A 144179-nucleotide genomic window follows, 5' to 3' on the forward strand; every position below is an offset into this window, starting at 1 on the left:
GCAAACTGGCAGAGAGCGGGTGTGTGTGTGTGTGTGTGTGTGTGTGTGTGTGTGTGTGTGTGTGTGTGTGTGTGTGTGTGTGTGTGTGTGTGTGTGTGTGTGGAGGCAGCTGGTGCTGCGTGTGTGTGTGTGTGTGTGTGTGTGCGTGCGTGCGTGTGTGTGCATGTGTGTGTGAAAGAGAGAGCGAGAATGTGTCTGCATGTGTGGAGAGAGCGGATGTGTGTGCATCTGTGTGGTAGAGAGAGAGAGAGAGAGAGAGAGAGAGAGAGAGAGAGAGAGAGAGAGAGAGAGAGAGAGAGAGAGAGAGGCAAATTTGCTGATTATTCAGCTTGACATTTTCGCAACTTTGCCTGATCAAAGTCAGCGAGGAGAAAAAAGGCTAAGATTTACCCGCACATCTTTTTAATGGCTAAATCTGACGCAGTGCTCGACTCGTTTGAATCTCATCTGTTTCCTTCTCCGGAGCAGAGACGCAGAGTTAATGCCTTGTGACTTTTTTGCCTGTTTTGCCTCATTTTACATAATGTGGTTGTAGGATTTGCCTCTTTTGTTAAAAATAAATTTTCATGGGTGTTTTGTGCCTTTATTTGGTAATGACAGTGAATGGTTGACAAGAAATGAGTGGGAGCAAGCAAGCGAGAGAGATACGGGGTAGAGGTTGGGAAGTGACCTTGGCCGGAGTCGAACCTGAGTCCCCAAAGGCACTGTTGCCCATATATGGCCAGGTGTACCAGGTGCATGTTGCGCCACAGCACCCCTACATTTTGCCTCATTTTGATGTGGTGGGAGGATTTGCCTCTTTTGTTAAAAGATATTTTGGTGGGCGTTTTGTGCCTATATTTGATAATGACAGTGAATGGTCGGGAAATGACCTTGGCCGGATTCGAACCTGGGTCCCCAAAGGCACTGTTGCCCATAAACAGCCGTCTCCAAAAGTGTTGTCGCCTATCCATCTGTTTGGAATAACAGCTAATAACCTGGCTTTCAATTAATCACTTGGCTTCAGAAGTCACTCATATGAAAGCTACAACCCTCCCGAATGAAGTTTTGTGTACAAAAATAAATTTCATGCACCAAAGAAAGATTGACCCTTTAATGAACACAGACAGGGCAGATTTTCACAAGACAAAAGTTTTGTCATCTATCAAATATAATGTGAAAATGAGAAGATAAGTCACTTCAAAACACTTCGAACACGCAGATCGGGTGTCATTCTTAATCACTGAATCACTCTCACCTCTTCAGAAAATCAACGTTGGCCTTAGGTGTATGTTTAGGGTCGTTGTAATCATGGAAAGCAACACAATGAAAAACAATGAAGTTCAATGAGAGATGGTGACATATTTGCTATTCGTAGATCAATACATTTTTAACTTCATGATTTAATCAATGATAAAAGCCCTCAAACACCTGCAGCATGCATGCAGCTCCTCATAATCCCTACCATGTTTCACTTTATGCACCATGTTTCTTTTTTCATATTCTGCCCTGTCCGTGTTCATTAAAGGGTCAATCTTTCTTTGGTGCATGAAATTTATTTTGTACATAAAACCTAATTCAAGAGGGTTGTACCTTTCATATGAGTGACTTCTGAAGCCAAGTGATTAATTGAAAGTCAGATTATTAGCAAATTAGTTATTCCAAACAGATGGATAGGCGACAACACATTTGGAGATGGTTGTATGGCCAGGTGTGTCACAGCATCCCCAGATTTTGCCTCATTTTGATGTGGTGGGAGGATTTGCCTGTTTTTGCCTTCCAGTCGCACGATCACATTTCCCCTTGTTGTGTGACAAATAACAGGATCACAGTGTTTCCCATACATTGAGGAAACTATGGCGGCCCGCCATAGTTTAAATTTGGCCGCCATAGTTTACGAAAATGTAAAAAAAAATTTTAAAAAAAAAAAAAAAATTTTTACTTTTTTTATTTTATTTTATTTTAACGATATCCGTTTTTGTTAAAAACGATTTGAATTACGATTTTGAATTTCCTTCGCATTTTCCTCCTGGAGTAGGTAAATACATCCTATAGGCCTAGACTCTGTATTGGTTAGATAAGTAGTCCCACGGTAACACAGAATGAGGGGAAAGCATTAGGAAGTGACCGTAAGGGTATTACGTAAGGGTTAACGTTCGGCGAGAAGGTCGCTACCGTGGAATAGCAGCACGACAGAGAGAATCTTTAGACCCCGACGCGGAGCGGAGGGGTCTTGTTCTCTCTGAAGTGCTGCTATTCCACAAAGCGACCGACTCGCCGAAAGTTAACCCGCTTATTATATGGATATACTTAAATGATTCACACATGCGGTGACATTTCTTTAGACCTATTTAATGTTAAGATTGTTGCTGCGCAAAACAAAACAGTGCCGTTGTGGAACACCGTTAGGCAACAGCTAGGTAGGCTAGCCAGGACAACAGGTGTTGTCTATCACAGCAGCTGATTAGAGTGACAAAAGACCGGACCCCCTGCGGAGTGATATGAAACATTCGCTTTAGCCACTGACTTGTAGGCCTATACAAGCCAGTGGCTTTAGCAGTGAACGTCTTGTTGCCATTGACAGCGGTAGCCAGGACAACGGGTGCTGTCTATCACAGCAGCTGATTAGAGTCTTGTTGAAAAGTCGCTTTAGCAGTGAAAAGTCTTGTTGCCATTGACAGCGGTCTGTTATAGACCAACCCGTCCGTTATCGAAAAATAACAGACGTCCGAACGTTGGGGAGCCCCGTTGAAATGAATGGAGCATTCGACAGATGACGTCACAACCATATAATAAAGTTGATTCATGTGTGCACACGTGTAACATCGGGTGAGTAACAGAACATGTGCGCAACGATGCGTTATGACACGCCGATATGCGAGGATCTTCGTCCAAATCGCTAGTCGCATGCATCATCGCTAACTGCGTTTACATCGCGTGCCGCGTGTAAGGGAAATGTTAGTTGTTGACATGTATGGAATTCACTTCAATTTGTGCTGTTTCTTGCTTCAGTTGTGGACAAAACGATTGGCCAAACTCACAATAGAAAGCCTTTGCTGTGCTACTGTCCCAGAGAGCTGAAAAAAAAAACCTTCATAGAAGAAGTCACACTTAACAGGGGTGTTAACCAATCCAATGAGTTCTCTCATTGCTCTCTCTCTCTCTCTCTCTCTCTCTCTCTCTCTCTCTCTCTCTCTCTCTCTCTCTCTCTCTCTCTCTCTCTCTCTCTCTCTCTCTCTCTCTCTCTCTCTCTCATAGTAGCCTACTATCTACTATTTACCCATAACAATTGGTGAATTTCTGAGCCCTTTTTAATTTGTAGCCTATACCACTGAAGGCATGATAATGCTTCATCATATTTTAGAAATAGGGCCTATGTGCCTTTTATATACCAAATGTTTATCATTTTGAAATTGTTTCAGTTGTTTATGACTTGTGTATGACTGAAATTATCTCTGCATACTATCAGTGCTGCATTGCTTTGTAAAGATAGGCTATTCACAAGTCACAAAGTGCCAAACACACTTTAAAAACACACTGAAAAGATACGGCCATAGTAACCTACTGAAAACATTTTGTTCATAATAATGGTGATTAATAAATGGTGGTCTTAGATGTTCATACTGACATCCTTGAATTTGACTTGGTAGATCGCGGCAGACCTTCAACTTCAAAAGTAGATCTTGGTTAAAAAAAGGTTGGGCACCCCTGCTATAGAGAGAACCACAAGTGCTTGAAAGACAGGGATCAAAAGCCTAGTCAAGTTGTTGTAGTTTACTTGGGTTTGGGAGCAATATAAAAAACCTTCAGAGAAGGGACAGTTGGGATGAGTTTACTAACACTCCCTAGGCTTTGTTTTACAGTTGTAATGCGTTTGGTGACAGACCTTCATTGACACAGCAGAGGAGACATCGGGCTGCATATAGAAATTAATGTGTAATGAATGTGAATATAGACATAAATGTGTAATATGTTGTTCAGCCCTTTTAATGGGAGGAATTTGGAAAAAACTGGCCCTGTGACCAGCACCCCTCATGTAGAATGTGTACGCCTACAGATATGTGTGGGGGAAAAGGCATAGCCTACCCTCTAAGACCCTTTTTGTCTATGCGTTAACAATTTCACAGTGCTCTTAAATTCTTATCTCTGCTCCTATTTTGTTTTATTATTGTTTCCCAGACCCCTGCATGAGGGAGGAATGAAACTGTGTTGTAAACAGAAATTATTCACTGTACTGCATTTTTTGACAATGACAATGTACTACTATTATACAAGTCATGGGTAAAATCTTATGTAGCCTTATTTCTCAAAATATAAATGGCTGAAATATAGGCCCAGGCCAACAGTTTCTCCATGCGCCAATGTCATACTGTAGTCATTGTTTTGCCGTTTTGCATTTACGCTGCAAGAATACAACCCCCCCCCCCCCCCCAAAAAAAGGCCCGTGTGAAAAACCCCCCCCCCCCCCCCCCCCCCCCCCCCCCCCCCCCCCCCCCCCCCCCCCCCCCCCGGACAAAATAAACCCTGGCTGCCCCCATAGTTTCCAAAATTTCTGTGGGAAACACTGGGATCGTCGTCTTATCTTGGAGCTGATAAGAAGAAAACACTGTTTCACTGAGCCTTGACTATTTTGCATACAGTATGCCAGCAAAAAATACAAAAATGTGGGCGTGAGCGTGTGCGTGTGCATGTGTGTGTTTGTGTGCACACGTGTGTGCGTGGGTGTGTGCGTGTGTGTCTGTGACCGTGCTTCAACATCCACATGAAAGGATAGGTCATTACAATCTCTTCTCCCCCTGTGCTCTGATCACGCTCACACACGCGCACACACACACACAAGCAAACACACACACACACACAAACAATATCTAAAAAACATCAATGAAGCAACCCGTTTCCCGTAGCAACTGCAGCCCATAATAATGTGGCGTGTCCTTTAGACTGTGAAGAGCATCGTCTGATCTGAACAACAACGCTTTCATCCGGCGGTCGTTATCACCAGGCGCAGGAATAACACCCTTAAGGCTATCAGTTGAAATATTGGCTGTTTATGAAGGACACTTAGTTGGACTGGGTATCCATACAGGCTTTGTTCAGATGTAAACAAGCGCTTGCTCTCCTCTCTGCCCCCCCCTCTAGGTCTGTCTCTCATCAAATTGGAGTTTTGAGGACTCTCTCTCTCATTAACTCTATCTTTCTCTTACCCCTTTCTCTCTCTTTCTCTTTCTCCTTATCGCATCCGCCTTTCACACTCTCCTCTCTTCTCATCTCACCTCCCTCTGTTGCTCTCTCTCTCTCATTCAATCGCTCTCTTTTATTTTTCTTACACGGTCTAATTGGGAAGCTTACACATTTCTCCACCAAGAGTCTGAGGTAAAGAAAGAGAGAGAGAGAGAGAGAGAGAGAGAGAGAGAGAGAGAGAGAGAGAGAGAGAGAGAGAGAGGAGAGAGAGAGAGAGAGAGAGAGAGAGAGAGAGAGAGAGAGAGAGAGAGAGAGAGAGAGAGAGAGAGAGAGAGAGAGAGAAGAAGGTAGCTAGTTTAATCATCGGCCTCTTTTGTGCATCTTCATTTTTCATCCCTAATTGCCTCTTCTGTTCCCAGTAAACATGCCCATTACCCCCAGGGCCTCACACACACACACACACACACACACACACACACACACACACACACACACACACACACACACACACACACACCCATTACCTCCAGGGCCTGATCAGGATAAAACAGACGACAAGACACAGCCCAGCACACACACACACACACACACACACACACACACACACACACACACACACACACACACACACACACACACACACACACACACACACACACACACACACACACACACAAAGGCCCTAGCATGGCCCAGCGTGCCACAACATGAAAACGTTACACAGGGGCACAGCTGTCTGGACACCACAGGTCAGGTCAAACACACACACACACACACACACACACACACACACACACACACACACACACACACACACACACACACACACACACACACACACACACACGTCTGGACACTGCCGCTCATGTCTACAGGAGAAAGAGGGTACATGTGGGGCTTTTAGATTTCACATGTGAGAGTGAAGTGAAAGCCCACCTGGGAAACTCCCATTGTCATTGTGACACAGCACTCCACAGCACACAGTGCTCAGTGCACACAACAAAATTTAATTTATGCCTGACCTGTGCTAGTGGGCAGCCCGAAACGGTAGGATGGTATACCATGCTCAGGCTACCTCTGTCATGGAAGAGGATAGGGGAGAGCACTTGTTATTAACTCTCCCCACCAACCTGGTGGGTGAGTCAAACCGCCAACCTTTGGGCTACAAGTCTGACACCCTAACCAGTTACCCATGACTGCCCCGCATACACATGCATATACACACACTTTACAACATCAGAAATACAAACACAAACACAGAAGCACAGATCCATATACTGTACATAGCCACACACAACTGCAGAGAGAGAGAGAGAGAGAGAGAGAGAGAGAGAGAGAGAGAGAGAGAGAGAGAGAGAGAGAGAGAGAGAGAGAGAGAGAGAGAGAGAGAGAGAGAGAGACATGTATTGCACTGAGCAAGATATTTTGTACGCTTCATGCCTGCTTTGGGATTAGAATGGAGAGGAGCACTGACAAGATGTTGGTTCCCATGTGAAATCATGATTGCAATAGGGTTAATGAAAAAGCTCGTACAGCTGGCGCGCACACACACACACACACACACACACACCGCTACATACTGGTGGTTAAGGTCTTTGCTACTGTATGTCAATATATAGAGCAGCACAGTCCAGGTCATCACAGTATTGGGCCGATGCTGTTTTATGATGATGTAGGCATTGCCCAGCGGAAAATATTGATAAGCATTTAGTGGATTGAAAAACAATATACACGTCCGACGATATAGCAATCAACCGAGGAGCGGGCAACAATCACTGAGGGGGGCGATACTTTCAGAATGCTTTTCCAATGGAATACTCCGAGACGTATACTGACAATATTAAATTTTTCAAAACAGATTTGCCATGTTATATTAAGGGCTTTTTAATATTTTTTCTCAGATCTCAGCTCAGCCTCTGCTCTTTCCTCCCTTTTTTGGACTGACAATATTCCGTTTGAAACTGGAATACTGTGTGCATGTAGCTATTTCTCATTATTTTTTTCTTCAGGTATACTGTAGCACTTTTATGGAAGGTGAGCATTGAGATATTACGGTTGCATGAACGGCAGCCTATCTGTTAAATCATTCACCAAGCAAAATTAACTCTACATGAATTTGATTTTAAGAGGACTGGAGCTCAGCCCAGGAAGATGAATAAACTGCTAAGGCACGAGCTAATGGGGCTCTTTTAATAAAATAAAATAATGATGAGCCCTAAAATTCTGAAACGAAGGTACTGTCTCATACTGCATGGCTTTTTTATTTTGGGGTTTTTCTTGCCTTTATTGGACATGACAGTATTAGAGGAAACAGGAAAGTAATGGCAGAGAGCAACAGAGTCTCACCCCAACTCGACAATTTCCGACCACCAATGAACAGACGGCAACTGTCGACGTCGTTGGCATACCTGCCACGTCGCATGTTGATGAGATCGCCTAAACCTAGACCTTTCACTAACCCTAACCATCAGTGAACTTAAGCTGCCACAAGGGTGCGTTTTTGAGGCACATTATTTTTTGACGTCAAGAGAATACCTTAGACGCCAGAAGTTGCTGTCTGGTCAAAGGTAGTCAGAAATTGATGAGTTGGGATGATGCACTATAGCAGAGAGAGATAGGGCAGGAACAGGAAAAAGCTTGGGACGGAGCTGAACCCGGGTCTCCGGCCTGTCAGTGCCCAAGCCATTTCAGCCAAGGCCCCGACCACATTGCGTGGCTACTCGAATGGTATAGTGCATCTGAGGTTTAGACTTTAATTTTACGGTTTGGGAGCCAATGTATGGGAGGCAAAACATATTTTTACGTGACTTGGTAGTGAATGTGTTAAGTAGAGGGGCCTATCAGATGACTTTGTCCTGGATCCAGCCAAGGTTGTCAACAGCCCTTCTGTCCCGCATTGCACAGGCCGACATTGGCAGAGTGAATGCCCCCCCCCCCATTCCTGCGGTCGCGTAGCAGGACTAATCAGGATCAGTCACATCATCGTCCGTGTGATTTAATGACCCTCGGAAATGATGATGATGATGAGGAGGATGTCCATCCGCCAAACCCTCACCTACCCTTCCCCTCACACTCGTATACCTTAGCAGACAGTGACAGCAAAAAATATGAAGTAAGACCTAGAATGATGAAGTAGCACCATTCAATAGATGATGATGATTGATGATGATGATGATGAGGAGGAGGAGGAGGAGAGAGGATGATGATAATGATATCTGAATGATAACCCCTCAGTTGTCATGCAGTTGTCGGTCAATCTGGAGTGCATTTCTTGAAACCATACTTGCTTAATACATTAGCTACTTTATTGTTTGCAAACTAATATTCCATTGGCAACTATACCCAAGTTGCTAAGTGACTAACAGCTATGCTGTTGAGAACCACAACCATGATCTGGCTTTATTTCATTCAGATTCAGATTCAGAAAACTTTATGAATCCCATCAGTGGGCAATTAAGTTTGCAATCCCAGTCTCCATCAATCAGCAATTTTATTTTATTTTATTCTATTTTATTCGGCAATTTGACAGGTAATCAAGGTCTTCTGAAATATCTGGGCAAGTAGAGGCTTTGGAATATCTGGCACTGGGGTGCATTTCTCCAAAGAGAAGTTGTTAGCCTGTTAGCAACTTCGGTAGTTTCCAATGGAAAAATGCATTGAAAACAACAAAGTAGCTAATGTAGTAAGCAACTTTGGTTTTGAGAAATGCGCCCCTGGATTGTAGCTTCTGAATCCAGGTTGCCCATCATTGATGATGAGGAGAAGGAGAAGGAGGACGAGGAGGAGGAGGAGGAGGAGGAGAAGGAGGACGAGGAGGAGGAGGAGGAGAAGGAGGAGGAGGAGGAGGAGGAGGATGAAAATGATGATGTCAGTTTGACAACCCCTCAGTTTCCCTGACACAGTTGTCTTCAGCCAAACAAACGCTGATGATGGTTTGGGGGGAAAAGAATCAATATTTCAGGACTGAAGAGGAAATACTGCATGAGGAGATGAAAGGACACAAACAAGGGTATAGCAGATTGAAGTGTGTGGAAGAGTGTGTGTGTGTGTTTTCCGAAAACGAGAACATGTCTGCCTCAGACAGTGGAAGGAATTGTTTTTGTATAGAGCAGGACAGTCCGTTGTTTGGATGAAATAAGCTAGAGGTGGATTTTTGAATCTTGATTTGCATAGGTCCCAAAAAAAACGAGCCATGGAAAGAGTTAGGCTAATCCCACTGACCTCTGTGTTCCATTTTTACAAAGATGGCGGCTCATGGAGACTTTGACACTGAAATTGCCCTTGACATAGTTCCAAAATAGTTCCAAGAAGTGAGCATTAACCATACAGTTAACGATGTATAATGTTCATTGCGTACATTTTGTACATTACCTAGGCCTACATGTATTACGTGTATTATGTGTATTACGTTAACAATGTCTTCTTGTTAAACCTATAGTCACTCATTTTCTTTTGTTTAAGGCGTCAACGTTTTTTTTTTCCTTTAGCCTACCTGACATGTTTCAATGGTGTAACTTCTGACATGCCAGGTAAAGAGAAAAAAAAACATTACAACAAAACAGAATTAATGACTCGGACTCACTAACGTGCCACACAGGCACCCACCACAGGAGTCCTCAGGTAGCCTGCTGATGGTGACACTTAGACACATTTTAAATATTTAAAAAGACAAGAGGAGGAAGGTGAGAGCAGCCATTTGCGAAGCGATAATGGGGGTAGGAGCAGGATATGGGATGGAGGTGTGTGTGTGTGTGTGTGTGTGTGTGTGTGTGTGTGTGTGTGTGTGTGTGTGTGTGTGTGTGTGTGTGTGTGTGTGTGTGTGTGTGTGTGTGTGTTGAAGATGTAGTCATATCCCTTCATTAAAGATTCAGCTGGAGAACAGGTGTGCCTGCCAAGAAGAGTGTGTGTGTGTGTGTGTGTGTGTGTGTGTGTGTGTGTGTGGGGGGGGGGGGGCAGAGCAGAGCAGAGCAGAGCTTCACAGGGTGGCATCAGGAGGATGAGAACTGACGACCCAACAATTACAGTTCACTCTTTTACGAAAAACAAGAACATCTCTTTTTGTATAGAGCAATAGGACAGTCAGTTGTTTGGATGAAGTTAGAAGCTAGAGGTGGATTCTTGAATACTACTGTAGAAAAAAAGTTTAAAAAGTCAGAAAGACATCTGACGCGTGCTACTTTATTCATTAATTTTTCAAGTTTGAGTTTATTCATCGGCAAAGCTAAGCACCCAGTGTAGTGCATTAGAAGGTGTTGAGCACACTTCCTGATCTTTCTACGTTCAGAGGTCGTTTCTTTCCACTCTGTTAGTCAAAACTACCAATAATGAGTCTCTCTCTCTCTCTGGATGGGCTTGTAATCAGCAACAGTCCCAAGGTTATTCATTAAGCAGGGAATAAAATTGGTCTGTCACTTTGGTGCAGCTCTGCCTGTTTTCCTTCCTTTCTTTCTTTCAGTATTTTTTTATTATTTTTTCATTTTCTTTCTTTCCGCGTACATTGCGTTGTCATTGTAACCTTGTGATTTGTAAGGGAGATATTGCACACATTCTGTAAAAAAAAACTGCATCTTGCTTTTCCATGCAGAGAAAAAAAAGAATAATAGAAAGCACAATAACAGCACATTCTCTTTTTTTTTGTACTCCCTTTTTTTGTGTTGTTGTTTTTCTGCTCTGTCAGTGCGTCTCAACAGGACTGATATATTCATCTCACAATTCTGCTGTATTGCAATTGAATGACGTGCTATGTATCTGTTGCGAGTTCAGTAAGACGGGGGCACACACACAGACAACTCTAGCATCTGTCTGGCTGTCAAATCTCTATGTATAGTTGATAGGTCTCATCACACGTTCTGCTGGCACGAAGGGAAACAGATTTCACTAGAAACGGCAGGAAAAAAGATGTCTTGTCTATTAAAAAGTGTGTGTGTGTGTGTGTGTATGTGTAAGAGAGAGAGAGAGAGAGAGAGAGAGAGAGAGGAGAGAGAGCAACAGAGAGAGGGAGAGAGAGAGAGTAATTGTGCGGGTGTGAGAGCATGTGAGCATATGTGCATGTGTGCGTTTGCGTGCGTCTGTGCGTCCCTGCGCACAAGCAATCTGTTAAGGCTACAGCTGAATATGAGGTCTGACAGCTGACTTTGACAGCATGTTCGAGAGTGTGATACTAGTTTGTTTGACACCCAAAACAAAACGGCAGCGCTGTAGGCAATTAAGTGCAATTCACTAAAAGAAGCTATGATGGGGCGACACCGCGCGAGCCTGTCATTTGAAAATGCTTCTGACGTGTGCTAATATGCATTGCAGTGCAGTATGGCACATATGGAATTATGGGTGCAGTCGTCGAAAAGCAGCAGACCATTCTCAACCGCACGCACACGCAAGCATGCACGCACACGCACACGCACACGCACACACTTCAGGAATGAGTCATTCTCGGATGCATAACTGAGTCCAAACTTGATGGGTTTATCTTTCTTGATGTATTTTTTTCATCCATTTACAACATTTAGAAGTCCGTATATTGTACATTGTATACAATAAAAAAAGTTCAGGAGAAGCAAAACAAATCCGGTGTCAGCCGGTGGAATTTCGCCCTTGAGGGCCTATTCAGATCAGCACACAGCCCGTCCATTCCCCATTCTCCATTCTGATTTTCAACATTTTGTTTCACAATAGGTTGTCAAGGGCAGCAGATCTGCTGGATAGAATGAGGAGGGTGTGTGTGTGTGTGTGTGTGTGTGTCCATGCGTGTAGGCATGTGTGTGTGGCAGGCGGTCTGCTGAGGAGGAGGGGCAGGGTGGTGTGGGGGGCGACTGTGTGTGTGTGTGTGTGTGTGTGTGTGTGTGTGTGTGTGTGTGTGTGTGTGTGTGTCCATGCGTGCATGTGTGTGTGTGTTTGTTTGTACGTGTATGTGTGATGGTGTGGCAGGCGACCCGCTGAGGAGTGTGATGTAGAGTGCGTGCGTGCGTGCGTGCGTGCGTGCGTGCGTGCGTGCGTGTCAGGCGAGGGCAGAGGGCGCAGGTGGAGAATGAATGAAGAAACCTGACAGAGTTCTTCACGCCTGCTGAGAGATGAAACGGCACTGAGCCTGTGTGTGTGCGTGTTTGTGTACGCGTGCTTGCGCACATGCGTGTGTGCGTGTGTGCGTGCAGGTTATAGAGAGGGAGAGAAAGAAAGCTCTTTTTGTGAGTCTGTCTGTGTGAGCTGTTTTTTTCAGTGATGTGTGGGTGTGTGTGAGTAGGTGTGTGTGTGTGTGTGTGTTTGTGTGCTACAGTATATGTGTTTGGAAGCTGTGTGTGTGTGTGTGTGCGTGTGTGCGTGCGTGCGTACGTGTGCGCGTGTGTGTAGTCTACCATTTCCCAGTCTACTGAGGCCCACCTATCAGAACTCATTCACCTGTAAATCCAACGAAGCCTCACTTGAGCTGCAGATAAGTGTGTGTGTGTGTGTGTGTGTGTGTGTGTGTGTCTGCAGATAAGAGCTCTTCTGGCTGTCGACACCACGAGAAATCCCTCACGCTGCCACAACCGTTACAGCAGAAAAATGAACACCTACCTCTTTACTAGCCCAGTCAAATCCAACCCCTCTCTACACTACACTAGGGTTGCCAACCGTCCCTTGAAATACGGAATCGTCTCGTATTTGGAAACAAAAAGTACGGGTTCCGTATTGAGCTGAAACAGGACGCAATTTGTCCCACATTGCTATGAGAATCAACACGTTTACAAAATGTCAATGAATAAATACATGCCGCTAGGGGTGTCACAGCATGAGAATTTAACCTCACGGTTATTGTGTGACCAACATTATCACGGTTTTCTGTATTATCGCGGTAATTTTGAAACGTTGTGTTGAATGTGTTTAGAAAGCATCCTACACAAAATTCCAAAAATTTGCAAGGAGTGCTAAAGACATAACCATGTCAAAATCCCATGTTTAAAGGGCATAATACATGAATTGCTGGTCATTCTGAAGTTACGAGAAGGAAATGGTCACAGGTTGTAGAAAAGATTTGGTTCAGCAATTCACTATGATACCAGCTTTGACATGAGGTGATAGGCAACAAAGTGTGCCTCTGTGGCAACATCAGCAGAGTTGGATGAGAAGTTGGAAAGCCTCACAGTGTCACGGTGTACAGTACGGTTATCCAGTACGATACAGTATTTTTAAAATTTCAAGCAGTAATTATTATTGTCAGCAGTTTAACAGTCAACAGTCGGCTTTCACCCAGTCTAGCTGTATCCTACTGGAGGAGTTGCAAACAAAAATAAGAAATGAGGTTAACCATGGCAAGAACAGTAGTACCACAGCCCACAAATGGACTACAATGAATTCCAGTGGAACTAGTATGTAAGTAAGTAGAGTACCGGTAGATCCACTTTTACAGACAAATTCGTATGCTTCCTCAGAGAAACAGCCAAAGGGGCCACAAACACTGTCCTGTGTGTCATCAACAGTTCTAATCTGGTGGGCAGAAAAGGACTACAGGACTCCTACAACAACATTAACAACATGTAACAACATGTAACTGTACGTGTGTGTGTGTGTGTGTGTGTGTGTGTGTGTGTGTGTGTGTGTGTGTGTGTGTGTAGTGCTGGGTCACTGTACAGTATGAGAAGGCACATTTTATATGCAGGGTAGCAGAGAGAGGGATCAATACGTATTGATGACCCAGTGCTGATGATACTCAAGGCCCAGGTCAGAACACTGCTGCTGCTGCTGGAAGTGGTGGTGTGCAAGTCAGGGACAGATGTAGACAGCACACTTGCACAGACGCATCCTCTCTCTCTCACTCTCTCTCTCAGACACACACACACACACACACACACACTTTCACAGATGGGATTTCTTTTTGTGTATGTGTGTGTGTCCATGAGAGACAGACATAGACGTAAAGAGAAAATATCTCAGTGAGCCTTATGTGCACATACTGTATGAACTTTGTGTGTGTGTGTGTGTGTGTGTGTGTGTGTGTGTGTGTGTGTGTGTGTGTGTGTGTGTGTGTGTGTGTGTGTGTGTGTGTGTGTGTGTGTGTGTGTGTGTGTGTGTGTGTGTGTGAGTGAGCATGTGTGTGCGCACGCATGTGTGAGTGCATGCATATGCATCAAAAAAATTGAATTCCAATTTGGTCATGTGTTGCTATTTCATATAAAAACACCAATGGCCGACAGTCACCATACAATCATGTCTACATCTTCCACTTGCTTTATGTAATCTAAGCTCTCGGATTTATGCAAACAGTTCTTAAGCTCATTTTCTTCCGGTGCGGCTAGCAGGCTGAATTCTACGAATGAAGTAAGTAAGCATCTAGAATCCCAAACACCCCCACCCACCTCCTCTCTCACTCTCCCTCACTCTATCTCACACACACGCACGCACGCACGCACGCACGCACACACGCACACACGCACACGCACACACACACACACACACTCCTGTTCTTGTGTGATTTCAGACCAATTCGGAGCCAGTCATTTCTGCTTGAGCAACTCCTCTCCTCTCCTCTCCTCTCCTCTCCTCTCAGAGGCAGGGCAGGCCAGGCGGGCTGGTACTGTAACAGCATGGCAGTGAAGCGTAGCCTGTAGGCCATAGCAGAGGCAGGCCTGTCACAACCAGCCAAGCAAACTAGGCAATCGCCCAGGGCCCGCAGCTGAAAAGGGGGGCCCTGGTAATGACTTGTTATGTAGGCTACTTGTATTTAAATCACAGCAATGACAGCTTCCTAAATTCCAGTTTTAAAAAGAAAAAAAAAATGTGCACATCTGTCTCAAAATGGGTACTAGCAAAGTCAAAAAATAGAAAATCGGGTACAAATAATACATAGCCTTGAAGGGTATGCTGCCCGAAACGCCACATTAAAATAAATGGGAGCTTGGTGTTGCAGACTTCATTTTTGCTATTTTTTAACTTCTTAAATTCACTAATCAAGAAGGGCAATGACACTGCTATTGGAGTCTCTCTTAAAGGGGGGCCCTCCCATAGGCCTATAGTTTGAAGAGAGGAAAGGGGCCCCAACCGCCTCTTTTCCTAGGGCCCCCAAACACCTTGGTACAACCCTGGGCAGAAAGAGACAGCGATATGGCCAGTCTATATGCTTATTTCTGGAGGATGACTGGAGGCCTCTATGCTATAGCAGAGAGAGAGAGAGGGGAATATATGCACAGGCTATAAAAAAGAATAGAATAGAATAGAATAGAATAGAATAGAATAGAATAGAATAGAATAAAACATAATAGAATAGAATAGAAAAGAATAGAATAGACCATCATAGAATAGAATAGAACAGATATTCTAATCAGCTCTAATCTCTTCCCAGCATATATAGCCTACATACTAGTATGTGCTTATTGAATCTATTCCCAGCATATATAGCCTACATACTAGTATGTGCTTATTGCTGGAGGCCAGTGTACCATGCCATCCGCCATACCTCCAGATAGGTTATGTGGTCTCATTATCATACAGCCTTGTCCTATAACTGTAGCTGTCACTGAAAATAGCACCACTGCCTCAATGTGTTGCCTTGGTATGTAGAGAAATGTAGCCTATACACAGAGACCTAAAATTAGGCGCGCATTAGGCTATATTATGGTAGATTTCAAAACAATAATTTGAAGGGCAATTTTAATATTACAGTTTTGTTGTCAAAATGGCATTTCATTCCATTATTTTGGAATTTAAAAACTAATAATAATATGAAATGAAATAAAAAATAAACAAAAAGAAAACATTGGAAGTTTTAGGGGTGTAGGCTAAAGGTGATGGCTAATGGCCGTATGGGGGTTATCATGAATTCTTAGTTTCTTCCATGCAGGAGAATGCAGCCTATTATCCTGGATTTTATGGTGTCATTATCTACTGACAAAGCAGTCAAGATTGTAATTTTGCCTCCTCAGTGATCACCCATCTCCCCACCAGCACCTCTGCCACACACACACACACACACACACACACACACACACACACACACACACACACACACACACACACACACACACACACACACACACACACACACACACACACACACACTGAGAGATGTTCTGCCAGCCTAATTGACGACGGGTCACTCCTAAATCCATTACTTAATATTAGTGTCGGGTGTGGCTGTAGGATATTTCCACATTAACATATCCAGTCCCGTGCAACATGCATCCATTAGGGCCTAATCAGAATCTGACAAGCAGATATATCACCTCGTGGATATAATTACCAATAGAGCACTAAATTATTTGCGAACTATTTCTCAGATAACACACGTTTCAGTGCGTCCTGATAAATAACTTGAAGCCTATGCTACTAATAGCCCTTCCCAACTTCAATATTTTTTCAATATTCAGAAACTGAAGTTGTTCTACATCATGAGACTACAAAGTCACATGCATCCTTGGATGCCTACATTACGCTTCATTCTATCCTCATCTGGTCGCGGCTTTTAAGCCTTTGGACATGTCTGACAAAACGTGTCCGAACACAATGTTGAAAACGAGCCTATTTTAGTGCGTAAAACACTAACCAGCGCGATACGTGATTCGGTGGTGCGCTATCTTGCACCGCTCATATAACCCTTATCCTCATCCCCTGATGACAGGCACTCGCAGGCAGTGAGGTGGGCTAAATGCCACAACCGTAGCCCGCGAGCTCGCATCTTAGTAGCAATGCTTATTGGTAAACAAACAATCTGGTTGTGTCGGAGGAGTAGCTTGGAAAATGGCCAACTCACGTCTCTGAAGCGATTCCAGTGTTTAATCTTGCGACTGTATTGTGAGATGGTTGACAACCATTGCTCATCCTCCATAAAATTCCCTGCATTTTCAGCCTCCTTCCCCGTCTTTGCATCCGACCGCGCCGTGGACACCAACGCCAGGAGTGGCACCAGTAGGTACGCGAAATTTCTCATTCCGACCGTTGATAACAGCGAGCTAGCTCAGAAGATTTTTTTATCTGTTAACACCCTCCTCCGATTACAACGTTGTCTTCTCCACGACCTTAGCAAGTCCGTGCTCGTTGCTACCTGATAACTGAGCTATCACTCCCAGGCGCACCGTAGGAGGAGAAGGCGAGGGGGAGGCGGAGTGGACGAGCGAGCGGAGAGAGAGAGAGAGAGAGAGAGAGAGAGAGAGAGAGAGAGAGAGAGAGAGAGAGAGAGAGAGAGACTGCCGGCAAATATCCTGCGTCAAGAAAGGCACTTGACAATGACAACCAAAGCGCTGGTAACTGCTTAGTTTAATTTCCCACTTCTGTCCCCTTCTCAAAAATTCTCACTTTTGGCCAGTCACCTCGGCAATAGACCCGGCGAATTTCAATACAGCAGTTTCCCTTTGGTGCTGAATAACTACACCACCATCAATCATTTATCGCCTGGAAAGGTGCCTCAGCAACCTTGTTGAAATAAATATCAAGTGCAGCCTGTTCACAGGCTACAACGCTATTCCGTTTCGATTCGTGGTGCCAAGACTGTTAGGCTACCTTGGTGAAGGTCTTTTTGGATACAGGTAACTTTGATTTGTTCACCACTGCCCTCACACACACATACAACAGGCGTTGACACGTTCGGCACGAGATCTCCGGAAAAAAAGGTAGGATTTACAGGTTTGGGCATCTTGCCAAGCTCGAGCGCCGATGTGTGGGTACGCGACACAGGCCCCTGGCTGCCGACAGCACAGCGGCGTTATTAATAACGGCCATAAATCAGGGAATAATCGCGAGCTCGAGTCCAGGCAAGAAACCCAAGGACCGTTAGACAGCAGTGAGGATGAAAGTGTAGATCTCTCGTCACGTGCCACATCCTTTGTTGGGTGCCACCGAGGGCTAGTGAACGGAGTGACCGTTAGGGATGACAAACCCCATTTCAATTATTCAAGTCACTGGTCATCAGTGCGCAGTCACATTTAACACATTTCCAACACCCACTGATTCAGAATCTAATCCAGCCATGTAAAAGATTGTTTGCTTAATAATTGACATCATTAAGATTTAAATAAAGCACAAGAAATGATCAATGTATTTTTTTTATTATTATTCATAGGCCTATTCATACGATGAAATGAAATGTGATGGGTAGCCTATTTTCCTTGAGTCCTCTTTGCAATGTCTTGTCCCAGGTACCAGCACAGCTCCACCCCTGGACTGAAACACAAGAGCACAACAAGAAGAGTAGGCCTAATTGCATAACATTACACTAAGCTGACACATTTATCGGAAGCGAACAGTTATTACATGGTACATTCTTTGTCTGGATACACAAGTCCACAAAGACAACCCATTATACCACGCATTTCATTACCCTACGCAGACAGTGTCACAGTGACTTAATTACAGTATTTCAGGATATTAATATTCTATTGAACCATGTAGAGCCTTGCTCAAAGGCACTACAGCTACAATTCTCACTTGTCAATACATTTTTAATTCATATTTATTACTAAGAACTTGCAGCTACACATTTCAGACTTCACTGCATCCTTCTCCATCCGTAATCCAAGTGCGTGGAGTGCTGTGTCACACTAACAGTGGGAGTTTCCCTGGTGGGCTATCACTTGTCAACACATTTTTGAATTTGTGTTTATGACTTTCAAAAGTGACCCACCTCTTCTGCCACCCCCAGTCATCAACAATGAGAAGGGTTCAGTTTTTGCTTACGTGTAATTAATTTGATAGGGTAACGATGGACAGCAGCCAAGCAGGAGCTTATGTGAGTGGACAATAGGGTGTTGTTTCTGGCTTGGAAAGCGCATCTAACTTTTTTTTTATCCCACTCACATTTCTGATGCGGTGTAGCTTCGTCCACCTTTACAAGGCCCCCCTTACGTGGGTCGTGCCACACTATTTTTCTGTGCATCCCCTTTCACAATTATAGTCATCGTTAGGCAGTGCCCCACTGGAATATATCAAATAATGACTTCATCATAGTAGAAATAATGACGTTCAGAGATACGATAGGCTATTATAATGCCGATCTTAACTAATGGGAATATTGTTTAGCTTTTTTATTATTATTATTATTTGGTGTACATTAGTTATTTCATTTATTGAAATATTTACTTTGTTTTGATATACTTTTTCAGCCAATCTGCCGCAACGCCCCAGCACCCGCGGCCCCCCACTTTGAAAAACAATGGCCTAGTCTACCAGATGCAGAGGTATATCACTATAAGGCATCACTTCTTCTTTATGGCGTAGGCTACATGCAGTACACACACACACACACACACACACACACACACACACACACACACACACACACACACACACACACACACACACACACTACTGAAGCATTTCACCTCTTCTTCACACACACACACACACACACACACACACACACACACACACACACACACACACACACACACACACACACACACACACACACACACACACACACACACACACACACACAGCTGAAGCATTTCACCTCTTTTGCATGAAACACACACACTGACACATATTTCACCTCTTCTGTATACACATTCACACAAACACAAACACACACACACACACACACACACACACACACACACACACACACACACACACACACACACACACACACACACACACACACTCATCATGCAAAAGCAATCTAGTAAATAGAATGCGGTGTCTCATCCGTGTTCCTTGCTGGTGAGTTACGTCCACTCCCTCCCTGCTTTCCGCGTTATTCACATAAATTAACTAATTCATAAGGGAAAACAGCGCTACAGGTCAATAACCTTTCAATGGCAATATGTTACCTTAAAACCGATCACCTTGGTGTCTGTTTTATTTTTATTTTATTTTTTTACTCCGTAAATTAACAACATTCATAAAGGGGTCACTACTGGTCAATATACTTTTAAGTGCAATAACTAACTCCGTCCTGACCACCTTGCAAATCCCGACCTTAAAAATTGACGATCGCATTCATGCATCTCGCCACAGACATACATCAGCTCTCTTTACAACCGCTGTGGTCCACATCGGCAACAGACAATTTATAACATCAGATCCCACATATACACGCACGCATGCACGCACGCACACGCACACACACACACACACACACTCACACGTCTGTGTCAGCGAGGCGAAGTGCGAGCGATCAATATTTAGACTGACCAACAAATAAACTACAGGAGATGGAACATTTCCTGCATTTCCCTCCTGATCGAACACGAACACACACACACACACACACACACACACACACACACACACACACACACACACACACACACACACACACACACACACACACACCACTCGGGCCTTAGCTGGGTAGCATGTCAACACTTCCTAAGCCTCGGGCATGTAATGCATTGACAGGAGTCACGTCGTATTTGTGACTGCAAACACACACTTTCTCATCGTGTGCATACACACTCACACACAAGCTTACAGACACATACACACACACACACAAACACACACACACACACACACACACACACACATACACACACACATACACACACACACACACAAACACACACAAACGTTCATGTGCATACGCACACACACACGCACATTGTCAGGACTCACAGTTTATATGAGTCTCACACACACACACACACGCAGCACATTGACAAGAGTGGCACGTGTTGTGCGTTGGCCCACTCCACTCCGCCGCATGGCTATCATTGTGAACAGACTCTCAATCACACACACACACACACACACACACACACACACACACACACACACACACCACTCGTCCTGTGGATGGACGTTGCAGTGAACAAGCTCTGACAGCCGTGTGGAGCTCTGCTGAACAGAATGCTAAACACACGCTTGTCGCTTGCTATTGTAGTCTCTCCATCTCGTAGCTCTCTCTCTCTCTCTCTCTAACACACACACACACACACACACACACACACACACACACACACACACACACACACACACACACACACACACACACACACACACACACACACACACACACACACTTCTCGTCACGTCATACCCTAACACTTACAACACACACTTCATGTCGCTATATAGCCTCATAGGCCTACCCAACCAACATGCCCCAATCTACACCACACATACACACGGTACCACGCTGCCTCCTTATTAAACAGTATTACCGGGCGAATAGACCGGCCGCAACGAGATTCAAGCTAAAGAGAATCGCTTCTGTGCAGCAAGAGTGATACGAGCGATTGAAGCGAGTAGAGTATGTCCGTTAAAATGAGAATGCAAACATTCCAACATTCCCATGGGCTGTGGCGGCTGTCGCCGAACTGCGTCATAGCTAATTTGCATAATATTCCCAGGAGTTCAACTACAAACTGTCGCTATTGTCGCCCGAATTGCCTCTAGTTGCCCAAATCACTTTTGTGGCGCCACTCAATACCAAGTCAATTACTTCCGTCGCTCGCCTCGCTCAGGTCACAGCCGGTGTATTCGTGCGGTTAGGCCCCCCCACCCACCCATCCCTCTTCTCTGTTCCTCTCTCCTCACTCTCTTTGTCTCCCTCCTTCCTTCTTTCATTCTCCCCCCCCCCTCTCTCTCTCTCTCGCTGTCTTCCACACCAACTTAGTCAATCTCTCATTCGTCCCTCAATTTCCATCTTTCCTTACCCACCTCTCCCTCTGCTCCTCTCTCCTTGTCTGCTCTCTTTCCCTCTGCCCCCTTTCTCTCTCTCTCTCCTCCTGCTCTCTCCCTGTCTGCTCTTTCACTCTCTTTTTTTCTCTACTTTATACCTCTCTATTCCTCCCTCTCACACTCTCTCTCTCTCTGTCCATCTGACTCCTTCACAATCCCCCCCAACCCCCTCTCTCCCCACTCTGTCGGCCTCTCTTTCGCTCTCTCTCTCTCTCGGTTTGCTTTGTCACTGGCAACTGCATTTTCTAATATCCAGACTCCCACTTCTCTCTGTGTCCACTGCCCAGACGTGATGAGACGTATATACGGTACGTGTGTGGAGTTTCTAAGAGCCGCCACTGCCTCTCTGTTGGTGTGTAGCGTGAGCAACATGGCATCATACCAGAGGGTTCAGATAATGTGCTGTCTTGAACCCTCTATTGTGGTTGTGCATCATAACTTTGCATGTTGACTGTCTAGCTCTGTCACAGGTTACGCTTAGCCATGCTTTTGCTTAGGACACAATTTTGCCATTTCCCTTGCTTGTTTTTCTGTTTTAGGCAAAAGTAAAGTGGCAGAAACGGACAGGTTTTACTGGCTTTACTGACAGCTAAGGGTTAGGCATGGTTTTGGTCAGGGCACAGCAGAGCATCTTCGTATTTAGCAATAGAAAATTCACCACGGACACAGAAATTCGGTGACACGGCTGGACACCTGGTCAAGTGACAAAAGCGGTGTCCCACGCCGTTGAGGAGCACGACTTTACTTGCAAAGGCGTCGCACCTCAATGCAGAATACACTGGTGTGAAATAAATACACCTTTGTATGACACCAGGCTGCCTGCTGCCTTCTCCTGTCAAAACCAGGCAATTGCCTAGGGCCCAAACTGGTGGCTGGTAATGACACAGCAATGATACCTTTGTGAGTGTGGCAGCAAGGCTGTGGCAGCAAACCCTTAAAATTCAATGACTGAAAAGTGCTACTGCTAATCAACATCTGTCTTGAGGGAGCCCCATCTCCAGTTGACGATAGGGGAGGAAGTGGTGGCAAGGGCCCCAAGCACTTTGCCTAGGGCCCCCAAATATCTACAAACAGCCCTGCTCCTGTCTATGGTTACGGTTTGCGCTGTGCCTGCTGCTGCCCTCTCTGCAGGCTCGCTTGAAATGAGAAAGGCATGGCTTCCCTCCAAACAGCTCATCTTCCTTCTTCTCAAATTCTTCTCAAAGAGGACTTTTGACTTCTTCTGCCTGGCCTCCTTTGAAAGGTCAGTGTGGGTTTTTCTCATTCTCTCTCTCTCTCTCTCTCTCTCTCTCTCTCTCTCTCTCTCTCTCTCTCTCTCTGTCCTTTTTGGCAGGCCATCACAATGACGGTAGTGTGAGACCACTGGAGGTCCATTGCTAGCTAACTGCTCCATAGAAGTCGCTGTGACCCAGATAGAACAAGGCCAAAGCAAAATTCGTGCTTCTTTCTTCTGAAGACACATTATATTCATTCCATCTATGCCTGCACTGCACCACTGCTTTTGCAAAAATAAAAAAAAAACATTTTTTCTTTTCATTTTTTTAGTTCATGTTCCAAAAAGCTTGAAAAAGATGTGGTTAGAATTGTGCAATTCAGATATTAAGTTACATTGAGCATATCTTCTACGTCTCAGCCAAAGAGCACCTTGAAACCACCACCTATTTTACCACTTGAATGCCGCAGCCCTCCAGCCCTCTTTCTCCATTGTTGGCCGTAAAAGTGTGTTTTTAATGCAGTATGAGAATGCAGTATTGAGCCTTGGGATTCAGGGTAATCTGGCAGCAATGTGGCAGCCGTGGCTTAATTGTTAAGGAGATAGACTTAAAGCAACAGACCACCGTACTTTAACAATTAAATATGTTCTTCTCAGAAATAAGACGAGATGATACGCACAGACATCATATATGAAGACTAGATGCGTCGTCCGCGTTCCCGTCATGCAAGCCGAACGTCCGCGCATGGCGGCCATGATAGAGCAGCCTGCTGGCTCAACCAGTTGCAATGAGTTTTTGGTGTTGTATACTCTTCAGATGGCCATAATTCCCTCAAATTTATTTCGATTTTCGAAAGGGTTGGTTTTTTACACAATATAAAAAATTCCAAACGAAAGTATATGTTGATACTGCATAGTGATGCATATCCACATTATTATTATCAGAAATTCTCTAAGCTATGAGATAGGCGTCTCTCATTGGCTCCCATATAGCCCCGTTGGCGAACGCAGCCAAGTAAAAGATGAATGGGAGCCTATTGGGCTAAATGGCTCAGCAGGGATTTGTGACGGTTCTGTTCTCTGGTTTGTAAAGGTGTGTGCACATTCTGTACCTTATCATGGAAGTTGTATTAGAAGTGAAGTTAAAGGTTCCTGACATGGCTTTGTTCTCCCAAAGACGTGTTAGTTTTGTCCTGCAACACGCTAGCATTCGGCTAATACCTGCTGGCTGAGGAATCTCTGCGACTATTCACGACCAGAGCTGACGAGAGACGTACTCTGACTGATCCTAGCAGAGAGATCTACGGTCACACACCTCAAAACCCCCCACCGCCGTCCAACATGTTAATTGAAGGTGCCCAAATTCTTAAGGATGAGCGCAGTCATTTCCTTTACCCCATGTACACATGCAGCTTTTCCACCACCTTAAATGCAATAAATAACAGGTGTCCGCAATAATCCTAACATAACTTTAAACACATCGACATCTGAAGTCAGACTTAAAACTACAAAACAAATGGCGTAGTGCCGTAAAGTCGATTGTCACGTGTTATGTCATTGCTATAGTTGGAATAAGGGTCATTTTCACGAATCTAACACTTGACAAGATGCAAACGTGCCGGCAAATGCTTTCACTTACTCATATCTATCGAACGCGACTTCATTGTTTCCAGGGAAAAAATCACACGGGCAGATAGTTCTATGAGAAGCGTACAGCCCCATTGGCACCCATTCAATATTTACTTGGCTGGATGATATAGCTGCAGTGCCACTCCTGGCCACACCAGCCAGTGGTCGTTCTTGTACAAGATTCCATTTTCTTTGTTATTATATTATATTACATTATATTATAATGTTCATAGGTCTAAAATCATGTATAATAATTCAGTAGGCTTATTCAGGTAATTAAATAGACCCCATAAACAAATGCACAAAGTAATATTTTATATTTTCAGTAAAATAACAGATAAACGTTCACTTTAGTCTACATTCTGCTTTGGTTTCGACAGCTCCACCTTGTGTTCAAAATGAGTCGTGACGCTAAAGCCATCCAGATAGAATTAACTTGTTGCGCTGTAGGCTACATCTCTCTTCCAGTACGTCATCTCTGTCGTCTATAATTTGATGCAATGAATATATCCATGCCGTCAACGTAACGCACAGCAATGATTAAAATGTGTATTAGCTCTAGGTCTATCTATTTTTTTGGACAAATAGGTTAAGTGGGAAGCATAGGCCTATTACTCTCCTGGGCGTTTTACCCCAGTCTTAAGGAGCCCTACCATTTATAAACACGTGTCAATATTTCAGCGAAGCAACAGCATACATTTTTAAGTATCCCAACGTTTCAACTCTTCACTTTACTTCAGCTGTAACGGAGGGTCTGTGGAGAGTTTAGGCTGCTCTAATATGGCCGACCTGTGCGGACGTGCTTGAAATACGCGATGACGTATCTAGTCTTCATATGATGTCTGTGATGATACGTATCTATGTGATACGTTCCTCCATGCCCCACTTACTTCCGTCAATACAATTGGGTTGAAAAAAACATCCGAAGTGAAGGTATCAATGAGCTGTCAAAGCGCACAGGTGTTACTACGTCTGTCTTTATAGTACTAAAGTAGAGGTGTGTCGTTCACGAACGAGCCGGTTCTTTTGAACGGCTCCCTGAAGTGAACGATGGGAACCGGATCACAGCTGGGGGAGCCACTCGACTGTTATTTCGTTCATTTTTCATTCATTTTAAGCACGTGACCTCGACCAAAGTAATCCAATTTGGGGAAAAAACACAATTGTTGGCCTTAAAGACTGGCAAAAACGGTCTTTAGGAGCAGGAGAATAATCAGTTGTTGTTTGAACAAAATCACCTTGAGGTGGAGTCAAAATATTACACTCTAAACACTGAATAAATAATTTAAAAAGAGCCAAAAGAGCCATTTTTTTGAACGGCTCTTTGAAAGGAACGAGCCACTAAGATCCGGATCCCGTCAAAGAGCCATAAATCCCATCTCTATACTAAAGATATAAACCTATATAAACAGGAAAAATGTGGAAGACTTTGTTTGCATATAACCACAGCCCTGAAACTTACCGTTGCCATGCTGAACAAAATGCTAAGAGGAGTGACAGCGCGTCTGGGTGACTGGGAGGTTGCACAACGCTCATACAGGTACGTATCATTTCGTATTACTTCTAAGAAGAACATTTTTCATTGTTTAAGTACGGTGGTCTGTTCCTTTAAGATCAGAGGGTTGCAGGTTCAAATCCCACCCTTCCACTCCCTTTCTCACTCCATGTCTGAGATGCCCTTCAGCAAGGCACACCTAACTAACCCCACAACGCTCCAGGCACTTTAGCCAGTACCCTGTACTTAAAATAACTGCAAGTCACTTTGGATATACAGTTGTGCTCATATGTTTACATACCCCAGCAGAATAAACACTTTCTTCGCGATTTCTCACAAAATATGAAGGATTACACAAAACCTTTTTTTTCACTCATTGCTAGTGACTAGCTTAAGATATTTATTAGCAATATTCTGTGTTTACTCTTTCAAAAGCATGATCACAACCCAAACTACCCAAATGACCCTGTTCAAAAGTTTACATACCCTAGTTTCTAATGCTGAATATGGCCCTGTTTAACATCAGGGACCGCTCTAAATTGTTTGTGGTAGTTGTGGATAAGACTCTTAATTTTTCTCAGATTACAAAATAGCCCATTCTTCTTGGCAGAATGGTTGTTTCCTATAATATTTTTGGGTGTCTTGCTGGAACCTCACATTTGAGGTTTCCCCTGAATGGCTCAATGATGTTGAGATCAGGAGAGTGAGACGGTCGCTCAAAAACTTTTAACATTTTATTCTTTCTGAAGCTAGTGACGGGTTGATTTGGCTTTCTGTGTTGAAATATTGTCATGTTGGCATGTCCAAACAATGGACCATGTGCAGTTTCAAGGCTGATGTGTGTCAAGTTTCCTCCAGTATTTTTCACAGGGCAATGTATTCATCATTCTGCAAGTATGGATCAAAAGTATAATGCATTTGTAACTCAAATGTCCCCATGAAATCAGTGGTCCATGACCATGTTTCACAGAAGGGTATGGTGTAACTTTCATCATAGGCTCCATTGACTGTTCTCCAAATGGTACTGTTAATAGTGGCCTAAAAAAGTTCCATATTGATCTCATTTTTCCAAATGACTTTGTCACAGGCATTTTGATGCTTCTCACTGTGCTATTTGGTGTATCATATGCAAAATAACATGTTTGCATTTTTGTGGTAATGGCTTTCTCCTGGCAACCCCCAACAGCCCATCTTTCCTCAAGTGCCTCTTTCCTGTACAGTTTAAAACATTTTTTCATGTTGTCCTATATTTCACCTGAAGTTATTTTTTGGTTGTCCTATGCCTCCTGAACAATTTCCCTTGCAATGATCATTGCAATGCAATGATTCCCTTGCCTATTGGCTTGATTCCAACCAAACTCCTCATATTGCATTTCTGAATTGAAATTCCAACGGTGCCAACATGACAATATTTCGACACAGAAAGCCAAATCAACCCGTCATTAGCTTCAGAAAGAATAAAATGAAGGTTTTTGAGCGACCATCTCACTCTCCTGATCTCAACATCATTGAGCCACTCAGGGGAAACCTGAGTGAGGTTCCAGCAAGACACCCAAAGATATTATAGGAAACAACCATTCTGCCAGGAAGAATGTGCTGTTTTGTCATCTGAGAACATTAAGAGCCTTATCCACAACTACCACAAACAATTTAGAGCGGTCCCTGATGTTAAACAGGGCCATATTCAGCATCAGAAACTAGGGTATGTAAACTTTTGAACAGGGTCATTTGGGTAGTTTGGGTTGTGATCATGCTTTTGAAAGAGTAAACACAGAATATTGCTAATAAATATCTTAAGCCAGTCACTAGCCATGAGTGAAAAAAAAAGGTTTTGTGTAATCCTTCATATTTTGTGAGAAATCGTAGAGAAAGTGTTTATTCTGCTGGGGTATGTAAACATATGAGCACCACTGTATGTGTAATGTAATGTAATCTGTTCTTATGTACGTCCTTTTGGAATATCTCTGATGGTGCAGTTCTAGACCAACTCATCAGGCAAGAATACTCTTCTGCCAGGTAGGTTTGTTTAGTTTACTAGGAAACTTTAAGTATCTCTTTCGGATTACAGAGACAGCCTGTTTTTCCAAACATACAGTAGGCCTATTTAATGTTTACTACATGTCCACATACTGGCATGTACGTAGGCCAGCAAAGCGAATTCATGAATGCCTTTCATACCGTTACAAGTTCATGAACTGATGAATTTGGAAATGGATTTTTAATATACATATATTTTTAAACATACTTAGCTCAGCTTTAAATTTGACCCAGTACGTGTAATCGCTGTATAATGAGCAAGTAGGGTAATACGCTGATCGACATCCGGATGGATGGCCATTAGGTCACAGTCATAAGTGGAGAGATCTGAGATCCGCCACGCGGCCCATTTGCCACAACGCTGGTGATTACAACTTTAATCTGTTCCCATGCTGGGCAGACCAGGGCATGGCATTAGGCTACATCAAGGTCATTAATGTTTCAGTTAAGAACATCCTCTGACCTTTCAGCCAGGGAGGTTGACAGGGGCGGGGGTAAAGGGGTCAGTTGCCCCAGGCCCAGGAAGAGAGGAGGGGGGCCAGACTTAAGGTAAGTGGGTCCTCATTACGTTGCATGTATTGGGGGAGTGGCCAGGGAGGGAACAAAGGGGTCAGTCGTCCGGCGCCCAAGGAGAAAGGGGGCCCATGCTTGGGTCCTCTCTATATAGTAAGTACTGGGTGGGGCTTTCAGATGATTTTGTCCCGGGCCCATCCAAAGCTATCAGTGGCCCTGCATTCAGCTACGACATACGGCTAACAGCGCACATCAACATGCCAGTGCCCTGTCCTAGCCTGGTAGGCCTACTGGTCAATCTGCTATCCTTATTTACAGATACATATTTTTAAACATTTGCTTTGGGGCTTTTTAGCCTTTAGCCTTTGGATAGTGCCATGAAGGTGGTGACAGGAAGTCCGTGAGAGAGAGATAGATGGGGCAGGTTTGGGACATGAGCCATGCCAGACTCGAACCTGGGTCCTCATGGGTATTCACGGCCATGTGTGCAGGGCTTAGCCCGCTTATTTACTGATAGGAGATTATGTGTCCACTAGAGCTGGCTGTGTGAATCCGGGCGTGTTAAAGCACCAAAGCCATACGACTTCGATATTATCGCTGTTAAAGCGTCGGAGCCTTATGACTTTGATGTTATCACCATCACCATCGTACTGCTGACCATGAAATGATTAACATTTAATCTTCAAAGAACAGCTTGCAAACAACTTGAAAAAAAAAAAAATAATAATAATAAAAAAAATGCAGGGCTTGCCTTACACCATGGTGGGCAGTCTTTTAATATCAGGAATAGGTTATGAAACTGTGCAGCCATGTTTGTTTACATTATATAGTTGTTCTAGAACAGTGGTTCTCAACTTTTTTTGAACAAATGCCCCATTGACTTAATCAAAAGCCTCCAAATGCCCCGTAGTCATCATCATAAGCCTGCCAATGCCCCCCCCCCCCAATTAGTATTAAAAAATAAAATAATCTAATGCCCCAAATGGCAACTGAGTATGCCCTTTCTCATCTGCATTCTTCTCAAGGCCCCCTAGGTCTCCCTCATGTCCCCTTGGGAGCCCCTGTTGAGAAAGACTGTTCGGAGAAGTATGGGGTTATTATAGGCTTATGATGTGGCTGCCTGGCCTTTATGAGATCCAAGATTAATAATGAACTGGGCACAGCCCTGCAGTGGCCCTCCGGTAGGGCACTCGCATGCCATGCGGCTGACCCGGGTTCGACTCCCGGCCCCGGGCCCTTTACCGACCCCTCCCCGTCTCTCTATCCATTTGCTTTCTGTCGACCTCTCATACTGTCCTGTCCATAATAAAGGCACACACACACACATGCACACGCACACACATGCACGCACACATCAGAGTAAAAAAGGTGTGAGTAGAATATAAAGTGCTGCTAGCCTACTTCAGCTTGTGTCACGGCTGCCAGTGTGCGGTCTGGAAGTAGGTCTCCGCTGCCAAATGTTGAGGGTGGAGAAGAGGTGAAAACTCAGCAGGGGAGCTGGATCTGAAGCTTCTGCACGAGCGCACACACTGCCTGCGTGTGTGTGTGTGCACACGAAGACACACATGCACACACACACGCACGCACGCACGCACGCGCACACACACACACAGTACCAGCACATTGCGTTCGGCATGGCTACGTTGTGCTCTGAAACTTCAGGGTTTTTATTTTTTCTTTAAAAATTCTCATTTAAGCAGTTGATGCAATTCGACTACATACAACTACTTAACCTCTTGTAGTTAAATCTACAGGGAACTACAGACCTGCAATTGGCAAGGATGTAAAAGGAATTGTGAACATTTTAAGCTGTCAAAAATCTAAGTTGCTCATACAGTTTACAGACCAAATTCAAGAAAATCAACCAATCAATCAAAATTCTTACTCTGTTTGACTACATTGCCTTTACCAACTGCATCCAGAAATTGATAGTTTTAAAGCAGATTGCATGAACTGAGCAAAATAAAACCGCCGCATTGCTGGTTTCTTACTGCTGCACAAACCGCTTCAAGGTATGAAATGACTGAAACGTCAGCTTCTCTGTCAATCTTTTTTTTAATGTGATTTATCCGGAGGGATTTAATTCCTTGAAGTTCTAGTCAATGTCAGAGAAGCTGACCCTGTCATATACCACCATACTCAGGTATTTTACCCTTTTGTATCGAAAGGACACCATGTCACATTTAAGCATTTAATCCCACATTCCAATCTGACCACATTATACATCCCGTCGACAGTACTTTTAGCTCATTCACTTGATATCACACACACTCATGCACACAGGCATGCACGCACGTGTATGTACACACACACCCACCCACCCACACCCACACCCACACCCACACACACACACACACACACACACACACACACACACACACACACACACACACACACACACACACACACACACACACACACACACCTCTTCTGGCTCCAGTGCTCAGGAAAGTGCTGTGTCATCATCAGCTTACTTTTGCATCACGGAGAAGAGGAGAGGAGAGTAGAGGAGAGGTGGAGAGGAGAGAAGAGGAGAGGGGAGGGTAGGTGGAGAGGAGAGGGTAGGAGAGGAGAGGTGGAGAGGAGAGGTGGAGAGGAGAGAAGAGGAGAGGGGAGGGTAGGTGGAGAGGAGAGGAGAGGAGAGGGTAGGGGAGGAGATGAGAGGAGAGGGTAGGAGAGGAGAGGTGAAGAGGAGAGGAGAGGAGAGTTGGAGAGGAAATGAGAGGAGAGGGTAGGAGGAGAGGAAAGGAGAGGAGGTGGAGTAGAGGTGAGGAGAGGAGAGGTGGAGAGGAAAGGGAAGGGAAGGAAAGGAGATGATAAGGGAGGAGAGGAGAGGGGATGATATGAGACAAAAGGAGGAGAGGAGAGGAGAGCAGGGAAGATGAGAGAAGAGAAAAGGTGGGGAGAGGAGGAGAGGAGAGGGAAGGACATGGAAGGGGAGGAGAGGAGAGGGGAGGAGGGGAAATGGGAAGAGAGGAGGCAGCATAGTGTTTGATGGAGAGAGAGAGATGCATTCTGCAATACAGTAAAAACAGCCCCAAGTCCCAAGGACTCACTGGGATGCTCTTGGTATAGGGAAGATATTGAGGGGGATGGGAAGGGAAGAAAGGGTTTGGGCTAGCGTGTGTGTCTGTGTGTGGATGTACTGAGACCAAGAACCGTGTGTGTGTGTGTGTGTGTGTCATTGATGTTTTGAAGACATTTTCTGAGACCTCAGGGGATGCAGTGACAAAAACACACATACTCTCTCTCTCTCTCTCTCTCTCTCTCTCTCTCTCTCTCTCTCTCTCACACACACACACACACACACACACACGGTTCTTGGTCTCAGCAGATCCTTTCAAAGTCCTGCTGAAAAAGAGTACCCTTCTCCCCAGTGTGTGTGTGTGTGTGTGTGTGTGTGAGCGAGAAAAATATTTGTGCAGAATGACTAAGGACTGAGTCATAAAAATGTATGAGCACGGTTGTGATTTTCAAACACTCCAGTTCCTTTTTGTCCCCCTCTGACAATAGTGAAACGGAGTAGCATCTTGACTGCAGGCATCTCCGACCCCACTCTACCGACTAGTTGACGGAGTAGACCAACTACATCAGTGGTTCTCAACCTTTTTTTTTGAAGAAACGCCCCATTGACCGCCGCATAATCCTGCCAAAAAAAACCCATTTAGTATTAAAAGGAATTTCATAGACTAATTGCCTTCATCCTCAATACACAAGTTCCACCCCTCTCAGCTCCCAGTGTTGAATTAATACCACTGAATTTGCTCTGAACAGCTTTTGAGATGTTTATTTATTCCTTTAATTATTCATTTTACTCTCTTTTATAATTTACATGTATTTCTTTTTTTTCTGTGATAAGTTTGCACGTTCATCAGGCTGCCAGACACAAGTAGCCTATGCTACCAAAAACTTAGCCAGGTGAGTTATAAGGAAATGTCTTTACAATCACACTGACAGCCAAACCAGAGGCACTGAGGCAGTACAAAGATGTACTCTTCCTGTATTCTTCCGACCCCAACTGCACCAGATTCTTGCTACCAAGTTATAAAGTGCAAGCGTCTAGCTTAGACACGTGTAGAGGATCAGGGTAGCTAATGGTACCCAATGCCAGCCCGCCTCCACACACACAATCCTCATTTATGAGACCCTATTGAAGAGGACCTCCAAGCCCTGACCACACTCCACCAGCGTGTGTGTGTGTGTGTGTGTCAGGGCTTGACACTGGCACCTGCCAACCGGCCAAATGCTGGTAAAACTTGGCTGTGGCTGGTAACAATTCCAGTGTCACTAGCCAATTTGGCAGGTAGCTTATTCTATGGTATGACATATCAGAATAATGTATATTCTGCACTTTGCCCCTTGTGCATCAATTGCTTTTATTTAAGTTCAAGAAAAGCTCTGTTACTCAGTTTCTATTTGTTTGTTTTATTTCCATGTAGAAACCCATGCACTCATCTTCTTGCTTTAAGCACCTCATCGTCTGAGGTTAGATGTACAGCCTCATGGTATATATATAAAAAAAAAAAAAAAATTGTGGCTAGTAGAATAGCTGGATGGCTAGTGACTCAGGAAAACCACTAGCCACAGTGGCCGGCAAGCGAAAAAGTTAATGTCAAGCCCTGGTGTGTGTGTGTACTACACCAATCGTGAGGCCACTTATTAGAGCACACCCACATGCTGGGGCCTTCGCTCCATGTGGGGCCCAAATCCTGGACCCTACATGTTTTGACTCCTTTTGCTGGGGTAGTTTTGTTGTTACTGGAAAAGGTTAGGGATTGTTTTGGTTTGGGCACAGTTTAGCATGCTTTAGCAATTGTTAGGGTTAATATGAATAGAAGGGCCCCATAAGGGCCCCACAAAGATATTAAGGTTGGTTGTGTGTGTGTGTGTGTGTGTGTGTGTGTGTGTGTGTGTGTGTGTGTGTGTGTGTGTGTGTGTGTTAGGGTGAGTGTGTGTTAGGGTGAGTGTGTGTTAGGGTGAGTGTGTGAGAGAGAGAGAGAGAGAGAGAGAGAGAGAGAGAGAGAGAGAGAGAGAGAGAGAGAGAGAGAGAGAGAGAGAGAGAGAGAGAGAGAGAGAGAGAGAGAGTTTGGCTACAGAGTCTTGAGCTGGCTAATTAGTGTGGAGAACAGACAAACCGAGCCTTGCTTACTTACCGTATCTGCCTCCTGTTACCGCGTGCGCGTGTGTGCGTGTGCGTGTGCGTGTGTGTGGCTACAGAAAGATCCTTGCTTATTTATCTGGCTCTCGTTATTCCTGAAAGGTGCTGGGTGAAGCAGCACCAGCAGCAAGCCAAGCAAGCACAGAGGATAAAATAAAAAGAAGGACTTGGTCTTTTATTTCAGTGTGTGTAGTGAGGGAGAGAGAGAGAGTGAGTGGGAGAGAGAGAGAGATAGAGAGGTTGTTTCTGTGTGTGTGTGTGTGTGTGTGTGTGTGTGTGTGTGTGTGTGTGTGTGTGTGTGTGTGTGTGTGTGTGTGTGTGACCAAAGCTCTTAACAACCAGGAAATGTCACCTCAGTGTGTCCAGAGAGAGCAGTATCATTACACCTACACAGCCTAAGAGCTCAGAAGAAGGGATTTCTTTCTTTCTTTTTTGAAAGAGACTAAATGTTACGGAAGGACAATGGATTGGCAAAGCTCTACAATGTGTTACCTTGACGACAGATTTTATTAAAAAAAAAAAAACGATTGGCAAAAACTAAACAGATAATAAAATGCCAAATTTAAATGTAAAATTAAAAGTACATCAAAACGGATTAAAAGTGGATGATGAATATTTAAAAAAGATTGTAAATGCAAAAACAAAATGCAAAAGATCACAATAAAAGTGAATTAAATATGAGTGATGCTCTTTCCTGATGAACTTCAGGTAAACCACACACCACAAACACAACGTGGCCTATATCCATTAAAGGAGTGATAACAGCAACATACTGATAGTCAATAGAGTCCAGTCTAAGGATCAGAGATATACTAAAGCTCAGCTCATTCAGTATGTTGGAGCAGGAGAGCTATAAATGATTGCAGAGCTCAGCTGACCTTGCTGTGCATGGCCAGGGCTGGAGTAACGCACAGGCTACATGGCTGCAGCCTAGGGGTCCCCACCTGCCAGGGGGATCCCGATTGGCCAAAAGTCAAGAACTGCAGAATTGTGACACAAATTAAAACATGTATCTGTAATGTACAGTTTTACAGTTTTAAATACAAATAGGCCTAAAGTTTTAAATCTTGTTAATACTCCTCTCCACAGCTGGCAAGCACATTATCCGTAATTCCTACCTTGTAATTATGACACTTTCTATTCGTCGACAATTCGACAATGGCCTGTAGCCTAGGGGCTCTGGTACATCTTAATCCACCCCTGTGCACAACTTCTCACCATGACTACCGCACTCTACACTAGGGGTTCCTAAACTTTACCATGACAAGTCAAGGACCCCTGAAATGGGTAGTGCACTATATTTTTCCGTTGCATAGCCTATCCCCTTTCACAACGCAATGGAATTGATGTATCCGTACATCCATTCAAGTACTACAGGAAACACAATACACACGGTATAAACATTGTAAAGAAGAAAATGATGACACAATAGCAGTAGATACATCATCAGCTTACTCTTTTCAAATCATGCCAAAAAAGCAGTCCACGCATGGACATATATAGGCCATCATAGGCTACCTGTACCATAGATCTGTGAGGCGGTGATCACACTGGTATACAAGTGTAATAATAATAACAAAATGTTCAGAGATGCAATAGATTATAATAGTGCTGTTCTTAACTGATGGGAGTACTAGCTTATTTTTTATTTATTTTGGTTTACTTTAGTTGTTCAATTTACTCAATTATACATTTGGTTTTGCTTTAGTTTTCCTGGCAACCTGCTGCAGCCCACGCTTGCAAAATCTGACTCTTGCTTGCTATACTGCTGAAAGACCAGACAGGTGAGATATATTCGACATTGAGTGAAGCATACAGTATAGCCTAACGGATTCCTGCTTGCTATTGCTGAAAGAGTAGGTAGGTAAGAAGAATTCAGCCTTGAGTAAAGCACTAGCAAATATTTGAAAAATCTTTTTCATACAGTATGCATCACCTCCATTTGCAAGTACCAAGGATGAAGTGGTTCGATGCGTACGAGTAGTCCTATATCATATTGTGCAGAAACAGTAAAGTAAAAGGGTAAAAACACACCATTTCCTTCCAACATTTGTCGTTTGTAAGTCACTTTGGTTATAAAGCGTCTGTCAAATGCAATGTAATGTGATGTGATGTATAGGTTACTTATCTGAGAAACCAGTAGACCTGTGTATTTGTTGTACGATCAGCTGACTCTGCACTGGTTGGATCAAGTTTGTGGTGGTGGGTTCTTGTAAGGTATATTGCACTGACTTCTATGGACCTTACACATCTAAGAATCCTGGTCCTAACCTACGTTGACCTTATGACTCTACATTCTCTGTCTATCTCTTCTTCCTCTGCCTTCCTGCTTTTTCTACCTCTCCTCTATACCTCTCCTTTTAAATCTATCTCTAACAATGTTTTTTTTCCCATTTGTTAAGCACTTTGAGTTACATGCCTTGTATGACACAGTGCTATACAAATACAATTATTATTATTATTATTATTATTATTATTATTCTATACTATACTATAGAAGTCAGTGGTATATAGTGTTCTTCAGCAACAACACGGTCTACTTCATTAGGTACAATGAAGTAAATGGTGCAACATCTATGTCATATCATGCACTAGTGTTGTATCATGAATTTACTTTTACTTTTGACACCTCTGATATTGTAGGTGAACATTATAGTTCAGTGTATGACTGTGCCTACTACTTTATGGTGGGCATGTTAAATGAAGGTATTTCTTCACACCATTATTTTGATTTTTCCATTTCATGTCATAAGCAAAGTATAACAGCGTGCATAAAAGGGTCCCCAAGTGAAGCTGAATATAAGCTTATAAGTCAGGGCCCAATGGTACAGTAAGTAAATAGGTACTGTAGCAAAGATAAAGAAAATAATTAGGCATACTACAACACATGTATTTCCTATGGCTCTGATGATTCACAATCACCTGGGTCCTGTCATCTTTACCCTGGTCATGTTATCCATCATTTTATTGTGTATTGCTGCTCTTCTCCCTTTCTCTCTCTCTCTCTCTCTCTCTCTCTCTCTCTCTCTCTCTCTCTCTCTCTCTCTCTCTCTCTCTCTCTCTCTCTCTCTCTCTCTCTCTCTCTCTCTCTCTCTCTCTCTCTCTCTCTCTCTCTCTCTCTCTCTCTCTCTATCCTTCATTATCAAGGTCTCCTTCACTCCTCTCTTGATTACCCCTCCCACCCCCCACCCATCGTTCTCTATGCCCTCTACCGCACTGTCACATTGACATCTCTCTCTCTCCCTGCCTTAACATGTTTGGATGTGTATGCAAGTGTGTGCTACACGTGTACAAACGTATGTTTAATTCCTCATGCAATGTACTGAATACTGTATCATAATTTATGTGTGTGTACTGTATGCTGCTGGAAACTATCATTTCCTCCGGAAATAGTAGGAATATAATATATACAATATAATAGTTACGTTACTCAACTATTACTACTACTACTACTACAATCTTCAGCCACCACCTCCACCAATTAGACTACTACTGTTAAGGCAAAGGTCAATGTCTGCAAATTGCCTTATGTGCATCTCTAGGCAGATTTCCGGCTCCTGTTAATTGGAATGCAGTGTTCAATACATCCGTCCTTACAGCTGAACTGCAGGGTGGAGGCGTGTGTGTGTGTGTGTACTCTGTGGTCAAACTGGATGTAATCAACTTGCAAATGAATCCACCCCAACCAACCACCACAACCCCATCCCCCCACCCACACGAACGCAGACACTCCCCTCACCCATAGACAAATCGACGTTTCTGAGAAGGCTACTTGACAGATTCAGCCCCTCTGTGCATTTATTTCTGTGGGTCTGGCACTAAGAGCAGCAGTTTCATCCCCACAGGGACTGACAGTCACACAGACAGACAAACAGACAGACAGACACAGTATGGCTGAGATGGCATGGCCTTGAGTAGGGGTTATTTTGCCATACAGAAGACATGCATAGAAAAGAGGAGATAGAAGGATAGGAAGGAGAGGGAAGACGAGAAAAAGAGGGGTGGAAGAAAGCGGAGGAGGAAAGGGAGAAGATGGAGAGAAAGAGAGAGAGAGAGAGAAAGAGAAAGAGAGAAAGAGAGAGGGAGAGAGAGAGAGAGAGAGAGAGAGAGAGAGAGAGAGAGAGAGAGAGAACAATGAGGAGAACTAGGTAGTGTCAGATGGACCGCTGCATAGAACATGGCTGAGTTGCACTGCACGGCTTGGTTGAGGGTGACTGATGCAAGAGGAACATATAGAGGAGGAAGAGGCAGGGATGAATAAGGAAGAGCGGAGGAGAAGGCAACATGGCATCATACCAGAGCGTCAAGATAACATGCCGACTTGAACCGACTATCCTGCTTGTGCATCAGCCCTTGGCATGTTAACTCATGCTCCACAATACTGCGTGCCAGGTTAGGTTTAGTCTCTTAGTTTCCCTTGTTTCGCTGCTCTTGCCAAAAGTAAAGTGGCAGAAATGCTGCTTTACTGACAGCTAAGGGTTAGGCATGGTTTTGGTCGTCAGGGCACAGCAGAGCATCTTTGCGTTTAGCGAAGAGAGGGATGGGATGAGGGTGAAAGGAGAGAAAGAGGAGGAGAGGAGAGGGATGAGAAGGAGGAGAGGAGAGGAAGAGAAGGAGGAGAGGAGAGGAAGAGAAGGAGGAGGGGACTCAATGTCTCACTGAGTGGGATGAGGGGAAAGGGATATGAGGATGAGAAAGGAGGCAGGATGAGGAAAAAGATAGTAGGATGAGAGGACGAGAGAAGGAGGAGGAGAAGGATGAGAGAAGGGAGGACGAGCAGAGAGAAAGATGGAGAAGGAAGAGGCGCATCAACGCCCCACTTATTTGCACGAGAGGAGAGGGATATGAGGAGGAGGGGAAAGGGAGGATGAGAGAGAAGGGAGGAAGGAAGGTACGGATAAGGAGAGAGGGATATGAGGGATATGATGAGAGGACGGATGAGAAAGACGGAAAAGAGGGATAGTATGAGAGAGAATGGAGGACGAGGAACAGGGTGAGGAGTAGAATCGATGCCCCTCTGACTGGAGTGATGAGGATGAGGGGAGAGGGAGAGGAGTGGGAAGGGAGGATGGGAAAGAAGAGAGGAGGTTGAAGGAGCAATGAGCAGAGAGGAAGAGGAGGAGGAGGAATCGATGTCCCACTGACTGGCTGGGGTGCTCTGCCTACTGCTGCATTGGCATATCTGCAGATGGCACACGAGCATCCGGACACGGATCACACTGCTCTCTCTTTCAATCTCTCTCTCTTTGAAACACATACACGCACGCACGCACGCACGCACACACGCACGCACGCACGCACGCACGCACGCACGCACGCACGCACGCACGCACGCACGCACGCACGCACACACACACACACACACATACACGCAAGCACGCACGCACACGAGACCCTCTCTAGCTTTAGGTATCTTCACAGGCCATGATATCTCTCTCTCTCGCTTTCTCTTCACATGTCATGATCTCTCACTCTCGCTCTCTGTCTACATGTGTTTCCTTAGATTTAACTAATATGTTACATTGCAGCGTTTCTGTATCTGAACTCCTTGCCTCGTTTCTGAGCGTGTGCATATGTGGGTCCATAGAGTCATCTTATGTGCTGCGAGTGACAACTGAGTGGCTATGCATTTATCTGAGGACTGAACTCGGTCCGTCTCTCTCGGGACTCAATGGCTTTTGTGTGCAGTGCACTCAACAGTGTGTGTGTGTGTGTGTATGTGTGTGTGTGTGTGTGTGTGTGTGTGTGTGTGTGTGTGTGTGTGTGTGTATGTGTGTGTAATAGAGAGAGATCTCGTGTCTGTCTATCTGTGGACTAAAGTGTGTGACTGTGTGTGTGTGTGTGTGTGTGTGTGTGTGTGTGTGTGTGTGTGTGTGTGTGTGTGTGTGTGTGTGTGTGTAATAGAGAGAGATCTCGTGTCTGTCTATCTGTGGACTAAAGTGTGTGTGTGTGTGTGTGTGTGTGTGTGTGTGTGAATGAAGGCACAGCTCTCTGAGCCCTCAGTGTGACTTGAGAACACACGCTGCTGCCCTCTGTGCATACCAAGCAGCTCTTTCACTCTGTTGGCTTCCACCTCCTGCACTCATTTACTCTCTCTCTCACACGCGTGCGCACGCACACACAAATCTATTATCACATGATTACTACAAACACATGCAGGATAAAACCTCCTTATCACCTAAATCTCTGCTGAGAAGTTCAGACGCATGCAACATTTATTGCAGGTTTTTCCCACTAACACAAATGTTTCAATATGACAGCAACTAATTTACAAACATTTAATTTATTACCATGCACATAGATATTATCTGGAAATAACCCCACATATATAATGAACATAATTCACATGTTTGTGTTTATTAATGTTTTTGCATTGTTGACAAAAAATGTCCCTTTCAAAATGTGTCATCCTTCACATACAAGACGATGGTGTGTCAATGCGTATGATGCGAGGACCTCTGCTGGTCTGTCGGTAGAATAGTCTTTTGTGCATGATCCACACACAGGGAAAACTCAGAAATACATGGTAGACGAGTCTACTGCATGCTGTACAAAAGTATGGGGGGCTTTTAACACACAGCCAATGTCCTTTGATTGTGCAGATGAATACCCCATGGCACAGTTATTTGTAGATAAATGTTGGTTTGTTGTTAGGCACTGCAGGACCGTGCAAGAGTGTGGTATAACAGTGGACTTCCTCCTATTTTGATCACTTGAATTCATAGTAAGCTGCACTATGTAATATTTTAGGAACTTCCAGAATCCATGCTGCCCATTCACAAATGTTTTTTCACAAATACCACCACCATCAAATTCTAAGTGTTCATTATGACTGGGAAAATTGCACGGCTCTTCTCCATGTCCGCCATTTTGAATGTCCAAAAAAAGACATTTTTAGCCGCAAAACTTACTGTACTTTGGTCATACTAGTAGTTTATTGATTAGTAAATGTTCATAAAAATATAGAATGTGGCAATAGGCAGCACAGTTTCAATAAGCAGCATAGTTGCAATACCTACTCTGGCCACCATCCTACATACTGCTCCTTACATTTCAAGCACTGGTGAATTCACTGTCCATTCTTCCACTGGCTGCAGCTTCCAGTTTGCAGACGTAGATCACTCCGATCAGAGGTAAGAAAGTTCCACTTTTGACCTGTTGGGTGATCAAAGATAAAAAAAAAAGTGTTAACTGTACCCTATGCAACTACAGCAACACTGTGCAAGTAAAGCTAAACAATATCCGTCATACTTCAGTTCACTCACACAGTTGCATATCCATACAATTTCTTTTTATTTACGGCAGTTTTTCTTATGTTTAAAATTACCAGTTTATTCTACAGCACTTTATGTGTCTCTGATGTTTGTAAAATGGCAGGTCTATCGATTGCCTGCATGTGTTGCAGACTGGCATCATGTAAGTCGTATCATGTCCAAGTTGTGGTCCTCAACACCGCAAAAACAGTTTTCCAGCCATGTCTGCGAATTTCTGCTGCCATGGCATTTTTTTGTTGCTAACCATGAAAATGCTCTGCTGTGTCCTGACCAAAAACCATGCCTAACCCTAACCTGTCAGTAAAGCAATGTTTCTGCTGATGCTACCTTTTTCCAAGAACAGCGAAAAAAGCAAGGGAAATGGTGGAATTGTTGTGAAATTGTGCCCAGACCAAAAGCATCCCTAAACATAACCTGTTACAGGGAATTGTGGAACACGAGTCAACATGCAGAGGCATCGAGCACAAACGCGATAGACAGTCCAAATCGGTGTGTTATCTTAGTAACTTTCATGATGCCATGCTCTGTGTTTTGAATAGTATGTTGTTGTGCAATCATGACCCTATGAATTTCCCATAGGGGTAACACACTAGTTTCATGACCACCCCCCTCTCACCTGTCTCCTTCTCAACGATCTCCGAGGGCTGCCTAACGCCCCCTGGGGGATTGTAGAGCCCCCATTGAGAAGCACTACTCTACATGATCGCTTTTGTCCTTGCACAACTTTCACTTCACTTCTTCGGTCTCCTGGTCCCTGGACCCCTGGGCCCCTTGCCTTCACTCTCATCAATATATGATGTCACTTTTGGCTCGTGCAACCGCAGTAGAGTGATCTCAGTGACAAACCATAAATTTCTCCTCCCCGAGCACAGAGCACAGGTCCTTGCAAGCCTAATGGCAAAGGAGGGCTTCACTCCAGGGTTCTGGTCGTGCACATTATAATAATCTCATCCTGCATATGATTATAAACAAGAGGACAAACAAGGACTTCTTAACCCATTAGGACCATGAAAAACATATCTGGGTATTTATCTTTAGGACCGGTAGCAGCATACAGTATATGTATATTACCTTACATTGGGCCTGTAAAGGTACACTGTATTGTATTTGTACCGAACCGAATAGAGCTGCACCGAACCGAACAGTGCTGTACCGAAATGTAGATTTACAGGCAACTATGTTCATGTTTTTACATTAGCGCAGTGGCACATGCAGAACACTGACAGAGAATGCAAGAAAAAAACAGGTGTAGAGGCTTGTTCTTGAGACTTTGAAAAAAGTACTATTACTTACAATGATGAAATCTCCGACCCAAAGTAGCAGTTAGACAGTTTTCCTTTTATATACAGTAATGTACCGAACATGTATCGAACCGTGACTCCAAAAACCTAGGTACGTACCGAACCGTGATTTGTGTATACCGTTACACCCCTACCTTACATTGTTTTTTTTTACCCATGAGATCTTAATGAGTTCAAAATAGCACTGAGATAACTTTGCAGATGTCTTATATGTGCGTGATATGTACGGGGGGTTGGACTGGGGAGGAGGAGAAACAAGGGCTTCTTAACCCATTAAGATCGGGAAACACATCTGCAGTTATTTACCTTTCAAACCGGACCTTTAGCAGGTCTGACAATTCTGATTTTGACCCGTGAGGTCTTAGTGGGTTTAAAGTAACAGTGAATATGCTTTGCTGCTCTCTGTAATGGACAGTAGATATGTTCACACACTGCAAAGTTTATGTGCCACTTTGACAACAAACACCTACCGCCTTGACTAGATGCCCTGAAACTATTTTGCATTGTGAACGTGTGTACACTATATTTGCAGCTAAAAATATTTCTGGAACTGGCGGACAATAGAGAAGACCCACCTATTCATGTATTCATGCAAGTTGTGTCATGGCTCTGCCATGTCATGTTTGTAACAATGTGCACTGCATTGTCCCTGCTAAATAAACTACAAATAAAAATAAATAAAAGTGCAATTTTCCTAGTCATAATGAATACTTAAAATTTGATGGTGGTAGCAAAAGGCAAATATTCATGGAAAAGGTAACATTTTGTTCACATTTGTGAATGTAACATTTGTGAATGTTTTTTGAATAAGCATGAAAAATGTGGGCTATGTTTACAGGTCTATAGACTCTTCTGCTGCAGACACAAACTCTAAGTTTCCCGTCAGTGTCAATAATGATAGATGCCTACCTCAAAATAGCACAACTGGTAATCTAATTTGCTGGAGCATGAAATTAAAAAAAAATGCGATTCTCTTTTCTATCAGCAAGTCTATCCACAGAGTTTAATTCCCAGCAAGCGGTTAGCGCATTAGTGAGAATGCGCCTCTATAACTTCAGGCCAATTTGGATTAAAGTCTTTCGCTGCTTAATGTATTTAATAGAATAAATGGATTTTGTGTTTCCTCCCGAGTCTGACAGAGCAAGAAGTTCCAGAACTTTGCATGCTTTAGGCAAAAATGAGACCCAGGCCCGTCAATAGGGTGGGACAAACGGGTCGGTTGTCCTGGGCCCTGGGAGAGGGGTGGCCCAGAACTGGGTCCCCATTTACATGGTATGCATTGAGAGGGGGGTCCTTTCAGATGATTTTGTCCTGGGCCCAATCAAAGCTGTCAGCGGCCTTGAACAGACCTACAAGTCTACTGTATATAAATGAGACATACTTTTAATCATTACATTCAGTCTCATTTCACTGGCAGACAGTCCTATCCAAAGGGGTTTGAAGTGAGGCATGTGCAGTGCTGAATGACGGAAGCGAAGGACAGCACTTCTCAGATTTGTCTCTGTTTATTCGCCCATCAATGTTTTATGTAGGATTCAGCACCCAGTTATAATCTGTATATCAGTAGGCGATAGTGTGAGCGCATCTCCTCCACTTTACAATGTGCAGTACTGAGGCAGCAGCCCTGAATGTATGCTAGCCATGATGCCTTTACTCAACCAAAGATTACGGTGCAGAAGAGCAACGGTTATTCTCTACCCATAGGTACGGGAGCACGCGCACAGACACAGACACGCACACACACACACTCATGCCCAATCACACACCCAGGTACGCAAGTGCGCAAGTGCGCACACACACACACACACACGCGCGCACACACACACACACACACACACACACACACACACACACACACACACACACACACACACACACACACACCAACCTGTGACCCGCTGTCGGCCCTGTCCGGACGGCTAAGCCAATGAGCCAATGCATAGATCGAATTATTGAGTCCCACAAGCCTCAGTGAATACACCCTATGGTTTTCAATTAACTGACTCCCTGCTCTGTTGGCTCTGCCTGGAGCCCTGGCCTCACACCTGAGGAGAGACCAACTCACCTGAAACATCATGGGTTTAAAAATAATACTAACTAGAAAAGCACTCGGAGAGCACACCTATCATCAGTGTCTTGCCCTGGGGCTCTGTGTGCAATTCTTGCTCCCTCGAAAATGTACTATAAAATACAAGACGACGAGTATGTGCGAAACCAGTTTAGTAGTAAGAGCTGACACACATCAAGCTACTGATGAGCCGCGTGTGTGTGTGTGTGTGAATATTCTTCTGAGCACAGTATATTTCATACCATTTAGACACTCCAGACTATGCCTAGTCTTCTGCTACTGATGTGGTATCAGTGTGTGTGCGATGTCTGTGTGGGTCTGTGTGTATGTGTGTGTGTGTGTGTATTCTGAGTATATTTCATACCATTTAGACACTCCAGGCTCTCTCTTGTATTTCTTTTCTGCGCGTCCTCAGGAAAATGTGACTTCTCCGGCCGGGGTGTAGTAACCAGTGCAGTCTGTAGAGAACCGCTGAGATATCTGCACCGTGTTCAGCTCAAACTCACCAAAATGAAACTCCCCAAAGATCTGAAATAGGGAATAGAGAGAGAGAGAGAGGGAGGGGGGGGAGAGAGAGAGAGAGAGAGAGAGAGAGAGAGAGAGAGAGAGAGAGAGAGAGAGAGTCTCATTTAACACGCATGCATTGCATATGTCCAAAGGAGGCTAGGTCTCTGCATTTGTCACAAAAATGTATACATACAGAGAGACGACTGGGTAGCCCCAAGTATGCATGCAACATTCTGAGGGTGGAGGAGAAAGAAAGAAAGAAAGAAAGAAAGAAAGAAAGAAAGAAAGAAAGAAAGAAAGAAAGAAAGAAAGAAAGAGAGAAAGAGAGAGAGAGAGAGAGAGAGAGAGAGAGAGAGAGAGAGAGAGAGAGAGAGAGAGAGAGTGCAAGGCAAAACATAGTCAATGAGAGGCAAGGAAAAACACAGTTATTTGTAGAAGCAAAGATGGAAATGTTATGCTGAAATATATATATAAAAAAATATATGTTGTATAATATTTTAACACCAGGCATAAGCCTCTTATGAAGACCTATAATGGTCCCATGGAGCCCTTGTGTCATCTTGTGAGAAAAAAAAGACTCATCGCGCACCACCAGAATGTATGGTGTATGCATTAGTTTCACAGTTCTTCGTCGAATACATTTGTTCATATTAGGTTTCAAATGTATCTTGTTATTGCCATGCATTTTGCCTTAGAAATGCCCATAACTAAACATAATTTCTTAGTTAGTGTCAAGTCTGAAAAGCAAAACAAAGAACAAAAAAAACACTTTTTAATGAAGCCTTCAAAGGGTTTGTGTATTGAAAGAGGTCATTTTCACATCCTGTAAACGACAGTTGCTAACAGAACCTAATACTCCTTGGGGGCAATGAGGTGGGAGGAAAATAGCTGTTGATGTTTCATAACAAAGCAACTACACTTTTCAAAAACAACTTGTAGTACCGATAGTGTACCAAAAGGTGGCAGCACCAAACACAGCAATGCTGCCATCTCATTGTAAACATACCTGTTCAGTGTCAATTACTCTAGTTCTAGAATTAGAATGTTTTCCTGTCCCTTCCAACGTTTCAACTCTGACATAACAGTAAACACCACAACATCCGACGCCATCAAACAATAACAAAAAAGTGTTTTTCAAAATCTTGATTTCTAAACATTTCAGAAATGTTGTTTTGGATTCCATTTGTTCAGACCTGTAATATGTTTCTTGCGTCAAACGCCTCACGATCTTTGGCATTTTGTTTTCCATGGCTGCCCTTGTCCTCCGCTGAAAAACAGAAGAAAAAACAGCTTAAGCAGAATGTGAAACCCACCACACACACACACACACAAGCGCATGCGCACGCGCACACGCAAACACACACAATTATTAGATGAAACCACTTGTTGTGCAACAACACTGAAGAAAGTAAATCAAGTGATTATAACAGGCTTGTTTACGCCACTGGACTTGTGCATAGGATTTTACGTACTTCACTTCTGGGAATTGGGCCAGGGGGTCAAGAATACACAAACCAGAGCACTGTGTGTGTGCGTGTGTGTGTTTTGCGCGCACGCGCTAATTGAAAACAGCCTGTTCAGCATGCACCCCACTCGCGTCAACAACACAGGTGCAACAGAGAACATAAACACATGAACGCATAACAGAGGCACACAAACATGCAAGGAAACACAAGCATCATCGTTGCCATTCCTTACTCCAACATGACTGTAACTTTACTCGGGGGAACTTAACTTCTGAGCTCTAGGCTATTTGTTTTTCAGCCGTGCGCTACCACTGACCATTTGAATCATTAACATGCCTTGCTCACACACCCACATACAAGGCACACATACGGCCTAAATATTTTAGATTCATGTGAAAACGGTTTATACGGTTTGTTTAAAAGTAGTTAAATAAAAATACAGGTATATTTCCCGAACATGAACTATTATGACTGATAATTACAATTATGATATGCATCAATGTGGTTGTGTAGTTGTAGCAGACACACAGACACAAAACCAAGTTGATGCTGCAACAACACCAACAACAACCTGTAGTCTGTTCTGGACCATCAGTTCAGTAAACAGCATCTGACTGCAGTGCGCCACTTCTCTTTGTTGCCCAAAGTACAGCCTGTCTATTGCCAACCACCCCTGACAGGCCAGCCAAAAGGGGGGGCAGTCGGGGCAGTTGGCCTGGGCCCAGGGAGAGAGAAGGGCCAAGAATTGGGACGCCATTAGTTTGTATGCATTGAGAGGAGTGCCCTTTCAAACTATTTTTCTCTCGGGCACAGTCAAAGCTGTCGCTATGCCCCTGCCCCCTGGCCCCTGGCCCTGACCCTAGCCCACTTTGCTGTTCTGTTTTGGCCAGGGAGTTGGAAGGCCTCCAAGTTCAGTTCCAGCTCAAAGGACCCCATTGTTGGGCCCCCTGGACTAGACTGGAGAGTACATCAGTCAAGACCCCTCGTCATCAGAGAGAGAGAGAGAGAGAGAGAGAGAGAGAGAGAGAGAGAGAGAGAGAGAGAGAGAGAGAGAGAGAGAGAGAGAGAGAGAGAGAGAGAGAGAGAGACAGACACAGACACAGTGAGGCATCCTGTGAGTGAGAGAGAGTGAAAGTGGACTAGAGTGTGAGACAGAGAGTGAAAGAGTGAAGAAGCGAGGTGGTAAAAACGAGTGAGAGCGCGGTAGAGAGAGAGAGAGAGAGAGAGAGAGAGAGAGAGAGAGAGAGAGAGCTGGGGGGGAGAGAGAGAGAGAGAGAGAGAGAGAGAGAGAGAGAGAGAGAGAGAGAGAGAGAGAGAGAGAGAGAGAGAGAGAGTGAGAGTGAGTGTCTCATTTAGCATGCATGCATTGAGAGAGACAATATTGAAATCATGAGAGTTGCTATAATGTCGGGGGTAGAAAAGGGGCAGAATCAATTTATGGTTTTAATTCAGCTTTCATCAGGCCAGGGAGCAAACAATCTGAAAGGGCACCCCTCTCAATACATATAATGTCATGGAGTCCCATGTCACTGAGCCACCGTGCCACCATGTTTAGCACCTTTTAACCCGTTAAGACACAGCGTTACAAATTTGCTGTTACCAGAATGGCAATGACTAAGTCATAGTGCATTACTAAAGGCCCTGTGTTATGTCATAGTATTGTAGTACTATGGTAGTTAACTTTTCAATGACTATTACAGCGCGCATTAAGGGGCTACTTTTGAGTGCGATGTAATCCGTTTAAATTCGTCGTTTTGGATAAAAGTGTCTGCTGAATGCAATTTAACGTGATGTAATGCAACACTAGTGTGTCTGTCTAAAATTACCGTTGGGATCCTTTCTGAAGAGGGTGTTCATGACGGTGCCGTGCAGCTTGACGCGGTCGTACTCCCTGGTCATCAGCCCCGCGCTGACAAAGTGCTCCACCAGCCTGTCTGCAATCACCTGCAGCCTACATGCAAACACATACAGATACTAAGGTTACTAGTAGTTACAGTGCTCTACCAGTCTGCCATCTTCTGCAGCCTACACAAAACCAAATGCAGATACTAATGTTACGAGTTACAGTGGGCACACTTACTGGCAGAACAAAATTATGACCGAACGGGAGTAGAGTTGCCCCACTAGGAACTGCACCCGGACATTCTGAGGTTCCAAAAGGGGGCTGTGACTGCCAAAGGTCCAAAAAGTAAAATCCCTGCCACAGTTTCCTTCCAACACAGGTGACAATAAGTCCCGTCTTCAGTGCTCAATAATCAGCGGATTCAGAGCTGGTTGGATCACATTTGTGGCAGATGTTTTACTTTCTGATCCCGGGATTAACACCTCTGCTGACCGTCACAACACAGAGTCAGGCGCATTAGGGTGACAGTCAGAACACATAGCTAGCTAGCGATGCTCACTCTATCACAATAGGGACTTGGGAGTTATCTGATCATTAAAGGGCTCATGTTAACCAAATAAAGCAATATTCATTATCCATGAACCGTTATTGGCTTATTAAAAAAGCCTAGGTAAAGGTAAATGCAAATTGAATGGTGCAGCTGACATATAGACCTCACCGGGTATAATAATACAAGTGGGCCTACTAAACACAAACTCTTTCAACCACACACACACACACACACACACACACACACACACACACACACACACACACACACACACACACACACACACACACACACACACACACACACACACACACACACACACACACACACACACACACACACACACACACACACACACACGTAAAATTCCATGATTTTTGATTGCAAGACTTTCCAGACCCAGGAAACAGAATTTCCGTGACCACTTCCGTAAAAAGAAATGACGTGACGTTTTTAAAAGTGTGAAAACTGAAGATTATTTTCACCCCTAGAGCCGACTCAGAGCCACCGCCAGATTTAGATGGGCTCATTGCATTCTAGAATGTTGCACATTACAGCGTGAAACCAAACGGCCTCTGGGGAAGCGTTGTGGTATAACCAGTAAGAAACAATGTTATACACCTAACAAACAAGTTTTTGCTTCTAAAGAACTCTTAAGATAATTCCATGATATTCCATGACTGTGCAAGCAAAATGGTAAAATCCATGACTTTCAATGACTGGAAAAACGTATGAAATTCCATGATATTCCAGAAATTCCATGACCCGTAGGAACCCTACGCCGTAGGAACCCTACGCCGTAGGAACACACACACACACACACACACACACACACACACACACACACACACACACACACACACACACACACACACACACACACACACACACACACACACACACACACACACACACACACACACACACACACAATCGCATGAGTGCACAGGAGCTAAACAGGTGTAAGTAATATGCCCTGAAGTGCCATTATTACCCCACGCTATTAAGAGGCCAGTGTGTAAACAACTCCTCACCCGGGTTATGTGTCAGGTAAACACTGCTCCAAAGAGGAAATAAATAAATAAACAAACAAATAAATGACTGTCTGTTCGGCATGCTGCCAAACTGAAATGACAGCTTGTTAACTTACAAGACACCTGGCACTTTTAACCCATGGCGCCTAAGCCAGTGTTTAAAAAAGGTCCCCAATGCCTGAGGGTTTTTTGAGATAAGAAAAAAATGGTTCAAAACTCCTATGAAACATTCAATATCTCAGCCTCTAGAACACATAGGGACATGGAACAATTTGCATTTAAAAGGTAAAATCCTCTGCTTTCACAGGAGTATGCTCATTTAGCATTAACACTAACACATATTCCTTAAAAAATCATATCTCATAATCAAATGATTGAAAAAAGTTTCATGTGCTTTCAGGATCATGCTTGATGTTGCCATTTATTATAGGCTATTAGTATTGCTATTGCTACTGTTACAATAGCCGACTATAACTAAATCATAATAATCATTAGTAGGCTATTAAAATTATTAGGCAGTCATTTCTGCTATAAATCGGGGGACATTTGCCTGATAGGCCTACAGTCACTTGCTCTCCCACTGGCGAGTATGGCCTTCAAACGTTATGCAGAGACCGATGAGTAATTTCATATCCTATTTTGAGATGGGGCTCCACTTGAGCTGGATGTGTGGCCGCACGTCTATCTATGAAGAAAATTGTGATTTTATTACAATATTCTAACGATGCGAATTCCCCAATTCATGTTTTTTTTGGAGCTGGAAGGCCAAAATATGTAAAAAGAAAAAATTGAATGATTGGAATAGTTAAACAACTGGGCCATGAATCTACAATCCATGACAGTTTAACATTATTGATGGAATTATGGAAATAAATCAACTTTTTCAAGCTATTCTAATAAAGTGGCCTGGAGCTGTATTTGTTAACCTTCCACGACTCACTTATGGACTTATCTGCCAACCCCTTCACTCCTACTCATACGTTTCAATATGATGTCGGTCCACCTTTTGCAGTTATTACAGCTTCAGGATACCAAGACATATTGTTCAATTCCATGCTCATAATCTTGTGGGAACAGTTTGTTGCGGGCGTCTTCCTCTTCCAATATGACAATGCCCCAGTGCACACAGTAAGGTCCATAAAGACATTGATGACTGAGCCTGGTGTGTATGAACACAGAGTCCTGACCTGAACCCGCTAGAATACCTTTTGGATGAATTAGAGCGGAGACTGAGAGCCAGGCCTTCTCGACCAACATCAGTGTGTGTCCTCACCAATGCGTTTTTGGAAGAATGGTCAAAAAAATCCTATAAACATAAACACTCCTCAACCTTGTGGACAGCCTTCCCAAAAGAGTTGAAGCTATAATAGCTGCAAAGGGTGGGCCAACTACCTCACTTGTTTCCTTTCTAAAACTGATTTCACACACATCGCTAATTGCTCAGAGAGAGAAGTCAATAAAATCTTTTTTCGTTCCAGCGATGCGAGTCCCCTGGACAGGCGAGGAGGGTACAAGCGATGCAATGTGGGCAGATTCCAAAATAATAATATTTTAACTTGGCGCAATGCCAGTAACCGAGTAGCCAATTGAAATGCAGAGTTCAGATTGTTGACAGTTAACGTCTTGTTTTTGCTGTAGCACTTAAACCCATGGGAACGTCAACAAAAGTAGTCGCAATGTGAATTGACGTAGGTTCATTAAGGTTCAAAAAGCCTATGAAAAAGTGCACAATTACTACCCTGTCCTTCTACTTGAAAACACCATGGAAGTAGGCCTACATTTCCTTAGAAAGCCTATAATTATTCTGTCAACAAAAATGCTTTAATTCGATATCCTGCTAAATTTACGATCAGGCTGATGAAATTACCCCACATCTACTCACATGTCGGAGCCATCTTTGACCTGAACCTTAGCGTAGAGAACGTCCACCATGGAGGGGTCGTCATTCATGTACTCTATCCCAGACACGACCAGTGTGATGGGCCTCCCCTCTGTCAGATCTCTGAAGTTACGGAGGAGAAGAAGAAGAAGAAGAAGAAGAAGAAGAAGAAGAAGAAGAAGAAGAAGAAGAAGAAGAAGAAGAAGAAGAAGAAGAAGAAGAGGAAGAAGAGGAAGAAGAAGAAGAAGAAGAAGAAGAAGAAGAGACAAAAGGAGAAATCACATAACAATGACACTGCGCCCAATGTAATACAATTATAGCCATGTACAGGTTACAAAAAACCCTCCTTCCACAAGGGAGCATAATTTTATAATATATAATTTCATTACACAGTGAGGCATACACAGCGTGAAAATCGATTAGCCACAAATTGACACACACACACACACACACACACACACACACACACACACACACACACACACACACACACACACACACACACACACACACACTAGGGCTGCAACGATATTGAATCTAATCGTGATTAATCCTGATACGTAGTCACGATACTGAATTCCGATGCAAGGATGTGCACACACGCACACGCACACGCACACACACCTATTATGTATGCAGTGCCCACCTGATGAAGTCTTGGCACTGCAGCAGCAGTTGTGCTGCCCGCTCCACCTCTGCCTGGCTCAGCAGTGCCAGTGTGCCCACTGTCAGGTGCAGCTTACTGGGGTTCTGGAAGATGCTGCCATCCACACCCATGTCCTAGACATGCAGGCAGGACCACATACGTGCACACAGACACACAAGCAAACCGAGAGAAACACACACAAACACATAAGCAGAGAGAGAGAGAGAGAGAGAGAGAGAGAGAGAGAGAGAGAGAGAGAGAGAGAGAGAGAGAGAGAGAGAGAGAGAGAGAGAGAGAGAGAGAGAGAGACACAGAGGCAGAGACACACAGACACAATGCATGATGTATTTATATTTACTTGCATATTTACTGTATCTTCTACTATTTACTTATTTAGCGTTTAAATGCAGTCATGTCATATATTTATTCCCTAAATTTCCTTGACACATTAGCCGTGTCTTCCCTTTTACTGTCTTATATAATCGTTAACTTTTTTTCCACCACCAAGGATTGCTCTGCAACAAGCCAAATGCATAAGCAACACATTCCATTACAGCAGGTGGCAATGATTTAGGTTTATAAAATTGTCCGAAGGACCAGCTGTCACAAGCAACTTGCCTGCGTCTGTAATAAGTAGCAATGCAAACTGAAAAAATATTTCCATCCTGCACACTGTAATGAAATGTATTTACAGTGTGGTAGGTGAATACAGTGGTCTACTGTATGGACTTGGCTAGCAATTGTGAGTTTTGAGTGAGAATTTTGCTTGGAATTTGAAAGTTGTCAGATGACATTGTTCAGTGGGTCACATGTGGCCCCCAGGGCCTGAGTTTGCCCACCTCTGTATTAGAAATGATTTGAAAGTGAAAGCGAAAGTGAAAGCCCATTGGGAAACTCCAACTCCCATTGTCATTGTGACACAGCACTCCACAGCACACAAGTGAACACTGCACACAACGAAATTGCATTTATGCCTCACCTGTGCAAGGGGGCAGCCCTCAGTGGCGCCCCATGGGGAGCAGTGCGGTGGGACGGTACCATGCTCAGGGTACCTCAGTCATGGAGGAGGATGGGGGAGAGCACTGGTTGATTACTCCCCCCACCAACCTGGCGGGTCGGGAGTCGAACCGGCAACCTCTGGGATGCAAGTCTGACGCCCTAACCGCTCACCCATGATTTGTCCCAATGAAAATTATTTAGCCAGCTCTATTTGTCGGTTAAGAACAAAGAACAAATACATGGACTTTTCTGCGTAGTGATCACTTTTATTTTATTTTCATGTCTCCTTTTTAATCTATTTTTATCAACACAGAGCAACCTGGAACATGAATTTCCCCTCGGGGATAAATAAAGTTCTATCTATCCATCTGTCCATTCACTTAGAGGGAGGGTGAACAATTAAATCCAATAATGGCAAGAACTAAGGCATGAAAAGGATGGGTTTTGACGTCAGAGGAAACAGGACAGGATGGGGTGAAGCTGTTGGCAGACCCCACAGCCCGAGCGAAAGAGTATTATGAATGAAACCGCACCCATGACTTCAAAGAGGCCCACAGAACAATTGGTCTTTCACCTCCACCACAACCCATTTCCAGATCAGGAATACGCCCCAACATAAAACACCACGCCACACCACACTTCCCTTCCCAGTATCTTTGAGCACAGTTGAATGTGTGTGTGTGTGTGTGTGTGTGTGTGTGTGTGTGTGTGTGTGTGTGTGTGTGTGTGTGTGTGTGTGTTCTTGATATGCGGACTGCCGTCCGTCCTGCCTTGCTCATTTGCCTGCTTGTGACCTTGTGATGCAGTCACTGATGACCGAAGTTTAATTCACTATCTTGTAAAAGCGCAATTCTAATGTCATTTTCTCATTTGCAATTGGGATGGTGGATGAAGAACAGTCCCCTAAAAGTTGTGGCTAGACTGACAGCGGGTTGCCTGATTATCATCAACTTTCAAATCTCGTACCGAGATGTTGGTCTGACCAAGAAGATAACAAATAACGTTTCCCAAATGGCCTCATTAACCCGCCTCCCTCGGTTTGCTACTGGTCGAGGCCAGAAAATGCTGTGCCTAACCAAACTTTTGGTACAACGTCTCCGCTTGAATCACTTCACTGCCTTGAACACTACCCAGAGTTGTTGCAGCTGCTCGAAGTTGATTGGTTCCCAAGAAAGTGGGTAGAGTTCCCGATTTCTCTGGAGCCCAGAAACGGTATTTGTATTGCTCCTGGCCTGACTAGAAGCAACGCTGAAGGTGTTGCGTCACTAGGAGGGCGCAGCTTGGCTAGACGGCGGGGAAACTTTATTGTTCTCCCCATGGAAGTGGGGCGTCAGCAAAACGCAGGGCCACAAGCACAAGCTGAGGACGGGAGTCCATCTATTGGAATGCACCCCCTATGTGTGTGTGTGTGTGTGTGTATGTGTTCCCCACTCCTGGTGTACCTGTGAGCACTGCTCCAGGACTTCCTCCTTGAAGCGCAGGAAGCCGTCCTGGACGCGCGGGTGGTTCAACGGGAACGACAGGAAGTGGGTGAAAGGCTGCTTCTTGCGAAAGCTCTCGATGAGAAGCTCGAGACGCGTGACAGCTGACGCCACTGATGCCCTCTGCGCTCCTGTGATCACTATACACACAGAGAGAGAGAGAGAGAGAGAGAGAGAGAGAGAGAGAGAGAGAGAGAGAGAAACGAGAATAGAAACATGCTTTAGGATGCATATTTAGCATGTCTGAAACACGTGTCTAGTGTCCAAATGTCTAGTTCATTTAAAATAAACCCTTTATAACAAAATAATGCGCTGACCATGGTTTCTATTTACAGTACGTCTTCCATCAGCACTTTGATTGTCTAGCACCAACATTTATGGATTTTTTTTTTTTTTGGATAAGCAAAAAATATCAATAGGACCATACAGGTCCATGGTCTTTGCCTTTTACCTTGTTTCTATAAATTAAGATTGCATTCTCCTGGAGCAACGCAGAATGAAGACCACCTATTCTACACACTTAATACAGCACAGACTAAGACGAAGAACATATACAATTCAAACAACACTCATCGGCCACTTTATTGGGTACACCTTGCTAGTAGCGGGTTGGACCCCCTTTTGCCTTCAGAACAGCCTTAACTGCCTGCAACAACACTCAGGTAGGATGTGGCATTGCAACAATGCAGAATTGGTACCAAGTGGCCCAAAGTGTGCGAAGACGATATTCCCCACACTATTACACCACCAACCTGAACCGTTGATAAAAGACAGGACGGATCCATGTTTTCATGTTGTTGACACCAAATTTCGACGCTACTATTTGAGTGTTGCAGCAGAAATTGAGACTCATTAGACCAGGCAACATTTTCCAATCCTCTAATGTCCAATTTTGGTTAGCCTGTACGATTTGTAGGCTCAGTTTACTATTCTTAGCTGACATAAGTGGCACCCGGTGTTGTCTTCTGCTGCAGTACCCCATCTGCCTTAAAGCTCAACATGCTGTGAATTCAGGGACGTTTTTCTGCACAGCTCTGTTGACAAGTGACTATTTGAGTTATTATTGCCTTTCTATCAGCTCGATCGAGTCCGACCATTCTCCTCTGACATCAGGCATCAACAAGCCATTTTCCCCCACAGAACTGCTGATCACTAGGGGTGTGCAAAATAATCGTCATATCGATGCATCGCGATACTTACTCTCACGATACAATGCATCGATTCATGACAAGGTATCGTGATACTTATTTTCTCAATATACTACATGGATTCATGACAATTGATTATTTGTTATAACAATAAAATTCGATTTGCCACGGGTTATTTTGTTCAGTAGAGAATAGGTAATATTTCTGTTGTGATGTAAGCTCTCTCCCAGATGATAGAATGCTTAAATAGAATGAACTGACTTAAGAAAGCTACACAGCAACTGACAAATAAGCTGTATTTTACACATTTACTGAAGTAAATATCGCAATGCATCACAGTAGTACATGAATCGCAATGCATCGTGATAGAATCGCATCGTGGCATGTGTATCGTGATGCGCATCGAATCGTGAACCCTTTGCCAATACCCACCCCTACTGATCACTGGATATTATTATCCGTTTTTCTTATTCTATGTTAACCCTAGAGATGGATGTGTGCAAATATCCCAGTATATCAGCTGTGTCAAACCAGCTCGCCTAACACCACAAACCATGCTATGGTCAAAATCCCTTAAAACACCTTTCTCCCACATTCTGATGGTCGGTTGGAGCTGCATCAGATTGTCTTACCCATGTCTACATGCCCAAATGCATTGAAGTGCTGCATCAATGAGCAGTTGGACAGGTGTACCAAATGAAGTGGCCGATGAGTGTCTGTGTTTGTATTAAGAGATTAGGACTCTTAACATATTCTAACAACATCAGAGCCATCTCTTTGTGACTTGTATTGACTGATCACAGGAGGAAGAAGAGAACTCGCACACCAAGGGTTGCCGATGCAGGAAAGGTGTTTTAATCCATCAACTTAAACAAAAATAAAATAAAGTGCTACCAAGTGGGGGTGCAAACGTTTCGGTCCTCAGACCTTCATCAGTGCAAAAAAAAAAAAAAAAAAAAAAAAAAAAAAACTTGTATTGACTGATAAAATGAAGGATGAATGTATAGTGTCCTACCCTCTTATATAAAAACTGTTCAGTCTGTTTCTCACTTAATATTCGTGCCAGATTCATGCAAATGCAGCACTGGGGTTCTACCCTGACACTAAAAAGGCACATTGATTTTTATTAAAGTCTTTGCCAGTCAGGCCCTAAATTGTCTGATTTCACATAATTGACTCTTGTCTAGCACCAGTGTTTACTGTGCTTTTGCATGTGTGCATGGTTATGATTTGAATAATATTTGCAGTTTCTTAAACCATCCAAAAATACTGGTACACCACATGACCTGGAGACGAGGTGTTGAATTTGCACATTATGTCATCTACGACCCCTGAAATAAAGCTTGCCAAAGCACATGAAATGGAGAAAGGGATATATTCGCAGTATGTGTGTGTGTGTGTGTGTGTGTGCAAAAAAAGTAGATCAATGCACGTGAGTACCTTCTTCCTCTATTGCAGAAGAACAGGGGTTGCATGTTTTAGCCTGCACGCCCCCTTCGCCCTGCCTGCCCGCACGTGCTACGAGACCAAACAGCCATGTGTACCATGTGCACTACCGTGGGAGCGTTGTACTGATAAAACCGCACGTTTGAATATTGTACACAGACGGGCCGCCCCCCACCCCCATCCACAAGGTTGACGGTCTGTCAGGTTAAACATCCTGTACACCACGACTGTACATGTATTGCGATCTCTGTAAACAGTGCCAGTTCCTGCTGTATTTCACACGCAAATTTTGTCCCCAGAGCTGCCTGGGCTCTATGCCAAATATAGGACTGCTGCTGGTTAGAAGTGGCTGCAGTGTTAAATGTTTTCATGTAGAGTCTAGTACGGGCTGTGAAAAGTCAACAAACTTCAATGTTGTGTTTAAACTGTACAACTTGCAATGTTCTACTGAAGGAGAGGTACACGAAACAAAAATAACTCATGCATCTAATGCTTATAAGTTGCATGCATGCAATGCATTTGGGGATCTCTTTTATATGTGCCTGGATTGGTGGACTTCAGGTGAACAAAATTTGCTAAGAACTAATCAGTAACCTTTACACATCAGTCGGTCCCAAGACCTGACGCTATGTCACATCTAGCTGGCAAATGGCAATTGTCTATTGTTTGGCGGGAAAACGCATGTTCCATTTAATTTAAATGATCATCCCATTATATTCTTATTAACTATAATGTACTTGAGTAAAATGTAGGATCATTTTTGAGGAGAGAAGCTGAAAGGCGAGAGTGCACCACCATGTATGTGCAGGAGAGAAGCTGAAAGGCGAGAGTGCACCACCATGTATGTGCAGGGGCGGATTAAGAAATTGTGGCCCCCTGGGCCAGACACTGTCTTGGCCCCTCAACCCCGAATCCACCAAACAGTAGGTAGGCCTACACACAACACAGTCATTTTTGTTGCAACCACAATCAATGGTAGCAACTCATGAAGTCAATTAATTGGAAAGATGATAATTGCAGAGGTGGCTTTGATGGCCAATTTGGGTCGTGACCATGGAGCCAAGTCGGCCTGGCCCCTTGGGGCCTCTGGCCTTTTGGCCCCCCCACCCTCAGACCTGACTTGGCCTATGCCAGTTCATTGTACACTACATTGGCTGGCACAAGAAGCACCTTGGAAAGATTATTACTGCGAAGGTGGTTTTGAAGGCCGGTTTGGGTCGTGGCTGCGGGGCCAAGTTGACCTGGCCCCTTGGGGCGTCTGGCCCTCTGGCCCCCCGGACCTGGCTTGGCCCAGGGACTATACCAGTTCATTGTACACTATATTGGCTGGCACATGAAGCACCTTGGAAAGATTAATATTGCGAAGGTGGTTTTGAAGGCCAGTGTGGATCGTGGCCGTGAGACCAAGTTGGCCTGGTCACTTGGGGCCTCTGGCCCCCTGGGCCTGGTAGGCCCCCTGGGCCTGGTAGGCCCGTGCATTAATCCACCCCTGTGTATGTGAATATCTACTAGAAACACGAACCCTACTTGGCATCTGCACTTATTGCTCTGTAGGCTATATTGTGCACTGTATATGCAAGTGGTATATAACTACGTCCTCAATTGTAAGTCGCTTTGGATAAAATGTAGTGTCACCTATAGGGCCCTCCATCCCTTGCTTGGGAATGTTGATTGACGTCTTTGTCTCTGACTCCAGCCGTTTCCTGGTCTCTCCTTTCTTCCCAATGACGTACCTGCCGAGACATCAGAGAGACATATCAGCTTTCCTCACAGATGGTTTCCTTGCCATGCAGACTCATTCAAATGCATCTGTAGTGATAAACAAGAGGGCATAACAAACAATGCATTTAGAAAGCCCCACGGGTCTCTCAACACAACAATGGGCTATACTAACTTGTAAAGCACACTTGGGATGTCGATGGAACATCTGAAGCCTTTCTCTGTTTGTTCTATGGCGTGGAGGTCGCAAGGCTCGTCTGTGCATTCGTCAGGCTCTGCATAGTGAAAGTGTTGAATCAAATTATAATGATTAGATTTCATTGGATAAAAAACTTTTGTCTGATATTGAAAAAAGAAAAACTGTTCCATACCAGTTCCATAATATGAATAATCATCCTCTTCTTCGTAAGACTCCTCTTTCACAGCATTCTTTCTGTATATTCTTCCGTTTATGTTAACAAGGACAGGGCGCAACACATCCATGTTTTATCTGAAAATATGGAGGAAAAATGTTGGCATCACCTAGAACTGCATGAATTGAAACCAACACGTTGGCTACGTCATGTCCCAATGAATGGGTCGGTGGCTATTTTGGTAGCGTTTTGAGCATAATTCTATTGTTCCAGTAGACGTTATATTGACATGTAAGAGTGTTGTAGTGTGTAGCATAATAACCTGAAGTTAGTGATAGTTTGCTATTAGACCTAGCACTGCTGGCATTTCTAACATTGGCTATCAGCTAGCAAGTAGACAGGACTGCGTTGCCTTTCATCATTGTTGCCTATGCTACACTGTCCACAAACTATGGCTGACAGGAAAAAACCTTACCTATATATATTTATCAATTGATGTGGGTCTTTTTCATTGCCAGAAACCTATGTTATCCAGAGAGACTTTCCTTGGACATGTTCAACATCTCGGCTAGCCAGCTGTGTTGTGACGTGTGATTTTCCTCCCCGACACTTGGGGGCGACATTTTTATTTACACTGAGGATTTCAAAGAGGAAATAAACAAATCGTTCTGAACATTTTTTGTTTACGACTAGGCACACAGGCATTGTTTTTCAATTTCGGAGACGCGCTGTATCAGGTAAGTGAGCAATGCTTTTGTCTATGTATCGAGTTGTTATGCACGATTTGTGTGCTCACCGTGTTGAAAATTCGTCTGAGTTTTTAGAAACATGGCTATAAAGTCAGCTAATTATTAGGTTGCGTCAATTTGAGCTTAGCCAAAGCCTTGAGGTCCGTGGGTAACTAATCTTTCATCATAGCCTATCATCAAATGCACATGATTTGTGTTCATTGGTTTCATCGCTTTGCATGAGTTTGAGTTGTCTGAGTTTGACCGGCTAGCCTCTGCTAAGTTATGCTAAGTTCACTATGATGCTAAATTGTTCGGTGGTAGATGGACACTCCCAACTGAGATCGCTCCCGGACGTGCAGTCCCAGGTGTTTCTATCACTCCCGGACGTGTAGTCCCACCCGATTATATTTCACGTATACACTGCCACATACAAGCAATTTAGGGTTAGGTTTAGGGTTAAGGTTACTGTTAGAAACAAAAAAACTAACATCAAAAGATAACTAGCTCCGTTATATGGCGGTGGGACCGATAGACTGGCTAGTGGGAGCGAGCCGACAGGGGAGCGTCCTGCGTTGGGAGCGTGCGTCAATCAGGGAATCAAAATAGTGGCATCCTTTTAAACACTCCAGGGGGTTAATTTTTATTAACACATAATAACAAAGCAAACGCGCTGCCTGTTTTTTTTTTCTTCTTCTTTACAGCCAGTCCTCAGGCAGAATGGCTGCGTCCTCTTCCTCCTCGTCCGCGGGGGGAGTGAGTGGTAGCTCGGTCACAGGCTCTGGGTTTAGCGCCTCTGAGCTCATTCCTCCTCGCAAAGTCCTCTACACGTACCCCAAAGGAGCTGGCGAAATGATGGAAGGTGGGTGACGCTGCCAGCACACTGAACAAGTCTTTTGAAGTTGTTTTGTGATGTAGAGGCAATTACACCAACTTACTCAATTATACCAGTGTGGCCTGTCCTGAATGAAAATTGGCACAGTCATCGAAGTCTTACGTAAAACTTTGGCACTTGAAAGCAACTTATTCATGGTCATTGGCTGAGCCAGCCATTTGACGTGAGTCTGTGTTGGGCCCCTGAGTCCAACTACCTATGTTTACTACTAGGTCACTCACGTCACTACTGAAGACGTGCTCTCTGGACTGCTTGCTCGTTCAGTGGTTCAGATTCTGCCCGCTTGACAGAACCTTTTTTGTGTCATTACTCTAGCAATAACTCGTGCATACTGTAGAACTCGTGAAAAGTCTCACATTAATAGGGCACATTGTATAACAACTATTTTCCTGTCAAGTGTATTCATCTCATCGTTGTTGTGTTGCCTTCCAAAGAATAGGGCATACTACAAAGCTGGTTCAGGGTAAGTTAAGGTTAAGTTAAGAGATAAATCATCTAATACAAGAGCTTTTCTGAAGAAAATGAGGACTCTGTGTTTTCTATTAGATTATTTACCTCTTAACTTAACCTTAACTTATCCTGAACCAGCTTTGTGTTATAGGCCCTTGGTTGACTGATCTGATTCCACTGTGTTTCAGATGGCTCCGATAGATTTTTATGTGAATCTGTATTCAGCTATCAAGTTGCCACAACACTGAAGCAGGTGAAGCAAGGTGAGTTTGCCATTTTGAATGAATAGCTTGGTTTCTGAGCATACCATGACTGTGTTTGTGTTCATTCAGTCAAACTCATGCCTGACCGCATGAACAACTGATAAAACTGAAATGCCCTCTGGCGTTCCATCCTCATTACTATAACATCTGGGAAAACTGCATACTGCTGCCAACAACCTTTTTGTGTACTTTTGGGGTTTATTTTTGTGCTCATATATTATCCTTAGATGATACGAAATGTTCTATATTCAGGTCATGCTTGATCAAAGTAATTCTTTACCTCCAAGACATCCCACGGATGCTGTGACGTTTAAGTGCCTCACAATGAAATCGCCTACAATTGTTTGCCTTTTTTTCTTCTCAGATTAACCTTGCCATACCCACACAAATGCTTAAAGGCATTAACTATATCAATCAAGCACAATTTATTTGTATCGCAGTAGCCCTCACTTTATTTTAGTATAGTCATTGCAGTTGACTCAGTGCTATGCATACACACACACGCGCGCGCGCGCATGCACGCACACATGCACGCACATGCACAGTTATCCCCAAGCAGCTGTTTTCCCAGATGTGACAACCACAGTGATTGGTCATAACCAGTTTCAAGTATTGAGGCTAGACAAAACCAATTGGGATGCCGAATTGAATCGACTAACTGATGAATTAAATACCCCCTAACTGTATTTACATTACAAAATGTGTTCAAACCGGTACTAATGCTGGTCATGTCCTTTCAGACCAACAAGTGTCTCGGATGGAGAAGTTGGCCAGCCTGGTCGAGGAACTGGAGGCAGACGAATGGCGGTATAAACCTATCGAACAGCTTTTAGGATTCACCACCTCATGAATAAAAACGGACTGATGTGACGTGCTGGTTACCACAAGGAGTGAATTGGTTAGATACTGGGGGAAATTAGTTTCTAATTTCAATACATCTAGAATGTCTACTTGGTAATCATTTTTTATAGGATCCAATCTTGCCAAAACCATGTTCTGTACAAGTGTTTTTTGCAATGCAGTTTCTTTCATGACCTCTCTTTTGCCACAACCCATGGACAAATCGGGACTCTCATGAATTACAAATGCAAATATATGTCAAATTATGTTGAATAAAATTATTATATTACCTTGGTTTACAACAGTTAGATCTGTTTGCTGTTTTTTTTCTCCAAGGATCAGAATTGGCCCAAAGATAGTTGGGTTTTTTTTTTCAACTGACTGAAACTGCTACCTTGTCTTTCATCCACTGACATCTACACTGTTCCTATATCTATGCTTTCATCCTTCCTTCACTCCTACCACCCTCTTCCGTCCTGAACCAGCCTGTCTATGCAATGATCAAAGAGGGAGATATAAAGTTGATTACTTCACACACACACACACAGTGATCTAGGGTACAAGTGTGGGTGGTACAATTAATGATGGTGATAAAATGTTGTCTCTTGTCAGGATGGGAGTGATGAAAGATATTACTGACCCACCACTACTGTGCCTCTGATGAATTGTTGCACTACATTTGGAGCTTCTATGATGGCCAACTAGAATGACTAGTGAGGGTTTTTTCCCCACCGATTCAGATGCATGGACCCAAAATGTCGCAAAAAATCCTGGTTGAAGCGGACTCTCACTCTTTTTTTTTACCTACTGTATGTGCTACTGTGGCCCTGCTCCCAGGTCAGACGGTTGGAGCTTTAACCTGATTCAGTAACTTAAAGGTGCACTGTATAATATTTCCAGTAGTTAATTTCCACAATTTATGCTGCTCTTTCATAAATGTTACCTTTTTAACAAATACTTACTGTCTGCCACCATCAAATTCTAAGTATTCATTATTACTCTGCAAATTGCACTTTTCATACATGAAAATAGAAATCCTCTCCATGGTCTGCCATTCTGAATTTCCAAAAATAGAAATTTTTAGCTGCAAAAATGATGGTACTTTTTGGTCAGACTAGTAACAATAGGTTTAAATTTCATAAATATTCATGAAAAGATCAAATTTGAGGCGGCACAGTTTCGATACCTTGTCTGGCCACCATCCTACATAGTAGGCCACTTGGCCTACACCTTTAATTGTCTGTTTTAGAGGAATGCTTGAATTGGGGCAGCTGTTAGCTAGTATTTAAAAACCTAGGATTGGAGGGTCATAGGTTGGAATCTCGCACCAGACAGAAGAATCTGGGTGGTCTCCTGGTCACTTCCCAATGGGTTTAGTGCCCATGACCAAAGCATCTATTAGGGGCAGCCTTGGCCTAATGGTTAGGGAGGAGGGTTGTGGGTTGGAATCCCACTCTTATCTCTCCCTGCATCTCTCCATACATGGCTGAAGTGTCCTTGAGCAAGGCACCTACCCTCACATTGCTCCATGGACTGTAACCAATACCCTGAAAATAACTAAGTCACTTTGGATAAACGTGTCAGCTAAGTGTAATGTAATGTAATATGTAGTCTACACAACTCTACAATGCCTGTACTGCAACCTGTGCTGGGTCAAGTGCCTGCTGAGTGCTCAAACGTAATGCAATGAATCGATGAACCCTTGCATGCCGTTATCTAGTTGGCATACTGAGGTTGTGGTATCAGGTGGACATAACCCTATGTTATCTTGAAATAATACCCTGTATAATGTTAACGTAAGGAGTCTTAATTGTGTGGTGTGTGTCTGATTTAGAGAGATAATAGATGCAACACGTGGCGGCCTTCGCTTCGCTCACACTCAGTTGGTCTGACGTTGCGTGAAGGTGAAGGGTCCTTGCTCCATGCGTAGGCCTACAGTCTCGTTTGCATAAACAGTTCCCGACTGTTCTCTGAGCTGAGGTCACAGCCACCTATTTAGACCCGGGCGCAGATTAGCTTGGCTTTACTTACTGGAAGGACCTGACGGCACGCTTCGTCAAGAGGTCAGGTTATTTGGCTGGCATTGCTTTAGGAACGGTGCATTCTGTGTTTCCGTCCCTATCTAGAATTGTGAACACAATCTTCTTGAGTTCTGTGCCTTTGACCTCAATTGCTTCCGTGGAATGACTATCTTCCGTGCTGATGACATGGACAGTGATGCACATTTAATTTAAATACAGGGCATAATGCAGGAAATTGTTCTACGCTTGAAATCATCAGAAAGTTTCAGACTAATTATTATCATTATTATTAATAATTATTAATTCCTGCCAATTTATTCCTGCCAACATATAGTTGCATTGCTCATGCTACCCTTGACTTGCCAGTACCCAACGAAGTTGCATTTTCCCCATCTGTTTCTGAGATCCTGGACATTTTATAGGGGACATTGGTTTGTTTACATTTTCAAAAAGCGTCTTAACATACTTACAATGTCCAGGATCTCGGAAAGGGCTGAATTAAAAAATGCTGTGTTGTCGGGGTCTGTGAAGTCAAGGCTATTATGTACAATACACCTGTATACTGAAACCTTCAATGCTGAGTTGGAAGATCCCTGGCATGTCATTTTAAATCAGGTGTCGAACAGTGCAAAGGCATGTGGTCACCACCACAAGATGAAAGCCCATCAGTGCAGCCCAACACTGACACGGCTCCACGGGGTCAAGACCCATATCTCATTTTGTAGCCAAATGTGGCTGCCATTGTTTGCTTGACTGCAAATAAAACCGGGCTGTTCTGGCAAAAAGTATTTTTACGACTTGCCAATGCACCTGCAAGCTTGTGTGCTTGCTATTTCGAGCTGGGCTGGCATTAGTGTTGAAACACCTGCTAAGAGGCAACAGGTTGTTTACGCGAGTTGGGCAAGCTCATTGTTGTGCCCTTCTAGTCCTCTAAATAACACTTTGCAGCACAGCAGTTGTTAAATTAAATGAGTGGACTACAGTAATCTTGAGACTGTTGTTGGACAGAATGTTCTAGCTCAATAACTTCTTGAATTGTTTTCTTCTCTCTCTCGACAATAAAAAGTCCTCAGCCAAGCCTTTAAAACAACAGCTCTTTTTCTTTCTTTATGGCAGTGGAGGATGCCATAAAACTACACAGAAGAAGTCTCTCCCACTGCCAATGTTCTTTTCTCTGCAGCTACTTTCTAGGAATGAGGCCTGTATTGTGTATTTTTGTCCAAACTCAAGAATATTTCCAGCACCACATCCAAAACCATTTTGCTGGCCAAGTATCCAATAAAAAAAACCCACCTCCCCCCTCTAAAGACACATGCTAGGCCTTTGAAAACAATTGCATTGTAGCCACCACCATGTGTCCTCTCTCTCTATTATGTGGCCTCCTGTCACCCCATTCAGGGGAACGCGTGGAGGCTGTGTGACGTGTGCGGTGCGGGTGGGGGGGATCCTGGAGAGCCAAGACCATTGACTATCTTGTGTCTGAATCCCTGCACAGCACAGCAGTGGGGTATTGTTTATCCACACGCCTGTCCTGCCATACATTCACCCATTAATTTTTAATATCCCCCTTCCTTGCCACATGCTTGCCTGGCCTGCCTGGCCTGCCTACTTTCCTTGCTCCCATCCCCCGCTCCTTCAAGTCCATACGCTCAGATGGCAGATTTATGGTTAAAGCTATCAGAGAGCCAGCAAAGGCAAGAGACAAAGGTATGCATAAACAATAACACAAAACACTGGTGTTTATGTGTCAGTGTTTGCATATTCATGATGCAGACACTAAAGAATTGCATTCCAAATGAGATTAGCCAACCCACTTATGTTGTCCACCCAAATAGACCACCCTCTTTTTAAATCACTGTATTGTCTTGTGTGCTTATGCATCCATATGTAGCACACGATTATGCATACAGGGTCCCCTCAAAACAATCTCAATATTGTCAGCAGCATTGCATTACGTCATCCGCAAACAGTGAATGGGTGATGGACTCTTCGATGCATGTACTCCTTAGTGTGCATTCTTCTAGAGCTGCAGAGTATGACATATGTGTTTACAATGAATGGGTTCTGGCAGGCGAGGCCCGGCCGTACACAAAAACTGTGGAAATGTACCGTGGAGGGGTGATAAACAGTCATGCCGTGTTCTCATCCGAAAGAGGAAAAACAACCACAGAGGGCGAAACCTACTGGTGGGTGGACAGAATGTGCTGTACTAGGCTTCGAGTAATTGTCTGCTTTGTATTCCAAAGATGGGCGTGCACCAACCGTCTGGGACATACCGCTGGGTCCTAAAGCCTGCAAAATGAATGCTTCACTCTCTGGTGTCCTATGTCAGTGCAAGTCCCTTCCCAAAGTAAACACTCCCCTCCCCAAAGGAAACACCATACTCTGTGTCGCTGTGATGGTATTTTATAAAGAGCTACACTTTCACCGAGACTTAATTATGAACCCATGATTTATTGTCCATATCGTAGGGTTTACAACACAGCAGTAAAACTTCCTCAAAAACTGATGCAAGCCCCCACATACCCCCACCTCACATTTCATGTACTGTACACAGGGCCACTGACAGCTTTGGCTGGGCCTGGGACAAAAGTATGCAAAACCCCCCTCCTTCTCAATACATGTAATGCAAAGGGGACCCGATCCTGACCCCTCCTCTCTCCCTGGGCCCGGGACAATGGACCCCTTTGTCCAACTCTTGCCGGCCTCTCTGCCTGTATATCTTGTACAAGACAGCTGGGAAGCTTGACAGGGGGGCAAAGGGGTCTGCTGCCCCGGGCCCAGGGAAAGCCGGGGCCCAGAGTTGAGTCCTCACATTGTATGTATTAAGTGGAGGTGCCTTCCAGATGGCCTTGTCCCGGGCCCAACCAAAACTGTCAGCGGTCCTATAATACAGTAGGAAGAGGGCCGGCCCACAACACACGTGCCTTTATTTTCTCCCCAGTTCCTCTCGTAACCCCGCCCCCACAGAACAGCCTGTTCTGCCCTCACGTGTTGTTACTGTACGTTACAATCTGTGATATTTGGCTGCGGTCCAATACTTTTGTGCTCCCCCTCCTCTTTTTTTGTGTGTGTTTCTCTCTCTCTCTCTCTCTCTCTCTCTCTCTCTCTCTCTCTCTCTCTCTCTCTCTCTCTCTCTCTCTCTCTGCAGTATAGTTTTCTGAGTATTCCAAGCAGACTTGCCAATGGCAATTCTGTACTCCAGGAAAAGCAGTTTCGCAATATTTTGGGGAAGTGAAGTGAACTTTTGCACAGAGAAAAATGTGATGATGATGATGATGATGGTGGTGGTGGTGATTATCATCTGGAGAGAGCAGAAGAAGAGCATGTCTTTGTGAAAAGCTGTGTAACATAGTAGTATAGTAGCAATGGGGATGCCCCATTGATTGCATTATGCAAACTGTATATGACCCCATATATGTTGTCAGCTTTGTTCTCTTTTACTGTGTGTGCAAGTTTCTGATCACTGAAAAGAAAGAGATGTTACAATTTGGTATATGGTAGGCTATATGAAGATGGAAATGAATGTGCATATAGTCACAAGCAGTCACTGCATTCAACTGCACAGTCAGTCAATGAACACTTTAAGTGTGTTATTTAAAAATAAGCTCAATATAAATAAAATCAACTGAGTGGTCCATTGCTTCTGGTAACAACAAAGCTTAATTTAATGCCCAAAGACCACCATACAGGCATAATCAAGCATCAAAGGGTGCAAACTTCAGCAGATAAGGATAAGTCCTTTGTTAAGATAGAATACGCAATTGCAACAAACACTGAATTTAAGCACAGCATCCTGTATTTTAATGGCACATGACACTGTGCCACTGTGACTACTCGATAGTTTCTTTTGGTTTTGCCCTGACTTGTTAGCACAGAGACAATAGGTATCCTTGGTGTTTTTCCAAGGTCTCGCAGACAATAGAGCAACTCTGCTGCCTCATTGATCGAAGCCCAACACCATCTCACTAGGCAGAAAAGAACGCTGTGAACGTGTCCAGGAATGTCATTGGCTGAGAAGTGTGGATGGGGCGTGTCAAACCGTGCCTGCTCTGAGGCTCTTTTAAAAGCTTTGTTTTCGCAGCTGAGTTTTGCTGTAATGCTTGACTTCGAGAGCGGATAGACGCAACGTAGGGCAGTGCAGTTCAGCCCTTTGTTTCATGAACAGAGTTATTTTCTTGGATTTTAACGTGAAACCAACGGGAAAACTGTATCAACAACAAGATATCAAACCATTGCTCATTCGGTAAGTGTATTGTCATGGACGCCATAACCTTATTTTCAGGCAAACAGCTACTTTTGTTTGCTAGTGCAGACCAGAGCCGACCATACACGTAAAATATTACAGCTAACATTGATTTGTGAGTTTGTACATTGGAGGCAGGACATCTAGGCTGCAGGATGTTTTGTATAGCCTACTTGGGTTTGACTGCATTTTGTTTAAAATAGTGAACGTAACAGCAGATGTTTGTTTCCCGTTCCATTTCCATTCCTTTGTGCACTGCAGATGATTGCTCGAGCCCTGAACTTACCAACTGTCTCTCTTTCGCCCTTTTCACAGATTGCACTGACTACTTGACATAATAAATTACGAAATCATGCCTGAGAAATTTTGTGGTAGCCTTTCTTCGGACGATGGAAGTTTTCCTCCATCGCCTTCAGCAGAGAGTGCCTCAAAGCGTCTGTCTTGGAGTAAACTCGTTCAGAAACTCACGGAGTTCAGCGGAACGCCGAGCACTGGTCAGATGGACTCAGATGCCGAGAGTGGAGATTTGTCCGACTCAGGTAAGCTTTGGTTGGCTTTGTTACTGTGCAGTATAACGTATTTGCTGGTGTTCTTTGATTCTTGAGTTCATTAGCCTAGTACCACAAAAGCTAATCGTGACGATGGTTCTTCTCTTGTCTGTTCTCGCCGTGTCTTTGAGCAGGCTGCTTAGCTAACAAGTGTTCATTTTTGTCTTACAGGGTCCTTTGACGTACCTGACTATCCTGACTCCGACTGGTTCCACGACCCACTGGAGGAGACTCTAAGAAAAGAAGTCGTTGCCTTAATAGCTCGCCGTTTGATTGAAGCCAAAGACAGCACTTTGCGGTGTAGCAAGCTGCTCATACCAGAAAAACTTCTTGAACACATTAGCCAGGAGCTCGTTCACCTGGCTGAGAGTGAGCCATGTGGCCTCAGGGGGGCGCTAGTCGAACTGTGTGTGGAGCAGGGGGATGCTTGCGTCAACATGGGACAGATACCAGCCGATCCCTACGTTGTCCCAACGTTCCAGCTGACCCTGGTGCTGAGGTTGGACTCTGAGGGCCTGTGGCCCAAGATCCAAGGACTCTTCAGCAACAAGTCTCATGCAGCACCCGTTGTCAGGCACGCACTCAAACTGAGCACTGGCTTCCGGGTCATCAAGAAAAAGTTCTACAGCTCTGAGGAGTTGCTGATAGAAGAGTGCTGATCAAGACCATGTCAGATTTTATTGAACTATACAGTATACAGTTTATAATCTATTGGTGGGAGAGAGGGGAGCACTGCTAAATAACGCACAGCTTGTCATAGTTCTTTATGATGAAAGAATGTCTTGACATGTAGATGTTTCTGTCATCTCTCGAGTCATTCAGAGTTTTAAGAAAAGTCTAATGCCCGGTTTTTTTTCCACTGGAAATCTTTATATTAACAGTATGGCTACTGTAAACAAAGACCACAATATAAGGTACACGTGTATTTACACATATAGCAAGCATGTAAGCAAATATAGCTTTTAACTGGGTTGCTGAGATCCAGCGTATTGCACTGTTTTCAATCCATTATATAGGATGGGAAGTTGTGGTGCTCCTTTTTTGTGTGATGTTTATTACTCTGAAAACGTTTACCTCAAGTTTCTTAGGAAACAAGACCAGGACAGCAAGCTGTATGGTTATGAAGCATGTAGCATTTTTTAAGAAAAAAACTATTACATATATGCCTTTTTTAATGTTCAAAACCTTTTTTTAAATTTTATACATGTTGGGTTTTCTTTGTCAGTATGCCTCTGATGTTGATGTTGGTGTTGCATATTTGCCTTTGTTTGTTGTTCACATGTTTTTTGGTTCTTTTCTTCTTTTTTTCCCAGAAGGTTCTGACCAACTTGCATTTTTCACATGCGTAATTTATTTGATATTCAAATACTTCCATTGCACTGTTTTTGTACTTTCATCAAAGAAAACTTCCGACAATAAATTATTTTTATGACTGAAAACAATCTGTGTCTGTATTGTGATTAGCATGTAGGCAGATGAGCTTTATTTGGCATGCAAGGCATCTATTCAGTACATCTTTATGGATACAGACATGTAATATGATCTTCAAGCCTAGCACGGAGATGTCCTGAAACTTGGATGACTTCATGATTTCCCCACCCTTTCACATATCCTGGGGACATAGACATCACATCAGGAGGAGGGGTGTAAACCAAGTCTCCTTCCTGATGCCCCATCGGCAGTGTCGTTTGCACTGTGGAGGGCCTTGAGCTATTGGTGATAAAAGTTGTGATCCCTTGAATACAAAAGGACACGCAGCTGACTAAAGACCGTCAGAAATTGACCCCCAAATGGGTAACCAAGGAGTTTCAGGCTCTCGGTTTACCAATAGGTCTAGTGTTCTCTGCCACAGAAAAAAATCAAGGGTAGTGTGGCGTGTGTAGGTGTTCAACATTGAACTAAAACGATAAGGAACTGATAGTAGGATTGATGAAAGGATCTGATGTTTAAGGATTTGATCTTAATGATGAAGTCATTAGGCAACATTATCTTTTGGAGTGTCTATGTGTACTCTGAAGCTCTCTTGCAGGGGTGAGGAACTTTTTTCATACAAGGGGCCACTTAAAATGTGTTCTCCAAGGGCCGTACTAGGAACAGAAACCAGGGTTTCCCCCTGCACTTTAGGCCTATATTGAAGGTGGCCACCTTTGCAACATATACCACGTTCACTAGGTCCCCTGAAAATAGAACTTATTTGTATTGCTATCTATTTTCTAAGATTGCTTTACAAAACGTGTCATATTTAAAACTACATCAAATTATTTCAGGGGCCAGAGACGACAGCCTCACCTGTGAGCCATAGGTTCCCCACCCCACTCCTCTTTATCAATCTGTACAAGTTCGGTCTATGTGTCTCTGCAAAAGAGCTCAGCGTTCATCCTTTGAATGTAATAAGACAAAATCAGATACCCATGTAAAGCAATATTATGTAATGTAACCTATGCTCAATGGTGTAGAATTTATTTTAGGGGGATTCAAGAACATAATTACTTTAGTAGGATCAATGCAAAATGCATATAGTAGTTGTTTTGTCATATGTCCACACACTACATCAGATTACATTACACTAAATTACATTACATTCAGCAGATGTTTATATCCGAAATAACCTACAAATAAAAGGACACAGTCAGCAGCATACTCTATGGCTATTTCGCTTCAAAGTTTCTAGCCACATTGTATCTTATCAGCCCAACCCCCTCCCCTACCCTACCCTTTCTAGTCTCCCGTCTCAGATTTCTTTCCAAAGCAACAGCACTGCTGTGAGAGGGGCCCCTCTGGAAGGCCAGGGGCCCAGGCACTGACAGTCTACTGCACAGGCCTACTGGGCCCGGGCCCAGGGGCCCAGGCAAAAGTCAGGGGCGCTAAAGTCTAAGCCTTTATATTCCCATTCTCATAATCCGTCAAAATCACAATTTCCACAACTGAATTTTCTTTTTTTTCTCAGGGGACAACCTCCAAACCCCCACCAACATATCCCTGGTCCCAGCTCTGGCCCTGAGGCCTCCATGGGGCCCCTCGTGTTGGTCAGGGGCCCAGCCCTGGCCCTGAAGTCTCCATGTAGGAGCTGAAGTATGGACTGAGCCCGGGACATATTCATCTGAAAGGTCCCGCCACTCAACTCAATCCATACAATGTAATGTGGCCCAATTCTGGGCCCCCCCTTTTCTGGACCCAGGACAACTGACACCTTTGTCCCACCCCTGTCGTCTTCTCTGAGGACCTAAAGCATGGACCAGGCCCCACCTAATCTGCAAGAGGCCCAGACACAGCGGCTCTGGCTGCACTGCAGACTCAGAGAACAATAATAACTTTATAACTTATAACACATTATAAGACTATTCATCGCGATGCGTCCTCATCATCAGGGCTTGAAAACGAAATTATTTTTCAATCGTTCCGTTCCGAACGGTTCAGGTAGGCCTGTATTTAACGTTTTCGTTCCTGAATTCGTTCCGGCACCACAATTTCGTTCCTGAACCGGTTCGGAACGCAAAATATCGTTCGTTCTTATCGTTCCCGGAAGTGTTTTGCGGGCCTATCAAGTTTATTTTGATGGACTGTATCATATACCTAGAATAGGCGTACCCATTAGTATTTGCCCTTGATTTACACAGTAGCTATTCTATCCCCAAAAATAATAGGCTAAATCACAGGCGGTATCCAAAAACATTCAGATCTCACATTCTGGATACGTGCTAAACTGCTTACCTGGCTCTAAGTTTTATCCATATGGAGATCTTGCGCTATAATTCCTAACCCTGCATGATGTAGAATAACTCCAATTTCCAGAGTAACTCTACAGCGCAAACACTTCAATGTATGCTTCAGGGTATGCTTTTGTGAAATTTTATAAAATATATAGAGAACGAAATAAACCGTTATTAACCGGTTTTGTGGATTTCAGAATAACGTTTCTGTTCAGGAACAGTTGAAGACCATTTCGTTTTCGTTTCTGTTTCTGCTCCTCATAAAATTGCTTAAAATTCCGTTCGTTCCCGTTTTCGGTTTTTGTTCCTTGAACCGGTTCGAAGCCCTGCTCATCATAGTCCTTTGTTTTATTTGATGCATTGTCCTGTTCTGGTTGCACCAGAGAGTAAAACCCAAAAACACAGAGTATGTTTTCCTTTGCTCTCTAGTTTCGACAATAGTATTTTGTATAGCTAACTTCATGCAAACCATGCAGCTCAATGTTATTTAACAGAGTGATGATGTTTGGCAAATGTGTAGGGTAGGCCACATAGCTAGGTAAAATGAGTCAAATCAAGAAATACAGCAGCCATCTCTTAATAGTCAGATTCCAGACTTAGACCTCAGTGAGAATCTTTGAGATATGCTGCAGAAGGCTTAATACAGTGTTCAGACTCTACCATCGTAAATACAGGATCTTGGTGAAAACTTCATGCAACACTTGAAGGGGAAAAATCAAAACATTGACGTTATTTACGCACACTAAATATGTGGCACGATTAAGTATTAATATTATTGACAATACTGCCCTACAAAGCGAAAAAGCAGTAACTGCACTGTTGTTGAAAACAAGTTACTTTGACTTTAATGACATACTATATCTATCAAATAAAGTTAAATAAAATGACCTAGAAAAAAATGGTAATGTAAAGTAATAAAATTGCCATATGTCAACAATCTACCCAAAACTACTTTGATTGGACTACAGGGTCATTTTAAATTCATTTTACTCAGTGTGGAGCTCTGCACAGATAGAAGAATGCCCCTTTGCTGTGTAGAGCAGAAGTGAGTGGTAGGACTGCATCCATCTACTTTGGAAATGTGAATTTCTGTCCATTCTGACTTGTAGCCTTTTAGGGGGGCAAGTGAAACACCATCCACCTCGATGGATCCTTCCTTGTAAGGCCTATTCAGTACAGATTGATTTGACAAAGCACATGCTGTGTGGCTGGCTGAGAGAGAAATAGATAGTCTATGGCAGTAAACATGATCGAGGAGCGTTGAAGGTTATGCCACAGATAAAATGACATGGAAAAGTTAAGCACAAATAAAGTAAAAAAAAACAAGGCAATCTACAACTTAGAAGGAATACGGAACGCAGTAATGTCGTGATTTTCTTTTACAATGTGAGTTCTACACCAAATGCATGCATGCATGCAAGTAGGCTTATGTAGGCCTATGAAACCATTTCCACTCATCAGACAATTGCATTCTCTTACACTGTGTTTCTATACACAATACTGTAACTACAACATTGTAGGAATTTATTTCAGGTTTTGCTGAGAATCAATGTAGGTCAGAGTATACTGATTTTGTAGCATGGAAAAAGGGTCACACATTGACATTGTTAAAATATTAGCCAATTTCATGCAGTAGGAACATCAAAATATATTTAAGTGTTTCAGATTTAGCATCAACTGAAAATAAAACAAACAACCTGAGCAAATTACATGTTAATATAAGATGATGCAATGCCACTTTGTGGTTACTGCTAAAGAGGAGAGGGGGGCTTGCCCTAACTTGCCTAGCTCCTGCCTACGTGCCAGAGACAATTGGTGTTTTCCTATCCAACAGACAATGGGGTAACTCGGCTGCTGCCTGCTGATTCAAGTCGAACTGGAGTTACCAGGCAAAAGAGAACGTTGTAAACGTGCCTCGAAATTTCATTGGCTGAGAAGTGAGGGGGAGGCGTGGCTATAGCGCGTAGGCTGCAAAGCTATTTAACTAGCTTTGTTCTGTTACTAGGCTGTGCAGAACGAGTCATCGGTTTGAGAGAGTGTGCCCATGAAACATACGCGGATCTATCCCGTTGTTTCTTCAATTAATTTCCTGAATGTCACAAAGAATCGGGCATAACCTGGACTAAAAGAACAAGAAGAAGATCTTGAACAATTCCAGATTCGGTGAGTGGCATAATGATAAGATGTCAATGTAGTGTCTGCCTATTGTTGAGTTAACCTTAGACAAAGAGCAAACTGCTTAATCCAGTCAATGTCACTGACAATGTTAAAAAGAACAGAATGTCAGAACCGTCAATATACATGTTATTTGCTGTAATATGAAGCAATGTATGGAAGCAGGAGGATGTTATATATATTTCTCTTTTTAGCACTGCAACTATAAGCAATAGCAGGCTATTCAGTCATTCATTCATTCATTCATTCTCAAGAGCTGCCTTCTTCAGCCTGAGCTTATCTGTCTCTCATCGTTGTATCCACAGATTACCTCGGAAAAGTATTAATCATCCTCAAAATCATGCCTGCGAAATTTCGTGGAAGCCTTTCATCCGACGATGGCAGCTTTCCCCCATCCCCGGCCGCTGACGGTGCCTCGAAGCGTCTGTCCTGGAGCAAACTTGTGCAGAAGCTCTCGGAGTTCAGTGGAGCAGCCAGCCCTGACCACTGCTTCGACTCAGATACGAGTAGAGATATGTCAGACTCAGGTAAAATTATTTGCCATTTGAACGTTTTGTTACATTGTTACAGCACAGATGAAATGCATTATTCCAGTACATGTAGGCCTACTGTAGTCTAAGATGCACTGTAGGCTATCTAATATCTCACATGGGCATAGGAACATTAGGATATTTAGTGCGAGCTAGTCTTTGTAACTATAATTTGTTACATTGTAAACTCCTGTGGCCTAGACACAGTTGACCAACTATCCCTGTGTTCCTCTTGTCCTCTTCCAGGGTCGTTCACGATACCTGAATTGTCTGCAGACTCCGACTGGTTTCACGACCCACTGGATGAGACCCTAAGAAAAGAAGTCGTTGCCTTAGTAGCTCGCCGTTTGATTGAAGCCAAAGACAGCACTTTGCGGTGTAGCAAGCTGCTCATACCAGAGAAACTTCTAGAACACATAGGCCAGGAGCTCGTTCACCTGGCTGAGAGTGAGCCATGTGGCCTCAGGGGGGCGCTAGTTGAACTGTGTGTGGAGCAGGGGGATGCATGCGTCAACATGGGACAGATACCAGCCGATCCCTACGTTGTCCCAACGTTCCAGCTGACCCTGGTGCTGAGGTTGGACTCTGAGGGCCTGTGGCCCAAGATCCAAGGACTCTTCAGCAACAAGTCTCATGCAGCACCCGTTGTCAGGCACGCACTCAAACTGAGCACTGGCTTCCGGGTCATCAAGAAAAAGTTCTACAGCTCTGAGGAGTTGCTGATAGAAGAGTGCTAAGCTGGACTTAGATATAGTAGCCTTTTTAATATATATTTTTACAAATATATTTATAACTGTTTGAGCACTGCTCAATAACCAACTGACTGTCCTTGAGTTCTTTGTGATGAAAGAATGTTTTTGTTATTGTTATCATGGAGGGGTGCCGGTAATGTCTCCATCCCTTGAGAATGGTTTCTCAGATCTTAAAGACGAGTGCAATATCCGATGTTGTCTTCACTGTACACATGGCCATCTAGTCTTGTGATAACTGTCAAGAAAGACCACACAAGGTTCATCAAAGTGGTCGTGCTGATGTAAGACGGAACGGGATATGGCTTACATTGTTTTGTCCCACGTTTTGTAATACCTGTCAATCCACTGTATGGGTTGCAAAGTTTTGATGCCATTTTGTACGTTTGTTACGCTGGAAAAAACTAAAACGTTTTACCTCAAATTCTGTGAAAGTGGACCTATAGGCATTAGGTTAAATGGTCAAAGAGCAAATGTAGCAAAAAGTTACGTCGAAGTCATTCTTTTTAATGTACACATGTACATGTCATGTTATGTCAGCCTGTGCTGAGGTGTGTAGCTTTTTTCTGTTTAATTGTCAGCTGTTTTAATTGACTTGCATTTTCACATGCATCATTTATTTGATATTCAAATGACATTGCACTGTTTTTGTACTATCATCAAAGACACGTCAGACTACAATAAATTATTTTTATGACCTTTAAAAATTGTCCCTCATATGATTAAAACATTCTATTAGCCCACTGTAGAATACAACTTTCATTGCGTTGGTTTATCTGCAAGGTGTGTGATTCTCAAAGCCACAAAAGTCTGTGGTCACTAACTGAAGCAACAGACATTTAAGGTTTAGTCCATTTTCAATATCTCCACTTGTTCAGACTTTTTCAGTTTCTTTTTTTGGCTTGGATATACGTTATATACATGCCTAAAAATCTTAGCAGTTCTTAAAGCAGCAAATTTTAAAATGTGACATTTGCATGGCTTGAATATTACACAGGCTGTGTGCATGCCTCATTCTTTGACTTTTTAGCCGTTCTCAAGCATCATTTTTGTTTTTGAGAACATTTGCATGGTTTTGTCAATGCAACACAAGGCCATGGGGCTGCAGAAGCTGAACGCTAAATCTGTGCTGAAAGTGCATGAAGTTACACAGCTTTGGATTTACTGACGCAGAGGCTTGAGTAACGGATTACAGAGCTGCATTTCAAAATATGTGAGCTGTGGGGATTTGAATTAGAAATAAAATAACAATTGGGAAAAAGACATCCTTAATGAAAGAGCCTTATTGCAATACAAATAGTAAAAAAATACGGTATGGTTTTGATTTACCAAGTGTCCAAAGCTTAACCACAGACTCTTGCGTTCATATACCCAAAATGAGTTAAAAGTGCATACCGGTAACCTGCTTTCTCAAGTATGCTTCTGGGATAATTGTTAAACACCTTGGCGGGGGGAGAAATGGGTCGTTTACAGAATAATACAGAATAGCAGCAATAGAATGGGTTTGGGATGGGACCATCAGCTAGTGGGGGAGGAGGGTTAGAGTGTGAATGTGAATGAGGTGCTGAGGGTTTGGTGAACGTGCGAATCATCATGGCACTGACAAAGAAAAAAAACTTCAGGATTTCACAACCACTACTGGTGACGCCAGTAGGCCCTCCCTGTAAACTATGGCTCATGGCCTAAAACCACAGCTCCGGGGCTCAGACACCAGTACAAGCAGTGTGGCACGTATGATTTTTATTGTACTAATGACCGAAGAGGAGAGAAAGAGGAACATATGGGAGAAGGGAGAGAGAGAGAGAGAGAGAGAGAGAGAGAGAGAGAGAGAGAGAGAGAGAGAGAGAGAGAGAGAGAGAGAGAGAGAGAGAGAGAGGGGAAAAACACAGAATGTGACATGTGACACATATTCAGTGACAGTACCTCTGGGAATTCAATCAAGCATTTACTGCCGGAGCGGTTACCACCATTGCTTCAGTGAATAAAGGTGACAAGTTAGGGTGGCTCCACTCCACATGCTTGGTTGAAAGCCCTGCACAAACGGTGTTGTTGTAAATTATTTTTTCCTCTTGAATAAAACATCTCTGAAATTACATGTATAAATATCATTCTCTGGGGCATTCATAATTTTTTTTAAACGTCTGTGTGCAGAAGCTATTGGATCATCTTAGAGAGAGATGGAGAGATTCCTGATGTACATATAAGATAAAATCAGACACCCTGCATAGATAAAAATGTGTCAAAATCAAGGTATCGACAAATGAAGTAACCACATGGTCATGGAACTCCATCTCTGGGATTCCATAATTTATAAATAATAAATACATACATAAATAAATAGCACATAATGCAAAAAAACCCAACAACAATGCCTTGGTTATGCCTAATGTTGCTATGATACAGCTGCTTCCTCCTCCTGAAACATTCTGATTGGCTCCCACCCAACCCATCAAAAGATCTTACATTCTAACATGTTTCCCCCAAAGCAGCAGACAGTGCACTTCCAAGGGGCCCTTTTGGTTGGTTGGTTTGTCGGTCAGTCGGGGCCCAAACAGCTTTGGGGCCTTAGGACCCATAATGGAAGCATGTGGCCCACCTAAGCTACCGGAGGGGTCCAGTCAGTCAGACAGACAGCTGGGAAGACAGACAGACAACTCTGCCTGAGTATGTGCGCCTCTTCACAGACACTAAGGAGGGTGCAGTCTTTTCTCTTCTTTTGTTTTGGCTTGTGAAGATCTTGTGTGGTGAGGTTTGTTGAACAGTGGAGATTGGTTTTGCTCAGTTTTTATCACTTCATTTCATTTCTTCATCGCTGTCATCGTCATCATCATCATCATTATCATCATCATCCCTTCCGTGAATAGGCCCTTTCCTTATAAATGCTTATTTTTTGGGAGGATACCTTGAGCGAGGGGAGACAAAGACAAAGAAGTATGAATGAAACGCAGGTACTTTATCATTTCCCATACACACATACAGTAGACCACACTACCTTCTCTACCTTCCTAATATCTTGTAACACATTAGTGTAAAAAAAAAAAACCCTACTCTACAGTTATATCTAGAAATTGACTTCATAGCATCTTGTAACTACCATCTTATCATCAATACTACTACTGTACAACATGCTAGACTACTGACCAACAAGACACTGACCTTGTCTAAGAGACCTTCTAAAATGCTACAACAGAAGACAGAAAAAAACACCTTCTAGAGCAGTGCTATTCAACCTCAGTACCAGAACGACCAAAGGTAAAATCACTGGGTTTTCAGAGGCCACATTAAATAAGACCACACAACAAAATAACAAAACCAACATTCAATTGTAAAGGTACTCTATGTATGTTTTTAGCTAATTATTTTCTAGAATTTATGCTGACCATTCACGCTTAATCGTTTCCATGTAGCTATATTTACCGCCACTATCCATTTCTGGACATTCATTTTCACTTGGAAATGTACAATTTTCATGCATAAAAAGGTGGCTCTTCTCCATGTCCTCCATTTTGCATTAACAGTCATAGACATCTTTGGCTGCTAAACTTACCGTACTGTGGTCAGATCAGTCAATTCTGTTAATATTAATGAAAAGATCAAATATGGGAATAGGCAGCATTCATTTTGAAGATAAATGACTAGAATTACAAGCTCTACCTTTAAAGGTGCACTGGTGTGGGATTGTGGCCAGGTATTGCTAGGTACTAGTATGACCAAAGTACAGCAAGTTTTGCAGCTAAAAATGTCTATTTCTGGAAACTCAAAATGGCAGACATAGAGAAGATCCACCTTTTCATGTTCATTTTCCCAGTCAAAATGAATACTTGGAATTTGATTGTGGTGGTAAGCACTCTTGAAAAAGGCAACATTTATGAATGAGCAGCATGAAATCCAGAGAGAAATGGCTACATTTATTCCACAGTGCACCTTAAAGTAAGGTGAATGGTGGAGTGTTGCTTCAAGTAAGGCACTGGGCCAAACCTGGGCCACACTTGGTCGGCACCTGGGCCGCTAGTTGAATAGGTCTGCTCTAGAATCTAGAATCTATAGAACGCTCTACAATCTACTCTACAGTACTCTAGACTGCTGCTGTGAAACCACTACCTTTAGTTTGTTTAGTTTTGTTGCTAAAGCCTTTATCCATGTAAGGATGCTTGAACCTCAGATAGCCGCGTGCAACTGGGCGTCCCCATCCGCTGGGCCCGCTGGTAAAGCTCGCTATCCCCAAAGTACCGCGCCCGGTACAGAAGGCCCTCCTCTGCAAGACAGAAATGTTATATTACAGCTACATTACTTTCAATGAAGGGCAGATGTGGTATCTTTATACATAATACATACAGATAATAATACATTGAAATACACACATGATAGATAATAATAATAATACATTTTATCTGGAGGAGCCTTTCTGAACACTCAAGGTCACCGTCACAACATTTTAAGTCATGAAGATTGTTTCTTGAATTTGTTAAGAAGCCACATCTCTCACTGCAGTTATTTAGCCCATTAAGACGTACGGTTATACATTTGCTGTTAACAGAATGAGAATGAGCGAGTCATAATACATTACTAAAGGCTGTGTGTCACAGTAGTGTAGTACTTTAGCAATTTGCTTTTCAATAACTATTACAGCATTCCACGTGTGGAAAGGTGAGCATTACGAGGCTACAATAAAGGTTGTAAAAATGGTCTCTGCTCCTATGTTTTAAAACTTTTTAGCCATGTTTCAATAAAGGCTTTTTAATATTTTTCCACAAGAAGAGTGCCTTGGACTCCCTTTTTTGACAAGATATTGTTTTTTCCCCAACACCCAAGAGCACCTTCAAGATTTTTTCTGAACAATTCCATGAGCACTTCGGATTTTCTCTTCACTTGATGACTACAATAAAGGTTATTGGTTACAGTCCGAGGAGAAGTGTGGGGTCAAGCGCCTTGCTCAAGGGATCCTCAGCCATGGAAGGAGGTAAGGAGAGGTAAGGGTAGAGTTGTTTGAACCTGCAGCGCTCTGATCATTAAAGAATATCCGACTCCCTAGCTATTAGGCCACAGCTGTTCACAGTTCAGTTTAGAGAATCAATTGGCTTCACAGAACACGTTCAGCTCACAAAAAACACATGACTAGTGCTGCTTCTTAGAACAGTGATTCTTAAACGGTGGACCCTGAAAGTATTCCAGGGGGTACTTGAAATAATTTTCTAAGAATGAAATCGATACTTTTCTGTGTGTTGCAGTTGACTTTTTATTTGAGCTGTATTATTTATTTGGTCAAAGATAGGCCCTGAACATTTGTGAAAGTTTTAAGTGGGTCCCAAGCTGGAAAAGGCTGGGAACCCAGTCCTAGAAACATTGGACAATCTGAAGAAAGGGAATAACTTCTGGGTGGCAGCATGACTAAGAGTGCTGTCTTTTCTGCCGAGTTTCGCTCAACGCAACTGGTGTGCTGCTTCACACGGCACAGGGGTAGAGGATAGTATGTTATTTATCCTTCAGGAAGTTGATTCATATTCTGCTCTTAGGACGTGGACATGCTTGCTGCAGGAGATGCATCAACGTGTTTCCATGCAAATTTTATGTCAATTGTTGCGCGTACAGCAGCAACTGTCACCGTGTGTACGCAGACGTGCGCTTACGGTGCAATACTGACAAAACCTGGTCCTGAAGCAAGCATGTGCACTCAGTCGCATGCGCAAATCAAAGCCCACAGTAAGCATAGCCCCGGCCTAACTCTGCAAGAACAGCAGATGAGGGGGATGCCAAAAGGTTGACGAAGTTCAAATCACTGACACTACTATTGTGCTGCACACTGAAACAAGAGGTATACATATTTTTTGTAAAGCATGCTTTTTTTTTCTTTATCAGGAAATGCTTTCATATTCTGCTGTATCTCAACAAGAGGAGTAAGAACATTTGTTTCTGTAATACAGTTAAGTGCTGAGAAAAATATTGGGTGAAAAAAAAAGGCTTAGATATAGATAACTAACTCTGTTGCTTCTTTTTCAACAGTTGTTTCAGTGGTTGAGGCATCTACAGTGCTAAAGGGAACTCCATTTATTCTCAACCTACAGTCTCCTAACCTAAAGTCTCCTAAAGGGGCGTTCACCTGGCGCCACATGGATCCTGGAAAAGTATGAGCTTGTACTAGGCGATGTTTGATTTCCAACTCACTTTGCTGCTTCTCTTTCCAGCAGTTGTTTCTGAGGTTGGATATGTAGTCGTCCTCCACGCTGCGCTCCACACTCTTCAGGTTGCCGCCGTGGTACTCTTTGGAGAAGCGGTCGTTCACGTAGTACGGGACCCTCAGGTGCTCCGTCAGCCGCTTGTTGGTGTGCCCCTGCGACCTGGGGACAGCAGAATAAAACTAGCCTGATTATCATCGACTTTCAAATCTCTTCGAGACATGGTCTGACCAAGAGCATAACAATTAACATTTCCCAAACGGTATGGTTAACCCACCTCCCATAATTTGCTAATGGTTGTTTGCTCCCTGACAAAGTGGGAGGAGTTCCCGTTTTTTCGGGAGCTCAGAATCGTGTTTGTATTGTTCTTGGCCTGACTAGAGGCAATGCTGAAGGTGTGGCGTCACTAGGAGAGCACAGCCTGGCTAGAATAAAACATCACATTGCACTTAGCTGACAGTTTTTGTCCAAAGTGACTTACAATCATTTACAGGGTATTAGGTGACAGTCCCAAGAGCAATGTGGGGTTAGGTGTCTTTTACTCAAGGGTACTTCAGCCATACATGGAGGTGCAGGGTGGGATTTTGAACCAGTCAGCCTCGGATCTTAAGACCACTTCCCTATAACTATTAGGTCATGGTTGTGATAAATCTTAGGCAACAGCACAAAAAGGGGAAGTATTTCACGTGCCATGCGATGGCTGATGATGAAAAGGCAGCAAGATACAACTTTCATGACAGTAAAACATGAAAATGTAAAAGCACAGTTGGGGTAGATCGTAGGGCTCGCATGCCCATGGGGACCCGGGTTCTAATCTGCCCTACTCCATCTCTTGGTCTCTCACTCTCTTCCTGTCAAAGTCTTGATGGTCCTATTATCAATACAGATACAAAAAGCCCTTTAAAAAGAAACATGACAGAACATGGGGCATAAGTAAACAATATATGTACACAGTATGTCTAAGTAGGCCTACGTACAAGTACAAAATGCAAGGGTGAGAAAGTGTCAATGACAACTTTTAATTGTAACCAGAATCACATAGTGAAGTAGTCATGTCACTATTAAGCCAGACATTCCTACAAAAAGACATTCCTACATGTGATTCCTAACACACACACACACACACACACACACACACACACACACACACACACACACACACACACACACACACACACACACACACACACACACACACACACACACACACACACACACGATTTCACAACAGAATCTTGACTTGATGTGTGGTTGCCAATAGTGTGTACTTGTCGGCAGTGTGTGTGTGTGTGTGTGTGTGTGTGTGTGTGTGTGTGTGTGTGTGTGTGTGTGTGTGTGTGTGTGTGTGTGTGTGTGTGTGTGTGTTAGACAGGCTGTCCTGTGGGCAACAAAGAGAAGTGGCGCACTGCAGTCAGATGCTGTTTACTGAACTGATGGTCCAGAACAGACTACAGGTTGTTGTTGGTGTTGTTGCAGCATCAACTTGGTTGTGTGTGTGTGTGTGTGTGTGTGTGTGTGTGTGTGTGTGTGTGTGTGTGTGTGTGTGTGTGTGTGTGTTGGAGGTGGATGCATGATGGACAGCGGTGAGGAGAATCTCTTTTGATGCTACAGACCAGTGGTTCTCAACGGTCTTTGAACAAACGCCACCCTGACCTCATTATGAGCCTGCTAACCTCACTCTCAGTATTAAAAAAAATCTCATCTCATCCCCTATCAACTCTCTCCTTCTCAATGGCCCACCAAAGGGCTCCCCCCCCTCCCCCCCGCGGTGCTATCCAGCCCCTATGAGAAACACTAATGCTAGGGTGTTGCACATGTTGGGTATGTCAGCCATCTTGTGAGGGCAAATGGCTGAGAGAGAGAAAGAGAGAGAGAGAGAGAGAGAGAGAGAGAGAGAGAGAGAGAGAGAGAGAGAGAGAGAGAGAGAGAGAGAGAGAGAGAGAGAGAGAGAGAGAGAGAGAGAGAGAGAGGGAGAGAGAGACCATCCCAGCCGCCTGTGGGAGAGACATCACCCAGTCTGGCTCTGGCTAACGCAGATAGAAACCACAAAAGTAGGGGGAGGTGTATGTGTGTGTGTATGTGTGCGTGCATGTTAATGTCCGTGCTGTGTACCTTTCCTTTTACATTGCATGTGACTGTGGGTACCAAGAAAAAGAGACAGGCAGAAAGGGGGAAGAGAATCAGTGTGTGTGTGTGTGTGTGTGTGTGTGTGTGTGTGTGTGTGTGTGTGTGTGTGTGTGTGTGTGTGTGTGTGTGTGTGTGTGTGGGTGTGTGTGTGTGTGTGTGTGTGTGTGTGTGTGTGTGCGCGCGCGCTTGTCCATGTGAGTGTGTTTATCTGAGTGTGTATATGTGAGCCAGTGTGTGTGGTGTGATGTGTGGCTCTGGAGGGCGCAGAGACAGACACACACACACACGCACACACACACACACACACACACGGCCGGGCCAGTGTCCTGCGAGTGAGAGTGTGCCTCAGATGCTGTGCAGTACGTGACTGAGGATGTGATGGGCCATCTTTCCCAACACCTTGGGGCTGACCTGACCCCTGCATGTTTCACCCAGCCTCTCTCTGTCCGTCTCTCTGTCTCTGTCTCTGTCTCGCCATCTCCCTCACATACACACACACACACACACACACACACACACACACACACACACACACACACACACACACACACACACACACTGACCTCTGCTCTAGCTGCAGAACAAAGGGCAGGCAGGAGCCGCGTGTGTGTGTGTGTGTGTGTGTGTGTGTGTGTGTGTGTGTGTGTGTGTGTGTGTGTGTGTGTGTGTGTGTGTGCGCGCGCGCTTGTCCATGTGAGTGTGTTTATCTGAGTGTGTATATGTGAGCCAGTGTGTGTGGTGTGATGTGTGGCTCTGGAGGGCGCAGAGACAGACACACACACACACACACACACACACACACACACACGGCCGGGCCAGTGTCCTGCGAGTGAGAGTGTGCCTCAGATGATGTGCAGTACGTGACTGAGGATGTGATGGGCCATCTTTCCCAACACCTTGGGGCTGACCTGACCCCTGCATGTTTCACCCAGCCTCTCTCTGTCTGTCTCTCTGTCTCTGTCTCGCCATCTCCCTCACACACACACACACACACACACACACACACACACACACACACACACACACACACACACACACACACACTGACCTCTGCTCTAGCTGCAGAACAAAGGGCAGGCAGGAGCCGCGCGTGTGTGTGTGTGTGTGTGTGTGTGTGTGTGTGTGTGTGTGTGTGTGTGTGTGTGTGTGTGTGTGTGTGTGTGTGTGTGTGTGTGTGTGTGCGTATATGTGTGTGCGTGTGTGTGCGTGCGTGCGTTGCATGGTTGCTTCGGCATTTCCTCACACCAATGTAACAAGCGCCCGGTGTCCTTTTCCCTTTTGGTAATCACATGCTAAACTCTGCCATGCTAGCAAATTCATGTTGCACTATTGTGCAATAATTAGCATGCGATCCAAACTAAAAAATGACTAGTCCCATTGCCACAGCTTCTTCTGTAAGTTTTTTTTGTATTAAGCTGCTTTTGTGAAAAAATGATGAAGGTTACATTGAGCGACAGAAAAGACAGATTCCTTTTAAATTATTTTTTTTTAAATGTCCAATATGTACCGGTACGTACATATGGCTGACTGAAGTATAGGCTATTACATTATGTATGCAGCTTTGTCATATGTTTCACAATGTAATGTAGTTACTTTTCTGTTTGCAATCCATTGATAAGCACGTTTATGCATATGTGATTGTGCATGATTGCATGATTTTGTGTCTACCTTCATGCATGCATCTGTGCATCACTGCATATTTTTTCATCGAGCCTGCCTTGCAAACCAAGACATGATTAGCAGCTGGCAATGCCTGTGTGTGTTTGTGTGTTTGTGGGGGGCTCCAGACTATAGTGACCATGCAGGATTAGCGTGCTGTGCCATGTGTAAAATAATGCTGAATTTGCACTGATGCTGTCTTCCAACCGAAAGCAGACGATCTTGTGCAGCCAGTGTGACACACCAGCATTGGGATGCCCGTCTCCGACAAAAGACAAGACAGAACTGGTCTCCGTGTGTGCAGATATGATATTGATCAGGCTGCACCGAAGATAGCAGAGGTGAGGAGTCTGATTTACCACCCCTCTGCACCCAGGGGCCGCTGACCGCTTTGGCTGGGCCCACGACAATGCCCCCCCCCTCCCCAACCATATAATGTAATGAGGACCACAATACTGGGTCCCTCCTCTTCCTGGGCCAGGGACAACTGGCCCCTTTGTGCCAACTCGTCAGCTTCCCCTGTTCCTTTCCCCATCGACATGTACGAGGGATCCTAGTCGATTTCACACCCTGTCTGCAATACTGTCTGCTACTCTCACCAGTGGACATTAGAACATCAGAATTGCCTCCACAGACAATGCAATGTAATGTAATGTAATTCACAATGCATGTGCTTTCTTAGTGGGCTAATTCACAAATTATTTGCTTTCTTCAATTCTTTTTCTCTTTTTTTGCACTAATAATTATGGTTGTATCACTGAAGATGCACGACTCAAGACAAAAAAAGCGCTGGTCTAGCACCTCAGATACAGTATGTACCAGGAGAGCCAATTGGAAAAATCACAGGGTTTCGTGAATCATGAACCACACCAAATAAGAGAACACAATAACTCAATGGAATTATATTTGATTTCAAGTCAGTCAGTTGCTGGGTTGAAGAACATTTTTAAAAGGTTTGAATTGGGCCCACGGGCCACTAGTTTACACCACTAATCTGACACAAGAGAGACAAGAAAGAACTGGTCTCTGCGCAAATATGATTACCGGTAGCCATTGATCAGGCTCTTCTGAAGATAGCAAGACGTCAGACAAGAAAGCACTAGTTTCTGTGCAAATCAGAGGTGTCTGTATTAAAACAAATTGCACCGCACTCACAATTAAAAAGGTAGAAAACAACAACGGAAACTTTGAAACGAAAAAACCTGCACACATGAATCTTTTTTTTCCCTTTTAATGGCCAAGCTTTCGGTCTGAACACCTTACTGGCCTTTAAAATGATGTAAAGTATTTAAGTGTGCAGACATTTTCCTTTCACATATCAGAGGTGTCAAAAGTAAAAGTAAAAGTAAATTCATGGAGCAAGTACAACACTAGCACCCATGTACCTCAGACCAGTGCTATTCAACTGCAGTGCCACCCATTCAAAAGTTATCATGCAAACAAAAACATGTGGCAAATGGACAGGCGCATGTGCTTATTTGTTTGCATGTGCTTTTGTTCTTGTTTGTTTGTTTACTTATGTATGTATGTATGTATGTATGTATGTATGTATGTATGTATGTATGTATGTATGTATGTATGTATGTATGTATGTATGTATGTATGTATGTATGTATGTATGTATGTACTGTATGTACTGTATGTATGTATGTATGTATGTATGTATGTATGTATGTATGTATTAATTTAACTGTACTGTATATATTCCGAGCTGATGACCCCTTCATCCTTTCACCACATGTGAAATACTGTATATGTGACAAATAAAAGCACTTGACTTGACTTGATGCACAGTCTCACAGACGGATGGATGATTGGAGAACGGTATAGCTAACGTATTACGCACTACTAGTACATGATGCTCTAGCAAGTGAAGTGAGAAGCTCCAATGTCACTGGGGTGCAGTCTACACTATTCAGTATGGGCACAGTTCATTCACAATAAAAGGCCTTTCACTTTAACATATTATTTCGTCTTCTATTCAATCTCAAGATCAAAGAATCGCTGTGCAACTCCACTCTCCTACGTGCACCTATGAAATCGAAGGATCGCTGACCCCCTGACCTCTGCATCACCTCCAGATAACTGGTGATTCTCTGCAGCCCTGTGGACTATTCAGAGGTCGGGTCAGAAGCCAGGGCCCCATATCATATCTGCTACTCTGCAACTCGCTTCCCTTTTTACCCTGCGTCCTCTGCCTTGAAAATCTAGTTTCATTGACATTTCATGGAAACTTTCAACCTTTTTCTTGCACACAGATTACCTTTCCCTCCTCTCAGCCCTCCGTCATGGATTAGTGCATTGTGTAATTTCGTTCCCGCGTCTCACATGTTTTCAGTTTGCTAATCTGGCAAATTTGGTTTGGGCAGGAGCGATTAACCAGAACACAGAGATCTGCAGAGGTCTGTGTTTTAATATGTTACAGCACAAAAGACTTGCTGATCAAGGCTGAGGGCTTGAGGGGGTGGGGTGGGGCAAGGATCATGCTCCCCCTAACACCGACGATGAACGGGGTCAAATTAAAGGAATGATGTCCAACTTTGTGATTTAAGACATTAAAAACAGAAACGCAAGTAACCACAAAAAAAAAAGAAATGACCTGACCTAGTGATTGGCTTGTGCTCAGTCCTGCAATGTGCATGATACAATCATTTCCCTTCGCAAATCACTCTGAATACTGGAGTGGACTCTCTGGACAATGCTAATGCCACAGGTTGGATCAAAGCATTTGCTATTTCTGCACAGATTTGTGAAGCACAGGTTGTTCATTTTCTTTGCACGTCAAAGCTGAGCAATACTGCGTACAGATGCGTAACCAGCACACCCCAAAATGGCATTACGCATGTTGAAATTACCCCACGTGCTGATACAAGAGTATAACAAAAAAAGATGATGGAATTTGCTTTAAGTCTGAAAAAGTTGCCATTTCTGCTGAATTCGTGTGACAGCTAAAAAAAGAGGCTGATGGAAATTCCAACTCAAGAGAATAACGTGTGTGCTCTGAGGTGAATTTGCTGTGAGAGATTGCAATCTTGCCCTATCGGTCATACCATTTGTGTCACGGTAGGGCCTTTTGCCTTTATTTTTGACAGGATGGTGGAGAAGAGACATGAAATGAGGAAATGAGTGGGAGGGGGGGGATGTCGGCAAATGACCAGGGCCAGAATCGAACCTGGGTCGCCAGTATAGTAACCCAGTGCCCTACCGTTAGGCCACAGCAGGGCCATGCAATAGGTCTTCTTTATCTTGATCTTTATATTTCTCCACTGCATTTATACTGCTACATATCTGCTGAATCCACATGTGAAACTCCTTGTAATATCGAGGTCAGCATACTTGGATACCGAAACCAATTAGGACTTGGATTGACTCCTGCAGCTCCTATTAGAAGAACAGCAGGACTTCATTCTCCTAAAAGACAATGCCGAACAAGGCCCTGTTAGGAGAATCATCACTTGCTCAGCACAAGGACCCAGACAGTCAGGACCCTATTAAGACTCTGTGGTGTCCTCGGGCACTTCACCTCCCGGGTGCCCCCTTCCTGAACAATATTTGTTCAGTTTGTGTCATGTGGTGCCCCCCTTGTAAATGATTGGTGCCCCTGGGCACTGTGCCACTGGCCCTTAGGGACAATCCGGCCCTGCAGAGAGTGGCAAGAATAGAGATGGCGTTGGACTAATACTGCAGTGTCTGCTATGTCCGTATCATTGACAATGTACTCTACTGACAACGCACTGTCTACTGTCTGTATTAGCGGGGTGAGACACGCCTGTCTGCTCTGCATTGGGCACACAGAGTGACTGGAATAGGGTGGAGAGGAGAGGACCATGCTGATCTGGCTGCTTGTCTATAGATAACACACAGCCTGCTATCTCTACTCAAAGACTGGAGCTGAGGATGTACTGGGAGGGGGGATGTATGGGGATTTGGCCGCCATCAGCACTTACATACTGGTATGCGTACCTATACATACGGGTTGAAGCTGAGGCTGCAGTGGGGTTGGCCACCATGAGAACTTAATGCCTTAGCGCAGAGCCTCTGTTAGTTATCAAAATGGTAACGCTGAAGTCATAATATGCTTAACTCTACTGAATGTATAGTGCACAATCTGCACATTCATCTTTCATGTCTCTCCATTAACAGGTCTGCATCTTTCATCTGTACTTAAAGGTGCACTGTGTAGGATGTTGGACAGCGTAGGTATAACATTGCTTATTGAAACTGTGCTGACATATTGCCAAATTTGATCTTTTCATGAATATTTACTAAATAAACAAAGCAATATTTACTAGGATGACCAAAGTGCAGTGAGATTTGCAGCAACACGAAGATCCCCCTTTCCATGTACTGTATGAAAAGTGCAATTTTCCCAGTCATAAGGAATACTTAGAATTGCATGGTGTGGTGCTAAGTATTCATGAAAAAGGTAACATTCTGTGAATGGGCAGCATTAATTCAATCGGGTCTTTTCTACCAGCCAAACGGAAATTTCACCAGCATTTTGCTGGTAAACTGGTGTTAATGTAGAGTCCCGTGTTCATAAATTGAATGCATAGGCCGCCATCTGTACTCACGGGCTGAAGCTGAGACTGTAGGGGGGGTTGGCCACCATTAGCTGGCTGAGGGCCGACACGATGACCAGGATGAGGACAGGCATGATCTGGACAAAGAAGGCCAGCCCACCCTGCTGACATACGAGGAGAGAGAGGGAGAGAGAGGGAGAGAGAGAAAGAGAGAGAGAGGGAGAGAGAGAGTGTCGGGGGAGGGTTGTTGGGTCAAAGAGAAAACCAATGATTAGTTAAGAGTGTCTCGTCTTGCCTGTCTCTGGTCCTCAAAGCCTTTCATCATCACAAGACACGGCAGGAGGTGGGGGTGGAGATATGGAAGTGTGCATGCGTGTGTGTGTGTGTGTGTGTGTGTGTGTGTGTGTGTGTGTGTGTGTGTGTGTGTGTGTGTGTGTGTGTGTGTGTGTGTGTGTGTGTGTGTGTGTGTGTGTGTGTGTGTGTGGTTGGGTGATGAGAAGGCTTGGAGATCCAGTGTTACAAACAAAGTCAAGAGGAGTCCTCAATGACACTGATAACTAGTGACAAATCACCAGTCACCGTTCAACATGTGCTCTAAAACAGTTTGGACAGAATTATAGAAATGCAGCTATGCATCGCACATCCAGTACATTTAGACATAATACAGACAAAGTACAATTGCTTGAGGAATAATCTTTGCATGCGCTGGAAACATATTACTATATTTATAAATATTTTATTATAATAATAATATATATTTATATTATATTGCTATTTTTAAGACGATAGTATAATTTTATGCATGACATTTTTTGTCATTCACTACCAGAGGTCTACATTTCTGGATCAACAGTGCCCTCTGTTGGTCATATTGGAAAAGTACCTTATGCAGAGGAATGTACAGCTCCAGGCCTTTTTATTAGAATACCATGAAAAAGTTGATTTATTTCCATAATTCCATTAAAAATGTTAAACTGTCATGGATTGTAGATTCATGGAACAGTTTTTAAACTATTCCAATCATTATTTTTTTTCTTTTTATATACGTTGGCCTTCCAGCTCAAAAAACCCATGAATTGGGGAATTCACATTATTAGAATATTGTTATAAAATCACATTTTTCTTCATCAAAATTCGGGTCACATTAAATCAGTTGAAATTTGGTACTTTCTACATAACATGCAATGGTCAATACTTGGTTAGGACATTCTCTGTCTTCATAATGACCATGATGCGTTTAACATTGAAGTCAATGGCAAAAACAGTGCATGGGAGTTATGGAAGCCCAGATATCCTTGATGCTTTGCTGTCAGCTGTTCTTGTTTGTTGACCCGGTGCCCCACACTTCACTCTTCAATATACCCGTAGATTTCCATGCCACGTTTTGGTGTTAACTCACCAGTTTAATTCTAACTCAACAGAAATAAAACCCCATTCATTTTCAATGGGGTGTCATTTCTGGTTATTTAGAATTAAACTGGTGAGTTAGCGCCAAAACGTGGCATGGATATCTACATGGTATATTGAAGAGTGAAGTGTGGGGCACCAGGTCAACAAACAAGAACAGCTGACAGCAAAGCATCAAGGATATCTGGGCTTCCATAACTCCCATGCACTGTTTTTGCCATTGACTTCAATGTTAAACGCATCATGGCCATTATGAAGACAGAGAATGTCCTAACCAAGTATTGACCATTGCATGTTATGTAGAAAGTACCAAATTTCAACTGATTTAATGTGACCCGAATTTTGATGAAGAAAAATGTGATTTTATAACAATATTCTAATAATGTGAATTCCCCAATTCATGGGTTTTTTTAGCTGGAAGGCCAACGTATATAAAAAGAAAAAAAATAATGATTGGAATAGTTAAAAAACTGGCTCATGAATCTACAGTCCATGACAGTTTAACATTATTGATGGAATTATGGAGCTGTATACTGCCCTTCAGAACGCAGCATCTCTCCATACTGGTAAACTGAGAAACAAGGCTTTAAAGTTTCCTTTATGGCCGGGCAACTGTGTTGGAGGATAAGTGGTGATGATCCTTCCATATAATACTTTTTTATGGTGGAAATTTATGCACACAAGAAAAAAAAAACATTCTCATGACTTTTTAGCTGAAAAATGAAGATACTGGGTTCTGTTGTGGTATTACTGTCTACACCCAAACCACGGTTTCAATGGATAAGTGCAGTATCTCACGTAATATACTGCGTTTTTGGCTTGTACTACGTAACCTCTTAAAATCAAATAGCGCAGTAAGATCCGTTTTTATTGTTTTTTTCTGAAACGGGACAAAGTTGGACCAACATGTTGACACAAGACAAAGGAGATATTTTAAACTAAGGCGGTTTCCGGTCTAGACTCAATTTCGACCATTTTTGAGGTACTGCGTTCTGAAATTGTAGGGCAGTATACCCAAAAGCAAGGGGCAACTGGGATGAACCTAAACGTTGTGTTTGTCTAAGGCAGTGATTCTCAAAGTGTGGTCCGGGGACCACTTGTGGTCCGCGACAGAGCTCAGGTGGTCCGCGAGGGGATTTCTACTTTTCCAAGACAAGTTAGCAGTACACTATATTTGTACCAACATTACAAAGATAAACAGAAACCTCATTCTCACCACAATTAGACAGACTTGTAAATGTGAATTAAAAATAAGTGATCTGCATCAAAATGAGCAGTCAAATTAGCACCCGTCAACTGTCAATTAAGTTGACAGGTGGTCCCTGAACATGTTTGGGGGGACAAAGTGGTCCTTGATCTGAAAAAGTTTGAGAAACATTGGTCTAAGGCCAGGGATATCCTTGCTGTGTGCCTTAAATTGCGCATGCAACCACGTGCCCAGAGTGCACATACTTGCTACAGGACAATCGGAGCACTTTGCACGATACTGGAGGCATCATCTAGGGACAGATAACCACCGGGGCTCTTATTCATGTTTCCCACCATTGTTTGACTACAGCCAACTGAACTCAACAAGTTCAGAGGATCGCCCCTCGCAGTTTTGTCAATACTGCACAGTACGTCTGCGTACCTTGTGTGAGGTGTTCTCCCACTCACAAAATTGACAGGAAATTTGCATGGTAACACGTTTGTGCACAAAATGCTTGCACAATACTCGTCTAAGGGGCAGATAGGCAACGGGGCTCTAATTAATGTTTTCCACCATTGTTTGACTCACCGCCGAACTCAACATCTCGCTCAAGAAGTTCAGAGGACTGCCCCTCGCAGTTTTGTCAGTACTGCACTGTACACACACGCCTGCACACCTTGTGTGAGGTGTTCTCCCGCGCACAAAATTGACCTAAAATGTGCATGGTCACACGTTCCTGCACGAAATGTGCCCGCACACGGATGTCCTGCAGCAAGCATATCCCCAGCCTTGTGATTTGACAAAAATATGAAACGTCTTGAGAGGAACTATGTGATAAATTACCCTCTAAAAAAAGGAAAGACAAATAAAAACAAAGCAAGACAACAACAAAAAACAAGAGAAACAAAGACTGATGCAAGAATAGTACTTTTCAGTAACGCTTTGGTTATTAACCCATTGATGCCTAAAGCACCTGCAAAAAAGGCTGCTGAATGCCTAAGCCCTTTTTAAGAAAAGTTGCCGTCAGTCTATAAAAACCGAAATATCTCAGCTTCTGAAGCACATAAAAACATGCAAGAAGTTGGAATTGGAACGTGTTCATGCAGCTCTAACATACCAAGATTTTTAATGAAATTGTCTCAAATCTCATGAGCCAGAATGTTGCGTCATGCAGCTCCGGGCGCCAAGGCCAATGTTGCGCAATGCAACATCCAGCATCAATGGGTTAATTGTGTTGGAACTTAAAACAACTCCTTTTTTCATCAGAAGGAGCTGATGAAGTAACCCATTTACGCGCATTACATATTGATAAAGCTGTCAACAATGATGTCACATGATCATGACACATGACAGGCAGTACATGATATGACCGTTCCATAAACGCCATGACTTACGTCTCTGCGTGGCTCTCTCCTCTCTGCCCGATGGTGCTGATAACGCATCCGGCCATTGCTGTATACATGAACATTACCTGGAGAGCGAAAAAGAGAGCGAAAGAGAGAGAGAGAGAGAGAGAGAATCAGTACAGTCAGCAAAAGGTGTTTCAGGTGAGCTTAGCTGGTGAATAAGACATGGGGGCTAAGTTCGTTTAGTCTTATTATACGGTCTATGATGGGGGTCCTTTTTTCAAAACAGTGGGTCTGTTAAGATTCTGACTCGCCCACGTCAGGGCAGTAAGAGGAGTAGAGTAGTAGAGTATCACTTACTTATCCCGAGGGAAATTAAGGTGTCCAGTAGCATACATACATCAATACAGAATACACTAGAAATTACACACATCATTGCACAGGAGCTCAGCTGTAAGTGTGACAGTGTTCGTCCACCCTAGTTCGCCACCCGAGGCCTCGAACCCACAACCTCCCGGTCACAGCAACCGTTTGGCATGAAAGCACAGGTACGAAACCATTGAGCTAAAGGTGTAGGGCCAATAGCTCAGAGCTACCGCATCTATTTGAGGCCCTGGGAGGGAGGTTTACTTAACCTGGTTCTCATGCAGATGGATGTTTCTCAAAGTTGAGCGAAAATGCACAAAGGGTCTGCGTGAGAACCAGGCTAAGGTTTACTAACATTCTACCACCAAACCTTGGGGGCATTCCAAGAACCCAAGAACAAGTTTAAGTGATAATCCCAGCTTAGTTGCTAGATCTTCCCACTGTGGAACCCATTCTCCAAAATTATCGTTTGGGGCTACCCAGAGCGCCAGCGTCATATAGTCCAGACAGGCGAACGATAAGCAAAATGATCGGTTGCAGAGAAAAGCATTCCCGTATAGTCGACCCCTTAACCTTCACAAAGGGGTAAGCCTGCTAATACTCATGAACGGCGTGACGTTTTCCATGTGCGTTACGCCCATTTGTGGGGGAAAACAACCCATACAAGTCAATTGGTAATGTTGGGGTTTAATTAACGAAAGATACGGACCTGTAGACAAGCGTTGTTCACGTGCAACATGCCGAAAACGTGTTGTGTTGCCGGCTGTTCGAATAATATAGCCAAACAGCCGTGGCTGAAGCATGGAATGTGTTCATTTAGGTTAGCCGATGTAGCATGTAAGTCAATGAGACATTCGGTTTGTTTTCACCCATAAAGGGGCGTAACGCAAATTTAAGAGCAAAGTACCCGGATGGTCGTTCATGAGTATAGATAGCCCATAGATGTAATTAAGGAATTGAGCACTCCGAGCTCTTCTGTGGTTGTTTCACCACTACCTTAAAGGGACACTGTGTGAGATTTTTAGTTGTTTATTTCCAGAATTCATGCTTCCCATTCACTAATGTTACCTTTTTCATGAATACTTACCACCACCATCAAATTTTAGGTATTCATTATGACAGGAAAAATTGCATTTTTCATACATGAAAAGGGGGATCTTCTCCATGGTCCGCCATTTTGAATTTCCAGAAATAGCCATTTTTAGCTGCAAAAATGACTGTACTTGGACCATACTAGAAAATATGTGTTTATTACTTAGTAAACTTTCATGTAAAGATCAAATTTGGCAATAGGCAGCCCAGTTTCAATGAGCAACATAGTTGCAGTACCTTTTTTGACCATTTCCTGCACAGTGTCCCTTTAAGGTAACCTTCAAGAGTTCAAGAGAGTCCTTGTGCACAGGCCTTCAGTAATACAAGTGCCGGTGTGAGGCAGGAAAACTTGACCAAATTCAAAAATAAAAGTTCCGGAAAACACGGCACACTGACCACTGCTTTTTTTGCTCAATAAATTAAAATAAGAAATGAAGATTCGCTCCCAGAAATGAAATAAAAGAAAGAATGGTCATCACAGTGATTTGTTTTCTCAACTTTTATCCGTAACCGTAACCTGGTTTACAACTGAGCCAGGTTCTTGGAATACTTCCCCTGCTAGTTGACATCAGTTACATAAGCAAGTGGATGTTTTTCAAGCCTGAAGACGTTTCACCTTTCACCCAAAAGTCTCACTCTGTTGTGATCTGGTGAAGGGGGAAGTCTGGTTGCCCTCGACTTACTTCCTTTGACAAGTGCATCAAAAGGCACGCAGAAGACAAACAACATCTCTGCATGCATTCAGATGAATTAAAATAATATCAGACATTTTTGTTTGCTCAATTTTGTTTTAATGTTGTATGTCTGCACTGTGTACTGCAGTCCATGTGCAGTATGATGACAAATGTTGTTTGCCATCAAACAAATGCCTCCAAACGATTTGGGCACAATAAAGCTAATCTGTTGTCATGGTAAATACTGTAATGTAAACATTGATGTCTGACCTTGTAATAAGAGCACAGTAGGAAGGGGTGAACTAACCAATGAAAACTCTGGACAGAGATGGGCAGTATGAGGAAAGAGTGGCGAAGGACATTGTGCATCTATCAAATTGCAGTTTAGTAATTCACCAAGCCACAAACATCAGAATAAAATAATCTAACTCCCCAAGCAAATAAAACCACAACTCACTTTTTATTTGATTCATCTGAGTTAATAGACTAAATGGGTTTTCTGTAATACCTGTAATGGTGTGACACTCTGGTGAAAGTCGGACTAGTGACCATCTTTAGTGTTACAGGTGTGCTCTGACTGTTACACAAACAAGCCTTGCTCTTTGGTGTTGCAGCCAGAGCAAACGTTTGGCACCCTGGAGGCCATGGTTTGAAGCTCCAGGTGGGTCAACTCTACCTTGTTTTGTTACAATTCCTCAGGATAAAACACTGAGGAGCATTTTGAGCAGCGTAAAAGGCATGTTGTTGGAATAAAAGCGTAAAAGCGTAAAAGGAATGTTGGAATGCTTGCGTTCTGGTTTCAACGGACATACTCTAGTCGCTTCAATTGCTCATATCGCTCTTGCTGCACAGAAGCGATTCTCTGGCGCTTCAATCGCGTCGGGCTGGTCTATTTGCCCAGTTAGGATCATGGAAACAGCCTACTCACTTGATGGGAAGCCGCCTCCGAAGAACATGTTGAAGAGGTCCTCAGGCGAGATGTCGGCCTCGAAGTCTCCTGCCGAGGGCCCTTGCCGCGACGGATTCGCCCGCTCCTCGCCCAGGTTGTCGTACTGCCGCCGTTTGTCATTGTTACTCAGCACAGCATACGCGTTACCAATGGCTGGTTGAGAACAGGAAAGAGCACAATATATACATAGAATAACATTATATTACATCAAGTGAAGAGAAAATCCGAAGTGCTCAGGGAATTGTTCAGAAAAAATCTTGAAGGTGCTCTTTGGTGTTGGGGAAAAACAATATCTTGTCAAAAAAGGGAGTCCAAGGCACTCTTCTTGTGGAAAAATATTAAAAAGCCTTTATTGAAACATGGCTAAAAGTTTTAAAACATGGGAGCAGAGACCCACGCGTTTCCCATGTTTTAAAACTTTTAGCCATGTTTCAATAAAGGCTTTTTAATATTTTTCCACAAGAAGAGTGCCTTGGACTCCCTTTTTTGACATTATATTACATTTAGCTGCTGCTTTTAAACAAAGCAAATTAGTCATTCACAGGGTGTTAGTTACAGTCCCTGGGGCTTTATAGGGTTAGGTGCCTTGCTCAGGGGCACGTCAGCCATGGATAGTGGTAGGGAGGTGGGAGGGTGAGATTCGAACCTGTAACCCTTTGAGTTAAAGCCCATCTCCTTAACCATTAGGCCACGTGGTTACATACGGCACGCAATCCATGACTGTGTTAAGACATGGGGCCTGTTATACATTTACCCAGGTTGTTGCCGCTTGTCATTCTTGCTCACTACAACCACCACGTGCGCCTTGCTCAGTGGGCACAGGAAATGAAGTCAAATTGGACCTCGACGCAGAATCATCCCTCAGCTTGCAGGAGAATCAAAGTCAGTGAGACAAGCATCAATTGAAGAGAGAAGCCGGAGCACACTGCAGTTAAATGTTTTATCTGCACCTAATAAATGGTTAAAACTTAAAAGCTAAAGATGGAAGAAAAGAAGAAAGCCCACCTGGGAAACTCCAACTCCCATTGTGACAAAGCACTCCACAGCACACAGGTGAACACTTCACACAACGAAATTGAATTTATGCCTCACCCGTGAAAGGGGACAGCCCCCAATGGCGCTCGAAGGGAGCAGTGCAGCGGGGAAGTACCATGCTCAGGGTACCTCAGTCATGAAGGAGGATGGGGGGAGAGCACCGTTTCATTACTCCCCCCACTAACCTGGCGTGTCGGGAGTTGACCCTGAAATCTTTGGGCTTCAAGTCTGACGCTCTAACCCAGGGGTGTCAAACTCATTTTGGTCCGGGGGCCGCATACAACCCATGTGGACCTCAAGCGGGCCGCATTAGTAACATCATCGCGAAAAAAAAAAAACGTAAAGCAGAGGATTAGTGTTCAGTACTATCACGTTTTAAGTGTGTTGAATATGTGGAAAGCAATGCAATACTGATAATCTTATGCAACATTTCCTTGACTTCATTCATTCATTGCCAACCGTCAATGAATTAAATATGGGACAGTTCATTTTGGCAGGGGGTCTGGGGGTTTCCCCCAGAAAATTTTGTATTTCTTAGATGTCATTTCCTGCATTTTCACGCATTCTAACATCCCGTTTCCAATTTCAGCTTAATAGGAACCAATACAAATCCAATTATATTTATTATTTAATTACAACCAATACCAATACAATATGAATAAGAAGTATTAACATGTTATCTCTATATATGAGGTCTATAATATATGAGCTTTATCAAATGCCTGTTACAGTACAAATTCACCATTTATAATAGAAGTGTGATGTGCACTTTACTACATATATACAGTATAACAGAGGGACCATTGGGTTAATGTCATGCAGGTATCGATTTTGCCCCGTAATTGCGTAATTGCGCATTTCGGTTATTTCATTGAAAAAAAAAAAAAAAAAGTAAAAAAAAAATCGGGCCGGATGGAACCCTCTGGCGGGCCGGATGCGGCCCGCGGGCCGTATGTTTGACACCCCTGCTCTAACTGCTTACCCATGACTGCAGTGTGCTCCAGCTTCTCTCTTTCGTTGAGCACAGGATACAAATGATAAGGCTGCCATATATCGTGTGCTATTTGTACAGGGTGCCAAGTTTTTTACCAGCCACTGAAAGGATCAGTAAAATGATGTCCGAACCCCTCGTACAATTCGTCAAATAAGAAATTAAGTGCAACTGTCATGGCATTAGCAAATTGAATAATGGACAGTAACAACTACTTTAAAACAACGCCCATCATGTTTTGGTACAATCTCTTACATTTAATAGTATAGGCCTACATTTTGAGCGAATCTAGAAAACATGCTATGGTGTTTTAGCTACATGTTAAGGTAATAACTACATAATAACACTAGGTTAGCAGTGGATCATGTAGGCAACATCAATAAAACCTGGTATTGGATAAAATTAGAAAGAAGGTTCATGCCAGGGTACCTTTAAAAGCCTCTGTGGCACCAGGGGCATGGTTTTTATCTGGATGGAACTTTAAAGCCAATTTCCTATAAGCTTTCTTCAGATCCTCTTCCGACGCATCTTTCTTCACCCCAAGAGTCTCATAGTAGTCTTTACATTGTTTTATTCTGAAAAACACACAAGTTGTTGTTGCAGGAAAAGCGTAAGCATGCAAACGTAAACACATAACTAGAGAACGACATGCATGAAACGTCAAGGGCAGTGATCTCACCTTTTCACAGCATCTAATTGTTCTGAGGTGTATGATTTAGCGGAGTCTGCGGTCCTGTCGAACTTGGCGCTGTCATTTTCGTTAGCCCTTCGTCTCGTCTCTGTTCCGTTCTGCGCTCCTGCTGAGCCTCCTTGACTTGCATAGCCCGACTTCTCAATTTCCTCAAGCAAGGCTAAAAACAAAGCAGTGTCAGTTGTCACTTGTCTGCATGGGTTCACATCACAGCTGCCTTCAAGCTTCTCCTGAAGGCAATTCATGTTATGCAGTGTGTATTGATGTGCCTGCTTTGGGGCATCCCTTGCCCGTGTCATGCATGCTTCCATGTCTATCAATAATAATCTCCAATTGCGCTATACGGTGGACATATTGGGCTTTAGTCCTATACGTAAACATACCTCAAAAAATGGTGTCAATCTCGATTACTAACTTTTGCTTTAATCAGAGACATGGATGTGCGCGTTTAGCTCCTGGACAGGCAGGAGGATGTGCACGCAAATTATTGCCTGATCATTACCCGACGACCCTGGTGAGAAGCAGCTCTAACAGATTGTGCTGCTCGAACAAAACATGCAATTATATAAACCGCAACATTTTACAACGACATCAGAGCAAATCTGTGACTGCAAAGAGGTCACAGGCGGCTCACTGAATAAGCAACCGATGGACGGACGGGCCTTGATTTTCCACGGGATTAAACCGAGCAAGTGTGTGTGCTAGCAATAGGGATGAAAATTCCCACTGTACCTTTGGCGTCATCTGATGGAAACAACCTTTGGGCTTTCTCCAGAAACCTCTTAGCCTTTTCTAACTGGTTATTTCTGAGAGCGGCTGTTGCTATTTCAATGCATCGCTCCGCTTCGTCTCGATTTACTTCCATTGCGGAGCTTGTGTAGTAAATACAAAAAAATGACCGACAACTGGCGCAGGTGGATGACATCACAGCAGCACTCTAGCCAGAGTCGTTTTAGCCTGACAGGCAGCTAGGCCTTGTATCCACCTAGAGCAGTGATTCTCAAACTTTTTCAGACCAAGGACCACTTTGTTCCCCCAAAAATGTCCAGGGACCACCTGACAACTGAATTGACAGTTGACGGGTGCTATTGCAGAACTAATTTTGATGCAGATCACTTACTTTTTATTCACATTTACAAGCCTGTCTTATTGTGGTGAAAATATGACTTCAGACATGTTTGGCTTTGTTATAATGTGTTACATATATAATCTTCTGCTAGCTTGTATTGGAAAAGTAGAAATCCCTTTGCGGACCACTTGAGCTCTGTCGTGGACCACCAGTGGTCCCCGGACCACACTTTGAGAACCACTGACCTAGAGTATCTGTGTTGTATCCTTATTAATGGCTCAGGTGAAGCTTATGATTAAGTAATAACAATGTTGTCGCTGGAGACCACAGGCAGAACATAGGCCTGCTTTATTCTGATTTAAATATTTAATTGAAGTATGTGATGCGGTTGATATTGAACTCCAATGTATTTTTATGAGAACTGAGAAATAAAACAATGTATTCATTGATTCCTTCATTCCTTCATATATTGGGCCACTAAGACATTTGACGTCCTATATGACCCTCCCAGCGCCTAGTGCTGGCCCTGCCTGTAAGTTGCACATAAGTTGCACCTGTGAGTTGCACATATTGTAGCCTATTTGTGTTTCTTATATGAGAACTTTTGTGCAATTTCTGCCTTCGCAATGACATCTGTTACATTGCAACGCTCCATGGGAGGGGAAAGCAATGCAGTTACTGTAAAGGCCAGTTTTTAGCAAAGAGATAGCAAAAATAATTTATCTTTATTATAATGTATCTAAAAGCACGCAGAGACTATGCTGTCATTGATGGGAAAACAAATGCAGAAGTTTCTGCGAGTCAGCCCATGCCATATGTGAATTATTTGTGAATGATTAGGTCTGGGTACTTACCACCACCATCAAATTCTAAGTATTTATTATGACCGGAAAAATTGCACTTTTCATAGGCCCTAGGCCTACGTGAAAAGGGGGATCTTCTCCATGGTCTGCCATTTGAAATGTGCGGAAATAGCCATTTTTAGCTGCAAAAAATGACTGTACTTGGGCCATACTAGAAAATATTAATTTATTACTTAGTAAACTTTCATGAAAAGATCAAATTTGGCAATAAGCAACCCAGTTTCAATTAGCAGCATATTGCAGTAGGCCTACCTTTTTTGGCCATTTCCTGCAAAGTTTACCTTTAATGTACATCATTTATTGGACATATGTGTGCGTGCGTGCGTGCGTGCGTGCGTGTGTGTGAAGCGAGCACTTTCAGGCAACACAACTTCATGAGCTGAGCATGCACACTAGGTGGCGACATTGAGCTAAACTTCTCGCGCGAATCGTATGCCTGTAATCGTCTATGTCCTTTTGGGCTCTTGATTGCGACCCAACTGTCCAACTGCTACGAGCTTAGGCCTTGCACTAAGATATCAGGAAGTTTGAGTCAGCCCATAATAACCCATTAGGGATAGGATTGTACTAGTAGCCTTGTAGGCCTATATGCCTATTTAGGCCCATATAGGACTAAAGTCATGTCATGATGAGAATCTACTCAAAAGCATCTGAGAAGCCAGCTGGGTTGATTCTTGACTACTGAGCACACTAGACCTGTTCAAAAAAAACTTTTTTTGTAATTTTGAAGCCAATTGCTGTGATTCCCATTCTCCAAGGTGTGAAATGGCCAGATATAAAATTATTTTGATTTTGGACCATGGGAAGACCTGCCTCAAGAGCCATAGAGTTTCAATTTTTATTTTAATCAAAAACGCCTGACATTTGACCCCATTTTGCCTAATAACTTCACAGCCATTTGTCATAGAGCATTGTGAGTGGTGTCACCTGAAAGCTGACAATATTTCCTCTCAGGTGATACCCAATATGTCAGTATCATGCACAGTTATAGTTGCTTTTAAAGCAGAAATGTGTTAAATTTAGGCGAATTTTGGTGGTTTCAGCTCAAACAATAAACAATTCGACCCTAGAAAGGTTTATTAATTCACCAAAGTATAGTGCCAAATTGAAGTCTGAAAGAAAATATATTTCCTAACATTTCATATATTGCCAGTGACTGTCAGAACACAATATATAAAGTCGTGATCTCTTGCTTACTCTTCCTGTGTTGTCGGAGCACAATATTGGCCTAATTGATCCTGATTTTGTTGGTTTGCCCACAAAGAAATTATCAGTCTGTAATTTTAATATAAGGTGTATTCTAACATGGAAAGATGGAATATCAAAAAGCAAATTCAGAAAGTAGCTTAAAAGAATATACATTAGGAATTTATTTCTATTACATTGAGGGAGATAGGCATTTGATCCCCTCCTAACCATTAGGAGTTCTGGTCCCACAGATCAGATGGGCACTTCCAATCAACTTGTCATCTGAATTCAAGACACCTGAAAATAGTCAGCTGACTTAAAAAGTCTCCCTTTGATGGTGAACGAATCAGACACAAAACTCTCCAAACATAGTAAAGAGCCAAAAGCTGTAAAAAGATGTTCGTGATGTTAGATTGTGGACCTGAACATGGCTGGAATGGACAAAAACACAAGTAAGAGTGTTTCAGTAAACAGCACCAACAGCTGTGTCCTTAAGAAATATAAAAACAACTGCTGATCTACCTCAGTCTTAGGGTGCAATCAAAACACAGTCAAAATATCAGGCTTATACTAAGCATAAAACATAAAGCCAGACTATTGTAGCCTCATAATGCCCACACTTCCACAGTGGAATGCTGTAATAGTTGTTGAAAAGACATATCATACTATTACCTTACTACCTACCAAAGACTACCATAGTACTACACTACTATAACATTACACAGAGCCTATAGTGATACATTACGACTTGGTCATTGCCATTCTGGTAACAGTAAATGTATGCTGTTGTCTTATGTCTTATGTCTTTTCTTATGTCCCAAAGGTGTGTGTGTGTGTGTGTGTGTGTGTGTGTGTGTGTGTGTGTGTGTGTGTGTGTGTGTGTGTGTGTGTGTGTGTGTGTGTGTGTGTGTGTGTGTGTGTGTGTGTGTGTGTGTGTGTGTGTTGCATTGTCAATAAACCATGGATGAATGGATCTCAGCCATTGTAGTCATGGACTGTTTCAGCTGCCACTATCTGGCAAGCAACAGGATAGAAGCCATGGCAGTCAGAACAGCTATTTTTACCAGATAATAAGACAGATTAACTCAAGAGAAGATCAGCAGAACACACACACACACACCTTAAACTTCATTATCATGTATAATAAGTGTGCTAAGTATACAAAGTGTGCAGACATTGAACTGTATTTTCTTAGTGTCTGACCCTTTTGTCCTGTACCTTCTCCTGGGAGAATTTGGGGTCTGATTCATTAACTGTTTCTATAAAATATCATCTATTTTCTGGTGTCTTGAATTCAGATTATGAGTTGTTTGGAAGTGCCCAACTGGTCTGTGGAACCAGAACTCTTAATGGTTAGCAGGGGATCAAATGCCTTTCTCCCTCAATATAATAGAAATCAATAAGTATTTTTTAAGTTACTTTTTACTTTGCTTTTTGATATTCTATGTTTCCATGTTATAATACACCTACTATTAAAATTATAGACTGATCATCTCTTTGTGGGCAAACCAACAAAATCAGGCTCAATAGGCCAATATTGTGTTCCGACAGCACAGGAAGAGTAAGCAAGAGATCAAGACTTTATATATTGTGTTCTGACAGTTCAGGATGTGTCACTGGCAATATATGAAATGTTAGGAAATATATTTTATTTCAGACTTCAATTTGGCACTATACTTTGGTGAATTAATAAACCTTTCTGGGGTCCTATTGAGTATTGTTTGAGCTGAAACCACCAAAATTCGCCTAAATTTAACACATTTCTGCTTTAAAGTCAGCTATAACTGTGCATGATACTGACATATTGGGTATCATCTGAAAGGAAATATTGTCAGCTTTCAGGTGACACCACCCACAATGCTCTATCACAAATGACTGTGAAGTTATTAGGCAAAATGGGGCCAAATGTCAGGCGTTTTTGATTAAAATAAACATTGAAACTTTATGGCTCTTGAGGCAGGTCTTCCCATGGTCCAAAATCTAAATAATTTGATGTCTGACCATTTCACACCTTGGACAATGGGAATCACAGCAATTGGCTTCAAAATTACAAAAAAAGGTTTTTTTGAACAGGTCTACAGCACACACATACACGCACGTGTATAAGAACACGCATGTACTCGGTCCACAGACTTCTACTATACAAGTCAGTGACTCGGTCTTGCACACACGCTCACTCACCTGAGATTGGTTTCCATATTGTCTTTCTTTACTATATATTTAGATAGTGTACATTTGGTTTAACAAATAAAAACAACTAGACTCAGACCTAGAGGCTTCTGTAAGTTCTGAGATCGCGTGTGGTATTTAAAGAGTATTTAAGGAATTCACCGGGCCCGTGAGAAATATTTGAGACCAATTTGCGTCTTGGAACAAAGCTGGTGCCTGAGAGAACCCACATCAGAAATACTGTTGTGCTGTCTGCAGTTGGTTGAATAATAGTGTAGCTAGGCGCGATGATCCGTGAGAGAAACATTGGAAGCATTGGCTGTGCCGTGGTGTGACAAGTGGGGTAGCCTATCTGTGAGACATTTCATTGCACATTACATTTTCTAACACACCTTCCATTACATCTTCTGACGGGCTAGAGTGTCAGGTCACCTGGTGCAACTGTCAACTTAAACAAAAAGTGTTGGCACGTTTTCTAAAATACGCCTGGCTTGTTATTTTATAATACCTATATGCTGCAAGTGTTTCTGGCAAGAAATGAATAAGAGTGTAGTGCGTGAACAGCAGATGAGATGTCGCCCAATCAGTGTCCCAGAATGGGGTGGCATCAAATTCCAGCCAGCCAATGGTAGCCTGCGAAATGTCTTCTCCATAACTACAGCCTAGGTGAAACACAGCATCACTCATCGCATCACTTGGACAACTAAAGCTCATTGTATGGTCTTGATATTTCGGCTGGCGTTATAAAATCCGCTACGAATCATCACTCGAACTGTTTTTTAGGCAGTCCTTATACGTTCATCTTTTTCTGGTAAGCAACATTTTTTTGACTGATTATCTAAAAACGAGAAGGGTATGGCTACACCAGGCAGGCTGCTAGCAGCTGTGCGCGGTGAAAGCGAATGTTTAACTTACATGCCCTATGTAGGCTACCTGTGGTTCGGTCAGTCAGCTACCTTGCAATTGTTTGATTCAACGCAAATACAAAGAATAATGCTTGCAGGGGTCTACTGTTAATAGGATTGCACCATTGAACATGTTTACATTCTGCCAGGTGTGTTCATATGCCTTGTAACCTGAAAATAACAAAATGTCTGCTGTTTTTCACCCGTCTTTACAGAAAAAAAAATCTGCGTGGAAAATGACTGAATCGGATGGGGGAAATGTCAAGCACAGAAATGGAGAAGCGGCTACGGATTCATGTTCTAGGGATGATGTGTTTGACGACACATACAAGGAAAAAGAGGGTCCGAAACCTCCAAGTGTAATAGTGTGGAAAAACGTCATATTGATGTCTCTGCTGCACGTAGGGGCTATCTATGGAATTTCCCTCATCCCATCCGCTGCTTCGTTGACCTTGGCATGGTGTAAGTAAACATATCACGTTGTGATGTCGTTTCCCCCCCACTAACCATAATCAGGGTTAAGGGATGGATGAAATGATTGAGAGGTCGTGGCGTAGTTATGGTGCCTTCAGTGGCCATCTCTCATAGAGCCAGCCTCTTGTGTAAAATATAATAGCTGCTGCGTAGGGCATGGAGGCTCGAGCCGCCAGTAGTGCACGAGAGCTGCAGCTGTGGTGGTGGTCTCTCACGAGAGGATGATGACGAGTATCTCAAACCGGTGCGGACGTGGTGTTATGAAACGATACGTTTAGATAGAAAAATGATGTACTATGTGCATATGTTGTGTCAGACTGCTATGAAATGTTTTAAAACACCGGCAAAATGTCTGGTAGGCTATAAATAATTAGGACAAGCTATGACAGGCATCAACACTTTGCCGCTTTGAGTTTCAATCGTTTCCTGTATAGGAAAAGTGCAAAGCAATACGTCTGCGTATTTCACGTTTGTTTAAGAGGAGGAACTGTCTGATATCACATGTACCTCGCAGACCGAATTCATTTCACACATTGTGGTTTCCACACAAAGCAAGCTCAGAGAGACTCATCTGCACAGCCTTTTGTGGAGTAGACGGTCTATGAACTTGTTACCTAAAACTGCAGTACCAGCAACTGCCACTAGTCTGCCTTATTTTGTAACCTGAACTGAGGCGTGCATATAATTTTGAAGATATTACAAAACAATAGGGGCCTACTTAGATGCTTACTGCACTGTCCGTTTATGGTTTAATACCTGGGTACATACCTAATGAAAACAAACATGCAGCAGACTGTGGCAGTGTTTTAAAACTCAATCAACCAAAAGGGACAGAGAGTCCTAGCTTCCGATGTGATTAATGACATCTAATTTCATTCTCTCCCCTCCCTCTCTCTCTCTCTCAGCTCTTCTATGCTTTTTGATAAGTGCACTGGGTGTAACAGCGGGAGCTCACAGACTGTGGAGCCATCGGTCGTACAAAGCCACGTTACCACTGAGAATATTTCTTGCCACTGCAAACTCAATGGCCTTCCAGGTAACTCGGACAGATTGGATCTGTGTGCTTGGAGTGGACATTTAAAAACTCATCAATCCACATGGACAGACAGGTTCACATAAAAACATTATGTTTTTTTTTTCTTCCTTAGACTATTAATAGAACATTCACCTACATACTGATACTAAATGTTGACACTAGATTGAACAAGAGGTGAGGCACCCTTGATAAGGACAATTTATACTGTAGGCCTACATATATTTCACACGTCCAACCAGGAGGGGCAGACAGGATAACACTTGCCTTGGCTTACAGGTTACTGCTACTATTATTTCCCTGATACAGAGTACAGCTTATTACAGTGTAGTAAAGGTTGTATCATTATTACAGTGCTTGCTTAATATCTCATATATTCACATTTAGATACAGGGTATACTAAAATAAAGTGTTACCTTCCAATCAAGTGAAAGATCAACCACTTCTGAAGTCTGATTCTCTCTCTCTCTCTCTCTCTCTCTCTCTCTCTCTCTCTCTCTCTCTCTCTCTCTCTCTCTCTCTCTCTCTCATCAACTCTCAAAATATCTCACTTTCTCGCTGATTTCTCTCTGTGTGTCTCATTCTCGCTCTTTTTCTGTATCACTCTCTTTGACTCTTTATCTGCTATCTCTCTGTATCTATCTCTCTATCTCTCTCCCATCCGTCCCTTCCATCCATCCCGTTCCATCTCTTCATCCCAGAATGACATATTCGAGTGGGCTCGTGACCACCGGGTGCACCACAAGTACTCGGAGACGGATGCGGACCCCCATAATGCACTGCGCGGCTTCTTCTTCTCGCACATCGGTTGGCTGCTTGTGCGCAAGCACCCCGACGTCATCGAGAAGGGACGCAAGCTGGAGCTCAGGGACCTGAAGGAGGACAAGGTGGTCATGTTCCAGAGGAAGTAGGTTATGCTTCATACTCTTTTACATCACATTACACTTAGCGGACACTATTATTCACAGCAAGCAACTTACATGTATCATGTTCAGGGTATTGGTTTCAATCCCTTGAGCAGTTTGTTGTCAGGTGCCTTGCTCAAGGGCACCTCAAGCCTTGGATGGAGGTGTATGGAGAGGTCAGGTGGGATTTGAACCCACAACCCCCAGATTGAAAGACCAACTCCCTGACCACTAGGTCACTGCTGCCCCATGTTTTTTTGACACGTTATGCACGTTACTCCACTAGTGGAATGGTGTAATAGTAATTGAAAAGTTAACTACCATAGTACTAACACTACTATGACATAACACAGTGAAATTTCATTTCTTACTTTCCCATGCAGACATAGACATACTTTAGGTATAGACATAGACAGTATAAACATAGACAGTACACATACAGGACCCATACAACACACATAGACATTATAAGTGGACAACAGAAGACATATAGAGAACATACTGTATAACTGTATATTAAAAATAGAGGTATTTGTGTTGTGTATGTACAATATCCTAGTGTAACAATTCTGACATAGTAGTAGAAGCATTGTGAAATAATACAAGAGGTAATTTGTAATGTGCATATACAAAGTATTTACATTGTCCTAGCATAACATTCTAACTTAGTGGTAATAATATTGGTGCATATACATAAATAGCAATATTTGAGCAATAATACATATAATAGCAATAGTTGAGTTTAGTTGAGTAGTGCAGGTTGAATGTTCAGTAGGGGGTGGCGTGTCAGGATCCTGGCTGGCTGGTGGCTAGTTCAATTTTACTTTCACTTTAGACATCTCTGCAGATCAAACATATTGCACACACCTGCATACAGCACCTGCATGGAGCTCCATTTGTCTGTCTGTCCCAGCCCCCCACCCCCACACTGGGAACACATGCAGGTGAAACGAAGAGAGGCAAAATTCAGACAGCTCAATGGTCATCGGGTTGTCGTGGAGAATCAAATAGAATTGCTTTACTCCTGTTCGCTTGCCTTCGCCTCCCTCACAGGAATGAATGGCGAAGTTCGCTTTGCTTGGTGAAATTCGTGTTTAGTGTATATGTGTTCCCCCGATGCCTCTCTATTTGGATCTTTGGGGCGGGGTTTGGCAGGATGGTGGAGACAGGAGAATGGCTACTGCTAACGAAGAGCGGCTGTTTGACTGCAAAGGCAAAGACGAACCATAACCACAGTGGATTGGTCCCACCCACAGGCCTCATCTAGCTGAACTCAGCGACTGCGGAGTAATATTTTGATGTTTTAGTCTGCCTTGCGAGACGAGGGGAGTGTTCCAAAAATATGGTTAAGTGATAAACCTGGCTAGGTTAAACTGCATGAAGTGGTAAACCTGCTAATAGACAGCACACAGCTGTCATTTAGTTGAGAAATAAGGACTCCAGGCTCTTGTATTAGATGATTTACCACCACCTCAAGGTTAACTTAACCTGATTTACTACTAAACCAGCTTGCTACATGTAGTATAGCCCCCAGGTCTGTGGAAGTTGTTGTTAATTTGTGCGTCTATATTGCTCACTGCATAAAATGGTGCTTCTGGGCAGTTGTTTACAACAGGGTTTCGTATTTCCTAAAAAAGGACACCTACTTCTTTGTCTCATCCCCCCTTCCTTTTCATTTTATCCCTCATGAGGTTCTACAGTGCTCCTGATGTTTGTGTGTGTGCCAATGTTTGTGCCTTGGTACCTCTGGGGCTGTTGTCTCACCTCTGGGGACAGATGTTTAGGGTTTCATATTACCCACCAGCACCTCATCTCTCTCCCCTCTCTCTCTCTCTCTCTCTCTCTCTCTCTCTCTCTCTCTCTCTCTCTCTCTCTCTCTCTCTCTCTCTCTCTCATAATTTCCAGGTTCTACAAGTCCTCTGTGCTCCTGACATAATATTTCACCCATGGGGCAGATGCTTTGTGCGTCACGTTTCCCCAATACAACACAGCACGCCATCTCTCTCTCTCTCTCTCTCTCTCTCTCTCTCTCTCTCTCTCTCTCTCTCTCTCTCTCTCTGGGGGTGGCGGGGTGTATGTCGCTGTGTGACTCTCATGTATTATAGTGTGGCCCTGCTTGTTTTTTGTAAATTATCAAAATTGTTCCAGTAATAGACTTTTTAATCCTCAAAAATCCTCAAAAACTCTCTCTCTCTCTCTCTCTCTCTCTCTCTCTCTCTCTCTCTCTCTCTCTCTCTCTCTCTCTCTCTCTCTCTCTCTCTCCCTGTCATATTTTCCAGGTTCTACAAGCCGTCGGTGCTGGTGATGTGTTTCCTTGTGCCAATGTTCGTGCCTTGGTACCTGTGGGGCGAGTCTCTGTGGGTGGCCTACTTCATCCCGGCGCTGCTGCGCTACACCCTAGTGCTCAACGCCACCTGGCTTGTCAACAGCGCAGCGCACATGTGGGGCAACAGGCCCTACGACGTCAACATCAACCCCCGCGAGAACCCCTGGGTCACCTTCAGCGCCATAGGTATGACATTTGTTTCAGGAGAAAGAAGGAGGAAGGGAGGCAAAGCCACTGTCTTGACAGTGCTGTAGTGATATTCGGTTCACATAGTATTTGGCTGGTCAACACCGCTGCGCACATTTGGGGCAACAGGCCCTACGACGTAAACATCAACCCTTGCGCGAACCCCTGGGTCACCTTCAGCGCAATAGGCACAAGTTCCAGTTCAAGTTGTATTTGTCCCCAAAGGGGATATTAGGTTATAGCAGGTATTAAAACATTCAGAACAGACCCCAAATAAAAAGCAACAATATAAAGACAGGGACACGGGACAGCACAGCACAAGGACATAAAACATCCCAAAAAAATCACATAGACTGGGACCAATGCACAGAAGAAAAAAATCAAATTAGAGGATAAAAGAATAAGATAAAAGATCAGATCAAAACATGGAGAGTCAAGATGCAAGGATGCAAACAAGGTACAACACAGAACGTATACAAGGAGCAGGCACAGTAAGCACTGTTGTAGTGGTCTAGTAAGGTGAACTATTCCACATGTTGGGCAAGCGGCCCTACAATGTCAACGAAAACCCCACGAGAACCCCTGGGTCACTTTCGGCGCAACAGGTACGACACTTATCTCAGGAGAAAGAAGGAGGAAGAGGCAAAGCCAATATAGTATTCAAAATAAAGAAATATACCACACACTTGTTTGACTTTTTGCTCATTATTTAGAGTGAACAACGCTTTTCTCCTCTGTTCAAACCTGATGACGCACGAAGGCAAAATGCGTTGTTCGCGCTGAATAAATGAGCAAAACGTTAAACAAGTGTGCGGTAAACTTTTCTCTTTCTTTGAACTTTCATCATTGAACACCCTTGCATTTACCAGCACCTGTAGAAGCTGTGCATGGATCCTTTAACTCAGGGGTGTCAAACTCAAATCTGGATTTAAGTCGCGCGCCAAACTCAATATGTTTTTACAAAAATTGACTAAAATTGCTCATGTTTGAATTTATGTTTGAACAGATTCCCATCATAGTTCAAATGTGCCTGCACATATTCTGTTGCATTTCATTGTTAGCTGTTTCAATGGACTGGGCCCATTCATATTCCTGTGACATGCGAATGTTCAAATCTTAATACGCTATACAGTTGTGGTGTATGTGGGCCAACTGTAATACACATTTGAAATGATCTCGCAGGCCAAATAAATCCCTGCTTTAACTTGTCCGCTATGGTATTCTTTAAAATGTTGTAGTGAGGAATTGAAATGGTCTGTTAAAGTGAAGTGTTCCACATGGAGGGCAACAGGCATCTACAATGTCACCCGCAACGCTTGAGAACCCCTCCTTAGGACTGGGTGGGGATTAACCTCCGCTTTTAGTAGGGGTTTTTATCCTTTGTGTGACAGGACAGTGAAGATATTGACAGGAAGCGAGTTGGGAGAGAGAGAGACGGGTAGCCTGGTTATTGCAAGTGAGATGTAGTCTAGGAACCTTCTACTAACTTGTCTGTCGGAGAGGTCGAGATAAACTATTTAAAACACTATTTGAAACACTATCTGAAGCTTGACGGAAATCTGGTTTTGTATCTGGAGTTGACATGGTGGCTCTGTTAAAAAAAACCTCAAAGCTACCATTTGTCTAAAAATATGTCTTGCCTGTCCTCCAGTTAGGGTTAGACAGGTAGGGATTTGGACACAATACAGATGACAGGATGTGGCAGCTTGCGGGGTATAAAAACCTAAAAGACTCAAATAAAAAAAAAATATCGGTGTTAACCACCATTTTGAATAGCTGTTGTGTGTTTTGGCTGATATTTACTCCTGCATGTGATTGATTCATTGGTGAAGGATTCCACAACTACCAACACACCTTTCTCTATGACTATGTATATCTGTGTGGTGATACTCCATTTTGAATATCCGTTCTTTTGGTTGATATATTACTATTTCTGCATATGATTAATTTGTAGGTGAAGGATTCCACAACTACCACCACACCTTTCCCTATGACTATGCGACGAGCGAGTTCGGCTGCCGGCTTAACGTCACCACGTGCTTCATTGACCTCATGTGCTACCTGGGCCTGGCCAAAGAGTGCAAGCGAGTCTCCCGCGAGACCCTCGTGGCACGTGCCACCCGAACCGGCGATGGAAGTGTCCGTGGCTGAAAGGTTGATATTTTTTATTATCATTAATTTATTAATTTATTTTTTGTTCTTGTTATATTGTACTTGTTAGGTTTTGTGGTAAAGAGAAGATCCTATGATGACATGTTGTCCTTAGCATTTCCTCAGTCATTTTGATTTTGAAATCATGTTGTGGAATATTAACCAGCCACTTTCTCTCCCAATGTATTAATATATATAACAGTCAATATGGTTTGCATTTTCAGAATACATATGATGCTATATATTATCCTGTTAGGATATTTTAATCATACTTAGTATATATATATATATTCACATAGTTATTCACACTTTGTTATGCTATTATCTCTGAATAATTAAAAGATTATGAACAGGCTCTCTCGGCTTCCATAGTATGTAGGTGAAAAGTGCTGTATATTCCTAGTTGCAGGTTGCTACACCGCAAAATGAACATCTTAACTAAATCTAATTATTTTTCTAGTTTCAAATAAAAACATCTAGTCAATCTTAATGTAGTAGTAATCACCTAATAACTAGTACTTTTGAACTAGAATTTCCGTTTTTTTTTCTTTTTTTCTTCTTCTTCTCAGGTTCTGGGCCTCCAATCCAGGGCCTACAGCACCCCACATGGCTTTGCTTTAAATGGCCAGGCTACTCCACCTTCAGAAACATCCACAGAAAAACGAGAGCTCACCCAGAGTAGAAGGTGCAATTTCTTAATACATTTCTTAGCTGCACCTCAACAACAACAAACCAACCCTGTGAAACTGAGACAAAAAAAAACGTCAGTTGTGCCCATAGCTTTATTTTTTCGGTTGGAAATTTTATGAGATGTAGCCAAATGTTGTTGTTGTTTTTTTTCCATTGATATGATCATTATTATATTACCATTGTTGTAAGTATTGTTTTGGTCAATCATTTCCATATTTCATTCAAAAACAATCAATCGGATCTTTACAGGAGGTTTATATTATTATTATTATTTAGTGTGTGCACTGAGAAGCTGCCTTTGGTTACGTCACTGCTGCATTTCATAGTGTTTACACTTGGGGTGGAACGGGTCTCTGTGTGTGTGTGTTTATGGAAGTGAGAAGACGCTCGATGTGATAAAGGCACCTAGTCTGGGATGCATACTACTACTGTATACAGTGCCAGCACAAACAAAAAAAGAAAACCCAACAGAGAGGCAAACGTAACAGGCACCCTCTCTGTGGTATCCCTTGGAAGACAAATCTTGATCATGTGTGCGTCAATGTATGGCATAGGTATAGGCCTACAGTGCAGGAAGCCATTTCATAAGGCCGCCTTGTTAGTGTGCCAGAGATATAGCCTATGAAGAAAAACATATTGTAAGAAACCAAATCGATTTTGAAAATGTGCCTGCCAAATTCAAATTAATAATTGCCCTTATCCCCACTAAAAGTACAATTTATTAACTTTATTTATTATACTAATCGAGGCCTATTTTGTATTTCTACAATGTGGTGGCGTGGTTGCCACCTTCTGAAAGATGAACAAGCAAAAGAGAGGAATGTTACTAAAAGGCTTATTCGGATTTTCACGAATGAGCACCATGAGCACGAGTAAGAGAGATAGATAGATAGATTATTTATTTGTCTTTGCAGAGGAGAATGGAAAGGTCAGAGACACACGTCACTGCTCAAAACTATGTCTTTGCTACTTAAACGGCAGACATGTACATGTAAGGAAGCGTTCGTTACTGCTGGATTCAAACAACACTGCCATCGAGTTAAGACGAGTGAATAGTTCTTCTTCGTCGCATGTCACTGTCAGCTGAGGACCTTAGTTAACTACCTTCAAGGTGCTCATGACAGTCGCTACTGTCAACCGCCGCTGTTCCGCTCGGTATTTTTAGCCGCCACAACACGTTGTGTACAATGCCTGATGCCATTGCCTGCTTTCGCTTCACATCAAGCTGCCGACAGAGTTCAGTGATATTGGTTTCTTTAGGCACTACAGTAAAGTAGACGTGTAGACGTAAAGACGTGAAGCTAGCTTGGCTAAATATTGCGGAGGGTGCGCTCCTGGTTTACCCACAAATCACACCTCTTATTTTGCTGATATTGTGTTTGGTGATGCTAGTTGGGTTACATAATGCGGACCCTACAGAAGTATGTACACAGAGTCAGGCAGGATTCGATTTGGAGTTGGGGAGTTGGGGATGGATGGCATTTCCTTCTTTTCTTTCTGGTTTTGTTACCCCCACTTCTGATAAATGATTTGAATATCTTGTGGGGGCAATGATATCCTAGCAACTACTACTCCACTGATGTTGCTTTAATTCTTAAAAAGAAACACCCCTCCTGATTTATTTTTCAACAAATCACACCCTGCATCAAATCGCATTTGACAAGAACTTGTTCAGAGTTGATGTGATGAGCTTTTCCACACGGCTGGAAATCCTTGGTTTAGAAATTGAAAAGTCCTGCTAGATTTATTTTGTTGCAAAAAAATCACCCAACCAGCTGATCCTATTTAGATCCCCCCACCTTCACTCTTCTGCCAGATAGAACTAGATGAAGAAGTCAGAGATTCTTGGAGTATTATCTCTGGTGAAGTTGCCTATGTTCCAAAACTAGATGGTGAGGTTACCTGTGTTCTAGAACTAGGTGGTGAAGTTACCTGAGTTCTAGAACTAGATGGTGAAGTTACCCGAGTTCTAGAACTAGATGGTAAAGTTACCTGTGTTCATATTCAAAGCCAGAAGTACTATTAAGCAGGACTTTAACTTAATCAAGCTAATTTGCCTGCCTCTGTCCAGCTTTTTTTAAGAAGGCATTGAGGATAATTCTTAAAGGTGCACTGTGTAGGATGTGGGCAGAGTAGGTATTGCAACTATGCTGTGCATTGAAACTGTGCTGCCTATTGCCAAATTAGTTCTTTTTCCATGCATATTTAGTAAATAATTAACTATCATTTTCTAGTATGAACAAAGTACAGTAAGTTTTGCGGCTAAAAATGCCCATTTATGGAAATTTAAAATGGCGGACAATTGAGAAGATCCCCTTTTTTATGTATGAAAAGTGCAATTTTCTTAGTCATAATGAATACCGATACTTAGAATTTGATGGTGGTGGTGGTAAATATTTGTTAAAAAGGTAACATTTGTAAATGGGCATCATGAATTCTGGAAATGAGCTGCTAAAAATATTACACAGTGCACGTTTAAGATATTATTGTCCTCAACCCACTTAAATACGTCACAGCTATTTCTCAGCTTCTTTGCAATATGGTCAATTGTAACTGTACATGAACAATCTGATCAAAAGCATGGAGATATGTTGGCAAGATCTTTTTTACTTTCCAGCTTTAATAAATAGGCTTTACTGCTAGTGCTGTTCTCATCTGTGGAGGTCCAATGCTACCCCATAGTCTAAACTATCACAGACTGACTTGGTTTTCACAATGCCAGACTAGTTACTGTAGTTGAGCTTTGAATTGTACAGATTTTGTTTAATGTTTTTTGTTTGTTTTCCAGAAGTGGTCTTGGTTTTTAATTATGTTGTTTTGTTATTTTCAGAGGCATCTTGGTGTTGGCCTCGTGAAAGTAAATGTAATATAGTTAATTAAGACCGTTTGTACTGCATGCTAAGAACTACTGGAAGCTCTGAGGAAAAAAAACAACGTTGTGAACATTTTCTTTTCCTTTCCTTTTTTTTCTTGCCAGTGGCAATGTGTTTTATAAGAAGTTTAATTATTTTACATGGCCAAAGTGACTGAAATATCCCAAGATGTTTTCTTTGTTTAGTTAATGCTTTTTTGTTCTGTTGTGGTTTTTTTGCTTTTCAATTTTTTTTCCAAATATGTCGCATCTTCTATTTCTGTATCTACAAATTGCCGTTGCTTGTTGTCTGTGATGGATGGGAAAGGGATGGATTATCAATTTAGCAACTCGTCATCTTGGTAAAATAATCCCCCAGTTTTTTTTTTTTCAGGATTGTCTTCACACCCTCAGTTGGGAAGAACATGTGATGATGCCCCTTTAGGATAATTGCCTAATTGCTCGTAGAAATAGTTGTCACATGCAGAAGTTCATTTAAATATTTTCTTCAACCGTTTCTGCTTACGCCTTCATCTGTAGGCGTCTGTATAGCCCCTTGCTGAAGGTGTAAGGAGAAGTGTTGGTAGAATAAAATACCACGTTTGGAGTTCTGTGTGTGATGTGAAATTTAAATCTACTGCTTTTGCATACCAACTACCTAACCAATTGGCCATAGGCAACAGGCCATTTGTCCATATCTCCACAAAAATGACCACAGTGATTATTTTAGCAAGGTGAAAAAAACGAGTCTTGGGTGGGTGCGACTGATTCTCTGCCGTTGCTGTTTCTAGGTGTTATCTAAGTGAAATTAACTGAGTCAGGAAATTTAGCCCATTGCCTTATAAGCCCTGTCCCCCTTCCCAAGTCATCTCCAAATCAAAACCAGTAGAGCCGAATGGAGAAGCAGTGAAAAACAAATAGAAAACACCGCGTTGGATTGGCTGCTTTTGGTGTTGCGATTCTGACTCTTGTTTTGTTAGGACTACGTCCACATGGCTCCATTTCTAAACTGAAATGTAATAGCTCTTGGCCATGTTTTTTTTTAAATTATTATTTATTTATTAGTTGCTGTCCATATTAGTCTGTGGTTTTGTGTCTGTATAACATCAGCCAATGATGGACTGAGGACAGTCAGAGCCAATTGAAAACGGCAAGACAGGAATTAATCACACAGTACTGTGTGTGTGTGTGTGTGTGTGTGTGTGTGTGTGTGTGTGTGTGTGTGTGTGTGTGTGTGTGTGTGTGTGTGTGTGGACAGATATTGTTAAGTTGATTTTTTAATTATAACAAAAGCAGAAGCTATATGTGGGCGTAGCCTTAAAGAGCATGTCCTTGAACAGTGAATTTTGCTTTGTCATTTCAACACTTAGTCAGTCAATGTAACATCTTCTAGAGTGTTTGCTCCCAGATGACTGATAGTGTTGAAATAACACTGCATTTTTCTTTACTGTGTGGCTATATGACCAAATCCTCTGATCAGACTCCAGAAGAAGGTATCGTCTGCAGCCGCTTTGCCAATGCAATGGGTTTGTGCGGTTATAAAGTCACCAATGAACTCCCCATGATTATGAATTATTATGCCCATGTTGGCGTCCCTTAATCTCATCAAAGCCCAGTCTATCCAGCCATGCTTTCACAAATACTAGGCCAATACACTCACTCTCCTTTCCAAGTACATGTGTACTGCTACTACTACTGCTGAGGCTAGTCTATCTTGATGAAGACCTTTCAATTCCAATGTATGATTAAAAATTGATTACTTGTTTCTCTAACTTTTTGCAGTGCAATTATTGTCCAGTGTTTCTTGAATTCTTAAAAATGCCTTAAACTTCATCTGGCACACTTTGCGAGGAATGTTGTATGTAACTTGTACATAGAGCAGATTTTCTACCCGGTGGGAAGGATTAAATGTTTTTTTTCTTTCTTTTTTCGTCCTGTGTCATGCCACAGTAATATTTCTCTCTAAATCAAATAAAAAAGGCTATTGTACAATGTGTGTAATCCTTTTAAGTGAAACTAAAATCAGAATGCATGGGCTAAAACGGCAGAATGAAATTCCTACATACCTTAAAGTAGTGATTTGAGCAACACATTTAAAAACAGCTGCATTAAAGGTATTTTAGTTTTTTAGTTTCAGAAATGTGTGCTGCCCACTCACAAATTGTTACTGGAAATTCAAAATAGCAACCACAGAGAAGATCCATCTTTTTTAGGTATGAAAAGTCTAGTTTCCCTTGTCATAATGAATATTTCGAAATTGATGGTACTGGTAAATATTCATGAAAAAAAGATTACATTTTGTGAATGGGCAGTGTGAATTCTGGAAATAAATTACTAAAAAATATATATACTTTGCCTTTAGGTATCTGTTTTGTTCCGAATCATTGCCTCTAGAATCAAGACTATTCCTCGTTGCTAGTAGGATACTAGCAATACTGGATGTACAGTACAGTGAAGCATTCCCACATACTTTCGATGAAAGGGTTCACCGATGTCATAGTCGACAATCATGCAAGAGATCCCAGCGTGGGGATTACTGTGTTCAAATGCTGTATTATGAAGCCTGGAGCAGAGGGCAGCTTCAGGATATTGGGGCTTACTTTAGATCAGCACTCATTTTCATTACTGTCACAGGCACAGCATCCTCCTGCATCGCTCACGTCTGTTCTCATCTCGCTCGCTCTCTCTCTCTCTGTACTAGCTTTCCCTCTGTCAATTTCTTCCTCTCTATACTAACTCTCGTTTCTCTCTCTCTTTCTCTCTCTCTCTCTCTCTCTCTCTCTGCTTTGTTACGCTCATCAGGTTGTACCTCAAATCCCCCCATCTCTCTCTCTCTCTTTCTCTCTCTCACACACACTCTTTCTCTCTCATACACACACACACACACTCTTTCTCTCTCTCTCTCTCTCTCTCTCTCTCTCTCTCTCTCTCTCTCTCTCTCTCTCTCTCTCTCTCTCTCTCTCTCTGAGCATCATTGTACAAATCGACATACTTTCTGTCTACCCACTCCCTGTCGCTGCGTTGGTGTCTGTGTGTCTGTGGTTTCCAACCTCGCCAGCCTCTGTGTACAGTAGAAGTGCTCTTATCTCTCTCACTCTCTCATCTCCTGTCTCTCACTCTCTCATTTCCTTATCTACTGTCTCTCACTCTCTCATCTCATCCTCTCAAAGTCTCTGTCTCACTATTGGGTCTCTGCAGCAATCAACCAACAATCAGCAACTTATTCTGTCATTTCCTCCCCTGATTCTCTAATCTAGTTCCACTGCCTCGCCAGTTTTTCTTCTTCTCTCTGCCTCTGGCTCTGTCTCTTGTACTAAATGGAGATGTTGATTTGAAATGTGGTATGTTGTGAATGGGTGGTCAGATCCAATAAATGAGCATCTCTCTCTTTCTCTCCACATAATCAATACTGTTCCCTCACTCTGTCTCGCCTCATCCCTCTCTCTCTCTCTCTCTCTCTCTCTCTCTCTCTCTCTCTCTCTCTCTCTCTCTCTCTCTCTCTCTCTCTCTCTCTCCCTCTAAGCATTGTTCTCTGTAATCCCCTCAATCGCCTCCCCTCTCTCCAGGTAGAGACGATTATGACTTCCATGGTGAACAGTGAACAGGGATGGATCATAGTTCAGTGGGATAGATCAACCACCAGAGCCCGGTGACCTACTTACCCAGTCATCAGTCACGTGAAGTGGCCACGTTGGCCATGTTCGCCCTGGACAGGCCAACCCATCCAGTGGCGGAGCAATTGCACACAGAGCCCTAGGGGCAAGACAGTGATAGGGGGGCTGTATTGGTGGTAAGGGCTCTATTGCAGCCAAGGCCCTGGGCCCTGGGGTAAATGCCCTGCTAGCCCTTCCAATAACTCTACCCCTGAACCCATCCAACAGGATCACATTCTATCTGTGGCCATACAATACATTCATTTTTGATTAAATCCCTCAGAGGGCGTATAGTATGTTTAGTACAGTATGTACTTAACATATAGCCTAGAAATCTAGACGCCCCTAGCTCGCTAGGATTCTTAACATATGTCACTGACACAAATTGTAGAGGGAGAAGAGAGACAAATCTTATTCTCTTTTCTTCTCTGTGTGTTTTTTTTAGTAATATTCTGAATTGTATGAACCAGGAAATAGTTCTGGGGTTAAGCAGACTAAAAAAATGAGTCAAAGTCACACCCACATCACGGGAACCAAAGAAAGAGAGTGGCCTTATTTTAAGGCTAATCAACAACATATGCTTACACAAAACATTGACATTTGCTAGGACATCAGTTTATCCAGAAACGTATCGAATGGTAAATCTCTCTTGAGGGAAATGCAGTGATTAAACTAAGAAGACTCTGTGCCTCCTAGAATGGACCATTTATGGGAAGAGCGCCACGTGCACGGGTATGACTTAGCCTGTGAAATTAGATTTTCTGTCACATAAGAAGAGGCAGTGACAAAAAATTACATTTTTTTCCGGTGTTTGATACTTTTCAGCTGTGTTGTGAGCACACTGGCTTTCCAGAAAGTTTCACACAGTATCATGTGCTAACCTTGCCTGCATGTTCTGAATCTGTAATTTTCCACATGTTGTATATATTGTAGTAGTATCTTTTTTATTTTTTTAAAAGGGTCCAGTTGGCCCAGGCCAGGGAGAGAGGGGGCCCAAAAATGGGTGCGTTCTATGCACTGTGTGGGGTCTTTCAGATGACTTAGTCCCAGGGCTTGACCAAAGCTGACAGTGGCCATGAGTACAGTGTTTTGTCATCACTGTATCTTCTTGATCCACACCATCTCTCCCAGAGCGAGGGTACTTCTCCTTTCTCCTGTGACGTGGCCTGCTTAGGCTCGGCAGCTTCTTCTTTCTGGGACACCATTAGCTTGTGGGCAAGTTGGGGTTTGAATTCACTTGACACATTTCTGCTTTTTTTTGCCTGAGCTCTGCCAAACAGTCTGCTACAAACCCAATGGCTTCAGTTCCACTGAATGTTACAACTACAATACTTTATGATTGCTGACTGTCCATACCACCTTCGTAGTAGTAGGCAGAGCCATGGAATTCCGCGGTGCATTTCTCGAAAGCATAGTTGCTAACTACATTAGCTACTTTGCTGTTCGCAATGCAATTTCCCATTGACAGCTACCCAAGTTGCTAACTGACTCACAACTATACTTTCGAGAAACGCATCCCTTCCTGGCTACAGGAAGTTGATTGTTGACATGATTCACGTAGATTCAAATAATTCTAGGCAGAGGCTTTCTTTTCGTTAGAGACTAACACAGAGCCACTACATAGCAAGCAAAGATGATGTAAAATTACTTAAAATGAATTGCATACTTTACTTTACTGCACTTTCTGTGTTCAACACTCACTTCCTGGAACTATTTTGGAAGTATGTCAATGGCGATCAGTGTTTGAAAAGCTCCAGGAGCCGTCATCTTTGTGTCAAAATGGAACCCTGAGGTCACTGGGATTAGCCAAACTCTAACTTCCATGGCTGGTAATAGGGACCCAGTCACCAGGGCTACATGTACATTATATGCTATAGGCTATATGGGGGCCTCACACAGTCAGATATAAGTAGGCTACAGTATACCTGGTTGGTGGGTCCATTGAAGCTGGTTGAACATAAGTTGTTTCTCTAGGCCCCCCATACTCAAATAGCGTCCCGCGGGCCACTTGTGGCCCGCGGGGCATCTATTTGTGGCCCTCGAATAATTTTGAAAAATTAAAAAAAAAAAAAATTTTTTTTTTTTTTTTGGTCCGATCGCGCTGCCGACTCTTATTTTGAAATAGCGCCACAGACGCTAGGAAGATGCGTGCCGTGCCCCGCCCCCTCATTCAGTTTCTCCCTGCAGGCTCCAAACAAAAGTGACTATGAGGGTGGCAGAGGTTGTTATGAGGTAGACTACAGAAGGGAAGGACGGTATCAGAACTTGTAAATAAATTATTTACAAAGTTCTCTTTGCCTCGTTTTTGAAAGTTATGGTCCACATTTCATTGCAAACAGTGTGTTAGGACTTCGAATTGGTTTAGCACTAGCTGTAGCTAGTTGCTAACACAAATGAAGGCAAATTGTGTTTGAGTTCTGCTGGCAGCTAACTAGTGGTAGCCTACTTAAAAACGAATTGCTTGATAAACTTTTCACACTTTTAAACAGTCCCCAAATAGTTCGTTTGGAATGCTAAGCCCCTCTTAAGACTACAAACAAAGTTATGAGCAACTTGACAATTTATTATTGGCTGTTGCATGTAATCAACATTGCATCAAATGTGCCATTTTCTTGTTGGCAAAACCTGGTGTCCTCCTCTTTGCTGGGTCCATGATATTATTGCATTATGCAGTATGCATGTGAGAGCTGCATAAACAAAGTCATAATAAGCAACATTTGTTTGAAAAGCGTTATCTTCAGGCTTATTGGTTTTCTCACTAAGAAATAAATATTTCTGGATGTAGTCTGCAAATAGGCTAACAAATAATATTGTGTCATTTAAAAAAAACCTGAAGGGTGGCAATGAGAGCAAGGCAGACACCTCACCCAACAGTGCTCCAGGAAAATGCAGGCCCTGTAGTCTTATGAGAGAATCCCCCCCCATCCTATCACTGGAAACTAACTATCTGCTGTGAGTGCGTGTGTTTGTGCTTACAAAGGCCTTATCATTTTTAGTTATGTTTTTTTTTTGGGGGGGGGGGGCTCGGCTCGGCTCGTGTTGGCCCTTCATTGGGAGGAATTTTGAAAAACTGGCCCTTGGGAACTTTTAATTGAGTACCCCTGCTGTAGGCTATCTCAGTGCTCCTGATGTTTGTCTCTCTACCAATGTTTGTGCCTTGGTACCTCTGGGGTTGTTGTTTCACCTCAGGGGACAGATGTTTTGGGTTTCATATTTCCCCACAACAGCACCTCATCTCTCTCTCTCTCTCTTTCTCTTTCTCTCTCTCTCTCTCTCTCTCTCTCTCTCTCTCTCTCTCTCTCTCTCTCTCTCTCTCTCTCTCTCTCATAATTTCCAGGTTCTACAAGTCCTCTGTGCTCCTGACATAATCTTTCACCCATGGGGCAGATGTTTTGTGCGTCACATTTCCCCAATACAACACAGCACGCCCTCTCTCTCTCTCTCTCTCTCTCTCTCTCTCTCTCTCTCTCTCTCTCTCTCTCTCTCTCTCTCTCTCTCTCTCTCTCTCTCTCTCTCTCTCTCTCTCTCTCTCTCTCTCTCTCTCTTCATATGGGGCTATGTAGTAATGTCATCAGAGTTCCACAAGATGCCTTATAACAAAAATACATTTGGCAACAAGTCAGTGAGTTTTATACTTACTAATTAGGCTACCATAGGGGCTTTGGTTTTAAAGCTTCAACAGTACATCATCTTCATGCATCTACACACCATAAACCAGGCTATCAGACCACTTCTTTCTAAGGTAAGAAATAAACAACCATGTCCCACTCCCCCCTGCTGAACGTTCCTGCATCTCTACTCATCCCTGACCACAACACAGACGCATACGCTGGGGGCAAAGGTCTGCAGACTCAGCCTTTTCCATTGTTGGAATCTATTATAACCTGACTTGCTGCACGGGATCCCATACGGGCAACGTTTTAAGTAGACCACCAACATGTATTTTAATTGTAGCACAATGTGTGATTATTTATGCCCAAAACCTGAAAATGTGCACATCATTTTTTTAACCTTATTAATTTTATCAGTTTCAGTCCTGGCTGGGTAATCAATAAATAACGCATGTTACCCACAAATGGGTCTATATCTCTGGAATAGCCTAGGCGCGGATCTAAATAAGACTAAATAATGCCATTCTCTGCATAAGGAACAGGGAGCTCTGAACCAACCACTATTTGATTGAGCGCAGTCAAACGTAGGCTGTACAGCTGATACGGCATATGAAACTTTTATGGCAGTTGTGTAATGAAAGAGACTTCAGATAGTGAACCTGCTCTACTAAGCTACTTGGCCGCCCAGCTGTCACGGAGCGCACGCAGCATCTTTCCTTCACGCTGGAGTGCGCGGGGTGGGGGCGGAGGGAGTAGAACTAGGCTGCATCCCATCAAGAATCGCACGAGACAACTACATGAATATCTCGGTTACTATCGGCCACTGACATGATGAGGATGCTTTACGGAAGGGAAGGGAGTAGTCTACGAACACGCGTTCACCTACATTTCCAGCAATCCCAAAAGGGAGAACCACGTCAGTGTCATGAGAGGTTACTGAGGTTCACGCCAGTCAGGGAGAAAGTGCTCACCACCAAATACATCTGGGCACGCCGGCTGATCTCACGTAGCCAATCAGACGCGCTTTGGGTAACTTGTGTGACTCCCGCGGGCCAATCAGTGAATGGTCCTTAAATTTAGACGAGATTCTTCGTGGCGCTGCGGTTCCATGTCGTGTTCTTCTCAAAGAAACTGGTTTGGAACCAACCACAAGGAAGTGTAGCGGTCTGAATCACACTCATATTAATTATTCACCTCATCACCTCATCGTGGCCTGATGCCGCAAACACTCATCACCCCATGGGATGGTGTGTGCTGTGGCGCACAGGCACAGCACAGGACAAGATCCTTCTTGACACAACATCATTGCCTCAGGTGGAGAAGCGTATGCCTCTGGTTGGATTATTACTGTCACACCACGGCGTATTTCCATTTTCTTTACATGTAAAATAGGTCAACCTCCCCCGCCCCCCAAACAAATACACCCTATCCAAACGTTTTGGTCAGACGGCAAATATGTCGTTTGCCTTGTTATGTAGACCTAGATTTGGTTAAATGCTGCCTGCCATGCTTTTTGCAAAGTCATTGTATGAGAGAGCAAGGTAAGACTTCCGTACACCAAGACTGCCACACAGACATACCCTACTGCAGGGCTATTTAAATGGAGGCCCTGGGGCCAGATGTGGCCCTTGGATGGCAAGGTATCTCTCCTATGCATTCACATGAGAGTGAAATCTGACCTAAAACAGTCTGATAAATAGACCATTATTGGGCTACTAAGAAATAGAGAAGCGAATATGTTCTGTCTGGAAAGCTATACACTTGTTTCCCACCGTAACCTCGGACACCGTGCTCCTCACGGTTTTTCAGATTCTATGTCAGGCCCCTTTACTGAAAGGAATTTGGAAAAAAATGGCCCGCAGTGACTTTTAATTGAATACCCCTGCCCTGCCCTACTGAATTAAAGTCTGAACGGGTTACTTAATCCCATATGTACAGTCAGTATCCAAGAAAGGGCCACAAATAAGGACCGGATGTTATACATGTAACGGAGGCTAACTAGCAGAGTTGGCGTGGAATGTTGGTAAAACCTCCCTCCGATAGCCTCATACAGTCTCGTGCCGTTGGACCGAGAGACTAGTATCTTGGCCCAGCGGTATCGTACTGTGTCTCCCATTGCCGGACCGTTGTAGTTGACGAGGTCGCACGTTCGATCCCCGAGGGGGGTGAACAGGTGCAAGATGACCTCCATCACAGTGGTGCCGTGACCCGGATTGGGAGTGAGGTTTAAGGGGGAGAGTGTAACAGAGGCTAACTAGCAGAGTTGGCGTGGAACGTTGGTAAAACCTCCCTCCAATAGCCTCATACAGTCTTGTGCCGTTGGACCGAGAGACTAGTATCTTGGCCCAGCGGTATCGTACTGTGTCTCCTATTGCCGGACCGTTGTAGTTGACGAAGTCACACGTTCGATCCCGGAGGAGGGTGAACAGGTGCAAGATGACCTCCGTCACACATATATGATAGAGAGTAGAGTAGAGTAGACATTTATTGATCCCAAGTAGCATACATACATAAATGCAGAAGAAGACACAAATACATCACACACGACATCAATGTAAATAGGCCTACAAAAACTGCTATTTCATCATTTGAGTGTTTTGCCATTTATAGATGGTTAGGCAGTTATGAATGTGTAGGCATACTTCACACTCTGCCTCTGTGTCTACTGCAAGTGTGACAGACATTGTGCCACAGATTAACTCCGTGGTTTTCAAACTAGGGTCTGGAACCCTAAGGTAGTCACGGAGAAGAGACTGTTTGCAAATAAATTCAATGCATTTGTATAATTTATAACATTTATATAAATTGTTTGTATTCACTAGTAACGTAATAAAGGTTTACTTTTCTGTGATTTCTCACATTAACATTCAGCAATTTTGAGCGACAATAAATGTTTAGTATGTGGAGTGTGACAGATGCAGGCTATTCTTAGGTCCAAAAGGGGGTCCCAGCAGAAGGAGTTTGGGAACCACGATAATAATTTGAGGGTAAGCGAAGCTTATGTGCCATCTCAGCCACACCCTTCTCCTATGATTGCTAGCTTGCCTGTTGACTTAATATGCAATGGTGTGACTGCTCGGCTGGTGTTAGAGGAGGGTGATTACATAGTGCGTTGTAGTAGCCTAGTGCACTGTCGCTGCTATCAGTATCACGTCACACACCATCCAACCTCGACAGCAAATGACACACATGAAATGGCCTTCATATCCCCCTGCTGGACACTCACAGAATTGTATGTTCATTTTAATTTTCTCTAGGTGTAATCCTTGAGAGATAATATTGTTGTATGATACAATTCTTCCCTATAAAGGCAAAGTGCCATAACTATGCCAGCATTGAAACTGAGAAGAAAAGGCCCTTAAAGTATTGGTATTAGGTTGAATACTATAGTTACTGCGGATTTGACATAGTAATCTCTCTGGGACACACTTGGACAATAAGGCTTTGTCACAATTTTGACAAAATATGAGGTTACTGCTCTTTGCCTTTGTACAGCAGAATAAATCGTAATCCTTTTTCTAGGTACAGTAACAGTATTGTGTTTAGTAATAAATTCCCAAAACATTATAGATACAATGCTATAAAGTTGCAAAAAGGAATAGTGAGCGCGTAACACAGGACAGCACAGGACATCATAAAGATATAAAGGCAACCGTGGCTTATTGGTTAGGGAGGTGGGCTTAAGATCAGAGGGTTGCAGGTTTGAATTCCACCCTTACCTCTTGCCTACACCTCCTCCAACCATGGCTGTGTCTTTAAGCAAGGTACGTACCTAACCCCACATTGCTCAGGGACTGCAACCCCCTGTAAGAACTCTAAGTCGCTTTGTTTAAATTAAAAGCCTTGGCTAAGTGTTATGTAATGTAATATAAAGAGCAATAAGAATGTATCGCACAGTAAAGATCTTACTGGAATACTTTAAGGACACTTGACCATGGCAAGGTCCCCATGGAGACTCCAGGCAAGGCCACCCTGATATGGGCCGTGCCACACTGGTTTTTTTCCTTCTGTGCACCCCCTTTCACAACTCAGAGTTGATTCATCCCTAAACCCATAGGTATTGATGAAAGATCAGTACTGTATAGACGATTGTTTGTTTTTAATGTTTTTTTTTAATTATTATTCATTGTAAGCGTAAGTTGTATTCCATGATCCTGGCTGAGTAGTGAACCAGTTTAACAAGTGGTAAAACATGTAACAGAAGAGCCTGGAGTGCTCGTATTCTTATTTAAATGATATCTATGGGATATCTATTAATAGGTTTACCACTTAAGTGGGTTTATTTTACATGCTCTTGGAATAACTATCTGCTTGTTTTATTATGTTGCGAGATGACATGTCTCTCAACAAAACTGGCTAGGGCTAGATCAAGTGGTTTTGCTGCGCTGGACTGGAGACACAAGTCATAAAGGGAAGTGGTTAAAAACAAAACTGAACCGCATGAACACAACGCACCAGTGATGCACCAATCACACAGCAATCATGGCTGGTAAGCTAACAGCCAAATTTAAGGAAATGAAAAGATTGTTGCATGTTGGATCCGGAACAGCAAAAAAAACGTGCAAAGTTATCGGGGCATTAGTGTCACACACACACACACACACACACACACACACACACACACACACACACACACACACACACACACACACACACACACACACACACACACACACACACACACACACACACACACACACACACACACACACACCTGCATCTGCAGACAACCAGACATGCTCACCCACCCTCCAAAACACACACACAGAATAACAGGTTGCTTGTCACACAGCTATAAAACAAACACTCTTGTCACTGTGTCCCATCAATCCGCTGTGGATATGGGCAATAGGTCAGTGCTAGCCAAGGCAGTGAAAGGGCTACCTTGTTCAGCTTTTTTGCTTAAACTAACTCGACAGGTTTAAACCCGCCTGCCTTGCCCTGCCCTGTAGTCCTGCATACGCTATCCTGTGACACAGGCAAAGAGGGACTTGGGTCCCTTACACCCCCCCCCTTTTTTATCGTCAAGCTATTGTGGAGGGGGCACCTCGAGAGAGATTTTGATCATATTAAATGAAGTAATGAAGTCAAAGCCCACCTGGGAAATGTCCATTGTCATTGTAACACAGCACTCTACAGTACGGAGTGCTCACTGCACACAACGAAATTGCATTTATTCCTCATGGAAAGAGAGCAGTGTGGTGGGGACGGTGCCATGTTCAGGGTACCTCAGTCCTGGAGGAGGATGGGGGAGAGCACTGGTTAATTACTCTCCCCCACCCACTGCATAGTTTTTAGGGAAGTTAAGGAGGTGCTGCCACTCTCATAATGTTGCCATTGCCGCATCATTTCCGCAAATACAAGTACAGTATATAACCTTACCAGGGTGGCCCTTTCCGCTGCCTGGGGCCCTAGATAATTGCCTAGTTTGCTTGCCTGGTTGTAACAGGCCTGAATAAGGGCATGGGTCACCATAACAGCTGCTGAGACAACACTACTGCTCTTAACGCTGTGGTTGCAGCTTAGAAAAAAACATGCAAATGTACATGTACAGTCACAATGAAAGTACTCTGGGCTTTTTTTTCTTTCCATGGCTAGGTTACTGTGCATGTGCTCTGAAATGAATCGGATGGGCGTAGGTATATTTGTGTCATGGGCTTGGTGTGCGTGTGTGTGTTTTGTGCATAATCAGCCATTGACTACTGCTTTTGAGTACCTTGTGACAACCTTTTTTGTCAGACCCTTGCACCTCGGCGTCTAGTTTTAACCAATTTTAGATGGGGGCCCTCACCTGAACAAAGTTTTACATTCCAATGTCACATTTTCCAATAGTTTTACATTCCAGTGTTACATATTCCAATTTCACCTTATTGTTTTGTCCAATTCAACTGACAGGAATGTGGAACGTGACACTGGACTATAACCAATGAATCCAGGTTGCCCACCACTGAAATGCAACATTGAGATATGTTCATGCAGTTAATCTTGATGTGAATCAGCAGAAAAGTGTGTGGGCCTTGGCTGCATTGATAATGCACTGCTGTGCTGGAGTTCTGACCTACATGAATTCTCTGTCATGTTTCATCTTTAGCCTTTTTCATCTACCACTGTCACAAACAAACCGAAATTAACTCTTTTGCAAGCAGTGTGCAGATCCTTCCCCCTTTTCTACATACGGCATTTTGATTTGACACCTGCTGAGGCTTTCCTGTTGAATGGGCGCACCTTCCACTACATTTTGTATGTCCTGGATACACACTAAAGCACAGATGTAGCACCACGTAGCTGTATGCCATCCATCACCTACACTCTCTATTCGCTGATTGACCTGATGAAGACAGTTGTTTAAAACATGTCAATTGAGGTGAACCCATGTCCATCATCACCCACTACCCATCACTGAAGGGAGACAGACAGTAATTGAGCGTTTGTGCATGAGCAGGCAGGCCTTGGCTGGGACCGATGATGTTATTTTTCACTGGAGGTCAACTCGATCAGCGTAATGGTTTAGATTTAAAGCTCTGCAAATGCACAGCATGGTTGGGCTGAGTAACATGAAGCTTAGTACTCTCATAGATGTGCCGTGCATTTCATAGATTGTGCTGTACATGATGTATGTAATGGGGCTGGGGTCAATACCAAAAGATTTCCACTACTGTCAATTGAAAAAAAAATGACGTCATTTTGTTTTTTTTGTTCCATAAATTTCGTCTTTTTTACACAGTAGCATCAAATAAAAGGATGTCCCGACTGAGGCGCTCTCCTTTTTTATTTTTTGCTGCGAGCGACTAAAGAGCAGAGTGGGACACCCTTTTGTTTGCGTTTGAGACACCTGTCCTCTCCCCCTGTCAGTGTTGCCAGATTGGGCGGGTGCCCGCCCAATTGGGCTACTTGGGATGAGCGTCGGTGGGTAAAAACGGGAAAAATTGGCCATTTGGCCTTTTTTTCAGCCGTTTTGTGCCCATGGAAGTCAATGTAATTTGTTGAATTTGGGCGGAATTTAGCGCATTTTGGCGGTTTTTGAGAACCTTTTGGGCGGGATTTGGTCAGACACATCTGGCAACCCTGCCCCCTGTGTTGCACATTGTTTGAGGCCCACATGGCAGCAACTCCCCATCATCCTCTATGTTTTATACATTTTTTAAAACATATCCTCTTCTCCCTGTGTCTCTTGCAGTTGGTGGGTCATACCAACCCTCCTGTGCTTTAAATAAAACAAACAAGAAATAAAAAACAGGAAACTTAATGAGATGCTACTGTACAGAGGGACACCAATACAACACAATGCTCTCCCCACAATGCACACAGGACACACACAAAAAATAAATTACCAAATGCAGTGATCAGACAGATGAGGCTAAGAAAGGGGCTTCTCTGATGCTTTATGTATTATTTTACTCAACCACTATTACACTATGGATTACTGAAGCCATATACGCATGTGTATGACCCGGCATCCCCACCCCTTTTAAAAATGCAAATGCATTAAAAAAACATCCTAGCTTCCTTAATCCTTCATATAAGCTCTTCTTTCTGACATGTTGTAGTGGTGACGTTTGGCAGCACTTGGTGTGGTTACGTTTGGCTATCTGTCGATGCAGCATAGAAGAACACATAGAGCCAGGCGGCCTATGACCTCAGCCGGCCATATTGGCTGTGTGCAACCCAGCCAGCAACATACAAGCAAACACACAGAACACTAAAGAGACCTTTCAATTGTATTAACTGCTGTCCTCCCTTGTGCTTGTGTCCTCGTGATGACGTCACAGACGTCATGGACGACAGGAATTTTATTCAGTATCTCGCAAAAGCTCAATTCAAAGGCATTTTTCTCATGTGCAATCGGGATGTTGAATGAGGAAAAGTCCCCCAAATGTTGTTGTAACTGGGTGACAGTGGGAAAACATTACTGTTTTCTCCACAGAGGTAGGGCGTCAGTGAAGCGTGAGGCAACAAGTACAGGTCGAGGACGGAAGTTAGGATAATGAAATGTAATCTCAGTCTCATTCAGTGGGCCGGTCATTGATGCTGCATTACTGGATTAGCGTCTAGCTTCAAGTTTCAGCTCACAAGTCAACATGTTAAGTCTTGTTTAGCTTGTTGCTAATGTGCTGACTGTATGCTTTTGCTTTGTTATGCTCATGTTCACAGGTTGTATCTCAAATCCACCCCCTCTCTCTTTCTTTTCTTTCTCTTTCTTTCTCTCTCTCTGTCTCTCTCTCTCTCTCTCTCTCTCTCTCTCTCTCTCTCTCTCTCTCTCTCACCCTAAAGCTCAATCCCTCTCACTTTTAGCCTGATTATCATCGATGTTCAAATCTCTTCGAGACTTGGTCTGACCAAGAGCATGACAATGAACATTTCCCAAACGGTATGGGTGACCCGCCTCCCTTAGTTTGCTTATGGTTGTTTGCTTCCCGACAAAGTGAAAGGAGTTCCCGTTCGGGAACTTCGAAAGTAGCTTGCATTGCTCTTGACCTGATTAGTTGCAACGCCGAAGGTGTTACGCCACTAGGAGGGCGCGGCCTGGCTATCTCACTCTGCCTGCCGCTACCTTCTTCCTCACTCTGCTGGCTCAGCCACGGAAATAACCTGCATAGAGATTCAAGATTCAAGTTTCAAGATTTATTTTATTACACATTATTATAGGTGTATGAGAGTAAAATTATTTGTGTTTTCTCTGCTCAAAAGATAAATAGATGAAAGGTGTGTGTGTGTGTGTGTGTGTGTGTGTGTGTGTGTGTGTGTGTGTGTGTGTGTGTGTGTGTGCGTGCGTGCGTGCGTGCGTGCGTGCGTGCGTGCGTGCGTGCGTGCGTGCGTGCGTGTGTGGTGAAAAACACTAGAGGCTGCTATGGATTTTGTTTACGGTAGGGTACATGGCTTTGTTTACGTCCCAAAGCTGCAAAGCATAGCTTCAACCTTAAAGGGACACTGTGTGAGATTTTTAGTTGTTTATTTCCAGTATTCATGCTGCCCATTCACTATTGTTACCTTTTTCATTAATACTTACCACCACCATCAAATTCTAAGTATTAATTATGACTAGAAAAATTGCACTTTTCATACATGAAAAGGGGGATCTTCTCCATGGTCCTCCATTTTGAATTTCCAAAAATAGCCATTTTTAGCTGCAAAAATGACTCTACTTGGACCATACTAGAAAATATTAGTTTTTTACTTAGTAAACTTTCGTGTAAAGATCAAATTTGGCAATAGGCAGCCCAGTTTCAATGAGAAGCATAGTTGCAGTACCTTTTTTGACCATTTCCTGTACAGTGTCCCTTTAAGGGTCTGCAAGACTGCTAGCTAGTACATTACGCTACACTCACTACAGCAAAATATAGTAGGTCTATTATGCATAGATAGCATAATATAAACAATAGCAATATGGTTCTATCCAATAGTGTAGATAATATATTCTACAGTCCTATATTGGAAGAGGAATCAGTTACTGCAGCATCTCACTGAAATACTGAAATATTTGAATGCTTCTACTGTATTGAACGACTAGATGGAACAGCATGGGTCAGGGTTATACTGGGAGTGGGCTGGACCTCGGGAGTGCTAACTGGCCTGACAGCGGGCGCCCCTGGCCCAACCCGGAGGGTCCGAACCCCTGGCCATCAGGGGTGGTACCATGCCCCCTTGGCTGTCAGTAGGCTGGCTTCGTGGGTGAGCTGTGTGTGTCTGTGTGTTTGTGAGTGTGAGTGTGAGAGATACACACCTGGTCTGAGGTATCAGGTAGCTCATGATGGCAGCCAGGCTGCCTTGAGATGCGAGTAGGCCGGCGTAGTGCGTGAGCTTTGCACGTGTGCGTGTGTGTGTGTGTGTGTATGTATGTGTGTGTTTCTGTGTGTGTGTGTGTGTGTGTGTGTGTGTGTGTGTGTGCGTGTGTGTGTGTGTGTGTATGTATGTGTGTGTTTCTGTGTGTGTGCATGCATGTATGTGTGGTCCAATTGGAACTTAGCGCCGCACCCCCCTCAGCTTTCTCTTTCTCAACGCTCCCCTGGGGCTCCTTAACGTCCCCCAGGGGGCCAGGGGTCGTGAACCACTAATATAAATGCTTTGCATGGACACCTAATGTGTCACTTGTGTGAAGTCATGTTTTTGCATACTTGCAAAAATGCACAGAACCCTAGAAAGACCGTTCCGCAACCCAGCGTGCCTTTCAACAGTAGTTACTGTACCTACCTGAACAAACACATTATCCCCAACAAGTTATACAGGCAAAATGATGCCCCAATAATGACGATGCCTCTCTCTCTTCTTGCCTCCTGTGCAAGCTTGTCCACTTGTGCTTGCCAAGTAAAGAGGGAGTAGGGACACTAAGCTGCCATTCAATTGAAATCCATCCCTTTCATGAAGGATTAAACATGTCAACACACAACACCATCTTTCCCCTGAAGGAATGAGCTTCCAGGCAACTTAATTGGCATGAAAGATGGTAGAAATGTGGCTTTCATGGAAAGCTACTGTGGCTTTCATGGAAAGCTACTGTGGCTTTCATGGAAAGCTACACTGTGAAGTTTTAACAAGACTACACTCTGGAGAGTGGCTGGCTAATGCAGAGGAGTATGTACTGAATGTCAATGGCACACCTACTCATAACTTCAGAAACTGTTCTCTGCTTAACTCCCGTCGTCAATTAACTGTGAAATATCTTGGCATCTTTGTGCACATCGCATGAACGACCTGGTTACTGCCATGAGTAATCTTGGCACATGCATCTACCATCTTCGCCTCTCCCTCTCAATTCTTGTGGAGGCTTGCTCTGGTTAGTGCCTGCTACTGGCTCTAAGGATCTAAGGTTCTCACCAAACCTGCTACTGTCACCATGTGGTTTGTGGAAATCGTTTTTTTTTTTTTACATTAAAAAAATACAGTGAGCACTGACCATCCTCGAATAAAAGATTGCATTTTTCTTTTCTTTATTTTCTTTCATGCTTTCAATAGCTCTAGGGCAACAGCATAAATCCCACCAAGCTCTGTCTGACTTAGGTGCAACTAAAATAAACAAATATCAGAAACAAACAGAAAGTGTAATACAATAACACAAACTAATAAATAATGTCCTTGAGCACACTTCAGCTATGAAGGTGTAGGAAGGGGTCACATGGGACCTCAGTTTCAAAGACCGACTCTAGCCATTAGGCCATAGCTGCCCCCAGACAACCACCCAGCACATCAGATGGGAGAAACAGTGAGACAGAAGGGGGGTGTTAGTTTGCTAAGAGTTGACCATTGTCCCCTAAGAGAATCAGAGGTAGGCTACAGACAGTTCTTCAGAAGAGTAAAAGGATGCACAACCCACCTCACTGAGCAATATATTTACAGTAACGCTTTACTTGATGTCGGCATCACACGTATGACATGATGTTATAAACATTTTATGAATGTTGTCATCAAATGACATTCGGTTATGGTAAAGACAGCCCAAACAATGTCAACTTTTCATGACTATAAAGGGTTTATGACACTGACGTAATGTTTATGACGCATGCATGAAAGTGCCATGACACTGTTTTGATACTGCTATGACACGGTCATGTAAAGCGTATACCGCCAGCGTCAAGGAAAGTGTTTTCATATTTACCCGTTTAGGTTACTAGGCTAGTTGTGTTCAGTTCAAATGTTAGGCTATTTTGTCCCATTTTAGCTATTCTTTGGGAAGTCTTTTTATACAGAGGACAGAATGCCATAACAGTCACTACATGATTGCGATGATAAAATCTTGACCTCATCATCTAGGGCCTCTGCAGAGGACAGGTTTCAGAAATAGGCCGTGTTCCTGTTTCTAATGCTTGTGGTCTGAAGGCATGTTATGAACACAGCAAAGGACCCTACTGCTGCCTTCCTCTCTGGACTGCCAGGGCGGCTGTCTAACTAGGCCACAAATCAACCTACTTTTTGAAATGTGTCTGAAAATAGACCTCACGTTTTAGAAAAAAAAGAAAGAAAAAGTTGTTGTTTCAGCACTGTCATCTGTCAGGAGGACTGATGTGTGAGTGAGATGTATGTGTGAAAACGTAGGCGGTGTCGGTATGTGACGGACCACACCTAAGATTCAGCAGTTTGTGAGGGACGGGTCTGAACAGAGCCATGGCAGTAAGAGTTAAGATAATCCCATTGACCTCCATTTTCCATTTTTGCACAAAGATGGCGGCTCATGAAGTCTTTAACACACAGATCGCCACTGATATAGTTCCATAATAGTTCCAGGAAGTGAGGGTTGAACGAAAGTGCAGTAAAGGTAAATTCATTTGAATTCATTTTTATGTCATCTTTGTTTGTTATGTACGCAGAGGTTCTGTGTTTCTAGCGAAAATAAAGCCGCTGCCTCGGATTATCTGAATCTACATGAATCATGTCACCAACCGACTTCCTGCACCTCAGTTGTCACAACTCTTAATTCCATGGCTTTGGGTCTGAAGAGTGGAAATAGATGGTGACCTAGCAAGGTTTACAGACCCCTTGTGGTGATCATTGTTATTGTTACACTCAAGATTGATTGATTTATTTCATTAGCACAAAGTGCGGTGAACTCTTGTCTCTGTGTGTGTGTGTGTGTGTGTGTGTGTGTGTGTGTGTGTGTGTGTGTGTGTGTGTGTGTGTGTGTGTGTGTGTGTGTGTGTGTGTGTGTAAAGACAAAAAAGGTGGTAGTGGGTAAGGGGCCAATGTGATATGCTTTGTCCTCTTGAGGTTTCTAGAGTTACCGTACCATTGATATTTAACTCTTTAATTAACGAACCATCAATTGACCTTGACACATCTGCATGCTCATTGATTTCTCTTTGTATATTGCTCTACTCAATATTATATTCTGTATTCAGTATTCACCTACGCTTTGTATATTGTCGACAATGTCCTGATGTCCGGTTATTTGTGAGTTCGTTCGGAGATGCTAACATAGCCTTTCTACCTATAGCCGTCCCACAGGCTATTCGCCCCATTATACAAAATTTGGCCGCAGTTCAATGGATTTGCATTAGGGGCGCTGTTCAGACAGAGCAGATTGGGCTTCCCCTATTGGGCTGGGGCTAATGGCCCACAATAAGTCCTCCCTAGCAACTGAAACCTGGACATATTACGGTCGTCTCTGACTGCAAATTAAACATTAAAATTTAAAACACAGTAACCTAGGAGTTATATCCGTCTAGTTTCTTACAGCTTCGACATTTGTGAGTCAGTCTTCACTAGCTTCTAGCTAAGGAAATGACGACATCCAATTGGTGAATGGGGAACTAAACCGGATGCTAACGTCGGCGAGACGTAGCCTAGCCACAAGCTAACTGACAAACGTGAGGCCAACAACTCGGCCAATCGTGATGTACGCCACAAATAGACCAATCGACCTCATATTTAGACACTACAATGTTGATTTCTGTCTTCGATTTTCATCAGTTAAGAAATCTAGCGTCGGATTAACACATTTTTAAGGTAGTAAAAGCGAGTTGTCGCCATGTTTGTTTTCCAGAATCACCCGGGTACAGAGCTCACGTGCAGCATTCTGGGTAATTGAGTTTCACGTTATTCATGCACAAAATGCGTGTTTTTAAAAAAATGCAATGATTTTAAAAAATCAAACCAAATGCCATTTGGAAGGGCAATTTACACTTCCTTTAGGAAAAATAAAATGAAAACCGGTGACCTTCCATATCGGACACATCAGTTGCGTCTATTGTGGAGCTTCATAGGACCCCCATTCATTCTGACGGCTCTCCTCTGCTTGAACATCGCCGCCCCGTGGACAGTACCACCCGGAAGAAGCTGCCAGTTTGGCCTCTCCTCTATAAATCCTCTCTGATGCTAATCTGAAAAGCAAGCAAAACACAACAGAAAAAGGCACAAACCAATCGTCATGTTTGCTTATTATTATAAAAAGCCGCTTTATTTTTTATTTTTTTGTTCTTTATCCAAATGTATAAAACACAAAAATAAGACTTTTAATAGAGACAATCAGCAGGTCTTCAGGTACACTTGGCTTATATCGTACACACACACACACACACACACACACACATACACACACACACACACACTGTACACATACAACAGCCATGGCAAAAGGAACAGATATAGTCAGGTACACTGTGCATATGTGCACGTACATTTATGCACACCTTGCTTTAAGCACCAGTTACATTGTAACCTCACCACACACACACATGAATGCACATGTGCACGAACGAACGCACACAGCAGCCATGGCCGAGGGAGGTTTGTGGCGTCCCCCTGCCCTGCAGAGGAAAGAGCTACGCATCACTTCCTCCCTGTGTAGCTATGGCAACCATCAGCAATGGCAGCAGAAGCATCAGCAGGTTCAGGAAGCAACATTGGCTTGAAAAACAGGATCACGCACACGCACACGCATACACACACAGGCAGTAGCACAGGCTTTAAAAACAGGAACACACGCACACAGGAAGTTGCAGATATGTAGGATTTCAAGCAAATGGCCATAGGATGCCACCATGAGTAGACCCAGGAACGGTGGCCACCACTACTGTTTGTCATAGACCCAGGTCTATGACACAGTCGTGTCTGATATCTCAGCACCATCGTCCCCATCCCAGAAGTAGAAACAGGTACACTGAAAAAACCAACATACATCCAGGTTTTAGTCCCACATTGATCCCAGTTCCAGTTCCATGTAGACCCAAGTTCCCAGTTCCAAGTTCCCAGTCCAAGTGGAAAAGTGGCAACCACACTTCCAGAGCCCAGGGTGACTGACACCAACCCAAGGCTACGGGACAATCAGGGGCGTAAAGTATACCCCCGCAGCCCCCGCGAGGCAGGGGAAACGCCTTGACTTGAAGAAACGGGCCCCCCTCCACATGATATTAGGCTCTCTTTTTCCGTTCGGGGGCCCATTCTTGGTGGCTTGCAGGGGGTGCTGAAGTACTTGCGTTAAGCCAGTGGGGACAATGGTATGGTCCAAACCAGATCCAGGTGGGATGTCCCCCCGCGTGCCAATGGTGTGGTCCAAGCTTATGGTTGGTATAGGTTCCACAGGGACAATGGTATCGTCCAAGTCTGTGGTAGGTAGGTTGAGCGGGGACGAAGGTGCACTCCAAGCTTATGATAGGTGGGCTTCAAAGGGACATGGTACAGTCAAAGCTTGTGCTTGGTGGAAATTCGCTGGGTTGAAAAGTGGAGGTGGATGGTGGACAGTGTGAGCGAAAACAAAGCTGTTAAAAACAAAATGGGACCTATTAATCCCAGAAAAAAAAATCTACAAATCGAAAAAATATATATTCAGTAGACTCAGGTCAAAGCCTGGTGTTTAATAAGTGTGTGTGTGTGTGTGTGTGTGTGTGTGTGTGTGTGTGTGTGTGTGTGTGTGTGTGTGTGTGTGTGTGTGTGTGTGTGTGTGTGTGTGTGTGTGTGTGTGTGTGTGTGTGTGGGTCTTCAGACACATCCGACTTTGAAAAGCTCGAGGAGCTCTGTGTTTTCTTCTTCGATGAGGTCAGCCGGTTTGTCTCCATTACAGTTCTTCACCTCTATATTGGCATCCAAACCCAGCAGGTATCTACAACACACACACACACACACACACACACACACACACACACACACACACACACACACACACACACACACACACACACACACACACACACACACACACACAGTTAGTTAGCATATAGGCAATAGACACTTGCAGTGTGCAATCCTGTCAAACATTCGGCTTCAGAAGTTACAATCCTAAACCCACTATTTGATCCAGCCATTCACATCACTGGTGATTTGAGTTATTAACTGGTGCAGTTTATGGGTATATAATAGTGGGTGCAGGATTATAGTCTTCTGAAGCCGCATTATGCCTTGTGTACACCAAACGCTACTTACACGACCCGGCTAACTGAGGTGGTTGAAGAAGTTTCGCCATGAATTCGCTTTATTCGCTCTGGACGCGGCATTGACATGTTTGATTTAGCTAATCACATAACGGCTATGGCTTGACAGCCTGGGACATTCGGTAATATGAACGTTCCCAATTGGTTTTCGCTGAACCGCGTCACAGCTTATTACCATAAGATTAGCTTGACTTAATCTTTAAAATTCGCTCTGTAAGTTGGCTTCGCTCCTGGCGAATTTGCTCTGGTAGCTTCATTCACCTTCACTACATAGAGAAATAATGACCTCCGCCGCTCAGGTCGCGCCGATCACGCTTGGTGTACACGGGGCATTACCACACAAATACACAGGCCGCGACAAGAGCGAATCGAACAACGGAAGTAATTGACTTTGTATTCAGTTGCGCGACAAAAGTGATTCTGGAGACTAGAGGCGATTCGCACGCCGAGAGCGACAGTTTGAAGTTGAAATCCTGGCTATAGTCTATGACGCGGTTCGGCGACCAGCCGCAACAGCCAATGACTGTATAGAGGTCAGTGACCACAGCCAATGGGAATGTTTGAATGCTTTGCCTTCTGCTTGTAACGGTTGGCTTTTTCGTTTTTTGTCTCAATAGAAGCAAATGATCGATAGCCTAATTAATGATGAATGAAGCCATCGCTGCAGGCTGTGTCTGTTTGTGTGTGTGACGTCACATACTTGGCTATGTCGGGCTTCCATCACATTGTGTGCATGTGTGTGTGTGTGTGTTTGTATGTGTTTGTGTGAGTGTGTGTGTGTGTGTGTGTGTGTGTGTGTGTGTGTGTGTGTTTGTATGTGTTTGTGTGAGTGTGGGCAGCCATGTCCTGGTTAAGGAGATGAGCTTTAGATCAGAAGGTGGCAGGTTCGAATCCCACCCTTCCACTCCCTAGCTCACTCTCAAGGCACCTAATCCCACACTGCTTCAGGGACTGTAACCAATACCCTGTAACAATTGATAATGCTGTAATTGTGAGTCGCTTTGAATAAAAAGCGTCAGCTAAGTGTAATGTAATGTGTGTGTGTGCGTCTGTACTTTCCGGCTATGTCAAGGAAGCCGTCACTACGGGCCATGGGCAGGGTACTCTGTGTGTGTGTGTGTGTGTGTGTGTGTGTGTGTGTGTGTGTGTGTGTGTGTGTGTGTGTGTGTGTGTGTGTGTGTGTGTGTGTGTGTGTCGTACTTGGCTATGTCTAGGAACCCCTCGCTGCAGGCCATGTGCAGGGCTGTCCATCCCTTCTCGTCTCTCTGGTGCACGTCAGCCCCGTATGTCACCAGCAGCTTCACACACTCCATGTTACCACTCAACACCGCCTCGTGCAGCGCCGTCATGCCTGAAACACACACACACACACACACACGCACACGCACACGCACACGCACACGCACACGCACACGCACACACACACACACACACACACAATGACTTAACCTTCCTTTACTTCCTGATACCTTGGACACCTCTGATGCTGGTATTAGATGACAGCATACAGCAGGGGTATTCCATTAAAAGTCACCGAGGGCCAGTTTTTTCCAAATTCTCTCCCAGTGAAGGGGCCGAACATAGAATCTGTTGAACTGTGAGCTACACGGGGTCTGACGTTAGGGTGCGAAACAAGCGGATAGCTTTCCAGACAGAACAAATATTCGCTTCTCTGTTTCTTAGTAGCCTTGGGATGTTCTACTTATGACACTGTTTTAGATAAGATTTCACTCTTTTGTGAATGCATAGTAGAGATATCCCCAACCTGAAGTGTTGGTGTTCACAAATTATGCACGGCCACAGATAGCACACACATTTGTTTTCATTTTGTTCTGACCTTATGGGGGCCAGAACCTTGCCATCCAAGGGCCGCATCTGGCCCCAGGGCCTCCATTTGAATTGCACTGGCATGCAGTATATTCAAGGTTTTATGCAAACAGTCCCTTCTCTCCATAACCCTCCCGCAGTACCTCAGCGCCCCCCTCTAGGGGTCCTGACCCCCCAGATTTGAAACCACTGAGCATCACCATCTCAGCTATGCCGTGTGTCAGCTGATGGCCTAATCTTCAGGAATTCCTCCAGGGTTTGAATTTCACCCACACCAGTGAGGCGGTAGTAAGTGTGAGGTCTCTTCCTACTCTACATCTTCATCCAGGGGTCAAGAGAGCACATGAGCACAGCACATAACTCCACATAGCTCCACTGTAAGTGGCCACGGAAAAATGCGTTAGCTAACAGCTAAGTGCGATGTAATGCAATCGTCTCGGCTCTGACTACCGGAAACTCCGGCACTAGCAGGTCTTCACCAGCAGAGGGCAGTGTGCTACCTTTCTACACTGAGGCGACACTGGATGACTTTACTGTATAGACGCAGGGGTGGGGAACCTTTTTCATTCGAGGGGCCACTTCAAATTCCTCAGAGGACCAGAAAAGTCCTCCGAGGGCCGTAGTATGAACACAAACCAGGATTTACCCCTGCACTTTAAGATAAGATAAGATAAGATAAGATAAGATAAGATAAGATAAGATAAGATAAGATAAGATAAGATAAGATGTATTGTCTGTAACACATGAAACAGAAAATTGTCTTTAAGCCTATATTGAAGGCAGACACCTTTAAAACAGACCCCACCTTCTCTATGTCCTCTGAATATAACTTAACCCTATACTGCACGCATTATTATCCCATCATGTAAAAAAATCTTGCTGTGGTTTTTGTCACATAAAATGAACTTCTTAAGACATATTTGCAATTTTTTTCAAAAAAAAGTTTTTTGGGGGGGTACTTTTAGGTTTGTTGCCATATGGCAACATTGTGCAGTTACGGAAAGGATCCAGTGTACATTTTTACTCCAAGACCAAACAAGGGTCATACAACATTATGGATTATTTGATAGAAATGTAATTGTTTTTATCTCACAAAAACATTGAAAGTTTACCCACAAGTTCAAGGGAGTTATTTAACACATTTTTGCCATTGAGAGAACAAGTGAATACTGTTTATTATATCTACGAAAAACAGTATTTCAGTGGTATTACGTTGACCAACCACCAATGAATACATTAGGTATTAACACAATATCTGTGCATAGATTTGCACAAAAATGTGTATGGTAACTGTCTATAATATGTACATGAACTGATTTAATTTCGAGAGGCCAACACTTTCAAGATGGCCGACATTCAAGATGGCCGATTTGCGGGCCAGGCATCTTTCAACATAACCGACAGGTTATTTGTCATAACTTTTGAATGGATGCTTGGATTTACACTAAACCTTGTGTGATAACACTCTATAATGAGTAAATAAGCCATGTAAAATTGTGAGGCCAGTGCTTTCAAGATAGCTGACTTTCAAGATGGCTGAC

At 43.4% G+C, this 144179-nt stretch overlaps 8 protein-coding genes across 11 annotated transcripts in view; 4 read left to right on the forward strand and 4 right to left on the reverse strand.

Moving 5' to 3' along the window:
* The window catches only part of LOC134467629 (testican-2-like), a 99588-nt gene extending 81744 nt beyond the window's left edge, over window positions 1-17844 (reverse strand). Inside the window, exons 1-2 of the mRNA XM_063221467.1 lie at window positions 17747-17844; window positions 16880-17078 (exon numbers count right to left, since the gene is read on the reverse strand). Of these exons, the coding sequence (XP_063077537.1) occupies window positions 16880-17078; window positions 17747-17844 (297 nt within the window). The remainder of the gene's footprint in view (window positions 1-16879; window positions 17079-17746) is intronic.
* Window positions 17845-40130: 22286 nt separating this feature from the next.
* Window positions 40131-60107, reverse strand: ascc1 (activating signal cointegrator 1 complex subunit 1). The gene is made up of 11 exons (XM_063221756.1): window positions 59982-60107; window positions 59525-59643; window positions 59329-59428; window positions 59070-59167; window positions 54802-54980; window positions 52361-52494; window positions 51718-51837; window positions 48235-48359; window positions 46136-46209; window positions 44800-44963; window positions 40131-40947 (listed from the first exon to the last, which is right to left on the reverse strand). The coding sequence occupies exons 2-10, from the start codon at window positions 59634-59636 to the stop codon at window positions 44847-44849; spliced, it is 1059 nt and encodes a 352-aa protein (XP_063077826.1). The 5' UTR covers window positions 59637-59643; window positions 59982-60107; the 3' UTR covers window positions 40131-40947; window positions 44800-44846.
* A 37-nt stretch (window positions 60108-60144) lies between these two features.
* anapc16 (anaphase promoting complex subunit 16) lies at window positions 60145-62986 on the forward strand. Its single transcript, XM_063221757.1, has 4 exons — window positions 60145-60243; window positions 60939-61096; window positions 61768-61842; window positions 62583-62986. The coding sequence occupies exons 2-4, from the start codon at window positions 60955-60957 to the stop codon at window positions 62690-62692; spliced, it is 327 nt and encodes a 108-aa protein (XP_063077827.1). The 5' UTR covers window positions 60145-60243; window positions 60939-60954; the 3' UTR covers window positions 62693-62986.
* Window positions 62987-68622: 5636 nt separating this feature from the next.
* ddit4 (DNA-damage-inducible transcript 4) lies at window positions 68623-70935 on the forward strand. Its single transcript, XM_063221755.1, has 3 exons — window positions 68623-68949; window positions 69265-69488; window positions 69669-70935. The coding sequence occupies exons 2-3, from the start codon at window positions 69302-69304 to the stop codon at window positions 70154-70156; spliced, it is 675 nt and encodes a 224-aa protein (XP_063077825.1). The 5' UTR covers window positions 68623-68949; window positions 69265-69301; the 3' UTR covers window positions 70157-70935.
* A 4253-nt stretch (window positions 70936-75188) lies between these two features.
* On the forward strand, window positions 75189-78508 carry LOC134467819 (DNA damage-inducible transcript 4 protein-like). The gene is made up of 3 exons (XM_063221762.1): window positions 75189-75370; window positions 75688-75909; window positions 76159-78508. Exons 2-3 carry the CDS (start codon window positions 75723-75725, stop codon window positions 76647-76649), a joined length of 678 nt encoding a protein of 225 aa, XP_063077832.1. The 5' UTR covers window positions 75189-75370; window positions 75688-75722; the 3' UTR covers window positions 76650-78508.
* A 44-nt stretch (window positions 78509-78552) lies between these two features.
* dnajb12b (DnaJ heat shock protein family (Hsp40) member B12b) lies at window positions 78553-101772 on the reverse strand. Of its 4 annotated transcripts, none has more exons than XM_063221759.1 (9): window positions 101616-101772; window positions 100872-101043; window positions 100622-100767; window positions 98146-98319; window positions 95134-95210; window positions 91195-91304; window positions 82824-82996; window positions 80819-80916; window positions 78553-79563 (listed from the first exon to the last, which is right to left on the reverse strand). In XM_063221759.1, exons 1-9 carry the CDS (start codon window positions 101746-101748, stop codon window positions 79507-79509), a joined length of 1140 nt encoding a protein of 379 aa, XP_063077829.1. In that variant the 5' UTR covers window positions 101749-101772; the 3' UTR covers window positions 78553-79506. The 4 variants fall into 4 exon arrangements, with proteins under 4 accessions (XP_063077829.1, XP_063077831.1, XP_063077828.1 ...); XM_063221761.1 differs by having other exon boundaries at window positions 80763-80916; XM_063221758.1 differs by having other exon boundaries at window positions 91195-91307.
* Window positions 101773-106844: 5072 nt separating this feature from the next.
* scd (stearoyl-CoA desaturase (delta-9-desaturase)) lies at window positions 106845-119685 on the forward strand. The gene is made up of 7 exons (XM_063221763.1): window positions 106845-106983; window positions 107293-107539; window positions 108457-108587; window positions 109286-109491; window positions 111769-112001; window positions 113956-114155; window positions 114722-119685. The coding sequence occupies exons 2-6, from the start codon at window positions 107314-107316 to the stop codon at window positions 114150-114152; spliced, it is 993 nt and encodes a 330-aa protein (XP_063077833.1). The 5' UTR covers window positions 106845-106983; window positions 107293-107313; the 3' UTR covers window positions 114153-114155; window positions 114722-119685.
* A 19135-nt stretch (window positions 119686-138820) lies between these two features.
* The window catches only part of LOC134467821 (uncharacterized protein DDB_G0271670-like), a 10872-nt gene continuing 5513 nt past the window's right edge, over window positions 138821-144179 (reverse strand). The window contains exons 3-4 of the mRNA XM_063221765.1: window positions 142012-142162; window positions 138821-140483 (exon numbers count right to left, since the gene is read on the reverse strand). Coding sequence (XP_063077835.1) covers window positions 140363-140483; window positions 142012-142162 — 272 coding nt within the window. The 3' untranslated portion in view covers window positions 138821-140362. The remainder of the gene's footprint in view (window positions 140484-142011; window positions 142163-144179) is intronic.

The sequence above is a fragment of the Engraulis encrasicolus genome, chromosome 17 (assembly GCF_034702125.1).
Source record: "Engraulis encrasicolus isolate BLACKSEA-1 chromosome 17, IST_EnEncr_1.0, whole genome shotgun sequence".
Taxonomy (NCBI): Eukaryota; Metazoa; Chordata; class Actinopteri; order Clupeiformes; family Engraulidae; genus Engraulis; species Engraulis encrasicolus.

What these genes read in the sequence shown, in the direction of transcription:
- ascc1 (XM_063221756.1), bottom strand. Translation starts at nt 59,636, where the DNA reads ATGGATGTGTTGCGCCCTGTCCTTGTTAACATAAACGGAAGAATATAC. An exon ending in TCCTGGAGCAGTGCTCACAG is followed by an intron (nt 52,495 to 54,801) that starts GTACACCAGGAG and finishes CTGCATGTCTAG; the next exon opens with GACATGGGTGTGGATGGCAG. An exon ending in GTCAAAGATGGCTCCGACAT is followed by an intron (nt 48,360 to 51,717) that starts GTGAGTAGATGT and finishes GTTTGCATGTAG; the next exon opens with GCTGCAGGTGATTGCAGACA.
- anapc16 (XM_063221757.1), top strand. Translation starts at nt 60,955, where the DNA reads ATGGCTGCGTCCTCTTCCTCCTCGTCCGCGGGGGGAGTGAGTGGTAGC. An exon ending in AGCTGGCGAAATGATGGAAG is followed by an intron (nt 61,097 to 61,767) that starts GTGGGTGACGCT and finishes ACTGTGTTTCAG; the next exon opens with ATGGCTCCGATAGATTTTTA. An exon ending in ACTGAAGCAGGTGAAGCAAG is followed by an intron (nt 61,843 to 62,582) that starts GTGAGTTTGCCA and finishes ATGTCCTTTCAG; the next exon opens with ACCAACAAGTGTCTCGGATG.
- ddit4 (XM_063221755.1), top strand. Translation starts at nt 69,302, where the DNA reads ATGCCTGAGAAATTTTGTGGTAGCCTTTCTTCGGACGATGGAAGTTTT. An exon ending in TGGAGATTTGTCCGACTCAG is followed by an intron (nt 69,489 to 69,668) that starts GTAAGCTTTGGT and finishes TTTGTCTTACAG; the next exon opens with GGTCCTTTGACGTACCTGAC.
- LOC134467819 (XM_063221762.1), top strand. Translation starts at nt 75,723, where the DNA reads ATGCCTGCGAAATTTCGTGGAAGCCTTTCATCCGACGATGGCAGCTTT. An exon ending in TAGAGATATGTCAGACTCAG is followed by an intron (nt 75,910 to 76,158) that starts GTAAAATTATTT and finishes GTCCTCTTCCAG; the next exon opens with GGTCGTTCACGATACCTGAA.
- dnajb12b (XM_063221758.1), bottom strand. Translation starts at nt 101,748, where the DNA reads ATGGAAGTAAATCGAGACGAAGCGGAGCGATGCATTGAAATAGCAACA. An exon ending in CAATTAGATGCTGTGAAAAG is followed by an intron (nt 100,768 to 100,871) that starts GTGAGATCACTG and finishes TGTGTTTTTCAG; the next exon opens with AATAAAACAATGTAAAGACT. An exon ending in TGCCACAGAGGCTTTTAAAG is followed by an intron (nt 98,320 to 100,621) that starts GTACCCTGGCAT and finishes GTTCTCAACCAG; the next exon opens with CCATTGGTAACGCGTATGCT.
- scd (XM_063221763.1), top strand. Translation starts at nt 107,314, where the DNA reads ATGACTGAATCGGATGGGGGAAATGTCAAGCACAGAAATGGAGAAGCG. An exon ending in CAAACTCAATGGCCTTCCAG is followed by an intron (nt 108,588 to 109,285) that starts GTAACTCGGACA and finishes TCTTCATCCCAG; the next exon opens with AATGACATATTCGAGTGGGC. An exon ending in GTGGTCATGTTCCAGAGGAA is followed by an intron (nt 109,492 to 111,768) that starts GTAGGTTATGCT and finishes CATATTTTCCAG; the next exon opens with GTTCTACAAGCCGTCGGTGC.